This window comes from Oncorhynchus masou, chromosome 9 (genome assembly GCF_036934945.1).
Source record: "Oncorhynchus masou masou isolate Uvic2021 chromosome 9, UVic_Omas_1.1, whole genome shotgun sequence".
NCBI lineage: Eukaryota > Metazoa > Chordata > Actinopteri > Salmoniformes > Salmonidae > Oncorhynchus > Oncorhynchus masou.
In genome coordinates, this window is record NC_088220.1 from 961,425 (window position 1) to 1,105,603 (window position 144,179).

A 144,179-nucleotide genomic window follows, 5' to 3' on the forward strand; every position below is an offset into this window, starting at 1 on the left:
AGTTGGTAGTACTATAGAGGTCATTGACACCAGACCAGTTGGTGGTACTATAGAGATCATTGACACCAGACCAGTTGGTGGTACTATAGAGGTCATTGACACCAGACCAGTTGGTAGTACTATAGAGGTCATTGACACCAGACCAATTGGTGGTACTGTAGAGGTCATTGACACCAGACCAGTTGGTGGTACTGTAGAGGTCATTGACACCAGACCAGTTGGTGGTACTGTAGAGGTCATTGACACCAGACCAGTTGGTAGTACTGTAGAGGTCATTGACACCAGACCAGTTGGTGGTACTATAGAGGTCATTGACACCAGACCAGTTGGTGGTACTATAGAGGTCATTGACACCAGACCAGTTGGTAGTACTATAGAGGTCATTGACACCAGACCAGTTGGTAGTACTATAGAGGTCATTGACACCAGACCAGTTGGTGGTACTATAGAGGTCATTGACACCAGACCAGTTGGTGGTACTATAGAGGTCATTGACACCAGACCAGTTGGTGGTACTATAGAGGTCATTGACACCAGACCAGTTGGTAGTACTATGGAGATCATTGACACCAGACCAGTTGGTAGTACTATGGAGATCATTGACAGTGGCACCATAGAATGCTAGAGCAATAAATGTTGGTCAAGTAGACTGCCTCATGCAAATTAATGTTAGATTTAAATTATGCAGATTAACAATATGATATTTTGTGGTTAGTTTAATATATGTATAATCACATATTGTTGCCCTATTATGTGGTCTGAACGTGGTGATAAGTGGATATTCTATCAGGAGAAAATTGAAATCCGGAACTCCTGCCTCTTGTGCAGTCATTGTATTCCAGTTGTGAAAGTGGATTGCAATGTGGAGTGGAACAACTGAGATTTAACCTATTTACACAAACAGATTTTGAAAAAATAAAGTCCCAGAATTCAAAGACGACCACAATATACAGTGGGGAGAACAAGTATTCGATACACTGCCGATTTTGCAGGTTTTCCTACTTACAAAGCATGTAGAGGTCTGTAATTTTTATCATAGGTACCCTTCAACTGTGAGAGGCGGAATCTAAAACAAAAATCCAGAAAATCACATTGTATTTTTTTAAGTACATAAACGTATCTGTCACCCTGTACATCGCTGTTTTGTATTATATTTTCAAATACTATTTATTAACTAGCTGGTCATTTTCCTTGCTTTAACTCTTTACAAGTATTTCTGTGGTAGTGGAAGAAGTTTTAAATGTTTTTCTTAAGACAACAAGTTAAATATAGTCAAAGGTAAATTTAGTTGAAATAATTGGTCTGATTACGTTGATAAACTACACTATCAACCTTATTACGTTGAATTGTGGTGCAGTTAGATCACATATTTAATCACAAATAACTACACTCAGACTATGTGTCTATCTACACTTTCATCCACTGTCCGACTAGAATAACACTGACCACTTTTACACCACACACAGAGACACATACGAATCTCTTCCTCGCCCTCCATTTGGGAGATCTGACCATAATCCTATCTTCCTGCTGACAAGCAAAACCTAAAGCAGGAAGTACCAGTGACTCACTCGATACTGAAGTGGTCAGATGAAGCGGAGCCTATGCTACAGGACTGTTTTACTATGACAGACTGGAATATGTTCTGGGATTCATCCAATGGCATTGAGGAGTACACCACCTCAGTCATCGGCTTCATCAATAAGTGCATCGACGACGTTGTCCCCACAGTGACCGTACGTACATTTCCCAACCAGAAGCCATGGATTACAGGCGACATCCACATCGATTCTCAATCTCTCTCTCTCTCGTCAGCCCAACACACCCTGTACTCTACCTGACCCCATTTATCTCTCTAACAAGCCCTACACACTAAGTACTCTACCTGACCCCATATATCTCTCTAGTCAGCCCTACACACCCTGTACTCTACCTAACTCCCGTTATCTCTCTCTAACCAGCCCAACACACCCTGTACTCTACCTGACTCCCGTTATCCCTCTCTAACCAGCCCAACACACCCTGTACTCTACCTGACTCCCGTTATCTCTCTCTAGTCAGCCCTACATACCCTGTACTCTACCTGACTCCCGTTACCTCTCTCCCTTTATCTCTCTCCATTTTTCTCACTCTCCCTTTCTCTCTCTCTCTCTCCCTCCTCTTTCCCTCCCTCTACCCCCCAGTCCTCCTCTCTCCCTTCCCTCGCGCCCTCCCTCCTTTCCTCTTTTTCTTCCTTCCTTCCTTCCCTCTCTTGCTCTCACTCCCTCTACCTCTCTCTCCCCATCCCTGTTTCTCACCATCTCTCCCTTTTTCTCCCTCTACCTCCTTCTCCCTCCTTCTCACTCCTTCTCCCTTTCTCTTCCTACCTCATCTCTTCAAGGTACTTGACAGTCTTTTCAATGTCTCTTGTCACACCAACACATATTAAAGCAGCCAGAAGGATATTTATGGTATCAGAAGACCAGAGGTGATTATCCTTCCTCACCCCTCCAAATCCCACCTCACCACTCCATATCTCCCCTCACCCCTCCATAGCCCACCTCACCCATCCATATCCCCCTCACCCCTCCATATCCAAACTCACCCCTCCATATTCCAACCTCAAGTCACACCTCCCTATCCCCCTCACCCATCCATATCCCTACTCAACCCTCCATATCCCCCCTCACCCCTCCATATCCCCCCTCCATATCCACCTCAACCCTCCATATCCCCCCTCACCCCTCCATATCCCCCCTCCATATCCCCCTCACCCCTCGCCACGCGCTACACTGGTGTCCCCCAGGGCTCTGTTCTAGACATATCCCCCTCCATATCCCCCCTCACCCCTCCATATCCCCCTCCATATCCCCCTCACCCATCCATATCTCCCCTCACCCCTCCATATCCCCCCTCAAACCCTCCATATCACTACTCACCCCTCCATATCCCCCCTCACCCCTCCATATCCCCCTCACCCATCCATATCTCCCCTCACTCCTCCATATCCCACCTCACCCATCCATATTCCCAACTCACCTCACACCTCCATATCCCCCCTCACCCCTCATCCATATCCCACCTCACCCCACCCCTCCATATCCCTCCTCACCCCTCCATATCCCCCTTATCCCTCCATATCCCCTCACCCCTCCATCTCCCCGCTCACCCCTCCATATCCTCCCTCACCCCTCCATATCACCCCTCCATATCCCACTCACCCCTCCATATCCCCCTCACCCCTCCATATCCCCCTCCATATCTCCCCTCACCCCTCCATATCCCCCTCACCCCTCCATATCTCCCCTCACCCCCTCCATATCCCCCACCATTGAGGAAGTACAGTTCCTCACCCTCCATATCCCATATCACCCTCCATGGATCACCCCACCCCGCCTCCATATCCCCCCTCACCCCTCCATAAATGTACCTCACCCTCATGCATCTCCCCTCACCCCTCCCCCCATCATCCCCCCTCACCCCTCCATATCCAAACTCACCCCTCCATATTCCATCAAGTCACACCTCCCTATCCCCCTCACCCATCCATATCCCTACTCAACCCTCCATATCCCCCTCACCCTCCATATCCCCCTCCATATCCACCTCAACCCTCCATATCCCCCTCACCCCCTCCATATCCCCCTCCATATCCCCCCTCACCCCTCCATATCCCCCTCACCCCTCCATATCCCCCTCCATATCCCCCCTCACCCATCCATATCTCCCCTCACCCCTCCATATCCCCCTCAAACCCTCCATATCACTACTCACCCCTCCATATCCCCCAAAAATCACCCCTCCATATCCCCCTCACCCATCCATATCTCCCTCACTCCTCCATATCCCACCTCACCCATCCATATTCCCAACTCACCTCACACCTCCATATCCCCCCTCACCCCTCCATATCCCACCTCCCCCACCCCTCCATATCCCTCATCACCCCTCCATATCTCCCCTCACCCCTCCATATCCCCCTCACCCCTCCATATCTCCCCTCACCCCTCCATGTTTTTCTTAAGACAACAAGTATCCCCCTCACCCCTCCATATCCCATATCACCCCTCCATATCCCACCCCACCCCACCCCTCCATATCCCCCTCACCCCTCCATATCCCCCTCACCCCTCCATATCCCCTTCACCCTGCTCCATATCCCCCTCACCCCTCCATATCCCCCTCACCCCTCCATATCACCCCTCCATATCTCCCCTTCACCCCTCCATATCCCCCTCACCCATCGGCTCCATATCTCCCCTCACCCCCCATATCCCCCTCACCCCTCCATATCTCCCCTCACCCCTCCATATCCCCCTCACCCCTCCATATCCCATATCACCCCTCCATATCCCACCCCACCCCACCCCTCCATATCCCCCTCACCCCTCCATATCCCCCTCACCCCTCCATATCCCCCTTCACCCCTCCATATCCCCCTCACCCCTCCATATCCCCCTCACCCCTCCATATCCCCCTCCCCCCCATATCTCCCCTCACCCCTCCATATCCCCCTCACCCCTCCATATCTCCCCTCACCCTCCATATCCCCCTCACCCCCTCCATATCTCCCCTCACCCCTCCATATCCCCCTCACCCTCCATATCTCCCCTCACCCTCCATATCCCCCTCCCCCCATATCCCCCTTCACCCATCCATATCCCCCCTCACTTTCCTCCATATCTCCACTTCACCCTCCATATCCCCCTCACCCCCATATCTCCCCTCACCCTCCATATCCCCATCTCACCCTCCATATCTCCCCTCACCCTCCATTCTCCCCTTCTCCCCTCCAAATCCCCCTTCACCCCTCCATATCCCCAGTCTTCACCCCTCCATATCACACCTCCATATCCCAGAAGGATCACCCCAGACATATCCCCCTCACCCTCCATATCACCCACTCCATATCTCCCCCTCACCCATCCATATCCCCCTCACCCCTCCATATCTCCCCTCACCCATCCATATCCCCCCTCACCCCTCCATATCTCCCCTCACCCCTCCATATCCCCCTCACCCCTCCATATCCCCCCTCACCCCTCCATATCCCCTCACCCCTCCATATCCCATATCACCCTCCATATCCCACCCCCACCCCACCCCTCCATATCCCCCCTCACCCCTCCATATCCCCCTCACCCCTCCATATCCCCCTCACCCCTCCATATCCCCCTCACCCTCCATATCACTACTCACCCTCCATATCCCCCTTCACCCCTCCATATCCCCCTTCACCCCTCCATATCCCCCTTCACCCCTCCATATAACCCCTCCATATCCCACTCACCCCTCCATATCCCCCTCACCCTCCATATCACCCCTCCATATCTCCCCTCACCCCTCCATATCCCCCTCACCCTCCATATCTCCCTCACCCCTCCATATCCCCCTCACCCTCCATATCTCTCCTCACCCCTCCATATCCCCATCACCCCTCCATATCCCATATCACCCTCCATATCCCACCCCCCCCCCCTCCATATCCCCTCACCCCTCCATATCCCCCTTCACCCCTCCATATCCCCCTCACCCTCCATATCCCCCTCACCCCTCCATATCCCCCTCACCCCTCCATATCCCTCTCACCCCTCCATATCCCGCTCACCCTCCATAACCCCCTCACCCCTCCATATCCCCCTCACCCTCCATAACCCCTCACCCCTCCATATCCCTACTCACCCCTCCATATCCCCCTTCACCCCTCCATATCCCCCTCACCCCTCGATATCCCTACTCACCCCTCCATATCCCCCCTCACCCCTCCATATCCCCCTTCACCCTCCATATCACCCTTCACCCCTCCATATCCCCACTCACCCCTCCATATCCCCACTCACCTCTCCATATCCCCACTCACCCTCCATATCCCCCTTCACCCCTCCATATCCCCCTTCACCCCTCCATATCCCCCCTCACCCCTCCATATCCCCTCTCACCACTCCATATCCCCACTCACCCCTCCATATCCCCCTTCACCCCTCCATATCCCCCTTCACCCCTCCATATCCCACCTCACCCCTCCATAACCCCTCACCCCTCCATATCCCTACTCACCCCTCCATATCCCCTTCACCCTCCATATCCCCCTCACCCCTCCATATCCCCACTCACCCTCCATATCCCCCCTCACCCCTCCATATCCCCCCCTCACCCCTCCATATCCCCACTCACCCCTCCATATCCCCCTTCACCCCTCCATATCCCCCTTCACCCCTCCATATCCCCCTTCACCCCTCCATATCCCCCTCACCCCTCCATATCTCACCTCCATATCCCATATCGCCCTCATCCCTCCATATCCCGCCTCACCCCTCCATATCCCCAACACCCCCCCATAACCCATATCTCCCCTCCATAACCCTCCATATCCCACCTCCCCCTCCATATCCCACCTTAACCCTCCATATCCCACCTCCCCCTCCATATCCCACCTCCCCCCTCCATATCCCCCCTCCATATCCTACCTTAACCCACCATATTCCCCTTACCCCTATAACATTACAGAGTCAGTATGTGCTGGTTAGGTCAAGGAGAGAGCAGGTCCCTTCGGCCTCCACACCCCTAGTCTTCACCTACTCTTACAGACCGTGGCTCCCCATACCTCTGCCTCTGATCAGCAGGACTGGGTTGGGGCCGGGTTGACTTGGGCCATCAGACCCCCATGGTTTAACTCTCCCAAACTTCCAGATCGGGCCACAGCTTGTAGATCCCAAGTTAAATGTTCCAGGGCCGTCAGGTTAGGGTTGGGGTAGAGGCTGGGTAGGGATTGGGTAGAGGCTGGGTAGGGATTGGGTAGAGGCTGGGTTGGGATTAGGTAGAAGCTGGGTTGGGATTAGGTAGAGGCTGGGTTGGGATTGGGTAGAGGCTGGGTTGGGATTGGGTAGAGACTGGGTTGGGATTGGGTAGAGACTGGGTTGGGATTGGGTAGAGGCTGGGTTGGGATTGGGTAGAGGCTGGGTTGGGATTGGGTAGAGGCTGGGTTGGGGATGGGTAGAGGCTGGGTTGGGGTTGGGTAGAGGCTGGGTTGGGGTTGGGTAGAGGCTGGGTAGGGATTGGGTAGAGGCTGGGTTGGGATTGGGTAGAGACTGGGTTGGGATTGGGTAGAGGATGGGTTGGGATTGGGTAGAGGATGGGTTGGGATTGGGTAGAGGCTGGGTTGGGATGAGGTAGAGGCTGGGTTGGGATTATGTAGAGGCTGGGTTGGGATTAGGTAGAGGCTGGGTTGGGATTGGGTAGAGGATGGGTTGGGATTGGGTAGAGGATGGGTTGGGATTGGGTAGAGGCTGGGTTGGGATGAGGTAGAGGCTGGGTTGGGATTATGTAGAGGCTGGGTTGGGGTTGGGTAGAGACTGGGTTGGGATTTGTTAGAGGTTGGGTTGGGATTAGGTAGAGGTTGGGTTGGGATTGGGTAGAGACTGGGTTGGGATTAGGTAGAAGCTGGGTTGGGATTAGGTAGAGGCTGGGTTGGGATTGGGTAGAGGCTGGGTTGGGATTGGGTAGAGGCTGGGTTGGGATTGGGTAGAGGCTGGGTTGAGATTAGGTAGAGGCTGGGTTGGGATTGGGTAGAGGCTGGGTTGGGATTGGGTAGAGGCTGGGTTGGGATTGGGTAGAGGCTGGGTTGGGATGAGGTAGAGGCTGGGTTGGGATTAGGTAGAGCCTGGGTTGGGATTAGGTAAGGCTGGGTTGGAATTGGGTAGAGGCTGGGTAGGGATTGGGTAGAGACTGGGTTGGGATTGTGTAGAGGCTGGGTTGGGATTGGGTAGAGGCTGGGTTGGGATGAGGTAGAGGCTGGGTTGGGATTAGGTAGAGACTGGGTTGGTGTTGGGGTTCGGTAGAGGCTGGGTAGGGATTGGGTAGAGGATGGGTTGGGATTAGGTAGAGGCTGGGTTGGGATTAGGTAGAGGCTGGGTTGGGGTTGGGTAGAGTCTGGGTTGGGGTTGGGTAGAGGCTGGGTAGGGATTGGGTAGAGATTGGGTAGGGATTGGGTAGAGGCTGGGTTTGGATTGGGTAGAGGCTGGGTTTGGATTGGGTAGAGGCTGGGTTTGGATTAGTTAGAGGCTGGGTTGGGATTAGTTAGAGGCTGGGTTGGGATTAGTTAGAGGCTGGGTTGGGATTAGATAGAGACTGGGTTGGGGTTGGGTAGAGGCTGGGTTGGGATTAGGTATAGGCTGGGTTGGGATTAGGTAGAGGCTGGGTTGGGATTGGGTAGAGACTGGGTTGGGATTGGGCAGAGGCTGGGTTGGGATTAGGTAGAGGCTGGGTTGGGATTGGCTAGAGGCTGGGTTGGGGTTGGGTAGAGCCTGGGTTGGGATTGGGTAGAGGCTGCCTTGGGATTGGGCAGAGGCTGGGTTGGGATTAGGTAGATGCTGGGTTGGGATTGGCTAGAGGCTGGGTTGGGGTTGGATTAGAGGCTGGGTTGGGGTTGGATTAGAGGCTGGGTTGGGATTGGATTAGAGGCTGGGTTGGGATTGGGTAGAGGCTGGGTTGGGGTTGGGGTAGAGGCTGGGTTGGGATTGGGTAGAGGCTGGGTTGGGATTAGGCAGAGGCTGGGTTGGGATTGGGCAGAGTCTGGTTGGGATTGGGCAGAGGCTGGGTTGGGATTGGGCAGAGGCTGGGTTGGGATTGGGCAGAGGCTGGGTTGGGATTGGGTAGAGGATGGGTTGGGTTTGGGTATATGCTGGGTTGGGATTGGGTAGAGGCTGGGTTGGGGTTGGGGTAGAGGCTGGGTTGGGATTGGGTAGAGGCTGGGTTGGGATTAGGCAGAGGCTGGGTTGGGATTGGGCAGAGTCTGGTTGGGATTGGGTAGAGGCTGGGTTGGGATTGGGCAGAGGCTGGGTTGGGATTGGGTAGAGGCTGGGTTGGGATTAGTTAGAAGTTGGGTTGGGATTAGGTAGAGGCTGGGTTGGGATTAGGTAGAGGCTGGGTTGGGATTAGGTAGAAGCTGGGTTGGGATTAGGTAGAGACTGGGTTTGGATTGGGTAGAGGCTGGGTTGGGATTGGGTAGAGGCTGGGTTGGGATTGGGTAGAGACTGGGTTTGAATTGGGTAGAGGCTGGGTTGGGATTGGTTAGAGGCTGGGTTGGGATTGGGTAGAGACTGGGTTTGGATTGGGTAGAGGCTGGGTTGGGATTGGGTAGAGGCTGGGTTGGGATTGGGTAGAGTCTGGGTTTGGATTGGGTAGAGGCTGGGTTGGGATTGGGTAGAGGCTGGGTTGGGATTGGGTAGAGACTGGGTTTGAATTGGGTAGAGGCTGGGTTGGGATTGGTTAGAGGCTGGGTTGGGATTGGGTAGAGGCTGGGTTGGGATGAGGTAGAGGCTGGGTTGGGATTATGTAGAGGCTGGGTTGGGGTTGGGTAGAGGCTGGGTTGGGATTAGTTAGAGGTTGGGTTGGGATTAGGTAGAGACTGGGTTGGGATTGGGTAGAGGCTGGGTTGGGATTAGGTAGAAACTGGGTTGGGATTAGGTAGAGGCTGGGTTGGGATTGGGTAGAGGCTGGGTTGGGATTGGGTAGAGACTGGGTTGAGATTAGGTAGAGGCTGGGTTGGGATTGGGTAGAGGCTGGGTTGGGATTGGGTAGAGGCTGGGTTGGGATTGGGTAGAGGCTGGGTTGGGATGAGGGATAGAGGCTGGGTTGGGATGAGGTAGAGGCTGGGTTGGGATTAGGTAGAGGCTGGGTTGGGATTGGGTAGAGGCTGGGTTGGGATGAAGTAGAGGCTGGGTAGGGATTGGGTAGAGACTGGGTTGGGTTTGGGTAGAGACTGGGTTGGGGTTGGGTAGAGGCTGGGTTGGGGTTGGGTAGAGGCTGGGTTGGGATTAGTTAGAAGTTGGGTTGGGATTAGGTAGAGGCTGGGTTGGGATTAGGTAGAGACTGGGTTGGGATTAGGTAGAAGCTGGGTTGGGATTGGGTAGAGGCTGGGTAGGGATTGGGTAGAGACTGGGTTGGGATTGTGTAGAGGCTGGGTTGGGATTGGGTAGAGGCTGGGTTGGGATGAGGTAGAGGCTGGGTTGGGATTAGGTAGAGACTGGGTTGGTGTTGGGGTTCGGTAGAGGCTGGGTAGGGATTGGGTAGAGGATGGGTTGGGATTAGGTAGAGGCTGGGTTGGGATTAGGTAGAGGCTGGGTTGGGGTTGGGTAGAGACTGGGTTGGGGTTGGGTAGAGGCTGGGTAGGGATTGGGTAGAGATTGGGTAGGGATTGGGTAGAGGCTGGGTTTGGATTGGGTAGAGGCTGGGTTTGGATTGGGTAGAGGCTGGGTTTGGATTAGTTAGAGGCTGGGTTGGGATTAGTTAGAGGCTGGGTTGGGATTAGTTAGAGGCTGGGTTGGGATTAGATAGAGACTGGGTTGGGGTTGGGTAGAGGCTGGGTTGGGATTAGGTATAGGCTGGGTTGGGATTAGGTAGAGGCTGGGTTGGGATTGGGTAGAGACTGGGTTGGGATTGGGCAGAGGCTGGGTTGGGATTAGGTAGAGGCTGGGTTGGGATTGGCTAGAGGCTGGGTTGGGGTTGGGTAGAGCCTGGGTTGGGATTGGGTAGAGGCTGCCTTGGGATTGGGCAGAGGCTGGGTTGGGATTAGGTAGATGCTGGGTTGGGATTGGCTAGAGGCTGGGTTGGGGTTGGATTAGAGGCTGGGTTGGGGTTGGATTAGAGGCTGGGTTTGGATTGGATTAGAGGCTGGGTTGGGATTGGGTAGAGGCTGGGTTGGGGTTGGGGTAGAGGCTGGGTTGGGATTGGGTAGAGGCTGGGTTGGGATTGGGCAGAGGCTGGGTTGGGATTGGGTAGAGGCTGGGTTGGGATTGGGTAGAGGCTGGGTTGGGTTTGGGTATATGCTGGGTTGGGTTTGGGTAGAGGCTGTGTTGGGATTGGGTAGAGGCTGGGTTGGGGTTGGGTAGAGGCTGGGTTGGGATTGGGTAGAGGCTGTTTTGGGATTGGGCAGAGGCTGGGTTGGGATTAGGTAGAGGCTGTTTTGGGATTGGGTAGAGGCTGGGTTGGGGTTGTGTAAGAGGCTGGGTTGGGATTGGGTAGAGGCTGGATTGGGCAGAGGCTGGGTTGGGATTGGGAAGAGGCTGGGTTGGGATTGGGTAGAGGATGGGTTGGGATTGGGTAGAGGCTGGGTTGGGTTTGGGTATATGCTGGGTTGGGATTGGGTAGAGGCTGGGTTGGGATTGGGTAGAGGCTGGGTTGGGTTTGGGTATATGCTGGGTTGGGTTTGGGTAGAGGCTGTGTTGGGATTGGGTAGAGGCTGGGTTGGGGTTGGGTAGAGGCTGGGTTGGGATTGGGTAGAGGCTGTTTTGGGATTGGGCAGAGGCTGGGTTGGGATTAGGTAGAGGCTGTTTTGGGATTGGGTAGAGGCTGGGTTGGGGTTGTGTTAGAGGCTGGGTTGGGATTGGGTAGAGGCTGGATTGGGCAGAGGCTGGGTTGGGATTGGGTGGAGGATGGGTTGGGGTAGAGGCTGTGTTGGGATTTGGTAGAGCTGGGTTGGGATTAGGCAGAGGCTGGGTTGGGATTGGGCAGAGTCTGGTTGGGATTGGGCAGAGTCTGGGTTGGGATTGGGCAGAGGCTGGGTTGGGATTGGGCAGAGGCTGGGATGGGATTGGGCAGAGGCTGGGTTGGGATTGGGCAGAGGCTGGGTTGGGATTGAGGGCTGGGCCTCAGCTATAGCTCCATGGTTAAATGCTCCAGGCTGTCAGGCAGGGATAGAGGGCTGGGCCTCAGCTATAGCTCCATGGTTAAATGCTCCAGTGACTCTGGGGTCCCAAGACATGATGAACACTTTCACAGCCCTCTGTAATAGGATGGTTGTTACTGTGGTTGCTATGCCACAACAAAAGGAATGAGAGAGAGAGAGTGAGTGATGAACAGAACACTCAGCCTTTCCACTGAGTTTTCAATGACTGGAACAGCAGAGGTCATTTATTAGGGATTCCTTTGTTGGGCTTGTTTTGTTCCAAGTTCCCAAAGTCACATCAGAACATTTTAGCTGGTCTGATCTGGTCTCCATAATGGCCTATGATACCTCTCATCAACTATTTCACCAACAACAATCATTTTAGGCCGAGGTGACACAAAGCATCATTTTTACTGGCAGTTGTAGTTGCAGTTGCAAGTGACATCACTTCAAGCAACTTTGCTGATACATGAAGAGACTCAATAACAAATAAAATTGCATGCAAAAGCTAGACATGAGGGATAGAATGACTGTTCTTACACACATGTATAGGACCAGAAACACATCTGTGCACAGGTCCATATCCCCTCTCACCCCTCCATATCCCCCCTCACCCCGCCATATCCCCCCTCCATATCCCCCTCACCCATCCATATCCCCCCACCCCTCCATATCCCCCCACCCCACCCCTCACCCATCCATATCTCCCCTCACTCCTCCATATCCCACCTCACCCCTCCATATTCCCAACTCCACTCCCACCTCACACCTCCATATCCCCCTCACACCTCCATATCCCACCTCACCCCACCCCTCCATATCCCCCTCACCCCTCCATATCCCCCTCACCCCTCCATATCCCCCCTCACCCCTACATATCCCCCTCACCCTCCATATCCCACCTCACCCCTCCATATCCCCCTCACCCCTCCATATTCCACCCCTCTCCCCTCCATATCCCCCCCACCCCTACATATCCACCTCACCCCTCCATCTCCCCCCTCACCCCCTCCATATCCCCCCTCACCCCTCCATATTCCACCCTCTCCCCCCTCCTCCATACCCCCACCCCTCCATATCCCCCTCACCCCTCCATATCCCCCTCAACCCTCCAAATCCCCCCACCCCACACCCCCATCCATATCCCCCCTCACCTCCTCTATATCCCCCCTCACCCCCATCCATATCCCCCTCACCCCCCCCTACCCCTCCATATCCCCCTCACCCCTCCATACCCCCCCACCCCTCCATATCCCCCTTCACCCCTCCATAACCCCTCCATATCCCACCTCACCCCCCCCTCCATATCCCCCCTCACCCCTCCATATTCCACGTCTCCCCTCCATACCCCCACCCCCACCCCTCCATATCCCCCTCACCCCTCCATATCCCCCTCAACCCTCCAAATCCATCCCCTCACCCCTCCATATCCCCCTCACACCTCCATATCCCCCTCACCCTATATCCCCCTCACCCCTCCATATCCCGCTCACCCCTCCATATCCCCCTCAACCCTCCAAATCCCCCCTCACCCCTCCATATCCCGCTCACCCCTCCATATCCCCCTCACCCCTCCATATCACCCCTCCATATCCCCACTCACCCCTCCATATCCCCCCACCCCTCACCCCTCCATATCCCGCTCACCCCTCCATATCCCCCTCCATATCCCCCTCATCCCTCCATATCCCCCCTCACCCCCTCCATATCCCCCTCACCCCTCCATATCCCCCTCACCCCCATCTCCCCTCACCCCGCCATATCCCCCTCACCCCCCATATCCCCCTCACCCCTCCATATCTCCCCTCACCCCTCCATATCCCCCTCACCCCCTCCATATCCCCACTCACCCCTCCATATCCCCCTCACCCTCCAAATCCCCCTCACCCCTCCATATCCCCCTCACACCTCCATATCCCCCCCCATCACCCCCCCATATCCCACCTCACCCCTCCATATCCCCCCTCAACCCTCCAAATCCCCCCTCACCCCTCCATATCCCGCTCACCCCTCCATATCCCCCTCACCCCTCCATATCACCCCCCCACCCCTCCATATCCCCCCCCACCCTCCACCCCTCCATATCCCCCTCACCCCTCCATATCCCGCTCACCCCCTCCATATCCCCCTCCATATCCCCCTCATCCCTCCATATCCCCCTCACCCCGCCATATCCCCCCTCACCCCCCATATCCCATATCTCCCCTCACCCCTCCATATCCCCCTCACCCCCCATATCCCCCCTCCATATCTCCCCTCACCCCTCCATATCCCCCTCACCCCTCCATATCCCCACTCACCCCTCCATATCCCCCTCACCCCCCATATCCCATATCTCCCCTCACCTCTCCATATCCCCCTCACCCCTCCATATCCCCACTCACCCCTCCATATCCCCCTCACCCCTCCATATCCCATATCTCCCTCCATAACCCTCCATATCCCACCTCCCCCTCCATATCCCACCTCCCCCACCCCTCCATATCCCCCTCCATATCCTCCCCCTCCATATCCCATATCCCCCTCCATATCCCCCTCCATATCCCACCATATCCCTCTCCATATCCCACCTCCCCCTCCATATCCCACCTCCCCCCTCCATATCCCCCTCCCCCCTCCATATCCCACCTCCCCCTCCATATCCCACCTCCCCCCTCCATATCCCCCTCCCCCTCCATATCCCACCTTAACCCCTCCATATCCCACCTCCCCCTCCATATCCCACCTCCCCCTCCATATCCCCCCTCCCCCTCCATATCCCCCTCCCCCTCCATATCCCACCTCACCCCTCCATATCCCACCTCCCCCCCTCCCCCCATATCCCCCCCCACCCCTCCATATCCCACCTTAACCCTCCATATTCCCCCCCCCCTCCATATCCCACCTCACCCCTTACCCCTATAACATTACCCCCTGTCAGTATGTGCTGGTTAGGTCAAGGAGAGAGCAGGTCCCTTATCCGCCTCCACCCTCACCCCCTCCAGTCTTCACCTACTCTTACAGACCCTCGTATCTCCCCAAACCTCTGCCTCTGATCAGCAGGACTGGGTTGGGGCCGGGTTCCCCCTCACCCCTCCATCAGGTTTGACTTGGGCCAACAGAGCCCCATGGTTTAACTCTATCCCCCTCACCTCCCAAACTTCCAGATCGGGCCACAGCTTGTAGATCCCAAGTTAAATGTTCCAGGGCCGTCAGGTTAGGGTTGGGGTAGAGGCTGGGTAGGGATTGGGTCAGAGGCTGGGTTGGGATTGGGTATTCCCAGGCTGGGTTGGGATTGGGTAGAGGCTGGGTTGGGATTACATAGAGGCTGGATTGGGATTGGGTAGAGGCTGGGTTGGGATTGGGTAGAGGCTGGGTTGGGATTGGGTAGAGACTGGGTTGGGATTGGGTAGAGGCTGGGTTGGGATTGGGTAGAGGCTGGGTTGGGTTTGGGTAGAGGCTGGGTTGGGTTTGGGTAGACGCTGTGTTGGGTTTGGGTAGACGCTGTGTTGGGATTAGGTAGAGTCTGGGTTGGGGTTGGGTAGAGGCTGGATTGGTATTGGGCAGAGGCTGGGTTGGGATTGGGCAGAGGCTGGATTGGGATTGGGCAGAGGCTGGGTTGGGCTTGGGGTAGAGGCTGGGTTGGGCTTGGGTAGAGGCTGGATTGGTATTGGGCAGAGGCTGGGTTGGGATTGGGCAGAGGCTGGGTTGGGATTGGGCAGAGGCTGGTGGTATGTGGTGGTACTATTTACTATTTACTCTGGTGGTACTATATACTATGGTGGTACTATATACTATGGTATACTATGGTGCTTCTACACCTGCATTGCTTGCTGTTTGGGGTTTTAGGCTGGGTTTCTGTACAGCACTTTGAGATATCAGCTGATGTACGAAGGGCTATATAAATAAATTTGATTTGATTTTGATATGGTGGTACTATATACTATGGTGGTACTATATACTATGGTGGTACTATATACTATGTGGTACTATGGTGGTACTATTCACTATGGTAGTACTATGGTGGTACTATGGTGATACTATATACTATGGTGATACTATATACTATGGTGGTACTAGTTACTATGTTGGTACTATGGTGGTACTATATACTATGGTAGTACTATTGTGGTACTTTTTACTATGTTGGTACTATACACTATGGTAGCACTATGGTGGTACTATTTACTATGGTGGTACTATTTACTATGGTAGTACTATGGTGGTACTATTTACTATGGTGGTACTATGGTGGTACTATATACTATGGTGGTACTATGGTGGTACTATTTACTATGGTGGTACTATGGTGGTACTATTTACTATGGTAGTACTATGGTGGTACTGTATGCTATGGTCGTATTATGGTGGTACTATTTACTATGTTAGTACTATGGTGGTACTATTTACTATGGTGGTACTATTTACTATGGTGGTACTATTTACCATGTTGGTACTATGGTGGTACTATTTACTATGGTAGTACTATGGTGGTACTATATACTATGGTGGTACTATTTACTCTGTTGGTACTATGGTGGTACTATATACTATGGTGGTAATATTTACTCTGTTGGTACTATGGTGGTACTATTTACTCTGTTGGTACTATGGTGGTACTATATACTATGGTGGTACTATTTACTATGGTGGTACTATATACTATGGTGGTACTATATACCATGGTGGTACTATTTACTCTGTTGGTACTATGGTGGTACTATATACTATGGTGGTACTATTTACTATGTTGGTACTATGGTGGTACTATATACTATGGTGGTACTATTTACTCTGTTGGTACTATGGATGGTACTATTTACTATGTTGGTACTATGGTGGTACTATATACTATGGTGGTACTATGGTGGTACTATATACTATGGTGGTACTATATACTATGGTGGTACTATATACTATGGTGGTACTATATACTATGGTGGTACTATGGTGGTACTATTTACTATGTTGGTACTATGGTGGTACTATATACTATGGTGGTACTATATACTATGGTGGTACTATTTACTCTGTTGGTACTATGGTGGTACTATTTACTATGTTGGTACTATGGTGGTACTATATACTATGGTGGTACTATATACTATGGTGGTACTATTTACTATGGTGGTACTATGGTGGTACTATATACTATGGTGGTACTATATACTATGGTGGTACTATTTACTATGGTGGTACTATGGTGGTACTATATACTATGGTGGTACTATGGTGGTACTATTTACTATGGTGGTACTATGGTGGTACTATATACTATGGTGGTACTATTTACTCTGTTGGTACTATGGTGGTACTATATACTATGGTGGTACTATGGTGGTACTATTTACTCTGTTGGTACTATGGTGGTACTATGGTGGTACTATTTACTCTGTTGGTACTATGGTGGTACTATGGTGGTACTATTTACTCTGTTGGTACTATGGTGGTACTATTTACTCTGTTGGTACTATGGTGGTACTATATACTATGGTAGTACTATTTACTCTGTTGGTACTATGGTGGTACTATATACTATGGTGGTACTATATACTATGGTGGTACTGAGCCCGGCAGACCGTGAAAAACATCAGTAAATGGGAGAAGACCTTTACATGCCACAGTATCCCATCTAAGATAAGCATATCCCAGTTATCTTATTTGGGTTCCTTAAAACTCTGACAGGAGCTTATTCAGGTTATTGTGAACGAGATATGACCACAATACGCATCAACTCGAAAAAATAATACTTGAGTATCACCAGCAATAACGGGTTACTGGTTTAAAAGTGGTCAGTGATAAGGGGTCTTTGGGTTTAGTTTGGTCCTGCAGCGCCCACTGCTGGTGACCAGGTGTAACATCTACACATGTTGGATACCTTCGCCACTGTGGTTTTTTAGTATTGTCAAGAAATGTTGCAGGTAGCTCAGCTTGGTTTTAAGGGAACACAGCTATGATGACATAACCACTCCCCATAACCATGCCAAATGGCACCCTACTCCCTTTATAGTGCACTACTTTAGACCAGAGCCCTGTCCTATTCCCTTTATAGTGCACTACTTTAGACCAGAGCCCTATGGGACCCTACTCCCTTTATAGTGCACTACTTTAGACCAGAGCCCTGTCCTACTCCCTTTCTAGTGCACTACTTTAGACCAGAACCCTGTCCTATTCCCTTTATAGTGCACTACTTTAGACCAGAGCCCTATGGGACCCTACTCCTATATAGTGCACTACTGCAGACCAGAGCCCTATAGGCCCTATGGGACCTGGTCAAAGTTGTGCACTATTTAGGGTGACCATGCTGGACCGAACACATAAATTCTGGAGCAGAGCCATCACTGTTTCCATGAGTAAACAGATAATTGACTATAGACTAATTCACTAACTATAATTGAGAATTTCAATAAGCATTTTTCTACGGCTTGCCATGCTTTCCACCTGGCTACACCTACCCCGGTCAACAGCACTGCACCCCCCACAGCAACTCGCCCAAGTCTTCCCCATTTCTCTTTCACCCAAATCCAGTCACCTGATGTTCTGAAAGAGCTGCAAAATCTGGACCCCTACAAATCAGCCAAGCTTGGCAAGCTAGACAATCTGGACCCTCTCTTTCTAAAATGATCTGCCGAAATTGTTGCCACCCCTATTACTAGCCTGTTCAACCTCTCTTCCATGTTGTCTGAGCTTCCCAAAGATTGGAAAGCAACTGCGGTCATCCCCCCCCTCTAGACCCAAACTGCTACAGACCTATATCTATCCTACCCTGTCTTTCTAAGGTTTTTGAAAGCCAAGTAAACAAACAGAACTCTGTCAATCACTACTTTCTTATCGGCAGACTCAACAGCCTTGGTTTCTCAAATGACTGCCTCGCCTGGTTCACAAACTACTTCTCCGATAGAGTTCAGTGTGTCAAATCAGAACAGAACAACCAGGTTGAGGGTCAGTGGCCAAAGCCCGCGAACAGGAATATTCCAAGTTCAGACAGAAGGGGGGAGTCAGATCGCTATGATCGCCAGGAACTTTTCTTTTGGTGTCTATTTTTAATTGTTGCGCTAATGGTGCTGCCTGTTGGTGTTAGATAGGCAGCTAGTAGCTGAATGATGTATGAACAGAACAGAGCAGAGTGCTAGCTGTCAAACAAATCTAATCTAATTGTATTGGTCACATACACTTGGTTAGCAGATGTTAATGTGAGTGAAGCGAAATGCTTGTGCTTCTAGTTCCGACAGTGCAGTAATATCTAACAAGCAATCTAACAATTTGCCAACAACTATCTAATACACACAAATCTAAAGGGATGTAATAAGAATATGTACATATAAATATATGGATGAACGAGCGGCATAGGATGGTGTCCACGATCATCTGTTTTGTTGATGTTGAATGTGAGGTTATTTTCCTGAAACCAAACTCCGAGGGCCCTCACCTCCTCCCTGTACGCCGTCTCGTCGTTGTTGGTAATCAAGCCTACCACTGTAGTGTCGTCTGCAAACTTGATGATTGAGTTAGAGGCGTGCATGGCCACGCAGTCATGGGTGAACAGGGAGTACAGGAGAGGGCGGCCTGTCAGGAAGTCCAGGACCCAGTTGCACAGGGCGGGGTCAAGACTCAGGGTCTCGAGCTTGTTGACGAGTTTGGAGGGACTATGGTGTTAAATGCTGAGCTGTTGTCGATTAACAGCATTCTCACATAGGTATTCCTCTTGTCTAGATGGGTTAGGGCAGTGTGCAGTGTGGTTGCGATTGCGTCATCTGTGGACCTATTGGGTCTAGGGTGTCAGGTAGGCTGGAGGTGATATGGTCCTTGACTAGTCTCTCAAAGCACTTCATGATGACAGAAGTGAGTGCTACGGGGCGGTAGTCATTTAGCTCAGTTACCTTAGCTTTCTTGGGAACAGGAACAATGGTGGCCCTCTTGAAGCATGTGGGAACAGCAGACTGGGATAAGGATTGATTGAATATGTCCGTAAACACACCAGCCAGCTGGTCTGCACATGCTCTGAGGATGTGGCTGGGGATGCCGTCTGGACCGGCAGCCTTGCGAGGGTTAACACGTTTAAATGTTTTTCTCACGTCTGCTGCAGTGAAGGAGAGTCTTGGTTTTGGTAGCGGGCCGTGTCAGTGGCACTCTATTGTCCTCAAAGCGAACAAATAAGTTATTTAGTCTGTCTGGGAGCAAGATATCCTGGTCCGCGACGGGGCTGGTTTTCTTTTTGTAATCCGTGATTGACTGCCACATACCTGACCAGGACATACCCTGCCACATACCTCTTGTGTCTGAACCGTTGAATTGCGACTCTACTTTGTCTCTATACTGACGCTTAGCTTGTTTGATTGCCTTGCGGAGGGAGGAGCTACACTGTTTGTATTCAGTCATGTTTCCGGTCACCTTGACCTGGTTAAAAGCAGTGGTTCGCGCTTTCAGTTTCGTGTGAATGCTGCCAGCAATCCATGGTTTCTGGTTTCGGAATGTTTTAATTGTTGTTGTGAGTACAACATCGCCAATGCACTTGCTAATGAACTCGCCCACCGAATCAGCGTATTCGTCAATGTTGTTGTTGGACGCAATGCGGAACATATCCCAATCCCAAGCAGTCTTGAAGCGTGGAATCAGATTGGTCGGACCAGCATTGAACAGACCTGAGCAAGGGAGCTTCCTGTTTTAGTCTCTGTCTATAGGCTGGGAGCTACAAAATGGAGTCGTGGTCAGCTTTTCCGAAAGGAGGGCTGGGGAGGGCCTTATATGTGGAAGTTAGTATTACAATTATCCAGGTTTTAACCAACCCTGGTAGCACAATCGATATCCTGATAGAATTTAGGGAGTCTTGTTTTCAAATTAGCCTTGTTAAAATCCCCAGCTTCAATGAATGCAGCCTCAAGATATGTGGTTTCCAGTTTATATAGAGTCAAATCAAGTTCGTTCAGAGCCGTCTGCTTGGGGGGGAATATATACGGCTGCGATTATAATCAAAGAGAATTCTCTTGGTAGATAATGCGGTCAACATTTGATTGTAAGGAATTCTAGGTCAGGTGAACAAAAAGACTTGAGTTCCTGTATGTTGTTATGATCACACCACGTCTTGTTAATCATAATGCATACACCCCCTTCTTCTTACCAGAAAGATGTTTGTTTCTGTCGGCAAGATGCGTGAAGAAACCAGCTGGCTGCACCGATTCCGATAGTGTGTCTCGAGTGAGCCATGTTTCCGTGAAGCAAAGAACGTTACAGTTTCTGATGTCCCTCTGGAATGCTACCCTTGCTCGGATTTCATCAACCTTGTTGTCAAGAGACTGGACATCGGCGAGTAGTATGCTAGGGAGTGGTGCGCGATGTGCCCGTCTCCGGAGCCTGACCAGAAGACCGCTTCGTTTGCCCCTTTTACGACGACGCTGTTTTGGTTCGCCGGCTGGGATCCGATCCATTGTTCTGGGTGATGGGCAAAACACAGGATCCGCTTCGGGAAAGTCGTATTCCTGGTCGTAATGATGGTGAGTGGATGTTGCTCTTATATTCAGTAGTTCCTCCCGACTGTATGTAATGAAACCGAAGATTACCTGGGGTACCAATGTAAGAAATAACATGTAAAAAAACAAAATACTGCATAGTTTCCTAGGAATGTGAAGCGAGGCAGCCATCTCTGTCGGCGCCGGAAGTTTCAAACACTCATATCTAGAGCAGCGTCTGGAGGTTAACCACTCATCTAGAGCAGCGTCTGGAGGTTAACCACTCATCTAGAGCAGCGTCTGGAGGTTAACCACTCATCTAGAGCAGCGTCTGGAGGTTAACCACTCATCTAGAGCAGCGTCTGAAGGTTAACCACTCATCTAGAGCAGCATCTGGAGGTTAACCACTCATCTAGAGCAGCGTCTGGAGGTTAACCACTCATCTAGAGCAGCATCTGGAGGTTAACCACTCATCTAGAGCAGCGTCTGAAGGTTAACCACTCATCTAGAGCAGCGTCTGAAGGTTAACCACTCATCTAGAGCAGCATCTGGAGGTTAACCACTCATCTAGAGCAGCGTCTGGAGGTTAACCACTCATCTAGAGCAGCATATGGAGGTTAACCACTCATATGAAGAGCAGCATCTGGAGGTGAACCACTCATATCTAGAGCAGCATCTGGAGGTGAACCACTCATATCTAGAGAAGCGGCCCAAATGGCTCCCTTTTAGTGCACTATATAATGAATATAGTGCCATTCGGGACACAGCCAAGCTTTTCCAGTCCTGTTAGCAAACCTATCAAACATTTAACAACGTACCAGCAACTTACTGTACCCATCAGTTTTTCATCTAGAACCTAATATCCTCCAGCCTCTAAGTGTCTGGAAGATAAGATAAGGGAAGTGGACGATCGTGTGGCTTCTCATGGTGTGTGTATGTGTATGTGTATGTGTATGTGCATGTGCATGTGTATGTGTGTGTGTGTGTGTGTGACACCAGTCCACGTCTGATTGGACAGCATTAGAAGGTGACACCAGTTTACCTCTGATTGGACAGCATTAGAAGGTGACACCAGTCCACCTCTGATTGGACAGCATTATAAAGGTGGCACCAGTCCACCTCTGATTGGACAGCAATATAAAGGTGACACCAGTCCACCTCTGATTGGAAAGCATTAGGTGACACCAGTCCACTTCTGATTGGACAGCATTATAAAGGTGACACCAGTCCACCTCTGATTGGACGGCATTAGAAGGTGACGCCAGTCCACCTCTGATTGGACAGCATTATAAAGGTGACACCAGTCCACCTCTGATTGGAAAGCATTATAAAGGTGACACCAGTCCACCTCTGATTGGACAGCATTAGGTGACACCAGTCCACTTCTGATTGGACAGCATTATAAAGGTGACACCAGTCCACCTCTGATTGGACGGCATTAGAAGGTGACACCAGTCCACCTCTGATTGGACAGCATTATAAAGGTGGCACCAGTCCACCTCTGATTGGACAGCATTATAAAGGTGACACCAGTCCACCTCTGATTGGACAGCATTAGGTGACACCAGTCCACTTCTGATTGGACAGCATTATAAAGGTGACACCAATCCACCTCTGATTGGACGGCATTAGAAGGTGACACCAGTCCACCTCTGATTGGACAGCATTATAAAGGTGGCACCAGTCCACCTCTGATTGGACAGCATTATAAAGGTGGCACCAGCCCACCTCTGATTGGACAATATTATAAAGGTGACACCAGTCCACCTCTTATTGGACAGCATTATAAAGGTGACACCAGTCCACCTCTGATTGGATGGCATTAGAAGGTGACACCAGTCCACCTCTGATTGGACAGCATTATAAAGGTGGCACCAGTCCACCTCTGATTGGACAGCATTATAAAGGTGGCACCAGCCCACCTCTGATTGGACAATATTATAAAGGTGACACCAGTCCACCTCTTATTGGACAGCATTATAAAGGTGACACCAGTCCACTTCTGATTGGACAGCATTATAAATGGACAGTCATTATTGGACAGCATTAGGTGACACCAGTCCAGATCTGTGTATATATATGTTCATTGTGTTTAAGATGGATCATTAGTGTATGTATATTTATATATCAGTCAAAAGTTTGGACACACCTACTCATTCAAGGTGATTGGAAGACATCAAAACTTATAAACAAATCAAAATATAAATTTGAGATTCCAGTCCACCTCTGATTGGACAGCATTAGGTGACACCAGTCCACTTCTGATTGGACAGCATTATAAAGGTGACACCAGTCCACCTCTGATTGGACGGCATTAGGTGACACCAGTCCACCTCTGATTGGACAGCATTATAAAGGTGACACCAGTCCACCTCTGATTGGAAAGCATTATAAAGGTGACATCTGATTGGACAGCATTAGGTGACACCAGTCCACTTCTGATTGGACAGCATTATAAAGGTGACACCAGTCCACCTCTGATTGGACAGCATTATAAAGGTGGCACCAGTCCACCTCTGATTGGACAGCATTATAAAGGTGGCACCAGCCCACCTCTGATTGGACAATATTATAAAGGTGACACCAGTCCACCTCTTATTGGACAGCATTATAAAGGTGACACCAGTCCACTTCTGATTGGACAGCATTATAAATGTGAGACCAGTCCACCTCTGATTGGACAGCATTAGAAGGTGACACCAGTCCACCTATATAGATCTGTGTATATATCTGTTCATTGTGTTTAAGATGGATCATTAGTGTATGTATATTTATATATCAGTCAAAAGTTTGGACACACCTACTCATTCAAGGTGTTTTTCTTTATTTTTATTATTTTCTACATTCTATAATAATTAGTGAAGACATCAAAACTATGAAATTACACATATGGAATCATGTAGTAACCAAAAAATTGTTAAACAAATCAAAATATAAATTTGATATTTGAGATTCTTCAAAGTAGCCACCCTGTGCCTCGATGACAGCTTTGTACACTCTTGGCATTCTCTCAACCAGCTTCATGAGGTAGTCACCTGGAATGCATTTCAATTAACAGGTGCGTTGGGGTGCTCTCCTTGTCCTTTTTGGTTTCCTCCATCTATCCCAGGGGGGGTTGTGGATTGCAGCCCCACTGCCCTGGACCACGACTGTCCTTCTGATACATGTTTACTGTCAGGAACCTGTTTTCCTGGTCCTTATCGCTGTCCTCAAACATGTGGGTTTGCCTTCCCTTGCAGAGGCCTTTCTTTGTGGTATAGATAAAACTCCTGGTTACAGCTGTACGCCAGGCAGTAGTGGGTCTGTGTAAAATAACAGGTTTGTAACAGTCCTGTTTTGTGACCAGTCGGCAAACAACGTTTATGAGTTCTCCCTCAGAATTCTGTGTTTAAAGTTGTATCTCTCTCGCTGTCTCTATCTCCAGGGTGAATAGCTTTATTGGCATGGGAAAGGGCTTTATTGGCATGGGAAAGGGCTTTAATGGCATGGGAAACATATGTCTACATTGCCAAAGCAAGTGAAATAGATAATAAACAAAAGTGAAATAAACAATAAAAATGAGCAGTAAACATTACACTCACAGAAGTTCCAAAAGAACAGAGACATTTCAAATGTCATGAGGTGATTATGTTAATATTCAGTGTTGTAATGAAGTGCAAATAGTTAAAGTAAAGGGAAAATAAAAATAAATAAATATAGGTTGTGTTTACAATGTTGTTTGTTCTTCACTGGTTGCCCTTTTCTTGTGGCATCAGGTCACAAATCTTGCTGCTGTGATGTAACACTGGTATTTCACCCAGTAGATAGAGTTTATCAAAGTTGGGTTTATTTTCAAATACTTTCTCTCTCTCTCTCTCTCTCTCTCTCTCTCTCTCTAGGGTGAATAACTGTCTGTCTCTCTCTAGGGTGAATAACTGTCTGTCTCTCTCTCCAGGGTGAATAACTCTCTCTCTCTCTCCAGGGTGAATAACTGTCTGTCTCTCTCTAGGGTGAATAACTGTCTGTCTCTCTCTCTTCAGGGTGAATAACTGTCTGTCTCTCTCAGGGTGAATAACTGTCTGTCTCTCTGTCTCTCTCCAGGGTGAATAACTGTCTGTCTCTCTCCAGGGTGAATAACTGTCTCTCTCTCTCTCCAGGGTGAATAACTGTCTCTCTCTCTCTCTCTCTCTCTCTCTCTCCAGGGTGAATAACTGTCTGTCTCTCTCCAGGGTGAATAACTGTGTCTCTCTTTCTCCAGGGTGAATATCTGTCTGTCTCTCTCCAGGGTGAATAACTGTGTGTCTCTCTTTCTCCAGGGTGAATAACTGTCTCTCTCCAGGGTGAATAACTGTCTCTCTCTCGCCAGGGTGAATAACTGTCTCTCTCTCTCTCTCTCTCCAGGGTGAATACCTGTCTGTCTCTCTCTCTCCAGGGTGAATAACTGTCTGTCTCTCTCTCTCCAGGGTGAATAACTGTCTGTTTCTCTCTCTCTCCAGGGTGAATAACTGTCTGTTTCTCTCTCTCTCCAGGGTGAATAACTGTCTCTCTCTCTCCAGGGTGAATAACTGTCTCTCTTTCTCTCCAGGGTGAATAACTGTCTCTCTCTCTCCAGGGGAATAACTGTCTCTCTCTCTCTCTCTCTCTAGGGTGAATAACTGTCTGTCTCTCTCTAGGGTGAATAACTGTCTGTCTCTCTCTCTCCAGGGTGAATAACTGGCTCTCTCTCTCCAGGGTGAATAACTCTCTCTCTCTCTCCAGGGTGAATAACTGTCTGTCTCTCTCTAGGGTGAATTACTGTCTGTCTCTCTCTCTTCAGGGTGAATAACTGTCTGTCTCTCTGTCTCTCTCCAGGGTGAATAACTGTCTGTCTCTCTCCAGGGTGAATAACTGTCTCTCTCTCTCCAGGGTGAATAACTGTCTCTCTCTCTCTCTCTCTCTCTCTCTCCAGGGTGAATAACTGTCTGTCTCTCTCCAGGGTGAATAACTGTGTCTCTCTTTCTCCAGGGTGAATATCTGTCTGTCTCTCTCCAGGGTGAATAACTGTGTGTCTCTCTTTCTCCAGGGTGAATAACTGTCTCTCTCCAGGGTGAATAACTGTCTCTCTCCAGGGTGAATAACTGTCTCTCTCTCTCTCTCTCCAGGGTGAATAACTGTCTGTCTCTCTCTCTCCAGGGTGAATAACTGTCTGTTTCTCTCTCTCTCCAGGGTGAATAACTGTCTGTTTCTCTCTCTCTCCAGGGTGAATAACTGTCTCTCTCTCTCCAGGGTGAATAACTGTCTCTCTTTCTCTCCAGGGTGAATAACTGTCTGGGGAATAACTGTCTCTCTCTCTCCCTCCAGGGTGAATAACTCTCTCTCTCTCTCTCTCCAGGGTGAATAACTGTCTGTCTCTCTCTCTCTCCAGGGTGAATAACTGTCTCTCTCTCTCTCTCTCTCTCTCTCTCAGGGTGAATAACTGTCTCTCTCTCTCTCTCTCTCTCTCCAGGGTGAATAACTGTCTCTCTCTCCAGGGTGAATAACTGTCTCTCTCTCTCCAGGGTGAATAACTGTCTCTCTCTCTCCCGGAGACAGGAGGAATGTTCTAGAGCCATCTCAGGGTCAGGAATACAGAAGACATGTTCTAGAGCCTACTCAGGGTTAGGAATATGACAGAAAGTGTAGGCTCATTCCTTGCGCATTCACAGCCATATAAGGAGACATTGGAACACAGCACATTCAAAATCTGGGGCATTTCCTGTTTGAAATTTCATCTTGGTTTCGCCTGTAGCATCAGTTCTGTGACACTCACAGATAATATCTTTGCAGTTTTGGAAACGTCAGAGTGTTTTCTTTCCAAAGCTGTCAATTATATGCATAGTCGAGCATATTTTCGTGACAAAATATCTTGTTTAAAACGGGAACGTTTTTCATCCAAAAATGAAATACTGCCCCCAGAGGTTCAAAAGGTTAAAACTGTAATATCTTATGTTTCACAGAGTCGTGGCTGAACGACGACATTAATAACATTAATTTGAAGCTTTTTCGGCAGGATAGAACAGCTGCCTCTGGTAAGACAAGGGGCGGCGGTCTGTGTTCAGTGGCTTGCGAAAGTTTTCTCCCCCTTGGCATGTTTCCTATTTTGTTGCATTACAACCTGAAATTTGATTTTTGGGGGGTTCGTATCGTTTGATTTACACATTGTCCTGCTGGAAGGTGAACCTCCGCCTCAGTCTCAAATCTCTGGAAGACAAACATGTTTCCCTCAAGACTTTCCCTGTATTTAACGCCATCCATCATTCCTTCAATTCTGACCAGTTTCCCAGTCCCTGCTGATGAAAAACCTCCCCACAGCATGATGCTACCACCAACACGCTTAACTGTGGGGATGGTGTTCTCGGAGTGATGAGAGGTGTTGGGTTTTCCCCAGACATAGCATTTTCCTTGATGGCCAAAAAGCTCAATTTTAGTCTCATCTGACCAGAGTACCTTTTCCATATGCTTGGGGAGTCTCCCACATGCCTTTTGGCGAACACCAAACGTGTTTGCTTATTTTTTTCTTTCAGCAATGACTTTTTTCTAGCCACTTTTCCGTAAAGCCCAGCTGTGTGGAGTGTACAGCTTAAATGCCCTCCTTACCTGGTCTGTGAGTTTTGCTGGGCATCCCTCTCTTGGCAGGTTTGCTGTGGTGCCATTTTCTTTCCATTCTTTAATAATAGATTTAATGCTGCTTAGTGGTATGTTCAAAGTTTTGGATATTTTTTTATAACCCAACCCTGATCTGTACTTCTCCACAACTTTGTCCCTGACCTGTGTGGAGAGCTCATTGGTCTTCATGGTGCCCCTTGCTTAGTGGTGTTGCAGACTCTGGGGCCTTTCAGAACAGGTGTATATATACTGAGATCATGTGACACTTAGATTGCACACAGGTGGACTTTATTTAACTAATTAAAGTGACTTCAGAAGGTAATTGGTTGCACCAGATCTTATTTAGGGGCTTCAAAGCGAATACATATGCACGCACCACTTTTCCTTTTTTATTTTTTTTATAATTTTTAAAAACGTTTTTTACATTTTTATTTCACTTAACCAATTTGAGCTATTTTGTGTATGTCCATTACATGAAATCCAAATAAAAATCCATTTAAATTACAGGTTGTAATGCAACAAATAGGAAAAACGCCAAGGGGGTGAATACTTTTCCAAGGCACTGTAAACAACAGCTGGTGCACGAAATCTAAGGAAGTAGGAAGGTTTTGCTCACCTGAGGTAGAGTATCTCATGATAAGCTGTAGACCACACTATTTACCAAGAGAGTTTTCATCTAAATTCTTTGTAGCTGTCTTTTTACCACCACAAACCGATGCTGGCACTAAGACCGCAGTCAATGAGCTGTATAAGTCCATAAGCAAATAGGAAAATGCTCATCCAGAAGTGGCGCTCCTAGTGGCCGGAGACTTTAATGCAGGGAAATTTAAATCTGTTTTACCTCATTTCTACCAGCATATTAAATGAGCAACCAGAGGGAAAAAAAACTCGAAACCACCTTTACTCCACACACACAGACACATACAAAGCTCTCTCTCGCCCTCCATTTGGCAAATCTGACCATAATTCTATCCTCCTGATTCCTAACTAAAGCAGGAAGTACCAGTGACTCGGTCAATAAAAAGTGGTCAGATGAGGCAGATGCTAAGCAACAGGGCTGTTTTGCTAGCACAGACTGGAATATGTTCCAGGATTCTTCCCATGGCATTGAGGAATACACCACATCAGTCACTGGCTTCATCAATGAAGTCATCCCCAAAGTGACTGTAAGTACATACCCCAACCAGAAGCCATGGATTAAAGGCAACATCCACACTGAGCTAAAGGGTAGAGCTGCCGCTTTCAAGGAGCGGGACTTTAACCTGGAAGCCTATAATAAATTCCGCTATGCCTTCCGACAAACCATCAAACAGGCAAAGCGCCAATACAGGACTAAGACCGAATCCTACTACACCGGCTCTGACTCTTGTCGGATGTGGCAGGGCTTGCAAACTATTACAGACTACAAAGGGGAAGCACAGTCGCGAGCTGCCCAGTAACACGAGCGTACCAGACGTGATAAATCACTTCTATGCTCGCTTTGAGGCAAGTAACACTGAAACATGCATGAGAGCATCAGCTGTTCCGGATGACTGTGTGATCACGCTCTCTGTATCGGGTGTGAGTAAGACCTTTAAACAGGTCAACATCCACAAGGCCGCAGGGCCAGTCGGATTACCAGGACGTGTACTCCGAGCATGCGCTGACCAACTGTCATGTGTCTTCACTGACATTTTCAACCTCTCCCTGTCTGAGTCTGTAATACCAACATGTTTCAATCAATCCACCATAGTCCCTGTGCCCAAGAACACCAAGGTAACCTGCCTAAATGACTACCGACCCGTAGCTCTCATGTCTGTAGCCATGAAGTGCCTTAAACGGCTGGTCATGGCTCACATCAACACGATTATCCCAGAAACCCTAGAACCACTCCAATTTGCATACCGCCCCAACAGATCAACAGATGATGCAATCTCTATTGCACTCCACACTGCCCTTTCCCACCTGGACAAAAGGAACACCCATGTGAGAATACTATTCGTTGACTACAGCTCAGTGTTCAACACCATAGTGCTCTCAAAGCTCATCATTAAGCTTAGGACCCTGGGACTAAACACCTCCCTCTGCAACTGGATCCTGGACTTACTGACGGGCTGCCCCCAGGTGGTAAGGATAGGTAACAACACATCCGCCCCGCTGATCCTCAACCAGGGGGCCCCTCAGGGGTGTGTGCTCAGTCCCCTCCTGTGCTCCCTGTTCACTCATGACTCCAACACCATCATTAAGTTTGCGGATGACAGTGGTAGTAGGACTGATCACTGACAATGATGAGACATCCTATAGGGAGGAGGTCAGAGACCTGGCAGTGTGGTGCCAGGACCACAACCTCTCCCTCAACGTGATCAAGACAAAATAAATTATTGTGGACTCCAGGAAAAGGAGGACCCAGCAGGCCCCCATTCTCATCGACGTGGCTGTAATGGAACATCTTGAGAGCTTCAAGTTCCTTGGTGTCCACATCACCAACAAACTAATATGGTCCAAGCACAGCAAGACAGTCGTGAAGAGGGCACGACAAACCTATTCCCCCTCAGGAAACTGAATAGATTTGGCATGGGTCCTCCGATCCTCAAATGGTTCTACAGCTGCACTATCGAGAGCATCCTGACTGGTTGCATCACTGCCTGGTACGGCAACTGCTCGATCTCCAACCGCAAGGCACTACCGAGGGTAGTGCGTATGGTCCAGTACATCACTGAGGCCAAGTTTCCTGACATCCAGGACCTCTATACCAGGCGGTGTCAGTGGAATGCCCTAATGATTGTCAAAGAATCCAGCCAACCTAGTCATAGACTATTTTCTCTGTACCGCACGGCAAGCGGTACCGGATCGCTACGTCTAGGTCCAAGAGGATTCTAAACAGTTTCTACCCCAAGCCATAAGATTCCTGAACAGCTAATCAAATGGCTAGCCAGACTATTCGCATTGCCCTTTACACTTCTGCTACTCTGTGTTAGTATCTATGCATAGTCACTTCAATAACTCTACCTGCATGCTGTAACGTTTGTCGTTGGGAGAAAGAGAGGAGGACCAAGGTGAAGCATGGTAAGTATTTATTAGGCCTTTTAATGAAAACTAATACTCGAACCAAACAACAAAAACGATAAACAAACAGTTCTGTATGGTGAACATACAGTACAGAAAATAATCACCCACAACTCAAAAGTGAAACCAGGCTACCTAAGTATGGTTCTCAATCAGGGACAACGATTGACAGCTGCCTCTGATTGAGAACCATACCAGACCAAACACAGAAATCCCCCCTCCCCAAAGGTGCGGACTCTGGCCGCAAAACCTGAACCTACACCGACCTCGGACTGTGGACCCTAGCAACGGGTCCCGAATGGACGGGAGATTCCGGCAGCACCGGACAGGCTCGAGGCTCCGGCAGCCCTGGAGTGAAGGGCGATTCTGGTAGCACCGGAGTAACGAATGGCTCTGGCAGCTCCTGACTGACAGGCAGCTCTGGCAGCTCCTGACTGACTGGCGGCTCTGGCAGCTCCTGACTGACGGGCGGCTCTGGCAGCTCCTGACTGACGGGCGGCTCTGGCAGCTCAGGACAGACGGGAGACTCTGGCAGCTCAGGACAGACGGGCGGCTCTGGCAGCTCAGGCCACCGGAGGGCTGGTGCGAGGAGGAGGCACCGGATAGATCGGACCGTGGAGGTGCACTGGAGGTCTTGAGCACCGAGCCTGCCCAACACTACCTGGCTGAATGCTCCCCGTAGCCAGGCCAGTGCGGTGAGGTGGAATAGCCCGCACTGGGCAGTGCTGGCGAACCGGGGACACCATGCGTAGGGCTGGTGCCATGTACCCCGGCTAGAGAAGACGCACTGGAGACCAGATGCACTGAGCCGGCTTCATGGCACCTGGCTCGATGCCCCCTCTAGCCCGGCCGATACGAGGCGCTGCTATGTACCACACCGGGCTATGCCTGCGCACCGGGGACACTGTGCGCCTCACGGCATAACACGGTGCCTGCCCGGTCCCCCTCTCTCCACGGTAAGCACGGGGTGTTGGCGCAGGTCTCCTACCTGACTTAGCCACACTCACCCTGTGTCCCCACCCAAGAAATTTTTGGGGCTGCCTCTCGGGCTTCCAGCCGCGCTGCCGTGCTGCTTCCTCATACCACAGCCTCTCGGCTTTCGCTGCCTCCAGCTCGGCCTTGGGGAGGGGATATTCCCGCCTGTGCCCAGGGTCCTTTGCCATCCAGAATCTCCTCCCATGTCCAGGAGTCTGGAGATCGCTGCTGCTGCCCGTTTGGTGGTGGGTGATTCTGTAACGTTCGTCGTTGGGAGAAAGAGAGGAGGACCAAGTTAGTATTCATTATGCCTTTTAATGAAAACAAATACTCGAACAAAACAACAAAAACGATAAATGAAACAGTTCTGTATGGTGAACATACACTAAAGAAAATAATCACCCACAACTCAAAGGGGAAACCAGACTACCTAAGTATGGTTCTCAATCAGGGACAACGATTGACAGCTGCCTCTGATTGAGAACCATACCAGGCCAAACACAGAAATCCCAAATTATAGAAAAGGAACATAGACTGCCCACCCCAACCCACACCCTGACCACACTAAAATAAAGACAAAACAAAGGAACTAAGGTCAGAGCATGACACATGCACATATTACCACAATTACCTCAACTAACCGGTGCCCCCTTTTTTAAACTGCATTATTGGTTAGGTAAGTAAGCATTTTACTGTTGTATTTGGCGCATGTGACAAATAAAATTTGTGATCTGATTTATCAAGCTTGTTAATTTGTTAGCTATCCAGCTGAGTGATCTAGCTTGTTAATGTGTTAGCTATCCAGCAGAGTGATCTAGCTTGTTAATGTGTTAGCTATCCAGCAGAGTGATCTAGCTTGTTAGCTATTGTCACACCCTGATCTGTTTAACCTGTGCTTGTCTCCAACCCCTCAAGGTATCCCCCATCTTCCCCTTTATCTCATGGGTACTTATACCTGTGTTCTCTGTTTGTCTGCTGCCAGTTCATCTTGTTTGTCAAGTCAACCAGCATTTTGTCTCAGCTCCTGTTTTTTCCCAGTCTCTCTTTCTCTTGCCCTCCTAGTTTTGACCCTTGCCTGTCCTGACTCAGAGCTCACCTGCCTGCCCCTGACTCTGAGCCCACCTGCCTGCCCCTGCCCCTGCCCCTGAGCCCACCTGCCTGCCCCTGACTCTGAGCCCACCTGCCTGCCCCTGAGCCCACCTGCCTGCCCCTAAGCCCACCTGGCTGCCCCTGACTCTGAGCCCACCTGCCTGCCCCTGACTCTGAGCCCACCTGCCTGTCCTGACTCTGAGCCCACCTGCCTGTCCTGACCCTACCTGCCTGTCCTGTACCTTTGCCTCTACTCTGGATTATCGACCCTTGCCTGCCTTGAACTCTCGTTTGCCAGCCCCTGTTGCCGTAATAAACATTGTTACTTCAACAGTCTGCATTTGGGTCTTACCTGACACCTAATAGCTATCCAATTGAGTTATCAAGCTTGTTAACTTGTTAGCTATCAAGCCTTTTAGCTATCCAGTTGGGCTATCAATGCTTGTTAGTGTAACAGGGTTATATTGGTGATTCCCCTTGCCACTTTATTGTTAAGCCAATGGGTTTTTGGTTTAGGTTTTGTCTTGCCTTCACCTACTCAACATGGCATCTTATTGGCTGGTTTGCGTAGCTTGCTTACGAGGGGGGATGTTCCAGTTAGAATCGTCCCAGTGAACAAGCACCAAACCAGCGGTAAGTTGTTGGTTGCAAAGCACTGTACATCAAAAGTGATTCTTATACTCTCAAGTGATGATTTAAATGTACAATTTAAGTCAAATTGTTTGTAAATGTTATTCGAACATCACACATAAGATGCAGCGTTTTTTGGAGAATATTTGTTGTGCATTTTGTTCTAGAGAATTCCAGCTAATACTAGCTAGCAACTTACTGTGTCTAGTGGGTTCGTATAATTTGTACAGTGCGTGAGTGCAGAGTTGGATGGTGAGCCGTGCATTGCATGATGTGCAATTTTGTGCTGTTCCTATCAGGTATATTGTTAAAGATATTATATCATATATTTTGTACAGTGCGTGAGGGCAGAGTTGGATGGTGAGCTGTGCATTGCATGACATGCAATTTTGTGCTGTGTCTATCAGAATAAATCTCCATGACTGGTGCTACAAGTTGGAGTTCGTGTCGATGATTGATTGTACACAACGCAAGCAGAGTACTGTTACAATAGCTATCCAGTTGAGTTATCAAGCTTGTTAGCTATCCAGTTATCTTCTTGGGGTGGAATGAGACAGCAGGAGAGTAGGGGTTAGGGAGTAGGGGTCAGGGTGTAGGATGTAGGGGTCAGTACCTGTAGGACAAGGTTTCCATTTTAATTTACAGGATATTTGATAAATGTACAGGACCTATATGGAATGGGTGCTTAACCTGATTAGGGCATCCACCGTCAGTGCACAGAATGACACGAATCACATTTGCATTATGGGTATTCATATTAACAGAACATGCAAGTCGAGGATGCAACGATGTGGGGTCCTTCTTACTGAATTCTGATCTGCACTTTGAAGATGTTAGAATACCTGTCCACATTTACTTTCCCTCAACCAACAAGATAACTAACGAACAGAAAAATCACTAGTCTGTCAATCCACTACAGTTAAAAGGTTTAGGCTACGTTTTCTATATGCCAGCTTGTTGAGAGAGAAACAGCCTAAACAGACTCTGGGACAGTTGTGGGCCGATAGATCCCAAATTCATCCAACCAGTAGGAGGATAGAAGGAATAGAAGGATAAGCATGACCAGTCAAACATGTATTTCCATCAACTGATATTTCCATCAGTGTAGAGGCTATAAGGCATCATGTCCACCAGTCTAGAGGCTATAAAGCATTATGTCCATCAGTGTAGAGGCTATAAAGCATTATGTCCATCAGTCTAGAGGCTATAAGGCATTATGTCCATCAGTCTAGAGGCTATAAGGCATTATGTCCATCAGTCTAGAGGCTATAAGGCATTATGTCCATCAGTCTAGAGGCTATAAGGCATTATGTCCATCAGTCTAGAGGCTATAAGGCATTATGTCCATCAGTATGTTATGTCCATCAGTGTAGAGGCTATAAAGCATTATGTCCATCAGTCTAGAGGCTATAAGGCATTATGTCCATCAGTCTAGAGGCTATAAAGCATTATGTCAGTGTTGGAGTGTTCCCCTGGCTATCTGTACATTTTAAAAACAAGAAAATGGTGCCATCTGCTTTGCTTAATAAAATACATTTTTAATGATTTATACTTTTACTTTTGATACATAAATATATTTTACATATTACATTTACGTTTGATACTTAAGTATATTTAGACCCAAATACTTTTAGACTTTTACTCAAGTAGTATTTTACTGGGTGACTTTCACTTTTACTTTAGTAACTTTCCATCAATACTTTTACTGAAGTATGTTTAGAAATCTTATCAATCACAAGAGTAAAACCTATATTCCAAGCTGAACAACGAAATAAACGTTATGTTATTTAATTAGGTATATAATGACCAAATGTTGCGAAATAGCCACATAGATAGCTATTATTATTTTATTCCTTTAAAAAAGGAATGAATGGCGAACGGGGCAAACGTTCGCTCTAATTAATTTGTAAGTCGCTCTGGATAAGAGCGTCTGCTAAATGACTTAAATGTAAATGTAAATGTAATTGGAAATAATGGAACCAAAGATTTTAATAACGAAGAGACCCCAGCCCCTCGTTTCAAATGGGAACAAATGAGTCACAGTGGGCAGAACAGGCAAGATCCTATTGGCGCGTTCTGGCACGCATGCGCATATTTCCGTTAGGGAACGCCTACTCTGTGAAGTGCTTGTGTCCAATAACAACATTTCTCTTTGCACTCCTTCTAAACAACGCCATTTATTTTTGTTTTATTTAATTTTTAATGCAAAGAGTAAAGTCTACAAAACCTAGTCCACTCTGTTCGTAATAAATTCTAGTTTGGGGAACAGCACATTTTACTAACATCAAATATATCATCGATGAGAAATGTTGCCGAAATTTCAACCAAATCCATCTCGGTCCAGCGTCTCCCAATGCCTGCATCTGGGCTTCCTTTTTTAAATTATTTATATTTTTATTACCAATGTAGAAATGTCTGTATACTTACAATAAGTACATAAGTACAATGATACATATGCTAGGGGGTACAACAAATTATAGATTATACAAATACCTTAAAAGAAACATACATATTGATTGTTTTAACAGCTTTCTTATTAGAAGAATGTATAATGGTCTTAATGTACTGCTTGAATTCCTTATAGAAAACACGGAAGAGTGTTTTTTTTTAATTTGTGAATTTACCATTTATGAATACAACTGGGCTTCCTCCGCGGTAACGCCAAGCGGATGCTTCACATTTATACATCCGGTGAAATACCGGTCTCATTGCTGTGACGTAACGTCGTTGATTATGGGACCCGCCTTCCTCTGGCAAGATGGCGCCGCTGTTGGTACAGCTGAAATGTGGACTCCACTTGCAAAGACAAACATTTACTACTTTACTCCAACATACAAGTTCGTATCATATTTGGAGAGGAGGTAACACACCGAATGGGAAGCAACAGACGACTTATTTGGTGAGTATTAACCTGGAGAGGGGAGGAAGGATACTGCTCTTAGACACAAGTGTCCATCATAATGTTATAAAGTTAGCTAGTTTGGGGTGACTGGGTATTAAGTTGTGTTAGTCAGAAAGTTAACCAAGTTTGTGGTGCGTTGTTTCACAAGATTGCCGATGTTTGGCTTCAAGTTGAGATTAAAGTGAAAGTGATTTCGACATTAACTAGTTTAAGTTACTTGGATAACATCCCATAAGTAGCTATGGTTAACTGGCTGGGTTGTGGTCACCTAGGTATGTCAATTGTGGGGCAGAAACTCTAATCCAGAGCGATTTACTTGCTGTAGGGCACATCGGTTGTTTTTCTTACCCAGTCGGCTCGGGGATTCGAACCAGAAACCTTTCGCTTTTTTGCTCGTAACCGCTACCCTACCTGCCTACTTCAGAACTGACAAAGTGCAGCGTGTCAGTGCACAGTCTGTCCCGTGATATAAGACTGCGCATCCCACCGGTGGCCCGACTGATAATAGCTGCACGTGACAGACACCATGGGCTTATTAATTAGACCGATTTTGTTGCGAAACGTTTCTTAAACGGAAGCGAACGAAATGGACAGGGACCTACTGGGAATTTGTCCAATAAACTGTTTGGACTAATGATTACACCACAGGTTGTAAGCCAGCTAGTACTACTGGTACGATGACATGCTTTACTCACTGTTGTTGAGCAACACTGTCACTGTGGTGATATAACGGTTAAATAACATTGATCCTGGATATTCTGGCACATAGCTAGGTCTTGATGCCTAAAATCTTCTCTAAAGGCTGTAAAAATGTTTTCCACCACGAACACTGTCTCAATGTGTTCCTGACACCTGGGTTGGTTTAGCCCTTGATCATGGACTCTCAGTCCTATAAGTCATTGGATGAAGGTGTCTTCTGGGAGTTTTGTTAAGATGCCTGACGCTCGGTCTGAACATGAACGTGTCTCGCTTGTGGTTTTGGACGCATAAGGGTCCTTATCTTTCAGCCAGAAATCATAAAGGTTAAATGAATACACTCCATGTTAGGGTTCCCACACGTGCATATCTCCATGTTTCCGCGCTTATTTACGGCGACAAGAGGCGACCACCTGTGCCAATTAGCTATCTCGCTCTGAACACCTGTGTGTAAACGTAATTTGGGAAGCGTAGCGGAAGTGTAGTTTCAGCGGATGGAGTCACCCAAAGCTGTATGTATCTGTGCAAAACTGCTACAGTAACTTTCTCACTCGTCATTATTCACAGTTCATTCAGGATTATCCGTATTTAGAACGTCTATTCCTATACTACATTTTTAACCATTCCAATTGGGCACTAAATAACCTGGAACTCAATCCAAACAAAAAGCAAATACATCCAACAAATGTGTCACAAGCTTGATGTAGTCATTGCATGCTATGAATAAGGAGTGCAATACTTTTCACTACTTTAATACACAAGTGAATTTGTCCCAATACTTTTGGTTCTCTGAAATGGACTATGTGCTACTATTGTACTGTGTACAAAAATGCTGTAATTTGCAAACCGTTCACCTGATATGGATGAAAATATTCACAAATTAAAGCTGACAGTCTTGACTTGAACCTCATAGTCATTATATCACTTCAAATCCGAAGGGCTGGAATACAGAGCCAAAACATGTGTCACTGTACCAATTCTGTTGGCGCTCACTGTAAACTACCAAACATCCTATTTGGACTAAACATTTTTCCTAACAATGAGTAAGAAATTATGAATACAAAGAAAGGGTCACAATACACCTGCAAAATGTCACCCATCTCTTTGCATCCTCCCACCACATGACCAGTTTCCCCAACTGGATGGATCCATGAAGAGTTACTTCGGGAGTAAATAAAACTGAATTTAAAAAAGAATAAAACTAGAATAGAGGCTAATGCAATTGAAGGCATAAAATTGTTGCTTACTGAAATGCCCAAATAATACATTTGAGGCAGTAGCCTACCAGCGTGGAGCCAACTATTCAGCACCGTTTCACACTGCTTTGAGACAAGCCTCTTGATAAATGTCAGATATTTATTTTCACCCAATCTCCATTTGAATACTGATTGTAGAAATGTTAGCTGTGCTGCTCATGACTACCTTGTCTTGTAGGCTTGTTTATTATCACCAATCTGAGCATTTAGACGGCGTGTTACGTAGTTTAACGAGTCCATTAGTTTGCTCTTCGCTCGCTGTTGCTTAGTAACCTACTCTTTACCAAAAGCCTGTGTCTGAATCCGTGATTTTTTTATATTTTTTTTACTGAATCTCCGTTTGTATATTTGGATAATTCTCTGGTTGATAAAATAGGGTAAGAGCGGGTGGTATATCTCTTCGTTTGCCCATCTGTCACTGATCAGAAATATTTAGCATGCTATAATGTAGCCTAAATCAAGTGGGCATCTGTCACTAAAAAAAAATATATATATTTTTTTTTTATGACACATTGCCGCAATGAAAGTTGTGTGGGAAAAATGAAGAGTCACTCAGTATCAGCCCCTTTAACATTTACATTTAAGTCATTTAGCAGACGCTCTTATCCAGAGCGACTTACAAATTGGTGAATTCACCTTCTGACATCCAGTGGAACAGCCACTTTACAATAGTGCATCTAAATGGCAAGCCTACATAAGTTCAGGAGTAAACGTTTGCTTGACTACTCGAATAAGTTGCATGGATTCACTCCGTGTGCAATAATAGTGTTTTAACATAATCTTTGAATGACTGACTCATTGCAAAGAAGGGCATCAATGGGTATAAATAAAGAGGAGACATTGACATATCCCTTTGAGCCTGAAGTTAGTTAATTACGCTTTGGATGGTGTATCAATGCGCCCAGTCACTACAAAGATACAGGTGTCCGTCCTTAGTTAGTTCCCGGAGAGGAAGGAAATCGCTCAGGAACTTCACCATGAGACCAATGGTCACTTTAAAACAGAGTTTGTTGTGATATTATTGTGGATAGATCAGTTACTCCACAATACCAGCCAAATTGACAGTGAAAAGAAGGAAGCTTGTAAAAAAAAATATAAAATATTCCAAAACATACATCCTGTTTGCAAACAAGGCACTAAAATAATACTTCAAAATATGTGGCAAAGCGATTCACTTTTTGCCCTGAATACAAAGTGTTATGTTTGAGGTAAATCCAATACAACACGTTACTGAGTACCACTCTCCATAGTGTCAAGCATAGTTGAATGGCGCGAAGCACGCACAAAATCCTACAGGAAATCCTGGTTCAGTCTGCTTTCCAACAGACACTGGGAGACAAATTCACCTTTCAGCAGGACAATAAACTAGAACACCAAATCTACACGGTAGTGTTAACCAAGAAGACTGTGAATGTTACTGAATTTATAGTTTTGACTTAAATCTAAATGTAAATGGTTGGCTAGCAATGATTAACAACCAGTGTAATAGATCAAATATAAAATGTTAATGAATGAATATTAATGTTCAAGCAATGTCAACTGTTCGTCGGGAGCTTCATGAAATGGGTTTCCATGGCCGAGAACAAGCCTGAGATCACCGTGCCGAGAACAAGCCGGAGATCACCATGCCCAGTGCCGAGAACAAGCCGGAGATCACCGTGCCGAGAACAAGCCGGAGATCACCGTGCCGAGAACAAGCCGGAGATCACCGTGCCGAGAACAAGCCTGAGATCACCGTGCCGAGAACAAGCCTGAGATCACCATGCCCAGTGCCGAGAACAAGCCAGAGATCACCATGCCCAGTGCCGAGAACAAGCCAGAGATCACCATGCCGAGAACAAGCCAGAGATCACCATGCCCAGTGTCAGCTGGTGTAAATCTCACCGGACTCTGGAGCAGTGGAAACGTGTTCTCTGGAGTGATGAATCACGCTTCACCATCTGGCAGTCCGACAGACGAATCTGGGTTTGGTGAAGGGACATCTCAAAGCTACATCATACAATGACATTGTAGACGATTCTGTGCTTCCAACTTTGTGGCAGCAGTTTGGGGAATGACTATACCCCTGTGCACAAAGTGAAGGCCATACATAAATGGTTTGTCATTTGGTGTGGAAGATTTTGACTGGACTACACAGAGCCCTGGCCTCAACCCCATCGAACACCTTTGGGATGAGTTAGAATGCTGACTGTGAGCCAGGCCTAATCGCCCCCAACATCAGTGCCCGACCTCACTAATGCTCTTGAAGCAAGTCCCCTCTCAGCAATGTTCCAACATCTAGTGGAAAGCCTTCCCAGAAGAGTGGAGGCTGTTATAGCAGTAATGTTCCTACATCTAGTGGAAAGCCTTCCCAGAGAAGTGGAGGCTGTTATAGCAGCAAAGGGAGGACAAACTCCATATTAATGCCCACGAGCAGGTGTCCACATACTTTTGGTCATGTGGTGTAACTAGTCTTGTAAGAGCCTCATGCTATACTTCTGCCAGATTTGTTTATTTATTTTAATTTTACCTTTATTTAACTAGGCAAGTCAGTTAAGAACTTATTTTCAATGACGGCCTAGGAACAGTGGGTTAACTGCCTGTTCAGGAGCAGAACGACAGATTTGTACCTTGTCGGCTCGGGGGTATGAACTTGCAACCTTTCGGTTACTAGTCCAACGCTCTAACCACTAGGCTACCCTGCCGCCTCTACACTCTAACCACTAGGTTACCCTGCCACCCCAAATACGCTGTTACCATTTTCATTGAAGGTTTGGGGAAAGTATTTCAACCCTCCTAGAAGGTTATTACATCAGCTGGCTTCACATGGAGTGATAGACATACGTCTACATGTGCACCACACAGACAGACACGGCCAATATTGCCTGGAAATGAATTGGCAGATATTGTGTTATGTTTGCATTTTCAAGCCAATAGTGGCTAACGAGGGGTGGGGTAATGTTGCATAGCTGTCTGATAGGCTACTTGTGAGATTTCTCACTTACCGTTTGTGGGGGAATACATGACAATTGCTTGTACTTTCAGAATTGTTTGACAATTTGCTCATTGGTGGGCTGCGAACTACTGGTAGCTGGCGATGGACCTGTTGGAGACCCCGGTCTGAGAGACGCACCAAGACAGACTCTCAGCTGTCATCCCTCTGAGACACGTACCCAGAAAGACTCTCAGCTGTCATCCCTCTGAGACACGTACCCAGAAAGACTCTCAGCTGTCATCCCTCTGAGACACGTACCCAGAAAGACTCTCAGCTGTCATCCCTCTGGGAGACGTACCCAGAAAGACTCTCAGCTGTCATCCCTCTGAGAGACGTACCCAGAAAGACTCTCAGCTGTCATCCCTCTGAGAGACGTACCCAGAAAGACTCTCAGCTGTAATCGCTGCCAAAGGGGATTCTAACATGTACGGACTCGGGGGATGACAAGCCCACCACTAGTGTGGGTTCTCCTCAAGGCTGTGTGCTTTCTCCTCTGTTGTACATCTTGTACACTAATGACTGTGGAAAAGGAGCACTGGTCAGTGTACTGGAGGAGCACTGGTCAGTCTACTAGAGGAGGAGTAGTACTGGTCAGTCTACTAGAGGAGGAGGAGGAGTAGTACTGGTCAGTCTACTAGAGGAGGAGGAGTACTGGTCAGTCTACTAGAGGAGGAGGAGTACTGGTCAGTCTACTAGAGGAGGAGTAGTACTGGTCAGTCTACTAGAGGAGGAGTAGTACTGGTCAGTCTACTAGAGGAGGAGGAGGAGTAGTACTGGTCAGTCTACTAGAGGAGGAGGAGGAGTAGTACTGGTCAGTCTACTAGAGGAGGAGGAGGAGGAGTACTGGTCAGTCTACTAGAGGAGGAGGAGGAGTAGTACTGGTCAGTCTACTAGAGGAGGAGGAGGAGTAGTACTGGTCAGTCTACTAGAGGAGGAGTAGTACTGGTCAGTCTACTAGAGGAGGAGTAGGAGTAGTACTGGTCAGTCTACTGGAGGAGGAGGAGTAGTACTGGTCAGTCTACTGGAGGAGGAGGAGTAGTACTGGTCAGTCTACGGTCACTAGTCTAGTCTATGATCCCCAATGATCTATCACCTCTTCCAAAAACATATTCAACATCTGTAAAATGATAGTCCAGAAACCAAAGCTTTGGTTGTCTTCCTCTCAGGCTTCCATGTCTTCTCCCTGGACCTCCTCAATGTCCACCTCTTGAACATCAAACTCTGAGGCCTCATCTTCACTGTCACTTTGCAACCTTGTTGAGGTTGGCTCGTTGTCAGGCTCAAAAAGCCTCAAATTTGCCCGGATGGCCACCAATTTTTCAACTCTTGTATTGGTCAGCCTGTTGCTTGCTTTGGTGTGTGTGTTCCCAAACAAGGACCAGTTGCGCTCTGAGGTGGCTGATGTTGGTGGGATTTGGAGGATGATGGAGGAAACAGGGGAAAAGCCTCAGATCCACAAAGTCCCTTCCACCAGGTGGCTGATGAGATGTTGGCACGACTGCCATACTGCATCTCCATCCCAAAGCCCTTGCATGGAAGTGCACTTCGCCAGACTGCCAAGAACCTCGCCCTCATCCAGGCCAAGGTGGCAAGACACAGTAGTGATGACATCATAGGCCTTGTTGATCTCTGCACCAGACAGGATGCTCTTGCCAGGATTCTTGGTGTCCGACATGTACGCTACGGTGTGTATGGGCTTCAGGCAGTGGTCTTCACACCTTTTTGATGTATTTCAGAACTGCAGTTTCCTTTGCTTAGGACAACAGTGAAGTGGGCAGGGCAGTACGGATTTATTCTCTTACATCTGCAAGCAGAGTCTGAACATCAGACAGGATGGCATTGTCTCCCTCAATCTGTGCAATGGCTACTGCTATAGGTTTAAGGTTAAGTCAAAAAAAAACTTCTGATTCCAGGAGGGCCATGAGCTGTTGCTGTCGATAAGGTGTCTGATTCATAATTTTCCACCTCAAATAGAAGTAGAGGGACTTTTGTCAGAGGTTGCTTGTGGTGAGCGCTGAGGGAACTTAATACACTTGGCCAGATGATTCTGCATCTTTGTTGCATTCTTCACATATGATTTGACACAGTATTTGCAAATGTACACAGCTTTTCCTTCTATATTAGCTGCAGTGAAATATCTCCACACATCAGATCGTGCCCGTGGCCTTTTCTGAAGAAAAATGAGTAAAAAAAAACAACAAATACAATTCCATGTATCATGACCTGTAAATGTTTATGCAAACAAGCTCCTCCCCTCTGTTCTCCTCTCCTCCCCTATGTTCTGTTCTCCTCTCCTCTCCTCTCCTCTCCTCTCCTCTCCTCTCCTCTCCTCTCCTCTCCTCTCCTCTCCTCTCCTCTCCTCTCCTCTCCTCTCCTCTCCTCTCCTCTCCTCTCCTCTCCTCTCCTCTCCTCTCCTCTCCTCTCCTCTCCTCTCCTCTCCTCTCCTCTCCTCTCCTCTCCTCTCCTCTCCTCTCCTCTGTTCTCCTCCCCTCTGTTCTCCTGTTCTTTAGCTGAGCCCCAACCTGAGGACAGCCTCATGGACAGTCAACAGAAGTGACAACAGACGTATACTGGAGGCTGCAAAGGTACGTTCTATTTGTTATTGGAGCCTATGCAATTTATGATATCAGAAATTATTAAGTTTGAATGTGAACTGTGTGTGCTTGCTCACAGCATTTGCAGGTGACCGAGAGGACATGTTGGCACGGCAATGCAGGTGGAAGGCTAAACGCAGACCCCAAAAATGTGGTAGGAAAACACATAGTACTTCCAACTGTTCTATAATAGAAGCATGTTATGATTTATTAGCGCCATGATCAGCATGTAAACAGAGAGAGAAGGTGATCATTCATTTGTTCCAAACTCCGTTCTGTAGGGAAAGTCTCACCTTTACTTTCATAGGCAACTGACTGTTAATTCATACCACCACTACTAGACCGGCAACAACTGACTGTTAATTCATACCACCACTACTAGACCGGCAACAACTGACTGTTAATTCATACCACCACTACTAGACCAGCAACAACTGACTGTTAATTCATACCACCACTACTAGACCGGCAACAACTGACTGTTAATTCATACCACCACTACTAGACCGGCAACAACTGACTGTTAATTCATACCACCACTACTAGACCGGCAACAACTGACTGTTAATTCATACCACCACTACTAGACCGGCAACAACTGACTGTTAATTCATACCACCACTACTAGACCGGCAACAACTGACTGTTAATTCATACCACCACTACTAGACCGGCAACAACTGACTGTTAATTCATACCACCACTACTAGACCGGCAACAACTGACTGTTAATTCATACCACCACTACTAGACCGGCAACAACTGACTGTTAATTCATACCACCACTACTAGACCGGCAACAACTGACTGTTAATTCATACCACCACTACTAGACCGGCAACAACTGACTGTTAATTCATACCACCACTACTAGACCGGCAACAACTGACTGTTAATTCATACCACCACTACTAGACCGCAACAACTGACTGTTAATTCATACCACCACTACTAGACCGGCAACAACTGACTGTTAATTCATACCACCACTACTAGACCGCAACAACTGACTGTTAATTCATACCACCACTACTAGACCGGCAACAACTGACTGTTAATTCATACCACCACTACTAGACCGCAACAACTGACTGTTAATTCATACCACCATGAGTACTAGACCGGCAACAACTGACTGTTAATTCATACCACCACTACTAGACCGCAACAACTGACTGTTAATTCAAACCACCACTACTAGACCGGCAACAACTGACTGTTAATTCATACCACCACTACTAGACCGCAACAACTGACTGTTAATTCATACCACCACTACTAGACCGCAACAACTGACTGTTAATTCATACCACCACTACTAGACCGGCAACAACTGACTGTTAATTCATACCACCACTACTAGACCGCAACAACTGACTGTTAATTCATACCACCACTACTAGACCGGCAACAACTGACTGTTAATTCATACCACCACTACTAGACCGCAACAACTGACTGTTAATTCATACCACCACTACTAGACCGGCAACAACTGACTGTTAATTCATACCACCACTACTAGACCGCAACAACTGACTGTTAATTCATACCACCACTACTAGACCGCAACAACTGACTGTTAATTCATACCACCACTACTAGACCGGCAACAACTGACTGTTAATTCATACCACCACTACTAGACTGGCAACAACTGACTGTTAATTCATACCACCACTACTAGACCGGCAACAACTGACTGTTAATTCATACCACCACTACTAGACTGGCAACAACTGACTGTTAATTCATACCACCACTACTAGACCGCAACAACTGACTGTTAATTCATACCACCACTACTCGACCGGCAACAACTGACTGTTAATTCATACCACCACTACTCGACCGGCAACAACTGACTGTTAATTCATACCACCACTACAAGACCGGCAACAACTGACTGTTAATTCATACCACCACTACTAGACCGGCAACAACTGACTGTTAATTCATACCACCACTACTAGACTGGCAACAACTGACTGTTAATTCATACCACCACTACTAGACCGGCAACAACTGACTGTTAATTCATACCACCACTACTAGACTGGCAACAACTGACTGTTAATTCATACCACCACTACTAGACCGGCAACAACTGACTGTTAATTCATACCACCACTACTCGACCGGCAACAACTGACTGTTAATTCATACCACCACTACTCGACCGGCAACAACTGACTGTTAATTCATACCACCACTACAAGACCGGCAACAACTGACTGTTAATTCATACCACTACAAGACCGGCAACAACTGACTGTTAATTCATACCACCAATACTAGACCAGCAACAACTGACTGTTAATTCATACCACCACCACTAGACCAGCAACAACTGACTGTTAATTCATACCTCTACTAGACCGGCAACAACTGTGTTGAAAGTGCAATATACAGCAATCACTACACCATTTCCTGTTTGCTAAAATTCTAATAGACCACCTAATTTACAGTTTGTGACAAAACAAGCAGTCGTTGTGTAGAGAATCATCGAAGCCGCTGTGAAATGTATTTTCAATAAGCACAAATAATGTATTTTCAGTTTGAAGCTGATGTACAAAACTGAAAGTGAAAGCTGCAATAACTTAAGAATTGGAAGCATAGAAAGAGCTCACATAGAACAAATCTACCACTTTCACTTGCTATCAATGAGAATGATGAATGATAGATCTATAACGCATAGAACAGATCCACCTCTTCTTCGACTTGTTTTCAATGAGAGTGATAGATCTATAACACAGTTCTATGTGAATTTGGTCTTGTCGCCCCCCCCCAAAAAAAAAGCTCATCAATCTACACACAATACCCCATATTGACAAAGCAAAATCAGGGTTTTAGAAATGTCTGCTAATTTATTACAAATAAATTAAATACCTTATTTACATAAGTTTTCAGACCCTTTTCTACCAGACTCAAAATTGATATCAGGTGTATCCTGTTTCCATTGATCATCCTTGAGATGTTTCTAGAATTTGATTGGAGTCCACCTGTGGTAAATTCAATTGATTTGACATGATTTGGAAAGGTACACACCTGTCTATATAAGGTCCCACAGTTGACAGTGCATGTCAGAGGAAAACCAAGCCATGACGTCAAAATCAAAATCTATTTGTCTGTCGAGTTCCGAGACAGGATTGTGTTGAGGATGGAGGAAGTTTGCAACCACTAAGACTCTTCCTAGAGCTGGTCGCCCGGCCAAACTGAGCAATCAGGGGAGAAGGGCCTTGGTCAGGAAGGTGAACAAGAACCCAATGGTCACTCTGACAGAGCTCCAGAGTTCCTCTGTGGAGATGGGAGAACCTTTCAGAAGGACAACCATCTCTGCAGCACTACACCAATCAGGCCTTTATGTTAGTGGCCAGATGGAAGCCACCCCTCAGTAAAAGGCACATGACAGCCCACTTGGTATTTGCTAAAAGGCACCTAAAGACTCTCAGACCATGAGAAACTAGATTCTCTGGTCTTTATTTTTTATTTCACCTTTATTTAACCAGGTAGGCTAGTTGAGAACAAGTTCTCATTTGCAACTGCGACCTGGCCAAGATAAAGCATAGCAGTGTGAACAGACAACACAGAGTTACACATGGAGTAAACAATAAACAAGTCAGTAACACAGTAGAGGAAAAAAAGAGTATATATACATTGTGTGCAAAAGGCATGAGGAGGTAGGCAAATGAATGTCTGATGAAACCAAGATTTAACTCTGGCCTGAATGCCAAGCATCACGCCTGGGGGTGAAAAAAAAGTGTGGCACCATCCTCACGAGGTGGCAGCATCACATAGATGCTATAGATAGAACTTGAGGATCTGCAGAGAAGAATGGGATAAACTCTCCAAATACAGGTGTGCCAAGCTTGTAGTGTCATGCCCAAGAATGGAAACAGAATGCATCTGAGCTCAATTTGGAGTCTCATAGCAAACGGTCGGAATAATTATGTCAATGTCATATTTTTATATATAAAGCAACACATTTCTAACTCTGTTTTTGCTTTGTTATTATGGGGTATTGGGATGCCATTATGGGGTATTGGGATGCCATTATGGGGTGTTGGGATGCCATTATGGGGTGTTGGGATGCCATTATGGGGTATTGGGATGCCATTATGGGGTATTGGGATGCCATTATGGGGTATTGGGATGCCATTATGGGGTATTGGGATGCCATTATGGGGTATTGGGATGCCATTATGGGGTATTGGGATGCCATTATGGGGTATTGGGATGCCATTATGGGGTATTGGGATGCCATTATGGGGTATTGTGTGTAGATTGATGACGGGGGAAAAAAACAATTTAATCAATTTTAGAATAAGGCTATGTCGTGTCTTTGCTATGCCGGATTAAGTGATATGACATGCTATTCTTTAAAATCATTTCTCTGTAATGAATATTACCTGATTTAAACTAATCATGTAAATGTAATTAACTACAAAGTCTGAGCACCACGAAATAATGTTTAGAGAGCTGTTATCTTCCGAATAAACTCTTGAAGACCTAGTAAAATTTTATATCAATAGCAGTCATTTATTAATCGTCACCTTATTCAGTCTCATCTGAAACCAAGAATTTACAAGTTATCTTCGAACCCTGGCTAACAAGTTGAATCAGCAATACAACATTTGGTTTAATTGTTTAGGCATTTATTAAATAAATACTCACACAGAATTACATATACAAAAGGATGGATCATACATTGATTACTAATTGTCATAAAAGTAAATGTCCCTAGCGGACGGAAACGATATGATGGCTGGTTACACAAAGAAAAGGGGTTGGGTTTTGAATGAAAGAGCGGGAAGACTGAGGAACAAAGGTATTTGGTCTCTGATCGGACCTTGTAAAAGCTATGCTATTGTAAATACAGAATCTTATGCATTCTAAATAACCACCCATTTGGAAAAGGAAAATTTAAGAAATATTTACTGAGCTGCGTTTTCAAAAGGTTGGTCGTAGATGGAAGGCAGTGTTGCTCAACAGAGATCTTCCTGTCCTCTGAAGAAGGTAGAACGGATGTGTTGTAGTAAAGTCGTGTTTTTGGTTGAAGAGATACTTTTCTGTCCTTCCCATGTTTACAGCCGCTGCTGCTAACTCAATGGCTAGGAGGTATCACTTCTTTAGTGAATTAGAGATCAAAGTTCATACCAAGTTGCCGTACTTTAAGCTCACACTGAAGTTGGCTTCGTTCTGTAGTTTGATATGAACCCTTTTAACGTATGGACCGTTGTCCTCATGTCCTCAAACACAAATGTAAAATGTTCGTAAAGGGCTTATATAGTGGTGGAGAGAAGGGCGTGTTTCATAGTTCACAACCAATGTCTGTTCACTTGGGCGGAGCCACTGAATTGAGCCTAGTTCTCTTATGAAAACCAATTCTCTCATTTAGAAGCTAAAATTACATTTCATCTGTTCACAAATAGTTTCATATTTAAACATTTAAATTGCACAACAATTCCATGTTAATCTGATAACTAGAATGTGTAGACTTTCCAAGATCGTTTGTCATCCTATCATCAGTAATAATGTCTCAGATGACGACTGATATGATTTCACATCCTTTAAGTAGCAACGCATATTTTCAACTGGTTGGATTACCAAAATATGGTTCTGTTCCCCAACCTTTTGATGTTACCCGACTCTCTGTTAACAACGGGCTTTCCAAGGGTCACTCATACACCTCACCAACAGGGCATTGTCATGACAGCTGTAACAAAACGTGGAATAAGGCAAGGAACTGTAAATTGTACTTTCAAGAATTTTTACTTCAGTACTTTACACCACTGGATTAAAGCCACACAAACACACTAGTGTTGTCACGATACCAGATTTTGGCTTAACACAAACACACTAGTGTTGTCACGATACCAGATTTCGGCTTTAACACAAACACACTAGTGTTGTCACGATACCAGATTTCGGCTTTAACACAAACACACTAGTGTTGTCACGATACCAGATTTAGGCTTTAACACAAACACACTAGTGTTGTCACGATACCAGATTTCGGCTTTAACACAAACACACTAGTGTTGTCACGATACCAGATTTAGACTTTAACACAAACACCCTAGTGTTGTCACGATACCAGACTTAAAAAAAACTTCAATACCAGGTTTAGTATCACGATACTCAATACCAAAACGATAACACAGCAATTTAAAAACGTATTAGACAAAGTCCCAGAATGACACCTGATCCAGACCAAACTCAGCTTTGTTCAATCGTTGGACATCTTTTCACTTCAATATCATTACATTTTAAAGTTTTTTTAGAACGCAATGTATGCATTTAAGTAATCAATTATAAAATATATTTGACTTGTTTTACCAGTTTCACTACAAAACAACTTAATTGTAATAATTTTTTGACTGGTCAATCTCTATTTATAAACTGGGTAAATCAAGATGTCACCTAGGTCTTCCCACAATACAGGTGACTACGTATTCAGTAGGAGCGTCAGGCATTGACTTATTCAGCTTGTTTTAGTTGATTTCATGGGGCTACAGATGAAAAACAATCCCTTCCATTTGGGATTTCTTTTGTTGAGAATATTTGATTGTACTGATCAACAACATTTGCATAGCGCACTTTTATAAAAAGGGATTGCTTCTGTCTCTTTAAGAAATTAATTATATAATTTCAAGGCAGAATGTGGAATCTGTTTTAACTTCAGTTCATCATGAGAGAAGCTAACAACACAGACAGACGGCTCTAGTAATGAATCAGGAAGTGGACAGAAGGCTCTAGTAATGAATCAGGAAGTGGAGCTGTGTACAACATGATGAGCAGGGAGCTAACAACACAGCCAGACTGCTCTAGTAATGAATCAGGAAGTGGACAGACAGCTCTAGTCATGAATCAGGAAGTGGAGCTGTGTACAACATGATGAGCAGGGAGCTAACAACACAGCCAGACTGCTCTAGTAATGAATCAGGAAGTGGACAGACGGCTCTAATAATGAATCAGGAAGTGGACAGACGGCTCTAGTAATGAATCAGGACGTTCAGCAGACTCTTTGCTCTTGGCGCTACAAAGTGGCTGTGCTGGTAGGCTGACTTGATCCTCTGTCACGTGAGACACATTTGGTACCAAACTTAACAAAAATTCTACAATGAACAGTTAATTTTTTTTGTATTGGAAAAGTACCATCGTTTCTGTATACCGTGCAAAACACACACACACACACACACACACACACACACACACACGTTCCTATAATCACCTTGGTGTTGTTGCAGCTGTGTAGCAGCCTCTAGTCCAGGCCACTGTGGCAGCTGGCTGACAGAGCAGGTAAACAACCCATCTTGCCACCTCAGATGTGATGACAACCCCACGGCCTCCGGGGCAGATGTCAGACAGGATCTCCGGGTCTACCTGGAGACAGGTCTGTAGCATAGAGATAGATAGAGGACTGATCTTTGTATCGGTGCCATTATGGCGTCTGCAACAGCATGAGCAGCACCATCGAGGCTGTCTTCATTTTAAAGTAGGTATTTTGTTTAAAATAAGTGTAAAGCTGATTGATTTACTGCCACCTGCAGTGCTAGAATCCTGAACCTAATGGTGGCATAAATTTGTGGCCACTAGATGGCATAGATATTGCTTAAATCCATTTACAAACCGTAGGCAACCAAACTTGAAGACAATGCTCTGATCACTGGCTACTCGCTCACAGTTTACTTTAAAATGGTGGGAGCCCTTGATGTCCATGTGAGAACGGGTTTTATCCATCTCCAGCAGTTTTCCTATCCCTACGGCCCACTAAGAGATGTCAGGCTGGCTCTCCAGGTCCACCTGGAGGCAGACGGCCAGTCTTCTCTCCATCCCTTGGGCATACACACCCCCGCACCAAGTGTCAGTGTCCCCTTGGGGGCTGGACAGCAACTACAGCCCAGGGGGCTCTAGTTTTCCCTGTCTGTCAAAGCAATTGGGCAAGAGAGCTACAGATCACGTCTTGTCATATTGCTGTAAAAGCAACCCCGGCCATCAGCCCCGGCCATCAACCCCAGCCGTGCTACTGCTTCAGAAACATGTGGACTATTACTGTTACTCTGACTATTACTGGTACTCTGACTATTACTGTTACTCTGACTATTACTGGTACTCTGACTATTACTGTTACTCTGACTATTACTGGTACTCTGACTATTACTGGTACTCTGACTATTACTGTTACTCTGACTATTACTGGTACTCTGACTATTACTGGTACTCTGACTATTACTGTTACTCTGACTATTACTGTTACTCTGACTATTACTGGTACTCTGACTATTACTGTTACTCTGACTATTACTGTTACTCTGACTATTACTGTTACTCTGACTATTACTGGTACTCTGACTATTACTGAATAGTACTATTACTCTGGACATTACTGACTATTATGACCTACTACTTACTCTGCCTGTCGTTAGTCTCTGCCTGTGTTTTGGACGAGTGCAGTTTTTTCCAAAACCTTGTGACGTTTGGTCCATTACCTTCCTGTTCTGTGGTCAGTGAGGAGGAACAGATACATAAATAATAGTGGAAGGCATTCAGCAGCCGCTTTTATCCGAAGCAACTTAGTCATGTGTGTGTGTATAGGAGGCCCCAGCGGGAATCAAACCCACATTCCTTGTCTTTGCAACCGCCATGCTCTACCAATTGACCCATGTGAATAAACAATTATATAATCTAACAGTGTTTTTCTTGTGTCCTGGTGGCAGTTGAAGGAGGTGAATTCCCGGACCATCCTGTCTAACATGTTGTCCTACGTGTGGCCCAAGGACCGGCCTGATCTTCGGGCTAGAGTTGCCATCGCCCTGGGGCTGCTTGCTGGAGCTAAGGTAGGCTGCTTGCTGGAGCTAAGGTAGGCTGCTTGCTGGAGCTAAGGTAGGCTGCTTGCTGGAGCTAAGGTAGGCTGCTTGCTGGAGCTAAGGTAGGCTGCTTGCTGGAGCTAAGGTAGGCTGCTTGCTGGAGCTAAGGTAGGCTGCTTGCTGGAGCTAAGGTAGGCTGCTTGCTGGAGCTAAGGTAGGCTGCTTGCTGGAGCTAAGGTAGGCTGCTTGCTGGAGCTGCTTGCTGGAGCTAAGGTAGGCTGCTTGCTGGAGCTAAGGTAGGCTGCTTGCTGGAGCTAAGGTAGGCTGCTTGCTGGAGCTAAGGTAGGCTGCTTGCTGGAGCTAAGGTAGGCTGCTTGCTGGAGCTAAGGTAGGCTGCTTGCTGGAGCTAAGGTAGGCTGCTTGCTGGAGCTAAGGTAGGCTGCTTGCTGGAGCTAAGGTAGGCTGCTTGCTGGAGCTAAGGTAGGCTGCTTGCTGGAGCTAAGGTAGGCTGCTTGCTGGAGCTAAGGTAGGCTGCTTGCTGGAGCTAAGGTAGGCTGCTTGCTGGCTAGCTTGCTGGAGCTAAGGTAGGCTGCTTGCTGGAGCTAAGGTAGGCTGCTTGCTGGAGCCTAAGGTAGGCTGCTTGCTGGAGCCTAAGGTAGGCTGCTTGCTGGAGCTAAGGTAGGCTGCTTGCTGGAGCTAAGGTAGGCTGCTTGCTGGAGCTAAGGTAGGCTGCTTGCTGGAGCTAAGGTAGGCTGCTTGAAGAGACAGCTGCAGGCTGGGAGGTACAGTGCTTCTAGAAAGTCCACTTTTTTCACATTTTGAGTTACAATGTGGGATTGAAATATATATCTACACAATACTCAGTGTCAAAGTGAAAATACAATTCTACACATTTTTACAAATGAATAATTAAATAACTAAAATATAGTTCAGGAGTATAATGTGTCTTAATAAATCACATAAGTTACTTTGGACTCTGGGTGAAATAAGTTACATGGACTCACTCTGGGTGAAATAAGTTACATGGACTCACTCTGGGTGAAATAAGTTACATTGGACTCACTCTGGGTGAAATAAGTTACATTGGACTCACTCTGGGTGAAATAAGTTACATTGGACTCACTCTGGGTGAAATAAGTTACATTGGACTCACTCTGGGTGAAATAAGTTACACTGGACTCACTCTGGGTGAAATAAGTTACACTGGACTCACTCTGGGTGAAATAAGTTACATTGGACTCACTCTGGGTGAAATAAGTTACATTGGACTCACTCTGGGTGAAATAAGTTACATTGGACTCACTCTGGGTGAAATAAGTTACATTGGACTCACTCTGGGTGGAATAAGTTACATTGGACTCACTCTGGGTGACATAATAGGAGTTGACATGATTTTTGAAGGACTAACCCTTCCTCTGTCCCCCATATATGGGGCAGCAGGGAGCCTCGTGGTTAAAGCATTGGGCCCTTAACCGAAAGGTTGCAAGATCGAATCCCCGTGCTGACAAGGTAAATATCTGTTCTGCCCCTGATCAAGACCGTTAACCCACTAGGTCGTCAACTCCTGGACTGCTCTGGCGTGTTGTGTGATGGCATCAACTCCTGGACTGCTCTGGCGCGTTGTGTGATGGCATCAACTCCTGGACTGCTCTGGCTCGTTGTGTGATGGCATCAACTCCTGGACTGCTCTGGCGCGTTGTGTGATGGCATCAACTCCTGGACTGCTCTGGCGTGTTGTGATGGCATCAGCTCCTGGACTGCTCTGGCGAGTTGTGATGGCATCAACTCCTGGACTGCTCTGGCGCGTTGTGTGATGGCATCAACTCCTGGACTGCTCGAGAAGTTGTGACTCGTGGGAGCTCTGGATGATACTTGAATGAATGGCCAATCGTATTGCTCCAAATACAGAGAGCGTATGACATTTAGGTCTTCAATGGTTTTCAGTAGTAGACAGAGCAGGTAAATGTTGGAACTGGAATGCAAAAAGCTCTGAAAAGTTACTGGCCTGACGAGCTCCACTGGCCTGACGAGCTCCACTGGCCTGACGAGCCCCCCTGCCTGACGAGCTCCACTGGCCTGACGTTTTTCTACTGGTCCCGGGCCTTAATGTTGGACCGAGAGGAAAATAAATAAAAGTGCCAGAAAACAATAGGCTAAGTGGATTTTGACTCTTCATTATAGATGTATTATATTCACTCTGTTATATATGGGGCGTGTAAATTATTCACTCACATCCGTGTAGAAATTCAACCCCAACTACAGCGCACACAACACACCCAGGTACCGAGAGGCGGGACAAATGGCAGACTGTCAAACCAGCAGTGTTTCTCTGTCACCTTTGTGACTGACAGGCTCCTGTCCTGTCTAGAAGATCATATTGTTAATTCTAGTGCACCCTTATCGGAGTTGCCAACAACCGGGTGCTTCTGGTTCCCAGGGATACAGCCGTCTTACACCGTGTGCTTCTGGTTCTCAGGGATACAGCCGTCTTCCACCGGGTGCTTCTGGTTCTCAGGGATACAGCCGTCTTCCACCGGGTGCTTCTGGTTCTCAGGGATACAGCCGTCTTCCACCGGGTGCTTCTGGTTCTCAGGGATACAGCCATCTTCCACAGGGTGCTTCTGGTTCTCAGGGATACAGCCATCTTCCACCGGGTGCTTCTGGTTCTCAGGGATACAGCCATCTTCAACCGGGTGCTTCTGGTTCTCAGGGATACAGCCATCTTCAACCGGGTGCTTCTGGTTCTCAGGGATACAGCCATCTTCCACCGGGTGCTTCTGGTTCTCAGGGATACAGCCGTCTTCAACCGGGTGCTTCTGGTTCTCAGGGATACAGCCGTCTTCCACCGGGTGCTTCTGGTTCTCAGGGATACAGCCGTCTTCCACCGGGTGCTTCTGGTTCTCAGGGATACAGCCGTCTTCCACCGGGTGCTTCTGGTTCTCAGGGATACAGCCGTCTTCCACCGGGTGCTTCTGGTTCTCAGGGATACAGCCGTCTTCCACCGGGTGCTTCTGGTTCTCAGGGATACAGCCGTCTTCCACCGGGTGCTTCTGGTTCTCAGGGATACAGCCGTCTTCCACCGGGTGCTTCTGGTTCTCAGGGATACAGCCGTCTTCCACCGGGTGCTTCTGGTTCTCAGGGATACAGCCGTCTTCCACCGGGTGCTTCTGGTTCTCAGGGATACAGCCGTCTTCCACCGGGTGCTTCTGGTTCTCAGGGATACAGCCGTCTTCCACCGGGTGCTTCTGGTTCTCAGGGATACAGCCATCTTCCACCGGGTGCTTCTGGTTCTCAGGGATACAGCCATCTTCCACCGGGTGCTTCTGGTTCTCAGGGATACAGCCATCTTCCACCGGGTGCTTCTGGTTCTCAGGGATACAGCCATCTTCCACCGGGTGCTTCTGGTTCTCAGGGATACAGCCATCTTCCACCGGGTGCTTCTGGTTCTCAGGGATACAGCCATCTTCCACCGGGTGCTTCTGGTTCTCAGGGATACAGCCATCTTCCACCGGGTGCTTCTGGTTCTCAGGGATACAGCCATCTTCCACCGGGTGCTTCTGGTTCTCAGGGATACAGCCATCTTCCACCGGGTGCTTCTGGTTCTCAGGGATACAGCCATCTTCCACCGGGTGCTTCTGGTTCTCAGGGATACAGCCATCTTCCACCGGGTGCTTCTGGTTCTCAGGGATACAGCCATCTTCCACCGGGTGCTTCTGGTTCTCAGGGATACAGCCATCTTCAACCGGATGTGCCAACTTCGCTCAGGTGTTTTCTTTTATGCCTGCTACATTAGGTTAATTCTAGTGGGTCAGCAGACTGTTTTTCCTTCTGACTAGCAGCTATAGTAACCGGCTGAAAGTTAGTCTGCAATCAGCTGTATGGCCAACCTGAAAACACTGTAAACCACACGCCCTTCTGGACTGAGCTGCAGGAGAGGAAGGAAACTGCTTAGGGATGTCACCATGAGGCCATTGGTGATTTTTAAAATGGCTACAGAGGTCGATGGCTGTGATGGGTGAACTGAGGATGGATCAACAACATTGTAGTGATTCTACAATAATGACCTAAACGACAGAGTGATAAGATTACAAATATTCCCGAAACATGCACCGAGGCACTAAAGTAATACTGTACAAAACAAAATGTTGGGCCTAAATGCAAAGCCTTAACATTTGTGGAAAATCAAATGCATCATTTGAGTTACTGCCTCCTTATTTTCAAGCATGGTTATGGCTGCATGGTTATGGGTATTCTTGACATCGACAAAAGACTGGGGAGTTTTTCAGGATGAAAAGAAAGGGATGGAATACAGCACAGGAAAAATCCTTGAGGGAAAACCTGGTTCAGTCTGCTTTCCTGGGAGAGACAGGGAGATGAATTCATCTTTCAGCAGGACAATAACCTAAAACACAAGGCCATATCTACATTGGAGTTGCTTACCAAGAAGACAGTGAATGCTTGAACTGGCAAGTGTTTTTATTTTTACTTAAATCTGCTTGAAAATCTACGTCAATACTTGACTTGAATGGTTGTCTAGCCATAATCCCCAACACCTTGAAAGAGCTTTTAAGAATTTATTTTAAATAGAATAATGGGAAAATATTGTACAATCCAGGTGTGCAAATCTCTTATGAGAGTTAACCAAGGAGACTCCCAGCTGTAGTCGCTACCAAAGGCGTTTCTAACATGTATTGACTCAGGGAGTGGCACGGCAACGGGGCGTTGGGCGGCACGGCAACGGGGCGTTGGGCGGCACGGCAACGGGGCGTTGGGCGGCACGGCAACGGGGCGTCCGCACAGTCTATTTCCCCTGTCCAGCCAAGGCCTGAGGGCACAGAGTATCCTCATCTCTCCGTCTAGACCAGATGTCTTTATCTCTACCTCAGTCTATTTCACTTGATTGGCACGGTGTGTTGAACGAGGATTATCTTCAGCTTTATAATTGGAAAAGACCCCATCCATCATATCAGTAATCTTGTTACCAGACACTTCCTCCCAAATGCGCAAAGAGTCTGGTGGACCAACTCGTCAAACTTGTCCTTCATTAGCCAATAGAACGACAAGGAGAAGCTCTCAGTGCATCGGCTTAATCTACAAACCAATCATCTCACACAGCTCTTTCCCCTAACCCTCCCCTATATGTGTTTAGATTCCATTTGGAGCCATGCCTCGCAGACATGTGATTTGCTTAAATTACCTAAACTTTACTCAGTAAGGTCACTCCCATATAAATTCAGTGATCACTCCTACTAAGGACAACTTGTTGATATCGCAGGCTTAAATACTGTATGCAATAGCCCGGGGTGAGGTTATTGCAGCAGTAGCAGTCAGCAGTAGTCATGTTTTGGCTGTTCTGTAAGGCATTTCAGTTGTTTCGGCAGCAGTGGTTAGTTCCAGGAGACCGGAGGGACATTGTTGTAAACCCCTATTGTCATCAGGGTTAAAGCTGGGAAATGTCACCTGTATCGTTCATTGACTCCTGGGCTTTTATTGTGCGGTTTTTAGAATGCGACGAGCCATCAAACAGGCAAAGACAGAATACCAGGACATGTACCCAGAATGCAAGTGTCTTCAGACATGTTCAACCTCTCCATGACCCAGTCTGTAATACCAACATGTTTCAAGCAGACCACCGTAGTCCCCGTGCCCAAGGATGCCAAGGTAACATGTGCTACGGACTATCGCCCATTCACATCCTATAGCCATGAAAGGCTGGTCATGTCACATCAACACCACCATCCCAGACACCCTGGAACCAATGGTCCAATTCACATACTGCCTCTACAGATCCATAGATGACGAATAACACTCCACACTGCTCTTTCCCACCCGGACATAAGGAACACCTATGTGAGAATGCTGTTCATTGACTACAGCTCAGCCTTCAACACCATAGTACCCTCCAAACTCCTCAACAATGTGTAGGCAGGTAGCTTAAGATTCAAACCTTCTCAAACAGCCTAATTCATACTCTCAAAGGTGCTCCCATAATAATGTGATTTGTACCGGAATACAAGGTAAGGTAATGCATTCTTCCCACACTAAGACATTACCTCGTTCCACTTCCTTTAAAAGTGTGTTTCCATATTTAGAATAAAACATCTTTCCTACGAACATCCATCAGGCTTGATGGAGGTGTTTTGTCTTGTAGTAATGTGGTGCCTGTGTTTCCTTTAACAATTCTCATTGAATAATTGTTTTTAAATTTATATTGATTAAAATGTTTAGGTTAGTAGTAGTAACCACCAACACCTGTTATATTGTTATGTTGGACAAGTCAATCATGTAGATATAGAGGTCTATAGAGTTTCCTGATTTCTGGAACCGATAGCTTACCCGTGGAACATTGACTTTTCCTTGTATTCCATAGTAATACTACAAGCCCACACTCAGCCAGCCCTATTGCACCTAGCTTCTACCATCAGAGTGGAAATTAATGATTTCACATCTCTCTCCCCCCCCTCGCTCTCTAGATGACCAACGTGATGGTACCCTTCATGTTTAAGTATGCTGTGGACGAGCTGAATGGACTGTCAGGTCATATGTTGAACTTGCAGGACGCCCCCAGCACCGTGGCTACCATGGCAACTGCTGTTCTGATTGGCTGTAAGTCCCACAAAATATTAATGTATTGGAATATCTTGGAACAGAATATTGTCACAGTCCAGGAGTTATTATAGAATCAATCTGGGATTAAACAATTATATTATTATAATTATTACATTAAACAAGTATATCAAACCTCGTCTCTGTGTCCCGACCTCTCTGCTGTCACTGTGAATAGACTAGAGGTCAGAGGTCAGGGTGTTGGTGACCAGTCCTTCCTATGAGTCCAGACTGCCTCCATCGTCTAACCCTGGCTCTGACTGCTGATTTTAAAACAACTAATGAACAACGGTAGTCGGCAGACAGTCCTGTTGGCAGCTAGCTAGAGGTGCTTAAAGTATTTGAATTTGGCATACTGATATTCAAGTACTGGGATACCTTGAAAATCTGACGCTTTCTCAAGTTGGTACTTGAAAAGTACTTGAATTAAAAGGAGAGGAGAACAGAAAATGATCAAAAATGTTAATATATATATATATCTCTGTACCCCCTGCTCACCCACCACTGCGTGGCTAAACACGACTCCAACACCAAGTTTATTGGGCGACAACAGTGGCCTGATCAGACAGCAATGAGGTGGTCAGAGACGACAACAACCTCTCCCTTAATGTGAGCAAGACAAAGGAGTTTATCGTGGACTACAGGGGTCCTGTGTGGCTCAGTCGGTAGAGCATGGCGCTTGCAACGCCAACGCCAAGCGTCGTGGGTTCGACTCCCGCTGGGACCACCCATATGTAAAAGTAGTGGCCCCAGCCGACTTGTAAGTCGCTTTGGACAAAAGCGTCTGCTAAATGGGATATATATATATATATATATATATATATATATTTAAAAAAAGAAAAGAAAAGAACAGGCCCCCATTAACATCGACGGGGCTGTAGTAGGGCAGGTCGAGAGTTTCAAGTTCCTTGGTGTCCACATCACCAACAAACTAACATGGTCCAAACACACCAAGACAGTTGTAAAGAGGGCACAACAACACCTTTTCCCCTCAGGAGACTGGAAAGATTTGGCATGGGTCCCCAGATCCTCAAAGTTCTACAGCTGCACCATCGAGAGCATCCTGACCGGTTGCATCACCGCCTGGTATGGCGACTGCTAGGCATCTGACCGTAAGGCTCTACAGAGGGTAGTGCGACCGGACCAGTACATCACTGGGGCCAAGCTTCCTGCCATCCAGGACCTATATAATCGGCAGAAAGGCCATGTTTCCTCTGCTGCCGCACGGCAAGCCGTACCGGAGTGCTCAGTCTTTGACCAAAAAGCTCCTTAAGCCATTGGACTGCTGAGCAATTAATGTAATCTGCACCGGACAATTTACATTGACCCCCCCCCTGACTCTGTACCGGTACCCCCTGTATATAGCCTCCACATTGACTCTGTACCGGTACACCCTGTATATAGCCTCCACACTGACTCAGTACCGGTACACCCTGTATATAGCCTCCACATTGACTCTGTACCGGTACCCCCTGTATATAGCCTCCACACTGACTCTGTACCGGTACCCCCTGAATATAGCCTCCACATTGACTCTGTACCGGTACACCCTGTATATAGCCTCCACATTGACTCTGTACCGGTACCCCCTGTATATAGCCTCCACACTGACTCTGTACCGGTACCCCCTGTATTTAGCCTCCACATTGACTCTGTACCGGTACACCCTGTATATAGCCTCCACACTGACTCAGTACCGGTACACCCTGTATATAGCCTCCACACTGACTCAGTACCGGTACCCCCTGTATATAGCCTCCACATTGACTCTGTACCGGTACCCCCTGTATATAGCCTCCACACTGACTCTGTACCGGTACCCCCTGTATATAGCCTCCACATTGACTCTGTACCGGTACCCCTCTATATAGACTCCACATTGACTCTGTACCAGTACCCCTGTATATAGCCTCCACACTGACTCAGTACCGGTACCCCCTGTATATAGCCTCCACATTGACTCTGTACCAGTACCCCCTGTATATAGCCTCCACATTGACTCTGTACCAGTACCCCCTGTATATAGCCTCCACATTGACTCTGTACCGGTACCCCTCTATATAGACTCCACATTGACTCTGTACCAGTACCCCCTGTATATAGCCTCCACATTGACTCTGTACCGGTACCCCCTGTATATAGCCTCCACATTGACTCTGTACCAGTACCCCTGTATATAGCCTCCACATTGACTCTGTACCGGTACCCCCTGTATATAGCCTCCACATTGACTCTGTACCAGTACCCCTGTATATAGCCTCCACATTGACTCTGTACCGGTACCCCCTGTATATAGCCTCCACATTGACTCTGTACCAGTACCCCTGTATAGAGCCTCGTTATTGTTATTCTTATTGTGTTACTTTTTACTTTAGTGTACTTGGTAAATATTTTCTTAACTCTTCTTGATGTCCACTGTTGGTTAAGGGCTTGAAAGTAAGAATTTCACGGTAAAGTTTAAACTTGTTGCATTTGGCGCATGTGACAAAGTTTGTTTTGAGAAACGACAGTCCATTACTTTAAGACATGAAGGTCAGTCAATACGGAACATTTTTAAAGAACTTTGAAAGTTTCTTCAAGTCCAGTCGCGAAAACCATCAAGCGCTATGATGAAACTGGCTCTCATGAAGGACAGCGACAGGAATGGTAGACCCAGAGTTACCTCTGCTGCAGAGGATAAATTCATTAGAGTTACCAGTCTGGCCTGGGTTGGAACTGTCTCCATTATTGCATGGGCTGCCCTGGGCCGGAACAGTCTCCTCTCATAAATTCAGGCTAGATTTGTCAGCCATGTCCATTTTGAGCCAGACCTGGGTCCTAATAGTATTTAACCCTAATAGTATGTATTTTTTCAAGTACCTGAGGTTAACCTCATTTGACTTGCCTAGTTTAATCAAATCAATGGAACTCTATTTTTGGGCTTTACCTGATAACTACAAAGGTTGGCTTGCACCTCTCTCCGCTGAGCTCCGCCCCTATGTAGCCAAAGCCCTGACGAAATCCTCTATTTCCCTCTTCTCCCAGACGGTGTGTCCCGTGCCGGTTCGGCCCTCTTCAACGAGCTGCGTAACGCCGTGTTTGGGAAGGTGGCCCAGAGTTCCATCCGGCGTATCGCCAAGAACGTGTTCCTGCACCTCCACAGCCTGGACCTGGGCTTCCACCTGTCCCGCCAGACGGGGGCGATGTCAAAGGCCATTGATAGGGGCACCAGGGGCATCTCCTTCGTCCTCTCTGCCATTGTCTTCAACCTGGGACCCACTGTTTTTGAGATGGGGCTGGTCTCTGCTATCCTGGTGGGTAAAGTCCCCCTGCCTCCATATATCCATACTATCATGAACATTAGTTAGTTAGTTTGACAGGAGAGTAGGAGCATATATCACTGTACCGACACTGCCCCCGAGTACCGACACTGTACCGACACTGCCCCCGAGTACCGACACTGCCCCGAGTACCGACACTGTACCAACACTGCCCCTGTACTGTAGTCATATATGGGGTATAATCTTAACAACTTGGACGTGCTCAAATGTAACAATGTCCTTTTCCCGAATCTTTAATTCCGCCCATCCTCGGACCCCAAGACTTGGGGGTCGAGGGTAGCCTAGTGGTTAGAGCGTTGGACTAGTAACCGAAAGCTTGCAAGTTGAAATCTCCGAGCTGACAAGGTACAATCTGTCGTTCTGCCACTGAACAGGCAGTTAACCCATAGTTTTTTTTGCCTTTTCCTCCCTTATCTCACCTCATTTGCGCACATCGTATATAGACTTGTTTATACTGTATTATTGATTGTATGTTTGTTTTGCTCCATGTGTAACTCTGTGTCGTTGTATGTGTCGAACTGCTTTGCTTTATCTTGGCCAGGTCGCAATTGTAAATGAGAACTTGTTCTCAACTTGCCTACCTGGTTAAAAAAAGGGAACTTGTTCTCAACTTGCCTACCTGGTTAAATAAAGGGAACTTGTTCTCAACTTGCCTACCTGGTTAAATAAAGGGAACTTGTTCTCAACTTGCCTACCTGGTTAAATAAAGGTGAAGAAAAAAAAGTTCCCAGGCCTTCATTGAAAATGAGAATTTGTTTAATAAAACTGATTTGCCTAGTTGATCCTGCGTTTTGACTCCCTAGTTGATCCTGCTCTGCGTTTCTCGATTGTCCTACGGAAAAGATGCAGTTGTGCAAACAGTGAGCTGTTTTATAAGTTAGTACATGATCATGGGCCAAAATATTAGAGACTCAGAATATGGATTTATATTCTATGAACACTTTAAACGCCCAAGGTCAATGTCAGCACCCTCTTGGAAATGGAATTATCGTAATACTATCCACCAAACTTTACAGTTGGCACGATGCATTGCGGCAGGTAGCGTTCTTCTGGCATCTGCCAAACCCAGAGTTGTCCGTCAGAATGCCAGCGTGAAGCGTGATTCTTCACTCCAGAGTTTAATGGCGGCGAGCTTCAAACACCGCCATTTTATCTATGACAATTTGAATGCACAAAGACACCGTGACAAGATCCTTAGGCCCATTGTCGTATGACGTCTCCTTCGTGTTGAGTTGATCAGGCTGTGGATTGTGGCCTGTGGAATGTTGTCCCATTCCTCTTCGATGGCTGTTTGTTGTTGGATATTGCCGGGAACTGGAACGTACTCGAGGACAGTTTTATCTTCCAGGAAGTGTGTACAGATCTTTGCTACATGGGGCCGCCTCAGGATCTCGTCTGTTCAAAGTTGATATCAGCAAACCGCTTGCCCACACTACGCCAGACATGTGGTCTGCCATTCTGCCATCTTACCGGTACAGTCGGTTAGGAAGTCGGTCACGACGCCGAACTGCAGTGGGGTTAAGATCCTGGTGAGGACGCCGAGCACACAGATGAGCTTAACTGATTCTGACAGTTTGTGCAAATCCACAGTTTAGGGAGCAGAGTGAACAGTCTATGGGTTAGGTGGCTGGAGTTTATATGGAGTCTTTATATTGGTGAGACTAATTTTTTATTTTTTTATTTGACCTTTATTTAACTAGGCAAGTCAGTTAAGAACAAATTCTTATTTACAATGATGGCCTAGGAACAGTGGGTTAACTGCCTGTTCAGGGGCAGAATGACAGATTTGTACCTTGTCAGCTTGGGGATTTGAACTTGCAACCTTTCGGTTACTAGTCCAACGCTCTAACCACTAGGCTACTGGTGTACTGGTTATTATACACTAGGCTACCCTAGGCTCTAACCACTAGGCTACCCTGCCGCCCCAGGCTCGTCTTGTTATTCTCCTGATGTTCTAGCTTGGTAATGTCTTTATATTATAATAGTGTTCTCTACCTGGTTAGACTAGTGGCTCGTTAATGCTCTGTTCTAGCTAAAGTCATACGTTGATAGCTTGGTAATGTCTTTATCCATCTCCAGTTTGATGTCTTTCTCCCTCTTTACTCAACATTATGTTTCCCTCCTTTCTACAATATTAAAATGTCTCTCTCTCCTCAGTATTATAAATGCGGGGTGGAATTTGCTGCGGTAACTCTGGGTACTCTGGGAGCGTATACAGCCTTCACCATTGCTGTCACACAGTGGAGGTACTGTCCACTAGGTTGTTAGTTGTTGACAGATGGCCTTCGCCGTCGCTAACCGTTTGGTGTTCATTGTACTCGGTAAATACAGAGCCTTCGGAAAGTATTCAGACCCATTGACTTTTTCCACATTTTGATATGTTGCAAATTATTCCTAATTAGATGAGGATTGACTGTTGGAATAGCCTTTCAGGTGAAGCTGGTTGAGAGAATGCTACTTTGAAAAATCTGAAATTATATTTTTTCATTTGTTTAACAACTTTTTTTTTTTGGTTACTACATGATTCCATATGTGTTATTTCATAGTTTTGATGTCTTCACTATTATTCTACATTGTAGAAAATAGTAAAAAATAAAGAAAAACCCTTGAAGGATTAGGTGTGTCCAAACTTTTGACTGGTTCTGTAAATGTAATATTTCAGTTATTTTTTTATTTTTATACATTTCTAAAAAATTCCTAACTTTTGCTTTGACATCATGGGGTGTTGTGTTTTGGGGCGTTCAACATTGATGAGGAAAAAAGTCTGTCACTAAATGGAAAAGGGGTCTGAATACTTACCGAATGCTCTGAATGTGGTTGGCCTAGCTATAGCTAGCAGTTTAGAAAAGCTGAAGTTACATTTTCCTGTGAATTCTTCCCAGCTGTGTAACCCTTGTCGTCCATCTTGTTCTCTAGGACTCGGTTCAGGATAGAGATGAACAAGGCAGACAACGAGGCAGGAAACGCTGCTATTGACTCTTTACTCAACTATGAGACCGTTAAGGTGAGACCGTTTTTCTCTCTCTGCTCTCTCCTTCTCCACCTTTCTTCTCCGCCTAAATTGTCTGCTGCTCAGTGACATGGATAGATATTCATGTCATTTGGAGGAATTAATCCACCCCCCTGCCCAGACATCTGCAATATCCCCCCCTGCCCAGACATCCGCAATATCCCCCCCTGCCCAGACATCCGCAATATCCCCCCCTGCCCAGACATCCGCAATATCCCCCCCTGCCCAGACATCCGCAATATCCCCCCTGCCCAGACATCCGCAATATCCCCCCTGCCCAGACATCCGCAATATCCCCCCTGCCCAGACATCCGCAATATCCCCCCTGCCCAGACATCCGCAATATCCCCCCGCCCAGACATCCGCAATATCCCCCCGCCCAGACATCCGCAATTAACCCCCCGCCCAGACATCCGCAATTAACCCCCCTGCCCAGACATCCACAATATCCCCCCTGCCCAGACATCCGCAATAACACCCCCGCCCAGACATCCGCAATAACACCCCCCGCCCAGACATCCGCAATAACACCCCCGCCCAGACATCCGCAATAACACCCCCGCCCAGACATCCGCAATAACACCCCCCCGCCCAGACATCCACAATAACCCCGTCCCCGCCCAGACATCCACAATAACCCCGTCCCCCGCCCAGACATCCACAATAACCCCGTCCCCGCCCAGACATCCACAATAACACCCCCGCCCAGACATCCACAATAACACCCCCGCGTCCAGACATCCACAATAACACCCCCCGCGTCCAGACATCCGCAATAACACCCCCGCGTCCAGACATCCGCAATAACACCCCCGCGTCCAGACATCCGCAATAACACCCCCGCCCAGACATCCGCAATTAACCCCCCTGCCCAGACATCCGCAATTAACCCCCCTGCCCAGACATCCGCAATTAACCCCCCTGCCCAGACATCCGCAATTAACCCCCCCGCGTCCAGACATCCACAATAACACCCCCGCGTCCAGACATCCACAATAACACCCCCGCGTCCAGACATCCACAATAACACCCCCGCGTCCAGACATCCACAATATCCCCCCGCCCAGACATCCGCAATAACCCCCTGCCCAGACATCCGCAATTAACCCCGTCCCCCGCCCAGACATCCGCAATTAACCCCGTCCCCGCCCAGACATCCGCAATAACCCCCCCGCCCAGACATCCGCAATTAACCCCGTTCCCCGCCCAGACATCCACAATAACACCCCCGCGTCCAGACATCCACAATAACACCCCCGCGTCCAGACATCCACAATATAACCCCCCCCGCGTCCAGACATCCACAATATAAACCCCCCCGCGTCCAGACATCCACAATAATCCCCCCCCCCCGCCCAGACATCCATAATAATCCCCCCCCGCCCAGACATCCATAATAATCCCCCCCCCGTCCAGACATCCATAATAATCCCCCCCCCGTCCAGACATCCACAATAACCCCCCTGCCCGTCAGGAAGTCCACGACCCAGTTTTTCAGACCCAGGGCTGTCAACTGTTTGATACATGGATCTAGGAAGCTCTGAATTGCGTGACGTGTTGTCATTTGTGTAAATAATGAGGGGGGGGGGGTAATTTGTCCTTTAAAAAAATGTAACATACATACATGCATACAGACAAACAGACATACAATACATACATACATACATACATACATACATACATACATACAGACATACAGTGCCTTGCGAAAGTATTCGGCCCCCTTGAACTTTGCGACCTTTTGCCACATTTCAGGCTTCAAACATAAAGATATAAAACAGTATTTTTTTTTGTGAAGAATCAACAACAAGTGGGACACAATCATGAAGTGGAACGACATTTATTGGATATTTCAAACTTTTTTTAACAAATCAAAAACTGAAAAATTGGGCGTGTTTTTTTTGTTTTTTTAAGATAAACTCTACAATTTTGTGACAATTTCTTCACCTCCTACGAACTGGGCCAGCGGCTCCTCGAGAGGAACCTCACCATGGTCGGCACGGTGAGAAAGAACAAGGCCGAGCTCCCGCCCGTGCTGCTCGAGTCAAAGGGCAGACAGATCCTGTCCTCCAGGTTCGCCTTCACGCCCACCGCCACTCTAGTGTCCTACCTGTCAAAGAGAAATAAGAACGTGCTACTTCTGAGCACGCTGCACGCGGAGCCCGACATTAGCGATCGCCGCGACCGGAAGCCGGCCCTCATCCTAGACTACAACTGCAGCAAGGGCGGCGTGGACAACCTAGACAAGGTGGTCGGGACCTACAGCTGCAGACGGATGACCGCCCGCTGGCCCCTGGTCATCTTCCACAACATCCTAGACGTGTCCTCCTACAACGCCTTTGTCATATGGCGAGAGATCAAGCCCGACTGGGCCTTTAGCCACCCGGGGGGACACTGTGTGGTAGGCATAATAGGAGGACAACGGGAGGGTTTTAAATACATTTCAAACTCAGATTGAACCTTTGCGGAGTATGAGATGTGCGCCATTAAGGCATCCCAGATTATATTGGGGGTCAGCTTTTCTATGTCCTCTGTCTACATTTGTAATATTAAACGTAAAAATAAATAAATAAATGAAGTCATTAATGTATTTAACACCATTTTGCGTGTTGAAGATGTGCTCTGCTCATTTTCCATATTCTGTCATGTGTATTTTCTGCTACATAATCTGAAAACACCAGATTTGCCCCTGATGGGATATACAATGAAATCATTATGTATTTTTCACCAGGTACAATTCAACAGTAGAAAACGTCCTCCTTCGTCCATTGGCTGAGATATAAGGGACTATTGTGTATTCTTATTTATCAGAATGCCTATCACTTCTGCTATTACTACAGTTGTGAAGAGGGCACGACAACACCTTTTCTCCCTCAGGAGACTAGCATGGGTCCCCGGATCCTCCAGTTTTTTACAGCTGCACCCTCGAGAGCATCCTGACCGGTTGCATCACCGCCTGGTATGGCAACTGCTCGGCATCTGACTGTAAGGCTCTACAGAGGGTGGTGCGTACGGCACAGTTCATCCCTGGGGCCAAGCTTCCTGCCATCCAGGACCTATATACTACGTGTGTAAGAGGAAGGCCCGAAAAATTGTCAGACTCCAGTCACCCAAGTCATAGACTGTTATCTCTGCTACCGCACAGCAACCGGTACCGAAGCGCCAAGTCTAGGACCAAAAGGCTCCTTAAACAGCTTCTAACCCCAAGCCATAAGATGCTGAACAATTAATCAAATAGACCCCCCTTTTGCTTTTACACTGCTGCGATTTGATGTTTACTTATGAGTAGTCACTTTACAAGTTACATTGACTCAGTACCGGTACCCCCTGTATATATCCTTTTAACCACAACAAGGTGACTGGGAATATGGTCGAATACAAACAGTGTAGTTATTCCCTCCTTAAGGCAATCATACAGGCAACATGTCAGCACAGAGACATAGTGGAGTCGCAATTCAACGGCTCAGACACGAGACGTATGTAGCAGAGTCTACAGGAAATCACGGATTACAAAGGGAAAACCAGCCACATCACAGACAAGCTTTGAGGATAACATAGTGCCACCGGCCTGCTCCCGAGAACTGTGGGCTCTCCTTCTCCGTGGCCGAAATGAGTGAGACATTTAAACGTTTTAACCCTCGCAAGGCTGCGCTCACTTCTGTCATCATGAAGTGCTTTGAGAGACTAGTCAAGGATCATATCACCTCCACCCTACCTGTTACCCTCGACCCACTTCAGTTTGCATACCGCCCCAACAGGTGCACACTGCACACTGCCCTATCCCATCTGGACAAGAGGAATACCTATGTAAGAATGTTGTTCATTGACTACAGCTCAGCAATCAACACCATAGTGCCCTCCAAGCTCATCGTTAAGCTGGAGACCCTGGGTCTCGACCCCGCCCTGTGCAACTGGGTCCTGGACTTCCTGACGGGCCGCCCCCCCAGGTGGTGAAGGTAGGACACAACACCTCCACTTCGCTGATCCACGGCGAGCAGTACCGGAGCACCAAGTCTAGGTTTAAAAGGCTTCTTAACAGCTTCTACCCCCAAACCATAAGACTGCTGAACACCTAATCAAAGGGCTACCCAGACCCCTCTTTTACACTGCTGCTACTCTGTTATTATCTATGCATAGTCACTTAACTCTACCTACGTACATATTACCTCAATTACCTCAACTAACCGGTGCCCCCGCACATTGACTCTGTAACAGTACCCCCCTGTATATAGTCTCGCTATTGTTATTTTACTGCTGCTCTTTAATTACTTGTTACTTTTATTTTCATTTTTTTTTTTTTTTTTTTACCTAACACTTTATTTTTTCTTAACTTCTTAAAGCTGTAAGCATTTCACTGTAAGGTTGTATTTGGCAAATAAAATGTGATTTGTACTGTATTCTAGGCAAGTCCATCCTATTCAACAATTGTTATGTGTATATACTATTCTATCCATGTATTATACAGATATACTACGTATTATATATACTGCATATTCTATATATTACAATATTCAATACAATATTCTATATACTGTCCATAATGTCTATACATCCCATCATATATACATACATACTCAGACACTGCTCGTCCTAATATGCATTTCTTAATTCCATTCTTTACTTTTAGATGTGTGAGAATTGTTAGATATTACTGCATTGTTGGAGCTATGAACACCAGCATTTCACTGTTGGAGCTAGGAACACCAGCATTTCACTGTTGGCGCTAGGAACACCAGCATTTTGCTACACCTGCAATCTCAAGCTAAACTTGTACGCGACCAATAAACAGTGATTTTCTTCTTCCTGTCCAGTTGTCTCCCGGCATTGTTTTATTTCCTGTTTCTCTGTAATGTTTCCTGTTTCACTGTTTTGAGATGTTTTTAGTGTTGGTCTGTTTTGAGGCCTGCTTCCCATGGGACCTTGCAGGTGCCTTGGTGGAAGAGTGGGGTAACATCTCACAGCAAGAACTGGCAAATCTGGTGCAGTCCATGAGGAGGAGATGCACTGCAGTACTTAGTATGTGGCCACCAGCTGTATTGACTGTTACTTTTGATTTTGAACCCCTCTTTGTTCAGGGACAAATTATTCAATTTCTGTCACAAATGCCTGTGGAACATGTTCAGTTTATGTCTGTTGTTGGATCATGTTCATACAAATATTTACTCATGTTAAGTTTGCTGAAAATAAACACAGTTAACAGTGAAAGGATGTTTTTTTTGTTGTTGCTGAGTTTGTCTAGAGTGAATATGTAATTAGATATATGTCTCGTCCAGGGTTTCCGTTAGGTGTTTTATAGCCGGCTTTTGGACAATATTGTTTTTTGGGGGAGAGGCGATAACTAAAAATATCTTGGAGAAGAAATAAAAAAAATCCCCTCTCATTGTAATGGGTATAGGTGTGTGTGTGTGTGTGTGTGTGTGTGTGTGTATATATATATATATATATATATGTATGTGTATATATGGGTATATTAGGTGTATGTATGTGTATATATGGGTATATTAGGTGTATGTATGTGTATATTAGGTGTATGTATATATATGGGTATATTAGGTGTATGTGTATATATATGGGTATATTAGGTGTATGTATGTATATATATATGGGTATATTAGGTGTGTGTATATATTTATATATGGGTATATTAGGTGTGTGTGTATATTAGGTGTATGTATTTATATATGGGTATATTAGGTGTATTTATATATGGGTATATTAGGTGTATGTATATATTTATATATGGGTATATTAGGTGTATTTATATATGGGTATATTAGGTGTATGTATATATTTATATATGGGTATATTAGGTGTATGTATGTATATATATATATGGGTATATTAGGTGTATGTGTGTGTATGTATGTATATATATATATATATATATATATATATATGGGTATATTAGGTGTGTGTGTGTGTATATATATATATAATTATATATGGGTATATTAGGTGTATATATTTATATATGGGTATATTAGGTGTATGTGTATATGTATGTATATATATATATATATATATATATATGTATATATTTGACTGGCTTAACGGTCTGTAATTTAATTTGCATGATTTAGTGGAATTAAATAGGCAAATGTGTATCGTATATTCATTGTGTATCTTATCACACGTGTACAGCATACAGATAGAGCCTTTGAGTAGAAAATCTGTCAGACAGCGTGAGAGCTGCTGAAACAGCATCCCAAACAACTAATACATAGGAAGGCAGGCTTCATCAGCGCCTCACACCACTTTGTAAGGAGCTGGAGGAAGTATGTATTTGGTTTGAAACATGAATGTTTTACTATGTATTTTGAGGCAGGTCTTACCTTACTTCAAAGTAGCCTAGCCAAAATCAGACCATATCCGTGGAGGCAATTATTTGATATCAACCTTCTTTTGTCCAGTAGCCAAAGGCACAATCCTAGTCATACTGTCAACCCATGCTAGTTGTTACATATTATTCTAAACAAAAAATATTAACGCAACAGTTTCAACCATTTTACTGAGTTACAGTTCATATAAGGAAATCAGTAAATTGAAATGAATTCATTAGGTCCTAATCTATGGATTTCACATGACGGGGCAGGGGCTCAGCCATGGGTGGGCCTGGGTGGGCCTGGGAGGGCACAGACAGAAATACTCCTCTGTTTCAACAGGTGTCTGGTCTCAGACGATACCGCAGGTGAAGTAGCCGGATGTCGTGTTCCTGGGCTTCATGGTCTGCGGTTGTGAGCCATGTTGGGCCTCCTGACAAATTCTCAAAAAACAATGTTAGAGGCAGTTTAAGGAAATTAACATTGAATTCTCTGGCAACAGCTCTGGTGGGCATTCCTGCAGTCAGCATGCCAATTGTACACTCCCTTTAAACTTGAGACATCTGTGGCATTGTGTTGTGTGACAAAACTGCACATTTTAGAGTGGCCTTTTATTGTCACCAGCACAAGGTGCACCTGTGTAAAGATCATGTCGTTTAATCAGCTTCTTGATATGCCACACCTGTCAGGTGGATGGATTATCTTGGCAACGGAGAAATGCTCACTAACAGGGATGTAAACGTTGTATATGTTGTGTATATTATTTAGACAGTAAAGCCACGGCTGAGAAATGGAACATTAGGCCCTCTGTTGGTCCCAACCTGTCTGTCTTCATTCTCTATTACACAGTACTGTCTCACCTTACCTGACCTCACCTGACCTTACCTCATCTCACCTGACCTTACCTGACCTGACCTCACTTGACCTTACCTGACCTCACCTGACCTTACCTCATCTCACCTGACCTTACCTTTCCTGACCTCACCTGACCTTACCTGACCTCACCTGACCTTACCTGACCTCACCTGACCTTACCTGACCTCACCTGACCTGACCTTACCTGACCTCACCTCACCTGACCTGACCTTACCTGACCTCACCTGGCCTCCCTCTCTCTGTTCCAGTATTCTACTACACGATACTGTCTGACCTTACCTGACCTCAACTTTCTTGATCTCACGTGACCTTACCTGACCTCACCTTACCTGACCTCACCTGACCTCCCTCTCTCTCTGTTCCAGTATTTCAACAATGAGAAGTATGAAGCAGAGAAGTATGATGGTTATCTGAAGAGCTACGAGTCCTCCTCCCTGAAGACCACCTATACCCTGGCCATGCTCAACTTTGGACAGAGTGTCATCTTTAGTGTGGGCCTCACTGGTATCATGGTGCTAGCTAGCAAGGGGATCATGGCAGGTCAGTCTACCCCTACACCCTAACTAACCCGAACCCCTACACCCTAACCCCTACACTCTAACTAACACGAATCCCTACACCCTAACTAACCCGAACCCCTACACCCGAACTAACCCGAACCCCAACACCCTAATTAACCCGAACACCTACACCCTAACTAACCCGAACCCCTACACCCGAACTAACCCGAACCCCAACACCCTAATTAACCCGAACCCCTACACCCTAACTAACCCGAACCCCAACACCCTAATTAAACCGAACCCCTACACCCTAACTAACCCCTATACCCTAACCCATACACCTTAACTAATCCCTACACCCTAACTAACCCGAACCCCTACACCCTAACCAACCCCTACACCCTAACTAACCCCTACACCCTAACTAACCCCATACACTCTAACTAACCCATACACCCTAACCCCTACACCCTAACTAACCCCTACACCCTAACTAACCCAAGCTAACCCCTACACCCTAACTAACCCTAAACCCTACACCCTAACTAACCCAAACTAACCCTAACCTCTACACCCTAACTAACCCCTACATCCTAACCCCTACACCCTAACTAACTCTAACTCCTACACCCTAACTAACCCAAACTAACCCTAACCCCTACACCCTAACTAACCCTAACGCCTACACCCTAACTAACCCTAGACCCCAACACCCTAACTGACCCTAACCCCCAACTAACCTTAACCCCGACACCCTAACTAACCCCTACACCATAAATAACCTTAACCCCTACATCCTAACTAACCTTAACCCCTACATCCTAACGAACCCAAACTAACCCTAACTAACCCCTACACCGTAAATAACCTTAACCCCTACACCTTAACCCTAACTAACCCCTACACCTTAACCCTAACTAACCCTAAACCCTACACCCTAACTAACCCTAATCCCTAAACCCTAACTAACCCCCACACCCTAACCCCTTCATCCTAACTAACCTTAACCCATACACACTAACTAACCCTAACCCCTACACCTCTAACTCCTACACCCTAACCACTACACCCTAACTAAGCCTACACCCGAACTAACCCTAACCCCTACACCCTATCTAACCCCTACACCGTAACTAACCCGAACCCCTACACCCTAACTAACCCCTACACGCTAACCCCTACACCATAACTAACCCCTACACCCTAACTAACCCTAATCCCTACACCCTAACTAACCCTAACCCCTACACCTTAACCCTAACTAACCCTAAACCCTAAACCCAACACCCTAACTAACCCTAATCCCTACACCCAAACTAACCCCTACACCCTATCTAACCCCTACACCGTAACTAACCCTAACTAACCCCTACACCCTAACCCCTTCATCCTAACTAACCCTAACCCCTACACCCTAACTAACCCCTACACCCTAACCCCTACACGCTAACCCCTACACCCTAACTAACCCTAATCCCTACACCCTAACTACCCCTAACCCCTAAACCCTAACTAACCCTAATCCCTACACCCTGACCAACCCTAACCCCTACACCCTAACTATTTTTAACCCCTACACCCTAACCCCTTCACCTTAACTAACCCTAACTCCTAAACCCTACACCTTAACTAACCTTAATCCCTACACCCTAACTAACCCTAACCCCTACACCCTAACTAACCTTAACCCCTACACCCTAACCCTTACACCCTAACCCCTACACACTAACCCCTACACCGTAACTAACCTTAACCCCTACAGCCTAACCCCTACACCCTAACTAACCCTAACCCCTACACACTAACCCCTACACCATAACTAACCTTAACCTTAACCCCTACACCCTAACTAATCTGAACCCCTACACCATAACTAACCTTAACCCCTACACCCTAACTAACCCGAACCCCTACACCATAACTAACCTTAACCCCTACACCCTAACTAACCCGAACCCCTACACCATAACTAACCTTAACCCCTACACCCTAACTAACCCGAACCCCTACCCCCTAACTAACCTTAACCCCTACACCCTAACTAACCCTAACCCCTACACTGTAACTAACCTTACACCATAACTAATCTTAACCCCTATACCCTAAGTAACCCGAACCCCTACACCCTAACCCCTACACCCTAACTAACCCTAACCCCTACACCCTAACTAACCCCTACACCCTAACTAACCCTAACCCCTACACCCTAACCCCTACACCCTAACTAACCCCTAGACCCTAACTAACCTTAACCCCTACACACTAACTAACCCCTACACCCTAACTAACCCTAACCCCTACACCCTAACTAACCCCTACACCCTGACGAACCCGAACCCCTACACCATAACTAACCTTAACCCCTACACCGTAACTAACCCGAACCCCTACACCGTAACTAACCCTAACCCCTACACCCTAACTAACCCTAACCCACCCCTACACCGTAACTAACCTTACACCATAACTAATCTTAACCCCTACACCCTAAGTAACCCGAACCCCTACACGCTAACTCCTTCACCCTAACTAACCCTAACCCCTGCACCCTAACCCCTACACCCTAACTAACCCCTACACCCTAACTAACCCGAACCCCTACACCCTAACTAACCCCTACACCCTAACTAACCCCTACACCCTAACTAACCCTAACCCCTACACCCTAACTAACCCTAACCCCTACACCCTAACTAACCCTAACCCATACACCCTAACTAACCCCTACACCCTAACTAACCCTAACCCATACACCCTAATTAACCCCTACACCCTAACTAACTCTAACCCCTACACCCTAACTAATCCTAACCCCTACACCATAACTAACCCTAACCCCTACACCCTAACTATCCCCTACACCCTAACTAACCCTAACCCATACACCCTAACTATCCCCTACACCCTAACTAACCCTAACCCATACACCCTAACTAACCCCTACACCCTAACTAACCCTAACCCATACACCCTAACTATCCCCTACACCCTAACTAACCCTAACCCCTACACCCTAACTAACCCTAACCCATTACACCCTAACTAACCCCTACACCCTAACTAACCCTAACCTCAACACCCTAACTAACCCTAGTCCTTCCAAGGGCATCATGACAGGTGAGGAGAGGGTCCAGAGATAGAATGTTGAGAACCCTTTCCAAATCAATTGACATTACAAAATCAACATTCCATTCCTGCAGATTCCTCTTTTAATCAGTTGTGGATGTTTGACAGTGAGTTGTTGACAGGCTCTATGACAGTAGGAGACCTGGTGATGGTGAATGGTCTGCTGTTCCAGCTCTCTCTGTCTCTTAACTTCCTGTTGTTGTTGACAGGCTCTATGACAGTAGGAGACCTGGTGATGGTGAATGGTCTGTTGTTCCAGCTCTCTCTGTCTCTTAACTTCCTGTTGTTGTTGACAGGCTCTATGACAGTAGGAGACCTGGTGATGGTGAATAGTCAGCTGTTCCAGCTCTCTCTGTCTCTTAACTTCCTGTTGTTGTTGACAGGCTCTATGACAGTAGGAGACCTGGTGATGGTGAATGGTCTGCTGTTCCAGCTCTCTCTGCCTCTTAACTTCCTGGGCACCGTGTACAGAGAGACACGCCAGGCCCTGATCGACATGAATACACTCTTCACACTGCTCAGTGTTGACACCAAGATTAAGGTAACACACAACAAGATCAAGGTAACACAAGGTTTCCTACGGGTTAGGTTCTATACTTATTGTCCAGTTCTAGAACACTGTAATTACTGACTAGCTGCACACAGTATTCCTAAAGGTTCTATACTTATAGTCCAGTTCTAGAACACTGTAATTACTGACTAGCTGCACACAGTATTCCTAAAGGTTCTATACTTATAGTCCAGTTCTAGAACACTGTAATTACTGACTAGCTGCACACAGTATTCCTAAAGGTTCTATACTTTTTGTCCAGTTCTAGAACACTGTAATCACTGACTATATGCACACAGTATTCCTAAAGGTTCTATACTTATAGTCCAGTTCCTCTCCTCTGTCCAGAGGAGAAGGAGCTGGCCTCTGACCTCCCCAGGAGGGTTAGAGGTCAGGGGTTATGGGTAAGTCTGTAGTAGTTAGTCCTAACTCTCCTGTCTCTCTACTCTAGGAAAGAGAGCTGGCCCCTCCTCTCTCCGTCACCCCTCAAGAAGCCACCATCAGGTTTGAGGATGTCTACTTTGAGTACCTGGAAGGACAGAAGGTTCTAGAGGGCGTCTCCTTCCAGGTGCCGGCTGGGAAGAAGGTGGCCATCGTAGGAGGGAGCGGATCAGGGTAGGTACTCGTTTAGAAAGGCCTTGACCTGTCTGAAATGGTCATATGAAGTGCACTGGTCAACAGTAGGGTTTCACATTTCTGGTAGTCCCTGGAATTCTGAGGGAATAACCAGGAAATCCAGAATCGTTCAAGCAGGATTTCTGGAGAACCAGGACATTTTGGGAATGTTTCCAGGATTTTGCAACGTTAGTCAACGGTGTTCATCTGTAACATCCTGGTCTGGCCGTGTCTGATTGTCCATGTTTACATGCTCACAGTATTCCACAATGTAGCTCATATCCCGCGTAAGGTCTTATTCGGGATAAGCTGTTTACATGCACCGCTGATATCCTGTTCACAAGGATCCCTATAACCCGAGTAAACAGAATATTCCTCATTGAAGTTCATATAGGTTAAATGGAATAGTAACTGAAGTCTGGACACTGACTGTCGGCCTATGACCTCACCTGTAGACCTATGACCTCACCTGTAGGTCTATGACCTCACCTGTAGGTCTATGACCTCACCTGTAGGCCTATGACCTCACCTGTAGCCTATGACCTCACCTGTAGGTCTATGACCTCACCTGTAGGCCTTTGACCTCACCTGTAGGCCTATGACCTCACCTGTAGGCCTATGACCTCACCTGTAGGTCTATGACCTCACCTGTAGCCTATGACCTCACCTGTAGTCCTATGACCTCACCTGTAGGCCTATGACCTCACCTGTAGGCCTTTGACCTCACCTGTAGGCCTATGACCTCACCTGTAGGCTTATGAACTCACCTGTAGGTCTTTGACCTCACCTGTAGGCCTATGACCTCACCTGTAGGCCTATGACCTCACCTGTAGGCCTTTGACCTCACCTGTAGGCCTATGACCTCACCTGTAGACCTATGAACTCACCTGTAGGTCTTTGACCTCACCTCTAGACCTATGACCTCACCTGTAGGTCTTTGACCTCACCTGTAGACCTATGACCTCACCTGTAGGCCTATGAACTCACCTGTAGGCCTATGACCTCACCTGTAGGCCTATGACCTCACCTGTACGCCTTTGACCTCACCTGTAGGCCTATGACCTCACCTGTAGGCCTATGAACTCACCTGTAGGTCTTTGACCTCACCTGTAGACCTATGACCTCACCTGTAGGCCTATGAACTCACCTGTAGGTCTTTGACCTCACCTGTAGGCCTATGACCTCACCTGTAGGCCTATGACCTCAGCTGTAGGCCTTTGACCTCACCTGTAGGCCTATGACCTCACCTGTAGGTCTTTGACCTCACCTGTAGGCCTATGACCTCACCTGTAGGCCTTTGACCTCACCTGTAGGCCTATGACCTCACCTGTAGGCCTATGACCTCACCTGTAGGCCTTTGACCTCACCTGTAGTCCTATGACCTCACCTGTAGTCCTATGAACTCACCTGTAGGTCTTTGACCTCACCTGTAGGCCTATGACCTCACCTGTAGGCCTATGAACTCACCTGTAGGTCTTTGACCTCACCTGTAGGCCTATGACCTCACCTGTAGGCCTATGACCTCACCTGTAGGCCTATGAACTCACCTGTAGGTCTTTGACCTCACCTGTAGGCCTATGACCTCACCTGTAGGCCTATGACCTCACCTGTAGGCCTATGACCTCACACATGTTATTAATTCCTGTAGAATGATGCATTTCTTGTAGTAAAAGGATACAACAAATGTGCATTTTGTCTCAGGAACTAATTATAAGCAGAAACTTGTCTAAAATAGACTGACACCCCTGATATGCCCTTCACTGACTGTGAAAAACAACCGTCAACTGCATAAGATATATCAGCATATGGGGCGGCAGGGTAGCCTAGTGGTTAGAGCGTTGGACTAGTAAGCGAAAGGTTGCAAGTTCGAATCCCCGAGCTGATAAGGTACAAATCTGTCGTTCTGCCCCTGAACAGGCAGTTAACCCACTGTTCCTAGTCCGTCATTGAAAATAAGAATTTGTTCTTAACTGACTTGCCTAGTAAAATAAAGGTTAAAAAAAATATATATATCCCAGGCATCTTATTCTGGTTTCACGTCACTGGGATACAAGCTCCTGAATAATAACAGGATATAGGTAGCATGTAAACACGGTCACTGGGTCTGGGATCTGTCTCGGTGTAGAAACCCTTATTCACCAGCTCTACTTGGTACATAATTGGACAGCTGCTTCACTAATTTGTTCTAGTGTTGAAGTGGAAATGTGCCTCTTATGATCCTAACCTGTATTTAACTTATCCTCTCCAATTATATCTGCAGATTCTGGTTATAAACCATTAGGTGCTTATTCACCGTCGCTCTGCAAGCTTAGTCTTTCTACTATAGTTACAATGTCAGTCCTATTTCCCAAAAGTCATAAAACAATCTATTGGTCACATACACATATTTAGCAGATGTTATTGTGGGTGTTGCGAAATGCTGGTGTGCCTAGCTCCAACAGTGAAATGCTGGTGTTCATAGCTCCAACAGTGAAATGCTGGTGTTCATAGCTCCAACAGTGTAATGCTGGTGTTCCTAGCTCCAACAGTGTAATGCTGGTGTTCCTAGCTCCAACAGTGAAATGCTGGTGTTTCTAGCTCCAACAGTGAAATGCTGGTGTTCATAGCTCCAACAGTGAAATGCTGGTGTTCCTAGTTCCAACAGTGAAATGCTGGTGTTCCTAGCTCCAACAGTGAAATGCTGGTGTTCATAGCTCCAACAGTGTAATGCTGGTGTTCATAGCTCCAACAGTGAAATGCTGGTGTTCCTAGCTCCAACAGTGAAATGCTGGTGTTCCTAGCTCCAACAGTGAAATGCTGGTGTTCCTAGCTCCAACAGTGAAATGCTGGTGTTCCTAGCTCCAACAGTGTAATACTGGTGTTCCTAGCTCCAACAGTGTAATACTGGTGTTCCTAGCTCCAACAGTGTAATGCTGGTGTTCCTAGCTCCAACAGTGTAATGCTGGTGTTCATAGCTCCAACAGTGAAATGCTGGTGTTCCTAGCTCCAACAGTGTAATGCTGGTGTTCCTAGCTCCAACAGTGTAATGCTGGTGTTCCTAGCTCCAACAGTGAAATGCTGGTGTTCCTAGCTCCAACAGTGTAATGCTGGTGTTCCTAGTTCCAACAGTGAAATGCTGGTGTTCCTAGCTCCAACAGTGTAATGCTGGTGTTCCTAGCTCCAACAGTGAAATGCTGGTGTTCCTAGCTCCAACAGTGTAATGCTGGTGTTCCTAGCTCCAACAGTGAAATGCTGGTGTTCATAGCTCCAACAGTGAAATGCTGGTGTTCCTAGCTCCAACAGTGAAATGCTGGTGTTCCTAGCTCCAACAGTGTAATGCTGGTGTTCCTAGCTCCAACAGTGAAATGCTGGTGTTCATAGCTCCAACAGTGAAATGCTGGTGTTCCTAGCTCCAACAGTGAAATGCTGGTGTTCCTAGCTCCAACAGTGTAATGCTGGTGTTCCTAGCTCCAACAGTGAAATGCTGGTGTTCCTAGCTCCAACAGTGTAATACTGGTGTTCCTAGCTCCAACAGTGTAATACTGGTGTTCCTAGCTCCAACAGTGTAATGCTGGTGTTCCTAGCTCCAACAGTGTAATGCTGGTGTTCATAGCTCCAACAGTGAAATGCTGGTGTTCCTAGCTCCAACAGTGAAATGCTGGTGTTCCTAGCTCCAACAGTGTAATGCTGGTGTTCCTAGCTCCAACAGTGAAATGCTGGTGTTCCTAGCTCCAACAGTGAAATGCTGGTGTTCCTAGTTCCAACAGTGAAATGCTGGTGTTCCTAGCTCCAACAGTGTAATGCTGGTGTTCCTAGCTCCAACAGTGAAATGCTGGTGTTCCTAGCTTCAACAGTGTAATGCTGGTGTTCCTAGCTCCAACAGTGAAATGCTGAATGTTTCAGGAACAGCGCCATAGTAACCATGGTTCTGTGTTGTTTCAGGAACAGCGCCATAGTAACCATGGTTCTGTGTTGTTTCAGGAACAGCGCCATAGTAACCATGGTTCTGTGTTGTTTCAGGAAGAGCACCATAGTAACCATGGTTCTGTGTTGTTTCAGGAAGAGCACCATAGTAACCATGGTTCTGTGTTGTTTCAGGAAGAGCGCCATAGTAACCATGGTTCTGTGTTGTTTCAGGAAGAGCGCCATAGTAACCATGGTTCTGTGTTGTTTCAGGAAGAGCACCATAGTAACCATGGTTCTGTGTTGTTTCAGGAAGAGCGCAATAGTAACCATGGTTCTGTGTTGTTTCAGGAAGAGCGCCATAGTAACCATGGTTCTGTGTTGTTTCAGGAAGGGCGCCATAGTAACCATGGTTCTGTGTTGTTTCAGGAACAGCACCATAGTAACCATGGTTCTGTGTTGTTTCAGGAAGAGCGCCATAGTAACCATGGTTCTGTGTTGTTTCAGGAACAGCACCATAGTAACCATGGTTCTGTGTTGTTTCAGGAAGAGCGCCATAGTAACCATGGTTCTGTGTTGTTTCAGGAAGAGCACCATAGTAACCATGGTTCTGTGTTGTTTCAGGAAGAGCACCATAGTAACCATGGTTCTGTGTTGTTTCAGGAAGAGCACCATAGTAACCATGGTTCTGTGTTGTTTCAGGAAGAGCACCATAGTAACCATGGTTCTGTGTTGTTTCAGGAAGAGCGCCATAGTAACCATGGTTCTGTGTTGTTTCAGGTAGAGCACCATAGTAACCATGGTTCTGTGTTGTTTCAGGAAGAGCGCCATAGTAACCATGGTTCTGTGTTGTTTCAGGTAGAGCACCATAGTAACCATGGTTCTGTGTTGTTTCAGGAAGAGCGCCATAGTAACCATGGTTCTGTGTTGTTTCAGGAAGAGCACCATAGTAACCATGGTTCTGTGTTGTTTCAGGAAGAGCACCATAGTAACCATGGTTCTGTGTTGTTTCAGGTAGAGCACCATAGTAACCATGGTTCTGTGTTGTTTCAGGAAGAGCACCATAATGCGTATGTTGTTCCGGTTTTACGAGCCCCAGAAGGGAAACATCTACATCGCTGGACAGAATATCAGAGACGTTGGACTGGACAGCCTGCGACGGGCCGTAGGGGTGGTACCACAGGTAAAACTAACTTGATTAGATTCAATTTATTGATCCTTTATTAAGTTGACTTGGACAACAATCAACTCCCACAACAAGGGGGCAGATGTGGAAGCGAATAGAAACTACAGGTTCTTTCCTTCACATGTGTATTTGTTCAGTGTGTTGTAGTGGAAATGTCCTGTATTTACCAAATCATGAGAGCAAACCACCATACAAGTCAGAGTTATCATAAAGTCCATCTTTAATTATTATGAGCTCCATCACAACCCTGTGACTCTCAGATCAATTCAGTGTCTATAAATGAATTCTCTGAGAGTCCCTTACACATTGCAACTGAGATCCTTTATCGCAAAGACACACATAGCCAGACAGCATTGGCTATAAATTATTGTTCAGCTTTGGTCTCCTAAACTATGTTCTTATCTCGCTCTTGGTACCACTCAGGACCAACAGCATTACCTCACCCAATGGCATATATCAAATACACCCCCACCTGGACAAGATCACAGAGGCACAGTGACTGGCACACAGACATTGTGGAGCCAAGAGATAATTGGTTCCCCCTCAATCATCCCTTCACATGGTTTAAAAGATATGTTTACATATGAAGACAAGACCTCTCCCCTTTCTGTGGCCCAAGTAACTTAACCCTGACAGAACAGATAACTGCAACCGGGCAACACTATAGTACAACAAGATACATTCTAAATGACAAGTATCTCACAAGCATATTATGAAAATAAAACATCTTATCTATGTTACCCAACTAATTCTGATTCTGCCACGACAGTTTCCTCTCCCGATGTTTCCTCTCCTGATGTTTCCTCTCCTGATGTTTCCTCTCCTGATGTTTCCTCTCCTGATGTTTCCTCTCCTGATGTTTCCTCTCCTGATGTTTCCTCTCCTGATGTTTCCTCTCCTGATGTGTCCTCTCCCGATGTGTCCTCTCCTGATGTTTCCTCTCCCGATGTTTCCTCTCCCGATGTTTCCTCTCCTGATGTTTCCTCTCCTCTTGTTTCCTCTCCTGATGTTTCCTCTCCTGATGTGTCCTCTCCTCATGTTTCCTCTCCTGATGTTTCCTCTCCTGATGTTTCCTCTCCTGATGTGTCCTCTCCCGATGTTTCCTCTCCCGATGTTTCCTCTCCTGATGTTTCCTCTCCTCTTGTTTCCTCTCCTGATGTTTCCTCTCCTGATGTTTCCTCTCCTGATGTTTCCTCTCCTGATGTTTCCTCTCCTGATGTGTCCTCTCCTGATGTTTCCTCTCCCGATGTGTCCTCTCCCGATGTTTCCTCTCCTGATGTTTCCTCTCCCGATGTTTTCTCTCCTGATGTTTCCTCTCCTGATGTTTCCTCTCCTGATGTTTCCTCTCCTGATGTTTCCTCTCCTGATGTGTCCTCTCCTGATGTTTCCTCTCCTGATGTGTCCTCTCCTGATGTTTCCTCTCCTGATGTGTCCTCTCCTGATGTTTCCTCTCCTGATGTTTCCTCTCCTGATGTTTCCTCTCCCGATGTTTCCTCTCCTGATGTGTCCTCTCCTGATGTTTCCTCTCCTGATGTGTCCTCTCCCGATGTTTCCTCTCCTGATGTTTCCTCTCCCGATGTGTCCTCTCCCGATGTATCCTCTCCTGATGTTTCCTCTCCCGATGTTTCCTCTCCCGATGTTTCCTCTCCCGATGTTTCCTCTCCCGATGTGTCCTCTCCTGATGTTTCCTCTCCTGATGTGTCCTCTCCTGATGTTTCCTCTCCCGATGTGTCCTCTCCCGATGTGTCCTCTCCTGTTGTTTCCTCTCCTGATGTTTCCTCTCCTGATGTTTCCTCTCCTGTTGTTTCCTCTCCTGATGTGTCCTCTCCCGATGTTTCCTCTCCCGATGTGTCCTCCTGATGTTTCCTCTCCTGATGTGTCCTCTCCTGATGTTTCCTCTCCTGATGTTTCCTCTCCTGATGTGTCCTCTCCTGATGTTTCCTCTCCTGATGTTTCCTCTCCTGATGTTTCCTCTCCTGATGTGTCCTCTCCTCAAGTTGAGCTGACGGTATTGATTGACTGTACTTTTTCCTCCCTCACTCTGTCTCTCTACCCTCCTCCCTACCCAGGATGCAGTGCTCTTCCACAACACCATCTTCTACAACCTTCAGTACGGGAACATCAACGCCACGCCAGAGGAGGTGTACCAGGTGGCACGGCTTGCAGGGATCCACGATGCCATCCTTAGGATGCCCCACGGATATGACACTCAGGTCGGCGAGAGGGGGCTCAAACTGTCAGGTAGGTCAGACACACCCTGGTCGGGAGAGGAGACTCAAACTACCAGGTAGGTCAGACACACTCTGGTCGGGAGAGGGGACTCAAACTACCAGGTAGGTCAGACACACCCTGGTCGGGGGAGGGGACTCAAACTGTCAGGTAGGTCAGACACACCCTGGTCGGGAGAGGAGACTCAAACTACCAGGTAGGTCAGACACACTCTGGTCGGGGGAGGGGACTCAAACTACCAGGTAGGTCAGACACACCCTGGTCGGGAGAGGGGACTCAAATATCTACCTCAAATAGACTACATTATTTACTTCCTGTCCTGTCTGTGTTGCCGTGTGTTTCAAGACTGTATTATTGACTTCCTGTTATGTCTCTGTTGCCGTGTGTTTCAAGACTGCATTATTGACTTGCTGTGTGTGTTTCAGGTGGGGAGAAGCAGCGTGTGGCCATAGCCAGGGCCATACTGAAGAACCCTCCTATCCTGCTGTATGACGAAGCTACCTCCTCACTGGACTCTATCACTGAGGAGGTAACCCCCCCCCCCCACCCACACACACACACAGAATCAGCTGTTGTCTCTTCTGCAGCTCAGTTTACCAACCAACCAATCAACTGCGTAGATGTTAGGGGATAGAGTACACTGTGTCCTGGAGTTGGAGAGAACAGGCCACATGTCCTGTTATAGTTTCATACTGAATTACATGTAGATGTGTACTGCTTTCTTATTGTGAAGCTTTTTATATGGGCATATGTAAATAGCATCAGGAGCACACAGGGGTGGGCAGGAGGGGCGATGATGACAGGAGATATTGCTGGCTACTGTTGTGTTGACTTAGTGGATTTAATGACATTTTCTCAGAGAAACCGGCTTCATATATATCCTGCCTGTCATATTGGCATCGGTGTACTCCTAGAACATTCTAGAACTATTTCTAACACTTGATGTTCCTGTGTTGTTTCTCAACAGTGTTCTAGAACTATTTCTAACACTTGATGTTCCTGTGTTGTTTCTCTACAGTGTTCTAGAACTATTTCTAACACTTGATGTTCCTGTGTTCCATAATAATGGCGCCGAAGGGATGGCTGCCATTTTACGGGCTCCTTACTAATGATGCACCGATATGCACCGACATTTTGAATTCTTCATGTTCCTGTGTTGTTCTAGACCCTTCCAACTATTTGTAACAATCAATGTTTCTGTGTTGTTGAAAGTTCTAGAACTATTTCTAATACATGGTGTTCCTGTGTTGTTCTGGAAAATTCTAGAACTGTTTCTAATACTTTATGTTCCTCTGTTTCTCTACAAAATTCTAGTACAATTTCGAATAATTCATTCTAGAGCGTTCTAGAACTATTTCTAATACTTCATGTTGATTCTGTGTACTTCTAGAACATTCTTAGTTCCATGAAGGGTCTGGTCCAGGACCGGACGTCCGTGTTCATTGCTCACAGACTGTCCACCATCGTAGACGCAGACGAGATCATCGTACTCAACAAGGTAAGAAGACCTTCTCATAGTGATTATTCCTTGTTCAGGGGCAGAACAACAGATTTTTACCATGTCAGCTCGGGGATTCGATCCAGCAAACTTTTAATTGCTGGCCCAACGCTCTAACCACTAGGCTACCTGCCGTCTCTACACTCTAACCACTAGGCTACCTGCCGTCTCTACACTCTAACCACTAGGCTACCTGCCTCCTCTACACTCTAACCACTAGGCTACCTGCCACCTCTACACTCTAACCACTAGGCTACCCTGCGGACCCTACACTCTAACCACTAGGCTACCTGCCGCCTCTACACTCTAACCACTAGGCTACCTGCCGATCTACATACACCTACAGTATGTGACTGTCTGATCACTTACAGTATGTATGTTAATAGTCCAATGCTCTAACCACTAGGCTACCTGCCACCCCAGTGGCTGGGCCTGGCACCCCAGTGGGTGGGACTGGTACCCCAGTGGGTGGGCCTGGTACCCCAGTGGGTGGGACTGGTACCCCAGTGGGTGGGCCTGGTATCCCAGTGGGTGGGTCTGGTACCCAGTGGGTGGGCCTGGTACCCCAGTGGGTGGGCCTAGTACCCCAGTGGGTGGGCCTGGTACCCAGTGGGTGGGCCTCTACGCTCTAACCACTAGGCTACCTGCCACCTCTACGCTGACAAGGTAAAAATCTGTCCTTCTGCCCCTGAACAAGTCTCTGTTCCTAAACCGTCATTGAAAATAAGAATGTGTTTATAACCCTCCCGTTGTCTCGGCGGGTCAGAGTGAACCCGGGCAGCGTTACGAGTTGATCCCCCGTGTCTGTGTGGGTCAGAGTGACCCTGGCAGCCTTAGCAAGGTGTATGTTGTAACCCTCCTACCACTGTCTGGGCGGGGTCATAGTGACGTCAGAGTGACCCCGGGCAGCGTTACGAGTTGATCCCCCGTGTCTGTGTGGGTCAGAGTGACCCTGGCAGCCTTAGCAAGGTGTATGATGTAACCCGCCTACCCCTGTCTGGGCGGGGTCATAGTGACGTCAGAGTGACCCCGGGCAGCGTTACGAGTTGATCCCCCGTGTCTGTGTGGGTCAGAGTGACCCTGGCAGCCTTAGCAAGGTGTATGATGTAACCCGCCTACCCCTGTCTGGGCGGGGTCATAGTGACGTCAGAGTGACCCCGGGCAGCGTTACGAGTTGATCCCCCGTGTCTGTGTGGGTCAGAGTGACCCTGGCAGCCTTAGCAAGGTGTATGTTGTAACCCGCCTACCCCTGTCTGGGCCGGGTCATAGTGACCCTGGCCCTGTGTTACGAGTTGTTCCCCTCTGTCTGGGCCGGGTCATAGTGACCCGGGACCTGTGTAGGCCCTGTGTTATGAGATGTTCCCCTCTGTCCCGGGGGCTGGGGTCAGAGTGACCCTGGCAGCGTTAGCAAGGTGTATGTTGTAACCATCCTACCCCTGTCTGGGCCGGGTCAGAGTGACCCTGGCACCACTTGTCCCCAAGAGCTCAGTGCACGACCTCGGTGCAATCACACGGGGAGGCCAGCCAAGCGTACCGGATGGGCCGAAGGGCCCAAAGGAGCAGACAGGGCCGACCATGCTCCTCGTCCATTTACGTGCCTCGTCCTATTCACGTGGCCACTGTAAGCCGGCCGTAGAGAGGCTACTAATATTGTCAGGAAGAAGAAGAAGGAGAAGAAGATGAGGACGATGATGAGGACGACGACGAGGAGGACAACGAGGAGGAATTACAACCCCGCCGAGCGTGAGCCATCCGCCTAAGACGCCTCGCTTCCTTGTTTCCTTGTTTCAGCGCGGCTCAAGTCCTGGAACAGATATCCTCCAGTGTCGACCAAGAAGACGAAGAAGACTACTGCAAATTCGAAGAGGAGGACGTTTCGGAAGATGAAGATAGTGAGGAATACAACCCCGAGCGTGATGCGGACAATGACGACTCGGCCTCGTGGTCGTGCTCCTCTTTGGAGGAAGAGCGAGAGGGAGACATGGCCGCTGCCCGAGATCGAGACAGAGAGCGAGATCGAGACAGAGCCAGAGAGCGAGACAGAGAGCCAGATCGAGACAGAGAGGATGCGGCGGCAGTCGCCCGAGCCCAAAGGGAGATCAAATGGTCCTCCATGGCCTATCGCGGACCGGACCGGCCCCGCGCCATCCGGGCCAACTGGTCCCGTTCAGAGGTACCGTCTATGTATCTGTGTATGTACGTGTAGCATAGAGAGGTAGCAGTAGTAGCAATCGGCAGTAGTAGCAATCGGCAGTAGTAGCATAGGCAGTAGTAGCAATCGGCAGTAGTAGCAATCGGCAGTAGTAGCATCGGCAGTTGTAGCAATAGGCAGTAGTAGCATAGGCAGTAGTAGCATCGGCAGTTGTAGCAATAGGCAGTAGTAGCATAGGCAGTAGTAGCAATCGGCAGTAGTAGCAAACGGCAGTAGTAGCAATCGGCAGTAGTAGCAATCGGCAGTAGTAGCAATCGGCAGTAGTAGCAATCGGCAGTAGTAGCAATCGGCAGTAGTAGCAATCGGCAGTAGTAGCATAGGCAGTAGTAGCAATCGGCAGTAGTAGCATAGGCAGTAGTAGCAATCGGCAGTAGTAGCAATCGGCAGTAGTAGCAATCGGCAGTAGGAGCAATCGGCAGTAGTAGCAATAGGCAGTAGTAGCAATCGGCAGTAGTAGCAATCGGCAGTAGTAGCAATCGGCAGTAGTAGCATAGGCAGTAGTAGCAATCGGCAGTAGTAGCAATAGGCAGTAGTAGCAATCGGCAGTAGTAGCAATCGGCAGTAGTAGCAATCGGCAGTAGTAGCATAGGCAGTAGTAGCAATCGGCAGTAGTAGCAATCGGCAGTAGTAGCAATCGGCAGTAGTAGCAATAGGCAGTAGTAGCAATAGGCAGTAGTAGCAATCGGCAGTAGTAGCATCGGCAGTAGTAGCGGCGGCGGCTGCGTGTAACATAAACGCAGTGCGCCCCGATGGTGAGCCAGTAACGATGACGCTGCTAATCTCCTCTCCCCTCTCCCCACCGAAAGGACGCTGTCCTTTCCGACAGTACATTCCCAGCAAGCCGGCCAAATACGGCATCAAGTCGTGGGTGGCCTGCGACACCAAGTCCAGCTACGCTTGGAAGATGCAAGTCTACACCGGCAAGGCGGCCGGCGAAGGCCCCGAGAAGAACCAGGGCGCGCGCGTCATCCTCGATCTGACCGAGGGACTGCCAGGCGGTCACAACGTCCCGTGTGACAATTTCTTCACCTCCTACGAACTCGGGCAGCGGCTCTTCGAGAGGAACCTCTCCATGGTCGGCACGGTGCGAAAGAACAAGCCCGAGCTCCCTCCCGCGCTGCTCCAGTCAAAGGGCAGACAGGTCTCGTCCTCCAGGTTCGCCTTCACGCCCACCACCACTCTAGTGTCCTACCTGTCAAAGAGAAATAAGAACGTGCTACTTCTGAGCACGCAGCACGCGGAGCCCGACGTTAGCGATCGCCGCGACCGGAAGCCGGCCCTCATCCTAGACTACAACTGCAACAAGGGCGGCGTAGACAACCTAGACAAGGTGGTCGGGACCTACAGCTGCAGACGGATGACCGCCCGCTGGCCCCTGGTCATCTTCCACAACATCCTCGACGTGTCCTCCTACAACGCCTTTGTCATATGGCGAGAGATCAAGCCCGACTGGATGCCTGGGAAGCGGAACATGAGGAGGGTGTTCCTGGAGCAGCTCGTAAAGCCACTCGTGAAGCCCTTGATCCAAAGAAGGCAGCGTCTCCCCCGCACCCAAGCCGTATCCGCACTTGTCAACGTCCTACAGAGTGCCACCGCCGAGGCTCGTCTGCAAGCCCGGGAGCAAGCCGCTGGCCCGGCCGCCGCTGCCGCACCATCCGCCCCGCCGGGGGCGAGTAAAAGGAAGAGGTGTCAGCTCTGCCCACCCAAGAAGGACGCCAAGACACACACCGCGTGCTGCAGGTGTAAGAAATACATCTGCAAAGGCAGTTCACACGCCTACTGTCACACTTGTGCCCACTGGGCCTTTAGCCAAGACGGGACAGGGTGACCCGGGGGGACACTGTGTGGTAGGCATAATAGGAGGACAACGAGAGGGTTAACTGACTTGCCCAGTTAAATAAAGGTAAAATAACATTTATTAAAAACATACTGAGCAGCTCATTATTGACAGTCCTTCGTGACAGACCAATCCAAACTCATCTCTCGGCATGTTCAGCCCATCCATTTTCTCAGCCAATCATGGCTAGCGGGAAGGTTACTGACTTTTTCAGAGGCAAAACCAACTATGCTCGTAATTTAACAATTGTATTTATATTTACAGATGGCATATAAGTGTGTTATTAAGGCACATGAAAGTTCAAATGTTCCAGAAGGCATTTCTGACCAAAATGCATGTTCTCCTGTGAAGTAGTGACACGCGCAACATACTCTTAGTTTCCTGAAACGAGTCACAATTATAGGATAGGCATTAGAATAAGATGCCTCAATAATAGCTACTAACGGTGGTAGGCCTAATGTCTCTCCAGGAGCTGATCTGTCGTCAGTATTGTGGAATAATTATAGTGTTAAGGAAAGATTTGAATAGCAAAATCTGATCCGAGAGCAGCACTCCCTTTCTTTCAATCCTATCAGTATCGACAAATGCCTCAACAACACACTTAGCGAAGGTTCTCAACAACACACTTAGCGAAGCTTCTCAACAACACACTTAGCGTAGGTTCTCAACAACACACTTAGCGAAGGTTTTCAACAACACACTTAGCGAAGGTTCTCAACAACACACTTAGCGAAGGTTCTCAACAACACACTTAGCGAAGGTTTTCAACAACACACTTAGCGAAGCTTCTCAACAACACACTTAGCGTAGGTTTTCAACAACACACTTAGCGAAGGTTTTCAACATCACAGTTAGCGAAGGTTTTCAACAACACAGTTAGCGAAGGTTCTCAACAACCTTCGCTAAGTTTAGTATCTATTGAGGTAGTGTTCTCACTTACAACATTAATCTAGTGAGGTAGGAGGAGAGAGGAATGAGGAATAGAAAGAGGAGAGGAGAGGGGGTTGAGGTTTGGTTTGTCTTGTGGTGTGTCTTAGCTCTTTGAAAGCTGTTGGTGATGTTTTCCATGTTCCCCCGTGAGCAGAGGCAGAGCGTCAGATGGAGAGATCAGAAGGTCGTCGTGGCGAGGAGGCGTGTTATTCCGTGTCGCCATGGTGTCGGCTCGTTAAGTCACAGAGTTAGAAACAGTCAGTTACGTGCATGCCCACGGTGCCAACACTTCTGCCTCGCTCCCTGGGGGGTGGGATACTTTTATTACTGAGTGGGTGGGCGGGTGAGGGAGGGAGGGGTGTGTGCTGCTGTTGTGTGCCAGTAGGGAAGAGTCAGGTAGAGAGGGAGGTTTTCAGAGAGACGGAGAGTAGGGAAGAGTCAAGTAGAGAGGGAGCGTTTCAGAGAGACGGAGAGTAGCGAGAGTCAAGTAGAGAGGGAGGGTTTCAGAGAGACGGAGAGTAGGGAAGAGCCAAGTAGAGAGGGAGGGTTTCAGAGAGACGGAGAGTAGGGAAGAGTCAGGTAGAGAGGGAGGGTTTCAGAGAGACGGAGAGTAGCGAGAGTCAAGTAGAGAGGGAGGGTTTCAGAGAGACGGAGAGTAGGGAAGAGTCAAGTATAGAGGGAGGGTTTCAGAGAGACGGAGAGTAGGGAAGAGTCAGGTAGAGAGGGAGGGTTTCAGAGAGACGGAGAGTAGGGAAGAGTCAGGTAGAGAGGGAGGGTTTCAGAGAGACGGAGAGTAGGGAAGAGTCAGGTAGAGAGGGAGGGTTTCAGAGAGACGGAGAGTTGACTATTCATCACTGTAGAGTTGGTATTATAATTAATTCTCGATGTCTCCCATTCAATACTGCATTCTATGTCAAAGTCCTTTTTACATGGACTTTAGTCGGACTCAACTAGACTTTATAGTAGAATAATCCTCTGTCTCTCCCTCTCTCTGTCCTTCTCCCTCCGTCTCCCCTCCTCCTCCAGGGTAAGATTGCAGAGCGAGGGGACCACCACTCTCTCCTGGCTACTCCAGGCTCTCTGTATGCTGACCTGTGGAACACTCAGAACAGTAAGATACTGAACGTTAAGAACAGCCCGGTGGAGCTGCAGCCAGAGAGACTCAGCCAGAAGGAGGAGGAGAGGAAGAAACTACAGGAGGAGATCATGAACAGTGTCAAGGGCTGTGGGAACTGCTCCTGTTGAGGAGAGAGACAAGGACATCCCTCAATACCTGTCCCTTCCTTCACTCACTGACAGCCTGCCCTCAGTACTTTAGTCTCTCTCAGGGGAGGGGCCATCTACACCTCTCCATCTCACTCCTGCCACAACAAACCCTGGGCTGACTGCCCCTCCCCTTGCTCCTCTTGAGAAGGCGATTGGTGGCCGAAGAGGAGACTGATGACATTGGCTGATGTCTACAGAGAGGCAGTGTTCATCTACCAATCATCTCAGGACAAACCACGCATAAGAGATCTTGTATATGATGACATCATGGTGTGGAGGATTGAGTGAGAACAGGACTGAGTAAGAACAGGACTGAGTAAGAACAGGACTGAGTAAGAACAGGACTGAGTAAGAACCGGACTGATGGACTGAGTAAGAACCGGACTGAGTAAGAACCGGACTGAGTGAGAACAGGACTGAGTAAGAACAGGACTGAGTAAGAACAGGACTGAGTAAGAACAGGACTGAGTAAGAACAGGACTGAGTAAGAACAGGACTGAGTAAGAACAGGACTGATGGACTGAGTAAGAACCGGACTGAGTAAGAACCGGACTGAGTAAGAACCGGACTGAGTAAGAACAGGACTGAGTAAGAACAGGACTGTGTAAGAACAGGACTGAGTAAGAACAGGACTGTGTAAGAACAGGACTGAGTAGGAACAGGACTGATGGACTGAGTAAGAACCGGACTGAGTAAGAACCGGACTGAGTAAGAACAGGACTGAGTAAGAACAGGACTGTGTAAGAACAGGACTGAGTAGGAACAGGACTGATGGACTGAGTAAGAACCGGACTGAGTAAGAACAGGACTGAGTAAGAACAGGACTGTGTAAGAACAGGACTGAGTAAGAACCGGACTGAGTAAGAACCGGACTGAGTAAGAACAGGACTGAGTAAGAACAGGACTGAGTAAGAACAGGACTGATGGACTGAGTAAGAACCGGACTGAGTAAGAATAGGACTGAGTAAGAACCGGACTGAGTAAGAACAGGACTGAGTAAGAACAGGACTGAGTAAGAACCGGACTGAGTAAGAACCGGACTGAGTAAGAACAGGACTGAGTAAGAACCGGACTGAGTAAGAACAGGACTGAGTAAGAACAGGACTGAGTAAGAACATTAAAGTGTATTTGCCAGATCGGTGCCCATGTTGCATGATGTCATCGTGTACAGTTTGTTAGAACGGAACACTGGTTGGACTTCACCTTCATGTCCAATGGAAAGAAAGACATTACAATGTGTAGAATTATGTAAAGGCATTGGAGAAAGAACATGGTGTTTTTGTGTGATAACCTGAATAAAGAGCAGTGAGACTCAGATTGTGCCTATTATCTGTCAGTCTGATGAAGGGGAGGTCTTTCTTAATGTCCGGAGCCTGCAGCTTTTCTGTTCTACCTGATAATTAATTGCACCCACCTGGTGTCACAGGTCTAAACCAGTCCCGATTAAAGGGGAACAATGAAAACACGAAGTGGAACTAAATCAGTCCCCTCCCTGATTAAAGGGGAATCACCCACCTGGTGTCACAGGTCTAAACCAGTCCCCGATTAAAGGGGAATCACCCACCTGGTGTCACAGGTCTAAACCAGTCCCCGATTAAAGGGGAATCACCCACCTGGTGTCACAGGTCTAAACCAGTCCCCGATTAAAGGGGAATCACCCACCTGGTGTCACAGGTCTAAACCAGTCCCCGATTAAAGGGGAATCACCCACCTGGTGTCACAGGTCTAAACCAGTCCCTGATTAGAGGGGAATCACCCACCTGGTGTCCCAGGTCTAAATCAGTCCCCGATTAAAGGGGAATCACCCACCTGGTGTCACAGGTCTAAACCAGTCCCGATTAAAGGGGAACAATGAAAACACGAAGTGGAACTGGCTTGGCGGTCCGGAGTTGAGTTTGAAGGATCCAGATTATTATTCATTGCGTTTTCTATGGATAACACACCAGCCGTTCTGTATGGTTCCTCCCTGATGTCACGGCCCGGTACTTCCTCCCTACCAGTATAGTTTGCTTGGTGATGTCACGGCGTGGCCCGGTACTTCCTCCCTACCAGTCTAGTTTGCTTGGTGATGCCACGGGGTGGCCCGGTACTTCCTCCCTACCAGTCTAGTTTGCTTGGTGATGTCACGGCGTGGCCCGGTACTTCCTCCCTACCAGTCTAGTTTGCTTGATGATGTCACGGCGTGGCCCGGTACTTCCTCCCTACCAGTCTAGTTTGCTTGGTGATGCCACGGGGTGGCCCGGTACTTCCTCCCTACCAGTCTAGTTTGCTTGGTGATGTCATGGCGTGGCCCAGTACTTCCTCCCTACCAGTCTACTTTACTAACTGTCCTAACTACTATATACATAATGTTGCCTTGACTTTGCTAAATGCTAATCCTTATATCCATTCCCTCAGTTTATGCTAAATGCTAATGCTCCTTTCTTCTAGTTCTGTGTTGGCAGTCTCTTCAGTTTGTATTTCATATCCTCCCCATGGTCTCCTCAGTTCATATCCTCCCCATGGTCTCCTCAGTTCATATCCTCCCCATGGTCTCCTCAGTTCATATCCTCCCCACGGTCTCCTCAGTTCATATCCTCCCCATGGTCTCCTCAGTTCATATCCTCCCCATGGTCTCCTCAGTTCATATCCTCCCCATGGTCTCCTCAGTTCATATCCTCCCCATAGTCTCCTCAGTTCATATCCTCCCCATGGTCTCCTCAGTTCATATCCTCCCCATGGTCTCCTCAGTTCATATCCTCCCCATGGTCTCCTCAGTTCATATCCTCCCCACGGTCTCCTCAGTTCATATCCTCCCCATGGTGTCCTCAGTTCATATCCTCCCCATGGTCTCCTCAGTTCATAACCTCCCCATGGTCTCCTCAGTTCATATCCTCCCCACAGTCTCCTCAGTTCATATCCTCCCCATAGTCTCCTCAGTTCACAGTTCATTTTCTCCCCAGTGAGGTGACCCCCCCATGTTGCTGCCATGTCCTTTAGATTCATTCACCAGCCCAATTGGTCCCTCTACCTTGTTGCCAGCCTTAGAATATTTTCCTTGAGCTGGGAAGGTATTTTAAAACAATCATTGTCGTCATAATTTGTTACTATGGCGATCATCAGGTCTTGGGACTTCCAACTAAGTGAAACATGAACATTCTTTACAGCTTGTGTGTTATTTGAAGACACACTTCATATACAACTTATCTATTGCAACAACCACAGGAGAGAACAATATCCTATGAAGGTGTGTTGTGTTGTGCACACCACCTCTGATATGAGTTAACGTGAACCCACATTAATACGGTAATCTGGGGGAAGCTGTAACCTGTAGCATACCTCATTCAGTCTCCTCAGGACTTTGAATGGCCCCACAAACTGTGGATCCAGCTTCCGGAGAGGCAGGTTTCGGGTCGAGAACCAGACCCAGTCCCTCGGTGTTTGCCTCACTGCGGTGGTGGTCGGCGCTCGCCTTCTGCCGCCTCACGGCCCGTTGCAGGTGCACATGGGCGGCGTCCCAGGTCTCCTCCGAGCGCTTAAACCATTCGTCCACCGCAGGTGCTTTGATCTGGCTCTGATGCCAAGGTGCCAGAACCGGCTGATACCCCAGGACGCACTGGAAGGGAGAGAGGTTAGTGGAGGAGTGGCGGAGAGAGTTTTGGGCCAACTCTGCCCAGGGGATGAATGCCGCCCACTCCCTCGGTCGGTCCTGGCAATATGACCGCAGATACCTACCCACATCCTGGTTCATTCTCTCCACCTGCCCGTTAGTCTTGGGGTGAAAACCTGAGCTGAAGCTGACCGAGACCCCCAGACGTTCCGTGAATGCTCTCCAGACCCTGGACATGAACTGGGGACCCCGATCAGAGACTATGTCCTCAGGCACCCTGTAGTGCCGGAAGACGTGAGTGAACAGGGCCTCTGCAGTCTGTAGGGACGTAGGGAGACCGGGAAAAGGGAGGAGACGGCAGGACTTAGAAAACTGATCCACAACGGCCAGGATCGTGGTGTTACCCTGTGAGGGAGGAAGATCTCTCAGGAAGTCCACCGACAGGTGCAACCACGGCCGTTGTGGAACGGGTTAGGGTTGTAACTTCCCTCTGGGCAGGTGCCTGGGAGCCTTGCACTGGGCGCACACCGAGCAGGAGGAAACATAAACCCTCACGTCCTTGGCCAAGGTGGACCACCAGTACTCCCCACTAAGGCAACGCACCGTCCGACCGATGTCAGGATGACCAGAGGAGGGTGACAGATGGGCCAATAGATCAAACGGTCGCGGACAGCAGACGGAACGTACAGGCGCCCAGATGTACTCCAGATTACGGTGGTCAGTCCAGATGAGAAAAGAGTGTTTAGCCGCCTCAAGCCAATGTCTCCACTCCTTCAGAGCCTTGACAACAGCCAACAGCTCCCAATCCCCAACATCAGCTCCCAATCCCCAACAGTTTCTTTGAAAGGAAAGCACAGAGGCAGAGCTTTGGTGGTGTGCCCGAGCGCTGAGAGAGTACGGCTCCTATCCCAGCCTCGGACGCTTCCACCTCCACTATGAATGCCAAAGAGGGATCCGGATGAGCTAGCACGGGAGCCGAGGTAAACGGAGCCTTCAGGTGACCAAAAGCCCTGTCCGTCTCAGCCGACCACTGCAGTCGCACCGGTCCCCCCTTCATCAGTGATGTAATGGGTGCCGCAACCTGACCAAAACCCCGGATTAACCTCCGGTAGTAGTTGGCAAACCCTAGAAACCTCTGCACTTCCTTTACCGTGGTGGGAGTTGGCCAATTACGCACGGCTGGAATGCGGTCACTCTTCATCTCCACCCCCGAGGTGGAAATGTGGTTCCCTAGGAAGGAGACGGACTGTTGGAAGAACAGACATTTCTCAGCCTTGACGTACAGGTCATGCTCCAACAGGCGACCAAGCACCCTGCGCACCAGGGACACGTGCTCGGCTCGTGTAGCGGAGTATATCAGAATGTCATCGATATACACCACTACACCCTGCCCGTGCAGATCCCGGAAAATCTCGTCAACAAAGGCCTGGAAGACTGATGGAGCATTCATCAACCCGTACGGCATGACGAGGTACTCATAGTGCCCTGAGGTGGTACTAAATGCTGTCTTCCACTCATCCCCCTCCCGGATACGCACCAGGTTGTAAGCACTCCTGAGATCCAATTTTGTGAAGAAGCTCGCCCTGTGCATTGACTCAATCGCACTGGCAATGAGAGGCAGCGGGTAGCTGTACCTCACTGTGATCTGATTGATACCGGGCGCAGACCTCCATCCTTCTTCACAAAAAAAGAAACTAGAGGAGGCAGGTGAAGTAGAGGGCCGAATGTTTCCCTGCCCCCAGGGATTCGGAGACATATGTTTCCATAGTCACCGTCTCCTCCTGTGACAGAGAATACACGTGATTCCTGGGAAGTGCTGCTTCTACCAGGAGATTTATAACACAATCCTCCCGTCGATGGGGTGGTAATTGAGTCGCCCTCTTCTTACAGAAGGCGAGAGCCAAATCGGCATATTCAGAGGGGATGCGCACGGTGGAGACCTGGTCTTGACGTTCCACCGTAGTCGCACCCATGGAAACTCCCACACACCTCCCTGAGCACTCTCGTGACCACCCCTTGAGAGCCCTCTGTTGCCACGAAATAGTGGCGTCATGACAGGCCAACCAGGGTAGGCCCAGCACCACTGGGAATGCAGGAGAATCAATAAGGAAGAGACTGATTCTCTCCTTGTGACCCTCCTCCTGCGTAAAATGAAATAAACGCATACATGTGAGCAACAGGGGGCTCTGGATGAGCCTGGTGCCGACTCACCTGGGGTGACACGATAGTGTCATGCCTGCTGCCTCGACTCCCTGAGGAACCCCCAGCACCAACCAGCATTGTGCCCTCTGCGGCCACAGATGGTGCAGGGAATGACCCTCCGGTCGCCCTAAGTGCAGCACCTCCCAGCTCCATGGGTGTCGGAGCGGAGGAGCTCGGGGATGGAACTGACAGGCCCCAATCCGGTCGTCCTCGGGTAGTCAGCAGGTTGTCCAGCCGGATGGACAGGTCCACCAGCTGGTCCAATGTGAGGGTGGTGTCTCGGCAAGCCAACTTCCGACGGACGTCCATGCGCAGACTGCACCGGTAGTGATCGATCAGGGCCCTGTAGTTCCATCCCGCGGCCAGGGTCCGGAAGTCCAATGCATAATTCTGTGCGCTCCTCGTTCCCTGCCTCAGGTGGAACAGTCGTTCACCTGCCGCTCGACCCTCAGGCAAGTGGTTGAAAACAGCCCAAAAGCGGGTGAACTCTGCGTAATGGTCGTTGGCCCACTCCAGGGCTTTGCCTGAGAGGCAGGAGAGGAGGGCGGACACGCTCTCACGTCCCGAAGGAGCCGGGTGGATGGTCACGAAGTAGAGCTCCAGCTGTAGTAGGAACCCCTGGCATCTGGCAGCCGTCCCATCATGCTCGGTAGCGCCGAATCCCGCTGGAACCGGGTGAAGGAGGGGTGAACATGGTGGGGTTGGCGGTAGTGGGATTGGTGGAGGCGTTGGAGGACCTCCTCTCTCCCTTCTATCTATTGTCTGCAGCACGTGATCCATGGCGGTGCCGAGACGTAACATGGTCGCATGCTGCTGGCTGCACTCTTCGACCGCAAAAGGGGGTCGTCTGCTCCTGCTGACTCCATCAGCAGCACGTGAGGTGAGTAATTCTGTAAAGACATCCTGTGTGTAGCTGGTGTAGCGAGTCAGACACAGGACAGCAGATATGAGTAATCCATGTATATTTACTCAAAAACACAAATGCAAAATATGCGAGCCCACACATACGGATCGTCTTACAATAAACAATTACTCACAAACAATTACTCACAAACAAACATGGGGGAACAGAGGGTTAAATAATTAACACAGTAGGTATGTAATTGGGGAATTGAAACCAGGTGTGTAAGACAAAGACAAAAACAAATGAAAAGTGGATCGGCTAGAAAGCCGGTGACGTCGACCGCCGAACCCCGCCCGAACAAGGAGAGGGACCGACTTCGGCGGAAGTCATAACAACAAGACTAAGATCGAATCATACTACACCGGCTCTGACGCTCATCGGATGTGGCAAACTATTACAGACTACAAAGGGAAACCCAGCCGAGAACTGCCCAGTGATGCGAGCCAACCAGACGAGCTAAATAACTTCTATAATCGCTTCGAGGCAAGTAACACTGAAACATGCATGAGCGCATCAGCTGTTGCGGATGACTGTGTGATCACGTTCTCCTCAGCCGATGTGAGTAAGACCTTTAAACAGGTCAACATTCAGAAGGTCGGATTACCAGGACGTGTACTCCGAGCATGCGCTGACCAACTGGCAAGTGTCTTCAGGGATAGGGTCAGGCTAGCTGTCAGATGACCGGTTTAAGTCATGGTTAAAGGGTTAGGGTCAGGCTAGCTGTCAGATGACTGGTTTAAGTCATGGTTAAAGGGTTAGGGTCAGGCTAGCTGTCAGATGACCGGTTTAAGTCATGGTTAAAGGGTTAGGGTAGCTGTATGGTAGCTGTATGAGGTCATACATCTTCAGGGGTCAGCCTCTGACAAAACAAGGGCCGACATCCCAAATTGCATCCTATTCACTATACAGTGGGGCAAAAAAGTATTTAGTCAGCCACCCATTGTGCAAGTTCTCCCCCTTAAAAAGTTGAGAGGCCTGTCATTTTCATCATAGGTACACTTCAACTATGACAGACAAAATGAGAGAAAAAAAATCCAGAAAATCACTTTGTAGGATTTTTTATGAATTTATTTGCAAATTATGGTGGAAAATAAGTATTTGGTCACCTACAAACAAGCAAGATTTCTGCCTCTCACAGACCTGTAACTTCTTCTTTAAGCGGCTCTTCTATCCTCCACTGGTTACCTGTATTAATGGCACCTGTTTGAACTTGTTATTAGTATAAAAGACACGTGTCCACAACCTCAAACAGTCACACTCCAAACTCCATTATGGCCAAGACCAAAGAAATGTCAAAGGACACCAGAAACAAAATTGTAGACCTGCACCAGGCTGGGAAGACTGCATCTGCAATAGGTAAGCAGCTTGGTTTGAAGAAATCAACTGTGGGAGCAATTATTAGGAAATGGAAGACATACAAGACCACTGATAATCTCCCTCAATCTGGAGCTCCACGCAAGATCTCACCGGTGGGGTCAAAATGATCACAAGAACGGTGAGCAAAAATCCCAGAACCACACGGGGGGACCTAGTGAATGACCTGCAGAGAGCAGGGACCAAAGTAACAGAGCCTACCATCAGTAACATACTACGCCGCCAGGGACTCAAATCCTGCAGTGCCAGACGTGTTCCCCTGTTTAAGCCAGTACATGTCCAGGCTCGCCTGAAGTTTGCTAGAGAGCATTTGGATGATCCAGAAGAAGATTGGGAGAATGTCATATGGTCAGATGAAACCAAAATATAACTTTTTATAACTTTTTAGTAAAAACTCAACTCATCGTGTTTTGAGGACAAAGAATGCTGAGTTGCATCCAAAGAACATCATACCTACTGTGAAGCATGGGAGTGGAAACAACATGCTTTGGGGCTGTTTTTCTGCAAAGGGACCAGGATGACTGATCCGTGTAAAGGAAAGAATGAATGGGGCCATGTATCGTGAGATTTTGAGTGAAAACCTCCTTCCATCAGCAAGGGCATTGAAGATGAAACGTGGCTGGGTCTTTCAGCATGATAATGATCCCAAACACACCACCCGGGCAACTAAGGACTGGCTTCGTAAGAAGCATTTCAAGGTCCTGGAGTGGCCTAGCCAGTCTCCAGATCTCATCCCCATAGAAAATATTTGGAGGGAGTTGAAAGTCCGTGTTGCCCAGCAACATCCCCAAAACATCACTCCTCTAGAGGAGATCTACATGGAGGAATGGGCCAAAATACCAGCAACAATGTGTGAAAACCTTGTGAAGACTTACAGAAAACGTTTGACCTCTGTCATTGCCAACAAAGGTTATATAACAATATAAGTATTGAGATAAACTTTTGTTATCGACCAAATACGTATTTTCCACCATAATTTGCAAATAAATTCATTAAAAATCCTACAATGTGATTTTCTGGATTTTTTTTTCTGATTTTGTCTGTCATAGTTGAAGTGTAACTACGACGAAAATCACAGGCCTCTGTCACCTTTTTAAGTGGGAGAACTTGCACAATTGGTGGCTGACTTTTACTACCTACTTTTTGCCCCACTGTATAGTGCCCCGGGATCTGGTGAAAAGTGTTGCACTATAGGCCAAAAGGTTATAGGTTAGCATTTTGGACATCCCCAAGGACTCTCCCTATGGGCCCACTGTCCATACTCTAGGTGATTGGTACCAGTTAATATGTATCGTGTATGCTTTACTGCTCATGTATGTGAATGTCAGGCCACATTAGTGTATGGTTACATCCCATTGGCAGTGACTATGATATATATGAATGTCACTAGGTAATAATGTATGATCATGTATTATGCAGTGTCCCAGTGTAATTATCATACAGTATTTAGACCCTCGGTCGCCCTTCTCTGGACTGGTACCTCATATACTGCATGCTCGCAGCGCGTCCAGTGTGCAATGCCTGCGTGTGTGGCCTTGCTTGCGTCGATTCAATTGGTTCGCGTGTCACGCTCTCATCATAGGTCGGGGGAGTGGAAGAGAAAAGACAGAGAGAGAGAGAGCAGAGCAGAGCAGGAGCGCGCTTAGCTATGACACTGTGCCCGGCAAGGAGGGGGAGAGGTCCAGCTGAAGGAAAAAAGAAAGACAAAACCTCCATCGCAGCAGTGACAATGGCAGCATCAAACTCCTCATAGAGGTACAGACCCGCTGGAGTTACAGCCCGCCTGACAGGACGGCCTTTACATTTTCCATGGCACACTGCTGACTGACATCCCTAGTTTTCCTTAGCTCCGTTCCTGGAATACCAATCATTGTGTAGGCTAATTGAAAATGGAGCGGCAGGGGAGAGGATGATCTCTGCCTTCTCCTCCATCACTGAGAGAGAGGCGCGTCCACCTGCCTCTACCCGAGGCCCGGTGTACTGGTGGCGGCTATAGAACACGGGATCATGCCGCAGACCTGTCCGTGTTTCCGGGGAAAGACATCTCTGATATCGGTCTAAAAGGCGAAAGAGAGATTCCTTCACGACAGGGAAAAAAACGCAGTTTGGTTGCAACCAGGAGCTGAGGTAGGAAGCGCGTTCAATTATGTCGTTATTCACAAGCTCACAACACCTTATTATACTATATGCCTTACTATGGAGGGCTGTATTTGCGTAAATAGGCTACCCATAACAGCTCTGTGTATGCGTAAATAAACAACATATAAACGTTATATTTGTTATACAACAGCATTATTGGAAGACTGCATGGGCTTCTCCAAGCATGCGCTGTTCCTCCTTGGCTCGGGACATCTGTCAGAGGTATTATCCATCAGTTAGTCGTCACTGCTACATAGTTTACCATATTATCTCTGCGATAAAAAACACATCACATATTCACAGCAGAGAGGAACCGTCATAGCATACAGTCATACACTAGTAGACTACACAGCAAGTTAAGAGATGCCACGTGTAACTAAACTCAATAGGATTTAAACCCATCGGGACGTCACAGACGCTTCCACACCATGCACTGAGAGGTTCCCAGCTCCACAATCAGATACATCCTTTATAAATTATTGATAGATTATTTATGTAAACAAATATTCCCAATGGAATAAACATGGACCGGTCTTAAAAACATGCTGCTCTCCACATCCGCATGATGAGATAGCTTCCTATATCAGTGAACACACATCAGACTGACCAGAGTGGAGCTGCTGAGCGACATTCCTGAAGGCTGTGGAGCGTCAGCCTTCTCTCGCTCACTTAACGAACTCCGGGCATGCCCGGCTCAGCATGCATTTGTAGTCTACTTGTGTGCTGCTAATAGCCCCTTGCTTTAGTTACTATCATGGAGCACACTACATATTTTCATAAAGAAACTGCTAAAACACACAGGTGCAAAATGAAGGTGACTTAGAAAGATGAGGACCAAGAGAGGCGATGTAGTGTCCACAACTAAACAATCATTGTTAAATCTGAAAAGACACGTGTCCCGGAGCATTATTACGTGCACATGCCTTCACATGCTAAAAGATAGGAATGAGGTGGGTAGATAACTAAGCGTGTCATTGTAACAAAGTATTTATAAACAAAAAATCTGATATATTTAACGTTTCATTCATTTTTGTTGTATTATCTATACAATAGGCTATAATTTATTTTGGCCCAATAGGCCTCGCATATTCCCACTTTCACGGAGCTTTCCGTTTTGATTGGGTTATTTGACAAAAAAAAAACAAAAAAAACTTCTAGGCCAATTTATAGACAAATTTAAAAAGAACAACTGCATCTCTGCAGTGGCCAAAGGGTGTTCATCATCCCCAGTGGCTCTGTAAGTGTGGAGAGGATGTTCTCCACTGCCGGTTGGCTCTCCAGGAACCATCACATGAGCCTGAAGCCCCAGACTGGCCAGACTCACGTTTCTAAAAGTGAATTCAAAGACACTGTAGACTGAGACTAATAAGGGATTTTTCATTTATTTGTATTTAATTCTAAGTGAGTCACAGCCTTTATGCGCAATTTATAGACTTTAATAATTTAATACAACTAAATGTTGTTTAAATGCTGAGTGTTTTATGTCCCTACATATTGTGTCACACTCCCAAATGCTTCAAGATGTATTTCTTTGTAGGCTGAAGCCTTAAAATAATCCAGCCTGAATAATTCATTTTCATTCCTTCTCAGGCTGCCTGTCTGGTTCCTGACCTATTTACACTGTTTATATGCTGTTTAATATGACATGTAGCCTATTTGAAATGATGAGTGCCTCTTACATTCACCTTTTCATGTTTATAAAAAATAATTTTTTATTCAAATCATGTGGTTTGGTTTCAGTACTTCAAATCCAAATGGTAGGTCCAGGTAGTCACAACAATAGGTTAGTTACATTGTGATTTTAATGAATGGAGCGAATTTGGCGCTGCAGCTTTCTGTCCTATGGTTTTTAGAGGAGCGGTTGGAAAGGAAGTGGTTTTTAGAGGAGCGGTTGGAAAGGACATGGTTTTTAGAGGAGCGGTTGGAAAGGACATGGTTTTTAGAGGAGCAGTTGGAAAGGAAGTGGTTTTTAGAGGAGCGGTTGGAAAGGAATTGGTTTTTAGAGGAGCGGTTGGAAAGGAAGTGGTTTTTAGAGGAACGGTTGGAAAGGAATTGGTTTTTAGAGGAAAAGTTGGAAAGGAAGTGGTTTTTAGAGGAGCGGTTGGAAAGGACGTGGTTTTTAGAGGAGCGGTTGGAAAGGAAGTGGTTTTTAGAGGAGCGGTTGAAAAGGAAGTGGTTTTTAGAGGAGCGGTTGGAAAGGAAGTGGTTTTTAGAGGAGTGGTTGGAAAGGAAGTGGTTTTTAGAGGAGTGGTTGGAAAGGACGTGGTTTTCAGACTGACACACACACTACCTAACCGCTCCTACTACCGAACCCTTCCGGTTACCTACTACCTAACCCCTCCTACTACCTACTACCTAACCCCTACTACTACCTAACCCCTACCACTACCTAACCCCTACTACTACCCACTACCTAACCCCTCCTACTACCTACTACCTAACCCCTACGACTACCTACTACCTAACCCCTACTACTACCTACTACCTAACCCACCCTACTACCTAACCCCTACTACTACCTACTACCTAACCCCTCCTACTACCTACTACCTAACCCCTACTACTACCTACTACCTAACCCCTCCTACTACCTACTACCTAACCCCTACTACTACCTACTACCTAACCCCTCCTACTACCTAACCCCTACTACTACCTAACCCCTACTACTACCTAACCCCTACTACTACCTACTACCTAACCCACCCTACTACCTAACCCCTACTACTACCTACTACCTAACCCCTTCTACTACCTACTACCTAACCCCTACTACTACCTAACCCCTACTACTACCGACGACCTAACCACTACTACTACCGACGACCTAACCACTACTACTACCTACTACCTAACCCCTACTACTACCTACTACCTAACCCCTCCTACTACCTACTACCTAACCCCTACTACTACCTATTACCTAACCCCTCCTACTACCTACTACCTAACCCCTACTACTACCTACTACCTAACCCACCCTACTACCTAACCCCTCATACTATCTACTACCTAACCCCTCCTGCTACCTACTACCTAACCCCTCCTGCTACATACTACCTAACCCTTCCTACTACCTAACCCATCCTGTTACCTACTATCTAACCCCTCCTGCTACCTACTACCTAACCCCTCCTGCTACCTACTACCTAACCCCTCCTGCTACCTACTACCTAACCCCTCCTGCTACATACTACCTAACCCCTCCTGCTACATACTACCTAACCCCTCCTGCTACCTACTACCTAACCCCTCCTGCTACCTACTACCTAACCCCTCCTGCGACCTAACCCCTCCTGCTACATACTACCTAACCCCCCTGCTACCTACTACCTAACCCCTCCTGCTACCTACTACATAACCCTTCCTGTTACCTACTACCTAACCCCTACTACTACCTGCTACCTAACCCCACCTACTACCTAACCCCTCATACTATCTACTACCAAACCCTACCTATTACCTAACCCCTCATACTACCTACTACCTAACCCTTCCTGCTACCTACTACCTAACCCCTCATGCTACCTACTACCTAACCTCTCCTGCTACCTACTACCTAACCCCTCCTGCTACCTACTACCTAACCCCTCCTGCTACCTACTACCTAACCCTTCCTGCTACCTACTACCTAACCCCTCCTGCTACCTACTACCTAACCCCTCCTTATATCTACTACCTAACCCTTCCTGTTACCTACTACCTAACCCCTCCTGCTACCTACTACCTAACCCCTCCTGCTACCAACTACCTAATCCCTCCTGCTACCTACTACCTAACCCCTCCTGCTACCTACTACCTAACCCCTCCTGCTACCAACTACCTAATCCCTCCTGCTACCTACTACCTAACCCCTCCTGCTACCTACTACCTAACCCTTCCTGCTACCTACTACCTAACCCCTCCTGCTACCTACTACCTAACCCCTCCTGATATCTACTACCTAACCCTTCCTGTTACCTACTACCTAACCCCTCCTGCTACCTACTACCTAACCCTCCTGCTACCAACTACCTAATCCCTCCTGCTACCTACTACCTAACCCCTCCTGCTACCTACTACCTAACCCCCTGCTACCTACTACCTAACCCCTCCTACTTACTACCCAACCCCTCCTATCTACTACCTAACCCTTCCTACTACCTAACCCACCCTGCTACTTACTACCTAACCCCTCCTGCTACCTACTACCTAACCCCTCCTGCTACCTACTACATAACCCTTCCTGTTACCTACTACCTAACCCCTACTACTACCTACTACCTAACCCCACCTACTACCTAACCCTTCCTTCTACCTACTACCTAACCCTTCCTACTACCTACTACCTAACCCCTCCTGCTACCTACTACCTAACCCCTCATGCTACCTACTACCTAACCTCTTCTGCTACCTACTACCTAACCCCTCCAACTTACTACCCAACCCCTCCTATCTACTACCTAACCCTTCCTACTACCTAACCCCTCCTGCTACCTACTACCTAACCCCTCCTGATATCTACTACCTAACCCTTCCTGTTACCTACTACCTAACCCCTACTACTACCTACTACCTAACCCCACCTATTACCTAACCCTTCCTACTACCTACTACCTAACCCTTCCTACTACCTACTACCTAACCCCTCCTGCTACCTACTACCTAACCCTTCCTACTACCTACTACCTAACCCTTCCTGCTACCTACTACCTAACCCTTCCTGCTACCTACTACCTAACCCTTCCTGCTACCTACTACCTAACCCTTCCTGCTACCTTCTACCTAACCCTCCTGCTACCTAACCCTTCCTGCTACCTTCTACCTAACCCTTCCTACTACCTAACCCTTCCTGCTACCTACTACCTAACCCTTCCTACTACCTAACCCTTCCTGTTACCTACTACCTAACCCCTCCTGCTGCCTAACCCTTCCTGCTACCTACTACCTAACCCTTCCTGCTACCTCTACCTAACCCTTCCTGCGACCTACTACCTAACCCTTCCTGTTACCTACTACCTAACCCCTCCTGCTACCTGCTACCTAACCCTTCCTGCTACCTACTACCTAACCCTTCCTGTTACCTACTACCTAACCCCTCCTGCTTCCTACTACCTAACCCTAACCCTCCCTGTTACCTACTACCTAACCCTCCTTGCTACCTACTACCTAACCCTTCCTGTTACCTACTACCTAACCCTTCCTGTTACCTACTTCCTAACCCTCATGCTACCTACTACCTAACCCTTCTTGTTACCTACTTCCTAACCCTCCTGCTACCTACTACCTAACCCCTCCTACTTCCTACTGCCTAACCCTAACCCTCCTGCTACCTACTACCTAACCCCTCCTACTACCTACTACCCAACCCTTCCTGTTACCTACTTCCTAACCCTTCCTGTTACCTACTTCCTAACCCTTCCTGTTACCTACTTCCTAACCCTTCCTGTTACCTACTACCTAACCCTTCCTGTTACCTACTACCTAACCCTTCCTGCTACCTACTACCTAACCCTTCCTGTTACCTACTTCCTAACCCTTCCTGTTACCTACTACCTAACCCTTCCTGTTACCTACTACCTAACCCTCCTGCTACCTACTACCTAACCCTTCTTGCTACCTACTATCTAACCCTTCCTACTACCTACTACCGAACCCTTCCTGTTACCTACTACCTAACCCTTCCTGCTACCTACTACCTAACCCCTCCTGGTACCTACTACCTAACCCTCCTGCTACCTACTAAAAAAAACCCTCCTGCTACCTAACCCTCCTGCTACCTAACCCTTCCTACCAACTACCTAACCCTTCCTGTTACCTACTAACTAACCCTTCCTGTTACCTACTTCCTAACCCCTCCTGCTACCTACTACCTAACCCTTCCTGCTACGTGCTACCTAACCCTTCCTACCAACTGCCTAACCCTCCTGCTACCTACTACCTAACCCTCCCTGCTACCTACTACCTAACCTTTCCTGCTACCTACTACCTAACTCTTCCTGCTACCTACTATCTAACCCTTCCTGTTACCTACTACCTAACCCCTACTACTACCTACTACCTAACCCCACCTACAACCTAACCCCTCCTACTACCTACTACCTAACCCCACCTACTACCTAACCCCTCATACTATCTACTACCTAACCCTACCTATTACCTAACCCCTCATACTGCCTACTACCTAACCCTCCCTCCTACCTACTACCTAACCTTTCCTGCTACCTACTACCTAACTCTTCCTGCTACCTACTATCTAACCCTTCCTGTTACCTACTACCTAACCCCTACTACTACCTACTACCTAACCCCACCTACAACCTAACCCCTCCTACTACCTACTACCTAACCCCACCTACTACCTAACCCATCATACTATCTACTACCTAACCCTACCTATTACCTAACCCCTCATACTGCCTACTACCTAACCCTTCCTACCAACTGCCTAACCCTCCTGCTACCTACTACCTAACCCCTCCTACTACCTACTACCTAACCCTTCCTGTTACCTACTTCCTAACCCTTCCTGTTACCTACTTCCTAACCCTTCCTGTTACCTACTACCTAACCCTTCCTGTTACCTACTACCTAACCCTTCCTGCTACCTACTACCTAACCCTTCCTGTTACCTACTTCCTAACCCTTCCTGTTACCTACTACCTAACCCTTCCTGTTACCTACTACCTAACCCCCCTGCTACCTACTACCTAACCCTTCTTGCTACCTACTATCTAACCCTTACTACTACCTACTACCTAACCCTTCCTGTTACCTACTACCTGACCCTTCCTGTTACCTACTACCTAACCCTTCCTGCTACCTACTACCTAACCCCTCCTGCTACCTACTACCTAACCCTCCTGCTACCTACTACTTAACCCCTCCTGCTACCTAACCCTTCCTACCAACTACCTAACCCTTCCTGTTACCTACTACCTAACCCTTCCTGTTACCTACTACCTAACCCCTCCTGCTACCTACTACCTAACCCTTCCTGCTACGTGCTACCTAACCCTTCCTACCAACTGCCTAACCCTCCTGCTACCTACTACCTAACCCTCCCTGCTACCTACTACCTAACCTTTCCTGCTACCTACTACCTAACTCTTCCTGCTACCTACTATCTAACCCTTCCTGTTACCTACTACCTAACCCCTACTACTACCTACTACCTAACCCCACCTACAACCTAACCCCTCCTACTACCTACTACCTAACCCCACCTACTACCTAACCCTCATACTATCTACTACCTAACCCTACCTATTACCTAACCCCTCATACTGCCTACTACCTAACCCTCCCTGCTACCTACTACCTAACCTTTCCTGCTACCTACTACCTAACTCTTCCTGCTACCTACTATCTAACCCTTCCTGTTACCTACTACCTAACCCCTACTACTACCTACTACCTAACTCCACCTACAACCTAACCCCTCCTACTACCTACTACCTAACCCCACCTACTACCTAACCCATCATACTATCTACTACCTAACCCTACCTATTACCTAACCCCTCATACTGCCTACTACCTAACCCTTCCTACCAACTGCCTAACCCTCCTGCTACCTACTACCTAACCCTTCCTGTTACCTACTTCCTAACCCTAACCCTCCTGCTAGCTACTACCTAACCCTTCCTGCTACCTAACCCCTCCTGCTACCTATCCCTTCCTACCAACTACCTAACCCTTCCTGTTACCTACTACCTAACCCTTCCTGTTATCTACTTCCTAACCCTAACCCCCCTGTTACCTACTACCTAATCCTTCCTGTTACCTACTTCCTAATCCTTTCTGCTACCTACTACCTAACCCGTCCTGCTACCTACTACCTAACCCCTCCTGCTAACTACTACCTAACCCTCCCTGCTACCTACTACCTATCCCTTCCTGCTACCTACTACCTAACTATTCCTGCTACCTACTATCTAACCCTTCCTGTTACCTACTATCTAACCCCTCCTGCTACCTACTACCTAACTCTTCCTGCTACCTAACCCTTCCTACTACCTACTACCTAATCCTTCCTGTTACCTACTACCTAACCCTTCCTGTTACCTACTTCCTAGCCCGTCCTGCTACCTACTACCTAACCCCTCCTGCTACCAACTACCTAATCCCTCCTGCTACCTACTACCTAACCCGTCCTGCTACCTAACTCTTCCTGCTACCTACTATCTAACCCTTCCTGTTACCTACTACCTAACCCCTACTACTACCTACTACCTAACCCCACCTACAACCTAACCCCTCCTACTACCTACTACCTAACCCCACCTACTACCTAACCCCTCATGCTACCTACTACCTAACCTCTCCTGCTACCTACTACCTAACCCCTCCTGCTACCTACTACCTAACCCCTCCTGCTACCAACTACCTAATCCCTCCTGCTACCTACTACCTAACCCCTCCTGCTACCTACTACCTAACTCTTCCTGCTACCTAACCCTTCCTACTACCTAATCCTTCCTGTTACCTACTACCTAACACTTCCTGTTACCTACTTCCTAGCCTGTCCTGCTACCTACTACCTAACCACTCCTGCTAACTACTACCTAACCCTCCCTGCTACCTACTACCTAACCTTTCCTGCTTCCTACTACCTAACTCTTCCTACTACCTACTATCTAACCCTTCCTGTTACCTACTACCTAACCCCTACTACTACCTACTACCTAACCCCACCTACAACCTAACCCCTCCTACTACCTACTACCTAACCCCACCTACTACCTAACCCCTCATGCTACCTACTACCTAACCTCTCCTGCTACCTACTACCTAACTCCTCCTGCTACCTACTACCTAACCCTTCCTGTTACCTACTACCTAACCCTCCTGCTACCTACTACCTAACCCTTCTTGCTACCTACTATCTAACCCTTCCTACTACCTACTACCTAACCCTTCCTGTTACCTACTACCTAACCCTTCCTGCTACCTACTACCTATCCCCTCCTGCTACCTGCTACCTAACCCTTCCTACCAACTACCTTACCCTTCCTGTTACCTACTACCTAACCCTTCCTGTTACCTACTTCCTAACCCTAACCCTCCTGTTACCTACTACCTAACCCTTCCTGTTACCTACTACCTAACCCTTCCTGTTACCTACTTCCTAACCCTAACCCTCCTGCTAGCTACTACCTAACCCTTCCTGCTACCTACTGCCTAACTCCTCCTGCTACCTAACCCTTCCTACCAACTGCCTAACCCTTCTGCTACCTACTACCTAACCCTTCCTGCTACCTAACCCCTCCTGCTACCTGCTACCTAACCCTTCCTACCAACTACCTAACCCTTCCTGTTACCTACTACCTAACCCTTCCTGTTACCTACCTCCTAACCCTAACCCCCCTGTTACCTACTACCTAATCCTTCCTGTTACCTACTTCCTAATCCTTTCTGCTACCTACTACCTAACCCGTCCTGCTACCTACTACCTAACCCCTCCTGCTAACTACTACCTAACCCTCCCTGCTACCTACTACCTAACCCTTCCTGCTACCTACTATCTAACCCTTCCTGTTACCTACTACCTAACCCCTCCTGCTACCTACTACCTAACTCTTCCTGCTACCTAACCCTTCCTACTACCTATTACCTAATCCTTCCTGTTACCTACTACCTAACCCTTCCTGCTACCTACTACCTAACCCCCCCTGCTACCTACTACCTAACCCTCCTGCTACCTACTACCTAGCCCCTCCTGCTACCTAACCCTCCTGCTACCTGCTACCTAACCCTTCCTACCTACTACCTAACCCTCCTGCTACCTACTACCTAACCCCTCCTACTACCTACTACCTAACCCTCCTGCTACCTACTACCTAACCCTCCTGCTACCTACTACCTAACCCCTCCTGCTACCTAACCCTCCTGCTACCTGCTACCTAACCCTTCCTACCTACTACCTAACCCTCCTGCAACCTACTATCTAACCCTTCCTACCTACTACCTAACCCTTCCTGCTACCTACTATCTAACCCTTCCTACATACTACCTAACCCTTCCTGCTACCTACTACCTAGCCCCTCCTACTACCTACTACCTAACCCTTCCTACTACCTACTACCTAACTCTTCCTGCTACCTACTACCTAACCCTCCTGCTACCTACTACCTAACCCTCCTGCTACCTACTACCTAACCCTTCCTGCTACCTACTACCTAACCCTCCCTGCTACCTACTACCTAACCCTTCCTGTTACCTACTACCTAACCCCTACTACTACCTACTACCTAACCCCACCTACAACCTAACCCCTCCTACTACCTACTACCTAACCCCACCTACTACCTAACCCCTCATGCTACCTACTACCTAACCTCTCCTGCTACCTACTACCTAACCCCTCCTGCTACCTACTACCTAACCCCTCCTGCTACCAACTACCTAATCCCTCCTGCTACCTACTACCTAACCCCTCCTGCTACCTACTACCTAACTCTTCCTGCTACCTAACCCTTCCTACTACCTACTACCTAATCCTTCCTGTTACCTACTACCTAACACTTCCTGTTACCTACTTCCTAGCCTGTCCTGCTACCTACTACCTAACCACTCCTGCTAACTACTACCTAACCCTCCCTGCTACCTACTACCTAACCTTTCCTGCTTCCTACTACCTAACTCTTCCTACTACCTACTCTCTAACCCTTCCTGTTACCTACTACCTAACCCCTACTACTACCTACTACCTAACCCCACCTACAACCTAACCCCTCCTACTACCTACTACCTAACCCCACCTACTACCTAACCCCTCATGCTACCTACTACCTAACCTCTCCTGCTACCTACTACCTAACCCCTCCTGCTACCTACTACCTAACCCTTCCTGTTACCTACTACCTAACCCTCCTGCTACCTACTACCTAACCCTTCTTGCTACCTACTATCTAACCCTTCCTACTACCTACTACCTAACCCTTCCTGTTACCTACTACCTAACCCTTCCTGCTACCTACTACCTATCCCCTCCTGCTACCTGCTACCTAACCCTTCCTACCAACTACCTAACCCTTCCTGTTACCTACTACCTAACCCTTCCTGTTACCTACTTCCTAACCCTAACCCTCCTGTTACCTACTACCTAACCCTTCCTGTTACCTACTACCTAACCCTTCCTGTTACCTACTTCCTAACCCTAACCCTCCTGCTAGCTACTACCTAACCCTTCCTGCTACCTACTGCCTAACCCCTCCTGCTACCTAACCCTTCCTGCTACGTGCTACCTAACCCTTCCTACCAACTGCCAAACCCTCCTGCTACCTGCTACCTAACCCTTCCTACCAACTACCTAACCCTTCCTGTTACCTACTTCCTAACCCTTCATGTTACCTACCTCCTAACCCTAACCCCCCTGTTACCTACTACCTAATCCTTCCTGTTACCTACTTCCTAATCCTTTCTGCTACCTACTACCTAACCCGTCCTGCTACCTACTACCTAACCCCTCCTGCTAACTACTACCTAACCCTCCCTGCTACCTACTACCTAACCCTTCCTGCTACCTACTATCTAACCCTTCCTGTTACCTACTACCTAACCCCTCCTGCTACCTACTACCTAACTCTTCCTGCTACCTAACCCTTCCTACTACCTACTACCTAATCCTTCCTGTTACCTACTACCTAACCCTTCCTGCTACCTACTACCTAACCCCCCCTGCTACCTACTACCTAACCCTCCTGCTACCTACTACCTAGCCCCTCCTGCTACCTAACCCTCCTGCTATCTACTATCTAACCCTTCCTACCTACTACCTAACCCTCCTGCTACCTACTACCTAACCCCTCCTACTACCTACTACCTAACCCTCCTGCTACCTACTACCTAACCCTCCTGCTACCTACTACCTAACCCCTCCTGCTACCTAACCCTCCTGCTACCTGCTACCTAACCCTTCCTACCTACTACCTAACCCTCCTGCAACCTACTATCTAACCCTTCCTACCTACTACCTAACCCTTCCTGCTACCTACTATCTAACCCTTCCTACATACTACCTAACCCTTCCTGCAACCTACTACCTAGCCCCTCCTACTACCTACTACCTAACCCTTCCTACTACCTACTACCTAACTCTTCCTGCTACCTACTACCTAACCCTCCTGCTACCTACTACCTAACCCTCCCTGCTACCTACTACCTAACCCTCCTGCTACCTACTACCTAACCCTCCCTGCTACCTACTACCTAACCCTTCCTGTTACCTACTACCTAACCCTTCCTGCTACCTACTACCTAACCCTTCCTGCTACCTACTACCTAACACTCCCTGCTACCTACTACCTAACCCTTCCTGTTACCTACTACCTAACCCTCCCTGCTACCTACTACCTAACCCTTCCTGTTACCTACTACCTAACCCTTCCTGCTACCTACTACCTAACCCTTCCTGCTACCTACTACCTAACCCTTCCTGCTACCTACTACCTAACCCTCCTGCTACCTACTACCTAACCCTTCCTGCTACCTACTACCTAACCCTTCCTGCTACCTACTACCTAACCCTCCTGCTACCTACTACCTAACCCTCCCTGCTACCTACTACCTAACCCTCCTGCTACCTACTACCTAACCCTTCCTGTTACCTACTACCTAACCCTCCCTGCTACCTACTACCTAACCCTTCCTGTTACCTACTACCTAACCCTTCCTGCTACCTACTACCTAACCCTCCTGCTACCTACTACCTAACCCTCCTGCTACCTACTACCTAACCCTCCTGCTACCTACTACCTAACCCTAACCCTTCCTGCTACCTACTACCTAACCCTCCTGCTACCTACTACCTAACCCTCCCTGCTACCTACTACCTAACCCTTCCTGTTACCTACTACCTAACCCTTCCTGTTACCTACTACCTAACCCTTCCTGCTACCTACTACCTAACCCTTCCTGCTACCTACTACCTAACCCTCCCTGCTACCTACTACCTAACCCTTCCTGCTACCTACTACCTAACCCTCCTGCTACCTACTACCTAACCCTTCCTGTTACCTACTACCTAACCCTCCTGCTACCTACTACCTAACCCTTCCTGTTACCCTCTACCTAACCCTTCCTGCTACCTACTACCTAACCCTTCCTACCTACTACCTAACCCTCCTGCTACCTACTACCTAACCCTCCTGCTACCTACTACCTAACCCTTCCTGCTACCTACTACCTAACCCTTCCAACATGACAGCTGTTGGCTGGATGCTTCATACTGCACAACCTTACAGACCAACAGGTAAAAATAGCAGTGTAGCATCAATGACTAGGGAATAGGGACACGCAGCCAATGGGACATTATGCTGTAGCGTATTCTTGTTGTTTAATGCTTTGTAAATCATATTTGGGTTTAAATGATTTACAAAAGGAACGTTATTTGAATGAGGCTTCTATTTCATTGATGTAGTTTTAGTTTCGTTGGTCTTCAGGAGTAATTCTGTATAATAACCAGTACATCATCATGTCCTGTTGGGGTGGTCTTCAGGAGTAATTCTGGAGAGCGTACATCGTCATCGTCCTGTTGGGGTGGTCTTCAGGAGTAATTCTGGAGAGAGTACATCATCATGTCCTGTTGGGGTGGTCTTCAGGAGTAATTCTGGAGAGAGTACATCGTCATCGTCCTGTTGGGGTGGTCTTCAGGAGTAATTCTGGAGAGAGTACATCGTCATCGTCCTGTTGGGGTGGTCTTCAGGAGTAATTCTGGAGAGAGTACATCGTCATCGTCCTGTTGGGGTGGTCTTCAGGAGTAATTATGTAGCCAGTACATCATCATGTCCTGTTGGTGTGGTCTTCAGGAGTAATTATGTAGCCAGTACATCATCATGTCCTGTTGGGGTGGTCTTCAGGAGTAATTATGTAGCCAGTACATCATCATATCCTGTTGGGGTGGTCTTCAGGAGTAATTCTGGAGAGAGTACATCGTCATCGTCCTGTTGGGGTGGTCTTCAGGAGTAATTCTGGAGAGAGTACATCGTCATCGTCCTGTTGGGGTGGTCTTCAGGAGTAATTATGTAGAGAGTACATCGTCATCGTCCTGTTGGGGTGGTCTTCAGGAGTAATTCTGTAGAGAGTACATCGTCATCGTCCTGTTGGGGTGGTCTTCAGGAGTTATTTCTGGAGAGAGTACATCATCATGTCCTGTTGGGGTGGTCTTCAGGAGTTATTTCTGGAGAGAGTACATCATCATGTCCTGTTGGGGTGGTCTTCAGGAGTAATTATTTAGCCAGTACATCATCATGTCCTGTTGGGGTGGTCTTCAGGAGTAATTATGTAGCCAGTACATCATCATATCCTGTTGGGGTGGTCTTCAGGAGTAATTATGTAGCCAGTACATCATCATGTCCTGTTGGGGTGGTCTTCAGGAGTAATTATGTAGCCAGTACATCATCATGTCCTGTTGGGGTGGTCTTCAGGAGTAATTATGTAGCCAGTACATCGTCATCGTCCTGTTGGGGTGGTCTTCAGGAGTAATTATGTAGAGAGTACATCATCATGTCCTGTTGGGGTGGTCTTCAGGAGTAATTATGTAGCCAGTACATCATCATGTCCTGTTGGGGTGGTCTTCAGGAGTAATTATGTAGCCAGTACATCATCATGTCCTGTTGGGGTGGTCTTCAGGAGTAATTATGTAGCCAGTACATCGTCATCGTCCTGTTGGGGTGGTCTTCAGGAGTAATTCTGGAGAGAGTACATCATCATGTCCTGTTGGGGTGGTCTTCAGGAGTTATTTCTGGAGAGAGTACATCATCATGTCCTGTTGGGGTGGTCTTCAGGAGTTATTTCTGGAGAGAGTACATCATCATGTCCTGTTGGGGTGGTCTTCAGGAGTAATTCTGGAGAGAGTACATCGTCATCATCCTTCTCAGACTCAGTTCATTCATGTAGTAGGTCTTGCTCTGATTCCTCTCAATGGAATAGAACAGACAGAAAGAGAGAGACAGAGGGAGAATGAGACAGAGAGAGAGAGAGAGAGAGAGACAGAGGGAGAATGAGACAGAGACAGAGAGAGAGAGACAGAGGGATAGAGAGAGAGAGAGACAGAGGGAGAGAGACAAAGGGAGAGAGAGAGAGACAGGGAGAGAGAGAGAGACAGAGGGAGAGAGAGAGAGAGACAGAGGGAGAGAGAGAGACAGAGGGAGAGAGACAAAGGGAGAGAGAGAGACAGGGAGAGAGAGAGAGACAGAGGGAGAGAGAGAGAGACAGAGGGAGAGAGAGAGAGAGACAGAGGGAGAGAGAGAGAGACAGAGGGAGAGAGAGAGACAGACAGAGGGAGAGAGAGAGACAGACAGAGGGAGAGACAGAGGGAGAGAGAGACAGAGGGAGAGAGAGGGAGAGATAGAGACAGAGGGGGAGAGAGAGACAGAGGGAGAGAGAGATAGAGACAGAGGGAGAGAGAGAGAGACAGCGGGAGAGATAGAGACAGGGAGAGAGACAGAGGGAGAGAGAGAGAGAGAGAGAGAGAGAGAGAGACAGAGGGAGAGAGAGAGACAGAGGGAGAGAGAGAGAGAGAGAGACAGAGGGAGAGAGAGAGAGACAGAGGGAGAGAGAGAGAGAGAGAGATCGCATCAGAGGGGTAAATTGAGTTGACACGTTGACGAGGGTTTCATCATGATGTGTGACTGATGGCACAGTCTGCTGCATAGCTAGCTTGCTTCCCCTGGGCGGTGGAGGGGAGGTGGGACGCAGGACGAGAGAGGGCTTCTTCCGTCCAGTCCTCCGACAGCCTTTCCAACCTTACAGGAACATGACAGATACCAAGGCTTAAATGACTGGAGCTATTATATCAAACTATATCTCCACTCTGATGCTCTATGATAAAGAGGCTGTGTGTTGTTGCTGTTGTATCAGTGTTCAGTCACATCTCTTCTCTCTTTATTACTATCTTTGATCTCTGTAACAAAGCTGTTTTCTGCTGATGGAAATGAAGTTAGAGACTGGGTCCAATGCAATGTTACACATTTCCTCCCTCACAGTTCAGAACTCTGTCCATCCGTCTGTCAGAGAGGGCTGTGTTCTGTCAGGGTTCTGTGATGGCAAGGAGAGGCGTTATGTTGTACTGGAGCAATAAAGACACAAGCTTCTGGGGGCGGCAGGGTAGCCTAGTGGTTAGAGCGTTGGACTAGTAACCGGAAGGTTGTGAGTTCAAACCTCCGAGCTGACAAGGTACAAATCTGTCGTTCTGTCCCTGAACAGGCAGTTAACCCACTGTTCCCAGGCCGTCATCGAAAATAAGAATGTGTTCTTAACTGACTTGCCTGGTTAAATAAAGTTAAAATTTTTTTTTTTTTAAAGCTTCTAATCTACTCTCAGTTGACCTGCTCTGCAGTCACTTTTCAATGCTGTTATTTACACTATTGAGACTGGGCTTTTCTATCCTTCTCGGTGACCAATATTGTCACTTCTTCTGCCATAGTCATAGGTTGCACCTCAGTCACTCGGTCTCGTCCATGCCATTGTTATGGCCGTTCTCACGCCGCCCTGGCAGAGCCATAGTGGTGCCCTGAAGTGGTGATCAGACCAGTCATTCTGGAACGGAGGTAACTGCTGTTTAGTCTAAATTACACTGTAGTGCCTGGAAAATGCATTGACGTTGGTAAAATAGTCAAATATTTAGGAGGAAACATTTTCGCCAGCATTATCATGTCACCAAATTTACTTCAAACACGTGGCAATGTTGTCATATCAGCTAGCAAAGTTTGTCAAAAATAGCTAGCAATGCTAACGTTAGCTTGGTAAAATCTGGTGGCTTCCCCTGAATCTTAGCTAGCTAGTTAATGTTATACTTCATCTAAAGTCAATCTGGCAACATCAAAAGGGCGTCCTACTAATTATTATCCTCCTTTTCAATGTAATTGTGTTCCCAAGCCACTGTAATGCACTTTGATTAAATCTTCATCAGCGCTCATTGACGATGCGTTGAGTTGAACAGCTCAATCTGGCATTAATCCAAAACGAACGTTCAAAACAATATTGTGAGGAAACATGCAACCAATGAATAGCTGTATTGTAACCTCTACTACTATATCTCTGTATTGTAACCTCTACTACTATATCTCTGTATTGTAACCTCTTCTACTATATCTCTGTATTGTCTCTGTATTGTAACCTCTTCTACTATATCTCTGTATTGTAACCTCTTCTACTATATCTCTGTATTGTAACCTCTTCTACTATATCTCTGTATTGTCTCTGTATTGTAACCTCTGTATTGTAACCTCTTCTACTATATCTCTGTATTGTCTCTGTATTGTAACCTCTGTATTGTAACCTCTTCTACTATATCTCTGTATTGTCTCTGTATTGTAACCTCTACTACGATATCTCTGTATTGTAACCTCTACTACTATATCTCTGTATTGTCTCTGTATTGTAACCTCTACTACTATATCTCTGTATTGCCTCTGTATTGTAACCTCTACTACTATATCTCTGTATTGTAACCTATACTACTATATCTCTGTATTGTCTCTGTATTGTAACCTCTACTACTATATCTCTGTATTGTAACCTATACTACTATATCTCTGTATTGTAACCTATACTACTATATCTCTGTATTGTAACCTATACTACTATATCTCTGCATTGTAACCTCTACTACTATATTTCTGTATTGTAACCTCTACTACTATATCTCTGTATTGTAACCTATACTACTATATCTCTGTATTGTAACCTCTACTACTATATCTCTGTATTGTCTCTGTATTGTAACCTCTACTACTATATCTCTGTATTGTAACCTATACTACTATATTTCTCTATTGTAACCTATACTACTATATCTCTGTATTGTAACCTATACTACTATATCTCTGTATTGTAACCTATACTACTATATCTCTGTATTGTCTCTGTATTGTAACCTCTACTACTATATCTCTGTATTGTAACCTCTACTACTATATCTCTGTATTGTAACCTCTACTACTATATCTCTGTATTGTCTCTGTATTGTAACCTATACTACTATATCTCTGTATTGTAACCTCTACTACTATATCTCTGTATTGTAACCTCTACTACTATATCTCTGTATTGTCTCTGTATTGTAACCTCTACTACTATATCTCTGTATTGTCTCTGTATTGTAACCTATACTACTATATCTCTGTATTGTAACCTCTACTACTATATCTCTGTATTGTGACCTCTACTACTATATCTCTGTATTGTAACCTCTTCTACTATATCTCTGTATTGTTACCTATACTACTATATCTCTGTCTTGTAACCTCTACTACTATATCTCTGTATTGTAACCTCTACTACTATATCTCTGTATTGTTACCTCTTCTACTATATCTCTGTATTGTAACCTCTACTACTATATCTCTGTATTGTAAACTCTACTACTATATATCTGTATTGTCTCTGTATTGTAACCTCTTCTACTATATCTCTGTATTGTCTCTGTATTGTAACCTCTACTACTATATCTCTGTATTGTAACCTCTTCTACTATATATCTGTATTGTCTCTGTATTGTAACCTCTTCTACTATATCTCTGTATTGTCTCTGTATTGTAACCTCTACTACTATATCTCTGTATTGTAACCTCTTCTACTATATCTCTGTATTGTAACTTCTACTACTATATCTCTGTATTGTAACCTCTACTACTATATCTCTGTATTGTCTCTGTATTGTAACCTATACTACTATATCTCTGTATTGTAACCTCTACTACTATATCTCTGTATTGTGATCTCTGCTACTATATCTCTGTATTGTAACCTCTACTACTATATCTCTGTATTGAAACCTATACTACTATATCTCTGTATTGTAACCTCTACTACTATATCTCTGTATTGTAACCTATACTACTATATCTCTGTATTGTAACCTATACTACTATATCTCTGTATTGTCTCTGTATTGTAACCTCTACTACTCTATCTCTGTATTGTAACCTCTACTACTATATCTCTGTATTGTAACCTCTACTACTATATCTCTGTATTGAAACCTATACTACTATATCTCTGTATTGTAACCTCTACTACTATATCTCTGTATTGTAACCTATACTACTATATCTCTGTATTGTAACCTATACTACTATATCTCTGTATTGTCTCTGTATTGTAACCTCTACTACTCTATCTCTGTATTGTAACCTCTACTACTATATCTCTGTATTGTAACCTCTTCTACTATATCTCTGTATTGTCTCTGTATTGTAACCTCTTCTACTATATCTCTGTATTGTCTCTGTATTGTAACCTCTACTACGATATCTCTGTATTGTAACCTCTACTACTATATCTCTGTATTGTCTCTGTATTGTAACCTCTACTACTATATCTCTGTATTGCCTCTGTATTGTAACCTCTACTACTATATCTCTGTATTGTAACCTATACTACTATATATCTGTATTGTCTCTGTATTGTAACCTCTACTACTATATCTCTGTATTGTAACCTATACTACTATATCTCTGTATTGTAACCTATACTACTATATCTCTGTATTGTAACCTATACTACTATATCTCTGCATTGTAACCTCTACTACTATATTTCTGTATTGTAACCTCTACTACTATATCTCTGTATTGTAACCTATACTACTATATCTCTGTATTGTAACCTCTACTACTATATCTCTGTATTGTCTCTGTATTGTAACCTCTACTACTATATCTCTGTATTGTAACCTATACTACTATATTTCTCTATTGTAACCTCTACTACTATATCTCTGTATTGTAACCTATACTACTATATCTCTGTATTGTAACCTCTTCTACTATATCTCTGTATTGTAACCTCTTCTACTATATCTCTGTATTGTCTCTGTATTGTAACCTCTACTACTATATCTCTGTATTGTAACCTCTACTACTATATCTCTGTATTGTAACCTCTTCTACTATATCTCTGTATTGTAACCTATACTACTATATCTCTGCATTGTAACCTCTACTACTATATTTCTGTATTGTAACCTCTACTACTATATCTCTGTATTGTAACCTATACTACTATATCTCTGTATTGTAACCTCTACTACTATATCTCTGTATTGTCTCTGTATTGTAACCTATACTACTATATCTCTGTATTGTAACCTCTACTACTATATCTCTGTATTGTAACCTCTACTACTATATCTCTGTATTGTCTCTGTATTGTAACCTATACTACTATATCTCTGTATTGTAACCTCTACTACTATATCTCTGTATTGTGACCTCTACTACTATATCTCTGTATTGTAACCTCTTCTACTATATCTCTGTATTGTTACCTATACTACTATATCTCTGTCTTGTAACCTCTACTACTATATCTCTGTATTGTAACCTCTACTACTATATCTCTGTATTGTTACCTCTTCTACTATATCTCTGTATTGTAACCTCTACTACTATATCTCTGTATTGTAAACTCTACTACTATATATCTGTATTGTCTCTGTATTGTAACCTCTTCTACTATATCTCTGTATTGTCTCTGTATTGTAACCTCTACTACTATATCTCTGTATTGTAACCTCTTCTACTATATATCTGTATTGTCTCTGTATTGTAACCTCTTCTACTATATCTCTGTATTGTCTCTGTATTGTAACCTCTACTACTATATCTCTGTATTGTAACCTCTTCTACTATATCTCTGTATTGTAACCTCTACTACTATATCTCTGTATTGTAACCTCTACTACTATATCTCTGTATTGTCTCTGTATTGTAACCTATACTACTATATCTCTGTATTGTAACCTCTACTACTATATTTCTGTATTGTGATCTCTACTACTATATCTCTGTATTGTAACCTCTACTACTATATCTCTGTATTGAAACCTATACTACTATATCTCTGTATTGTAACCTCTACTACTATATCTCTGTATTGTAACCTATACTACTATATCTATGTATTGTAACCTATACTACTATATCTCTGTATTGTCTCTGTATTGTAACCTATACTACTATATCTCTGTATTGTAACCTATACTACTATATCTCTGTATTGTAACTTCTACTACTATATCTCTGTATTGTCTCTGTATTGTAACCTCTACTACTATATCTCTGTTTTGTGACCTCTACTACTATATCTCTGTATTGTAACCTCTACTACTATATCTCTGTATTGTCTCTGTATTGTAACCTCTTCTACTATATCTCTGTATTGTAACCTCTACTACCATATCTCTGTATTGTCTCTGTATTGTGACCTCTTCTACCATATCTCTGTATTGTCTCTGTATTGTAACCTCTACTACTATATCTCTGTATTGTGACCTCTACTACTATATCTCTGTATTGTAACATATACTACTATATCTCTGTATTGTAACCTCTACTACTATATCTCTGTATTGTGACCTCTACTACTATATCTCTGTATTGTAACCTCTACTACCATATCTCTGTATTGTCTCTGTATTGTGACCTCTTCTACTATATCTCTGTATTGTCTCTGTATTGTGACCTCTACTACTATATCTCTGTATTGTCTCTGTATTGTAACCTCTTCTACTATATCTCTGTATTGTAACCTCTACTACCATATCTCTGTATTGTCTCTGTATTGTAACCTCTACTACTATATCTCTGTATTGTAACCTCTACTACTATATCTCTGTATTGTGACCTCTACTACTATATCTGTATTGTAACCTCTACTACTATATCTCTGTATTGTAACCTATACTACTATATCTCGGTATTGTAACCTCTACTACTATATCTCTGTATTGTAACCTATACTACTATATCTCTGTATTGTAACCTATACTACTATATCTCTGTATTGTCTCTGTATTGTAACCTATACTACTATATCTCTGTATTGTAACCTATACTACTATATCTCTGTATTGTAACCTCTACTACTATATCTCTGTATTGTCTCTGTATTGTAAGCTATACTACTATATCTCTGTATTGTAACCTATACTACTATATCTCTGTATTGTCTCTGTATTGTAACCTATACTACTATATCTCTGTATTGTAACCTATACTACTATATCTCTGTATTGTAACCTCTACTACTATATCTCTGTATTGTCTCTGTATTGTAACCTATACTACTATATCTCTGTATTGTAACCTCTACTACTATATCTCTGTATTGTGACCTCTACTACTATATCTCTGTATTGTAACCTCTACTACTATATCTCTGTATTGTGACCTCTACTACTATATCTCTGTATTGTCTCTGTATTGTAACCTCTTCTACTATATCTCTGTATTGTAACCTCTACTACCATATCTCTGTATTGTCTCTGTATTGTAACCTCTACTACTATATCTCTGTATTGTAACCTCTACTACTATATCTCTGTATTGTTACCTCTACTACTATATCTCTGTATTGTAACCTCTTCTACTATATCTCTGTATTGTCTCTGTATGGTAACCTCTGTATTGTAACCTCTACTACTATATCTCTGTATTGTAACCTCTTCTACTATATCTCTGTATTGTAACCTCTTCTACTATATCTCTGTATTGTCTCTGTATTGTAACCTCTACTACTATATCTCTGTATTGTAACCTCTACTACTATATCTCTGTATTGTAACCTCTTCTACTATATTTCTGTATTGTCTCTGTATTGTAACCTATACTAATATATCTCTGTATTGTAACCTCTTCTACTATATCTCTGTATTGTAACCTCTACTACTATATCTCTGTATTGTCTCTGTATTGTAACCTGTTCTACTATATCTCTGTATTGTAACCTCTACTACTATATCTCTGCCACTAGCTGCTCTACCGTATCCTACTAGATATATGCTGCCCCATCCTGTTCAGTGTTTCTCCTCTGTGCTGCTGAGTGCTGTAATTAAAGAGTGGTAGAGTCCAGGGAGATGAGAGGAGCGGAGGAGAGAGATGGGCACTCTGGGCTATAAGACTGATTGCTTTTCATGGCCACTGGGAGAGAGAGATAGGGGAGGGAGAGAGAGAGAGAACCACAGCATCCCTGAGGGTCTGAATCAGGCTGACTGCCCTGTAGAGAGAGAGAACCAGGCTGACTGCCCTGTAGAGAGAGAATCAGGCTTACTCTGCCCTGTAGAGAGAGAACCAGGCTGACTGCCCTGTAGAGAGAGAACCAGGCTGACTGCCCTGTAGAGAGAGAGAACCAGGCTGACTGCCCTGTAGAGAGAGAATCAGGCTGACTGCCCTGTAGAGAGAGAGAACCACAGCATCCCTGAGGGTCTGAACCAGGCTGACTGCCCTGTAGAGAGAGAATCAGGCTGACTGCCCTGTAGAGAGAGAACCAGGCTGACTGCCCTGTAGAGAGAGAACCAGGCTGACTGCCCTGTAGAGAGAGAACCAGGCTGACTGCCCTGTAGAGAGAGAGAACCAGGCTGACTGCCCTGTAGAGAGAGAATCAGGCTTACTCTGCCCTGTAGAGAGAGAACCAGGCTTACTCTGCCCTGTAGAGAGAGAACCAGGCTGACTGCCCTGTAGAGAGAGAGAACCAGGCTGACTGCCCTGTAGAGAGAGAACCAGGCTGACTGCCCTGTAGAGAGAGAATCAGGCTTACTCTGCCCTGTAGAGAGAGAACCAGGCTTACTCTGCCCTGTAGAGAGAGAACCAGGCTGACTGCCCTGTAGAGAGAGAGAACCAGGCTGACTGCCCTGTAGAGAGAGAATCAGGCTGACTGCCCTGTAGAGAGAGAGAACCACAGCATCCCTGAGGGTCTGAACCAGGCTGACTGCCCTGTAGAGAGAGAATCAGGCTGACTGCCCTGTAAGTCGCTCTGGATAAGAGCGTCTGCTAAATGACTTAAATGTAAATGTAAATGTAGAGAGAGAACCAGGCTGACTGCCCTGTAGAGAGAGAACCAGGCTGACTGCCCTGTAGAGAGAGAACCAGGCTGACTGCCCTGTAGAGAGAGAGAACCAGGCTGACTGCCCTGTAGAGAGAGAACCAGGCTGACTGCCCTGTAGAGAGAATCAGGCTGACTGCCCTGTATAGAGAGAACCAGGCTGACTGCCCTGTAGAGAGAGAACCAGGCTGACTGCCCTGTAGAGAGAGAGAGAACCAGGCTGACTGCCCTGTAGAGAGAGAACCAGGCTGACTGCCCTGTAGAGAGAGAACCAGGCTGACTGCCCTGTAGAGAGAGAACCAGGCTGACTGCCCTGTAGAGAGAGAGAACCAGGCTGACTGCCCTGTAGAGAGAGAGAACCAGGCTGACTGCCCTGTAGAGAGAATCAGGCTGACTGCCCTGTAGAGAGAGAACCAGGCTGACTGCCCTGTAGAGAGAGAACCAGGCTGACTGCCCTGTAGAGAGAGAGAACCAGGCTGACTGCCCTGTAGAGAGAGAACCAGGCTGACTGCCCTGTAGAGAGAGAATCAGGCTGACTGCCCTGTAGAGAGAGAGAACCAGGTTGACTGCCCTGTGTAGAGAGAGAACCAGGCTGACTGCCTTGTAGAGAGAGAACCATGCTGACTACCCTGTGTAGAGAGAGAACCAGGCTTACTCTGCCCTGTAGAGAGAGAATCAGGCTGACTGCCCTGTAGAGAGAGAGAACCACAGCATCCCTGAGGGTCTGAACCAGGCTGACTGCCCTGTAGAGAGAGAATCAGGCTGACTGCCCTGTAGAGAGAGAACCAGGCTGACTGCCCTGTGTAGAGAGAGAACCTGGCTGACTGCCCTGTAGAGAGAGAGAACCAGGCTGACTGCCCTGTAGAGAGAGAGAACCAGGCTGACTGCCCTGTAGAGAGAGAGAACCAGGCTGACTGCCCTGTAGAGAGAGAGAGAACCAGGCTGACTGCCCTGTAGAGAGAGAACCAGGCTGACTGCCCTGTAGAGAGAATCAGGCTGACTGCCCTGTAGAGAGAGAACCAGGCTGACTGCCCTGTAGAGAGAGAACCAGGCTGACTGCCCTGTAGAGAGAGAGAACCAGGCTGACTGCCCTGTAGAGAGAGAACCAGGCTGACTGCCCTGTAGAGAGAATCAGGCTGACTGCCCTGTGTAGAGAGAGAACCAGGCTGACTGCCCTGTGTAGAGAGAGAACCAGGCTGACTGCCCTGTGTAGAGAGAGAGAACCAGGCTGACTGCCCTGTAGAGAGAGAGAACCAGGCTGACTGCCCTGTAGAGAGAGAACCAGGCTGACTGCCCTGTAGAGAGAGAACCAGGCTGACTGCCCTGTAGAGAGAGAACCAGACTGACTGCCCTGTAGAGAGAGAGAACCAGGCTGACTGCCCTGTAGAGAGAGAGAACCAGGCTGACTGCCCTGTAGAGAGAGAGAACCAGGCTGACTGCCCTGTAGAGAGAGAACCAGGCTGACTGCCCTGTAGAGAGAGAATCAGGCTGACTGCCCTGTAGAGAGAGAACCAGGCTGACTGCCCTGTAGAGAGAGAACCAGGCTGACTGCCCTGTAGAGAGAGAGAACCAGGCTGACTCTGCCCTGTAGAGAGAGAGAACCAGGCTGACTGCCCTGTAGAGAGAATCAGGCTGACTGCCCTGTAGAGAGAGAACCAGGCTGACTGCCCTGTAGAGAGAGAACCAGGTTGACTGCCCTGTGTAGAGAGAGAACCAGGCTGACTGCCCTGTAGAGAGAATCAGGCTGACTGCCCTGTAGAGAGAGAACCAGGCTGACTGCCCTGTAGAGAGAGAGAACCACAGCATCCCTGAGGGTCTGAACCAGGCTGACTGCCCTGTAGAGAGAGAATCAGGCTGACTGCCCTGTAGAGAGAGAACCAGGCTGACTGCCCTGTAGAGAGAGAGAACCAGGCTGACTGCCCTGTAGAGAGAGAACCAGGCTGACTGCCCTGTAGAGAGAATCAGGCTGACTGCCCTGTAGAGAGAGAACCAGGCTGACTGCCCTGTAGAGAGAGAACCAGGCTGACTGCCCTGTAGAGAGAGAACCAGGCTGACTGCCCTGTAGAGAGAGAACCAGGCTGACTGCCCTGTAGAGAGAGAGAACCAGGCTGACTGCCCTGTAGAGAGAGAGAACCAGGCTGACTGCCCTGTAGAGAGAGAGAACCAGGCTGACTGCCCTGTAGAGAGAGAACCAGGCTGACTGCCCTGTAGAGAGAGAACCAGGCTGACTGCCCTGTAGAAAGAGAATCAGGCTGACTGCCCTGTAGAGAGAGAACCAGGCTGACTGCCCTGTAGAGAGAGAACCAGGCTGACTGCCCTGTAGAGAGAGAACCAGGCTGACTGCCCTGTAGAGAGAGAACCAGGCTGACTGCCCTGTAGAGAGAGAACCAGGCTGACTGCCCTGTAGAGAGAGAGAACCAGGCTGACTGCCCTGTAGAGAGAGAGAACCAGGCTGACTGCCCTGTAGAGAGAGAACCAGGCTGACTGCCCTGTAGAGAGAGAACCAGGCTGACTGCCCTGTAGAGAGAGAACCAGGCTTACTCTGCCCTGTAGAGAGAGAACTAGGCTGACTCTGCCCTGTAGAGAGAGAACCAGGCTGACTCTGCCCTGTAGAGAGAGAGAACCAGGTTGACTGCCCTGTGTAGAGAGAGAACCAGGCTGACTGCCTTGTAGAGAGAGAACCATGCTGACTACCCTGTGTAGAGAGAGAACCAGGCTGACTGCCCTGTGTAGAGAGAGAACCAGGCTTACTCTGCCCTGTAGAGAGAGAACTAGGCTGACTCTGCCCTGTAGAGAGAGAACTAGGCTGACTCTGCCCTGTAGAGAGAGAACCAGGCTGACTGCCCTGTAGAGAGAGAACTAGGCTGACTCTGCCCTGTAGAGAGAGAACTAGGCTGACTCTGCCCTGTAGAGAGAGAACCAGGCTGACTGCCCTGTAGAGAGAGAACCAGGCTGACTGCCCTGTAGAGAGAGAACCAGGCTGACTCTGCCCTGTAGAGAGAGAGAACCAGGCTGACTGCCCTGTAGAGAGAGAACCAGGCTGACTGCCCTGTAGAGAGAGAACCAGGCTGACTGCCCTGTAGAGAGAGAACCAGGCTGACTGCCCTGTAGAGAGAGAGAACCAGGCTGACTGCCCTGTGTAGAGAGAGAACCAGGCTGACTGCCCTGTGTAGAGAGAGAACCAGGCTTACTCTGCCCTGTAGAGAGAGAACTAGGCTGACTCTGCCCTGTAGAGAGAGAGAACCATGCTGACTACCCTGTGTAGAGAGAGAACCAGGCTGACTGCCCTGTAGAGAGAGAACCAGGCTGACTGCCCTGTGTAGAGAGAGAACCAGGCTGACTGCCCTGTGTCGAGAGAGAACCAGGCTGACTGCCCTGTAGAGTGAGAGAACCAGGCTGACTGCCCTGTAGAGTGAGAGAACCAGGCTGACTCTGCCCTGTAGAGAGAGAGAACCATGCTGACTACCCTGTGTAGAGAGAGAACCAGGCTGACTGCCCTGTAGAGAGAGAACCAGGCTGACTGCCCTGTGTCGAGAGAGAACCAGGCTGACTGCCCTGTGTAGAGAGAGAACCAGGCTGACTGCCCTGTGTAGAGAGAGAACCAGGCTGACTCTGCCCTGTAGAGAGAGAACTAGGCTGACTCTGCCCTGTAGAGAGAGAGAACCATGCTGACTACCCTGTAGAGAGAGAGAACCAGGCTGACTGCCCTGTAGAGAGAGAGAACCAGGCTGACTGCCCTGTAGAGAGAGAACCAGGCTGACTGCCCTGTAGAGAGAGAACCAGGCTGACTGCCCTGTAGAGAGAGAATCAGGCTGACTGCCCTGTAGAAAGAGAACCAGGCTGACTGCCCTGAGAGAGAACCAGGCTGACTGCCCTGTAGAGAGAGAGAACCAGGCTGACTCTGCCCTGTAGAGAGAGAGAACCAGGCTGACTGCCCTGTAGAGAGAATCAGGCTGACTGCCCTGTAGAGAGAGAACCAGGCTGACTGCCCTGTAGAGAGAGAACCAGGTTGACTGCCCTGTGTAGAGAGAGAACCAGGCTGACTGCCCTGTAGAGAGAATCAGGCTGACTGCCCTGTAGAGAGAGAACCAGGCTGACTGCCCTGTAGAGAGAGAGAACCACAGCATCCCTGAGGGTCTGAACCAGGCTGACTGCCCTGTAGAGAGAGAACCAGGCTGACTGCCCTGTAGAGAGAGAGAACCAGGCTGACTGCCCTGTAGAGAGAGAACCAGGCTGACTGCCCTGTAGAGAGAATCAGGCTGACTGCCCTGTAGAGAGAGAACCAGGCTGACTGCCCTGTAGAGAGAGAACCAGGCTGACTGCCCTGTAGAGAGAGAACCAGGCTGACTGCCCTGTAGAGAGAGAACCAGGCTGACTGCCCTGTAGAGAGAGAGAACCAGGCTGACTGCCCTGTAGAGAGAGAGAACCAGGCTGACTGCCCTGTAGAGAGAGAGAACCAGGCTGACTGCCCTGTAGAGAGAGAACCAGGCTGACTGCCCTGTAGAGAGAGAACCAGGCTGACTGCCCTGTAGAGAGAGAATCAGGCTGACTGCCCTGTAGAGAGAGAACCAGGCTGACTGCCCTGTAGAGAGAGAACCAGGCTGACTGCCCTGTAGAGAGAGAGAACCAGGCTGACTCTGCCCTGTAGAGAGAGAGAACCAGGTTGACTGCCCTGTGTAGAGAGAGAACCAGGCTGACTGCCCTGTAGAGAGAATCAGGCTGACTGCCCTGTAGAGAGAGAACCAGGCTGACTGCCCTGTAGAGAGAGAGAACCAGGCTGACTGCCCTGTAGAGAGAGAACCAGGCTGACTGCCCTGTAGAGAGAGAACCAGGCTGACTGCCCTGTAGAGAGAGAACCAGGCTGACTGCCCTGTAGAGAGAGAGAACCAGGCTGACTGCCCTGTAGAGAGAGAGAACCAGGCTGACTGCCCTGTAGAGAGAGAACCAGGCTGACTGCCCTGTAGAGAGAGAACCAGGCTGACTGCCCTGTAGAGAGAGAACCAGGCTTACTCTGCCCTGTAGAGAGAGAACTAGGCTGACTCTGCCCTGTAGAGAGAGAACCAGGCTGACTCTGCCCTGTAGAGAGAGAGAACCAGGTTGACTGCCCTGTGTAGAGAGAGAACCAGGCTGACTGCCCTGTGTAGAGAGAGAACCAGGCTGACTGCCCTGTGTAGAGAGAGAACCAGGCTTACTCTGCCCTGTAGAGAGAGAACTAGGCTGACTCTGCCCTGTAGAGAGAGAACTAGGCTGACTCTGCCCTGTAGAGAGAGAACCAGGCTGACTGCCCTGTAGAGAGAGAACTAGGCTGACTCTGCCCTGTAGAGAGAGAACTAGGCTGACTCTGCCCTGTAGAGAGAGAACCAGGCTGACTGCCCTGTAGAGAGAGAACCAGGCTGACTGCCCTGTAGAGAGAGAACCAGGCTGACTCTGCCCTGTAGAGAGAGAGAACCAGGCTGACTGCCCTGTAGAGAGAGAACCAAGGCTGACTGCCCTGTAGAGAGAGAACCAGGCTGACTGCCCTGTAGAGAGAGAACCAGGCTGACTGCCCTGTAGAGAGAGAGAACCAGGCTGACTGCCCTGTGTAGAGAGAGAACCAGGCTGACTGCCCTGTGTAGAGAGAGAACCAGGCTTACTCTGCCCTGTAGAGAGAGAACTAGGCTGACTCTGCCCTGTAGAGAGAGAGAACCATGCTGACTACCCTGTGTAGAGAGAGAACCAGGCTGACTGCCCTGTAGAGAGAGAACCAGGCTGACTGCCCTGTGTAGAGAGAGAACCAGGCTGACTGCCCTGTGTCGAGAGAGAACCAGGCTGACTGCCCTGTGTAGAGAGAGAACCAGGCTGACTGCCCTGTAGAGTGAGAGAACCAGGCTGACTCTGCCCTGTAGAGAGAGAGAACCATGCTGACTACCCTGTGTAGAGAGAGAACCAGGCTGACTGCCCTGTAGAGAGAGAACCAGGCTGACTGCCCTGTGTCGAGAGAGAACCAGGCTGACTGCCCTGTGTAGAGAGAGAACCAGGCTGACTGCCCTGTGTAGAGAGAGAACCAGGCTGACTGCCCTGTAGAGAGAGAACCAGGCTGACTGCCCTGTGTAGAGAGAGAACCAGGCTGACTGCCCTGTAGAGAGAGAGAACCAGGCTGACTGCCCTGTAGAGAGAGAACCAGGCTGACTGCCCTGTGTAGAGAGAGAACTAGGCTGACTGCCCTGTGTAGAGAGAGAACCAGGCTGACTGCCCTGTGTAGAGAGAGAACCAGGCTGACTGCCCTGTGTAGAGAGAGAACCAGGCTGACTGCCCTGTGTCGAGAGAGAACCAGGCTGACTGCCCTGTAGAGAGAGAACCAGGCTGACTGCCCTGTGTAGAGAGAGAACCAGGCTGACTGCCCTGTAGAGAGAGAACCAGGCTGACTGCCCTGTAGAGTGAGAGAACCAGGCTGACTGCCCTGTGTAGAGAGAGAACCAGGCTGACTGCCCTGTGTAGAGAGAGAACCAGGCTGACTGCCCTGTGTAGAGAGAGAACCAGGCTGACTGCCCTGTGTAGAGAGAGAACCAGGCTGACTGCCCTGTGTAGAGAGAGAACCAGGCTGACTGCCCTGTGTAGAGAGAGAACCAGGCTGACTCCCCTGTGTAGAGAGAGAACCAGGCTGACTGCCCTGTGTAGAGAGAGAACCAGGCTGACTGCCCTGTGTCGAGAGAGAACCAGGCTGACTGCCCTGTAGAGAGAGAACCAGGCTGACTGCCCTGTGTAGAGAGAGAACCAGGCTGACTGCCCTGTGTAGAGAGAGAACCAGGCTGACTGCCCTGTGTAGAGAGAGAACCAGGCTGACTGCCCTGTGTAGAGAGAGAACCAGGCTGACTGCCCTGTGTAGAGAGAGAACCAGGCTGACTGCCCTGTGTAGAGAGAATCAGGCTGACTGCCCTGTGTAGAGAGAGAACCAGGCTGACTGCCCTGTGTAGAGAGAACCACGCTGACTGACTGAGTTCTTGCCACAAACCGGTGCGCCTGGCACCTACTACCAGACCCCGTTCAAAGGCAATCTTTTGTCTTGCCCTCTGAATAGCACACATACGCAATACATGTCTCAAGGCTTTGATATCCTTCTTTAACCACCTGTCTCCTCCCCTTCATCTACACTGATTGAAGTGGATTTAACCAGTGACATCACTAAGGGATCATAGCTTTCACCTGGACTCACCTGGTCATGGAAAAATCAGGGGTTCCTAATGTGTTGTACACTCAGTGTATATACACAGACAGGGGGGTCTGAAGTTATTGACACCGTTGACAAAGATCAGCACGAGTGACTGTATGAAACCACTGACCAATAACAGGGGAGGTTAGCATGTCTTGGGGATATGATCTTTGACCCTTTGTAACTTTCTCATTCATCATTATTCACGGTTCATTCAGGATTATTCGTAACCATGGTAGCATCCACATTAATGTAGATTTGTTTAGAAACGATTCTTATTATGTTCTTATTTACAATAAAAGTGTTTACAAAAGAACACAATACATTATGTACCATTCAATTATATATATATATATGAATATATTATATCAGGCACAAAATAATCTGAAACGATCTGCAAATGCATCCGTCAAGCCTGATGTATTTATTTTTTATTTATTTAACCTTTATTTAACGAGGCAAGTCAGTTAAGAACAAATTCTTATTTACAATGACAGCCTCCCAAAAAGGCAAAAGGCCTCCTGCAGGGACTGGGGTCTGGGATTAAAAATAAATAAATAAATATAGGACAAAACACACATCGCGACAAGAGAGACAACGACAACACTACATAAAGAGAGACCTAAGTAGTAGTCATTGCTTGCTTGGAATTTGGGACCAAATACTTAACCCTTGACTACTTGATTTCTAATAACCTTTTTTTTTTTTTTTTTTTTTGGGGGGGGGGGGGGTGTCAATATTATTGACCCTTAACGTTCTGAGAAAAATAATATTACTTACTTACTTATTACTTAGTATTAGTATAACATTTAATGTACCTATTATATTTTAAACACTACAGCTGACTATTTGCATGATTTATTTATACAGTCATTATTGCTCGTCTTTATCAAGAGTGGATCCCACTGTCATTTAGCAGGCGCCTTCCTCCAAAGACACAGTCATTCTGCCTACATTTATGAGTGGACGGAATCAAATCCACAATCCTAGTGTTACACGCATATGCCAACTGAGTTACAGGGGACCACAATTAAATCTCGAGCCAAGAGGCAAAACAGAACAGTGGAAATCTGTTAATCTAGGCCGTCGGTGTAAATAAGAATTTGTTCTTTAACTGACTTGCCTAGTTAAATAAAGTTATACATGTCTTTCTGAATAATTGTCCATTCTAGAAATTTGTGTCGGTAATAGATTCAGGCAGGGCGGTTATGAATCACAAACAGACCAATCAGAAATGCATTACTGTAAGAGCTGTCCTCTGATTAGTCTAAACTCAGACATGGCTTTGTGATTGGACTGGAGCCAGACTGTGAATTCCCTTCACTGGAAGGTCTGGGCTCTGTCCCAACACTCTGATATGGCCTCTCGTTCTTCTCCTCTCTAGAAGGTCTCAGCTCTGTCCCAACACTCTGATATGGCCTCTCGTTCTTCTCCTCTCTAGAAGGTCTAAGCTCTGTCCCAACACTCTGACATGGCCCCTCGTTCTTCTCCTCTCTAGAAGGTCTGAGCTCTGTCCCAACACTCTGACATGGCCTCTCGTTCTTCTCCTCTCTAGAAGGTCTGAGCTCTGTCCCAACACTCTGACATGGCCCCTCGTTCTTCTCCTCTCTAGAAGGTCTGGGCTCTGTCCCAACACTCTGACATGGCCTCTCGTTCTTCTCCTCTCTAGAAGGTCTGGGCTCTGTCCCAACACTCTGACATGGCCTCTCGTTCTTCTCCTCTCTAGAAGGTCTAAGCTCTGTCCCAACACTCTGACATGGCCCCTCGTTCTTCTCCTCTCTAGAAGGTCTGGGCTCTGTCCCAACACTCTGACATGGCCTCTCGTTCTTCTCCTCTCTAGAAGGTCTGGGCTCTGTCCCAACACTCTGACATGGCCCCTCGTTCTTCTCCTCTCTAGAAGGTCTGAGCTCTGTCCCAACACTCTGACATGGCCTCTCGTTCTTCTCCTCTCTAGAAGGTCTGAGCTCTGTCCCAACACTCTGACATGGCCCCTCGTTCTTCTCCTCTCTAGAAGGTCTGGGCTCTGTCCCAACACTCTGACATGGCCTCTCGTTCTTCTCCTCTCTAGAAGGTCTGAGCTCTGTCCCAACACTCTGACATGGCCTCTCGTTCTTCTCCTCTCTAGAAGGTCTGAGCTCTGTCCCAACACTCTGACATGGCCCCTCGTTCTTCTCCTCTCTAGAAGGTCTGGGCTCTGTCCCAACACTCTGACATGGCCTCTCGTTCTTCTCCTCTCTAGAAGGTCTGAGCTCTGTCCCAACACTCTGACATGGCCCCTCGTTCTTCTCCTCTCTAGAAGGTCTGAGCTCTGTCCCAACACTCTGACATGGCCTCTCGTTCTTCTCCTCTCTAGAAGGTCTGAGCTCTGTCCCAACACTCTGACATGGCCTCTCGTTCCTGTCCTCTTCTCCGCTCACCATGTACATATTCACATTCACAACATGACTGCTAGGAGCAGAGAGGGAGCAGCTAGATGACAGGGCTGGAAGCTAATTGGTGTATCAGGATGTGAACTCTCCTGGTCTGTCCTGATCCTGTCCTGATCCTGTTCTGATCCTGTCCTGATCCTGTCCTGATCCTGTCCTGATCCTGTTCTGATCCTGTTCTGATCCTGTTCTGATCCTGTCCTGATCCTGTCCTGATCCTGTTCTGATCTGGTCCTGATCCTGTCCTGATCCTGTCCTGATCCTGTTCTGATCCTGTTCTGATCCTGTCCTGATCCTGTCCTGATCCTGTTCTGATCCTGTTCTGATCCTGTCCTGATCCTGTCCTGATCCTGTTCTGATCCTGTTCTGATCCTGTTCTGATCCTGTTCTGATCCTGTCCTGATCCTGTTCTGATCCTGTCCTGATCCTGTCCTGATCCTGATCCTGTCCTGATCCTGTCCTGATCCTGTTCTGATCTGGTTCTGATCCTGTTCTGATCCTGTTCTGATCCTGTCCTGATCCTGTTCTGATCTGGTCCTGATCCTGTTCTGATCCTGTCCTGATCCTGTCCTGATCCTGTCCTGATCCTGTTCTGATCTGGTCCTGATCCTGTTCTGATCCTGTTCTGATCCTGTTCTGATCCTCTCCTGATCCTGTTCTGATCCTGTCCTGATCCTGTCCTGATCCTGTCCTGATCCTGTCCTGATCCTGTCCTGATCCTGTTCTGATCTGGTCCTGATCCTGTTCTGATCCTGTTCTGATCCTGTTCTGATCCTGTTCTGATCCTGTTCTGATCTTGTTCTGTGTTTTTGTTACTGTCTACACAGACAGGCGGGGAACAACTCTGGATTCTAGTCTATGTACCAGTAGCAACTATGTAATCACTGACGTTAGACTGTACAACAACCTTGTAATAACAAACGTTGGACTGTATAACTATGTAATAACTAAGGTTAATTAACATTAGGCTGTATAACCGCCGATGGAACAATGAGCCAGATAGCTCACCGGATGTATAAATGTGAAGCATCCGGTTGGCGTTTCCTCTCACTACCAAATATCAAATCAAATGTATTTAAATAGCACATCAGCTGATATCTCATAAAGTGCTGTATAGAAACCCAGCCTAAAACCCCAAACAGCAAGCAATGCAGGTGTAGAGGCACGGTGGCTAGGAAAAACTCCCTAGAAAGGCCAGAACCTAGGAAGAAACCTAGAGAGGAACCAGGCTCTGAGGGGTGGCCAGTCCTCTTCTGGCCGTGCCGGGTGGAGATTATAACAGAACATGGCCAAGATGTTCAAATGTTCATAAATGACCAGCATGGTGAAATAATAATAGTCACAGTAGTTGTCGAGGGTGCAACAAGTCAGCACCTCAGGAGTAAATCTCTACCGCTCCTGCTGTCTCTAGAGAGTTGAAAACAGCAGGTCTGGGACAGGTAGCACGTCCGGTGAACAGGTCAGGGTTCCATAGCCGCAGGCTTGGGGGTAGAAGCCGTTTAGAAGTCTCTTGGACCTAGACTTGGCGCTCCCGTACTGCTTGCCATGCGATAGCAGAGAGAACAGTCTATGACTAGGTTGGCTGGAGACTTTGACCATTTTTAGGGCCTCCCTCTGACACCACCTGGTATAGAGGTCCTGGATGGCAGGACGCTTGGTCCCAGTGATGTACTGGGCCGTACACACTACCCTCTGTAGTGCCTTGCGGTCAGAGGCCAAGCTGTTTCCATACCAGCCAGTGATGCTCTTGACGGTCCAGCTGTAGAACCTTTTGAGGATCTGAGGACCCATGCCAAATCTTTTCAGTCTCCTGAGGGGGAATAGGTTTTGTTGTGCCCTCTTCACGACTGCCTTGGTGTGCTTGGACCATGTTAGTTTGTTGGTGATGTGGACACTAAGGAACTTGAAGCTCTCAACCTGCTCCACTGCAGCCCTGTCGATGAGAATAGGGGCGTGCTCGGTCCTCTTTTTCCTGTAGTCCACAATCATCTCCTTTGTCTTTATCACGTTGAGGGAGAGGTTGTTGTCCTGGCACCACATGGCCAGGTCTCTGACCTCCTCCCTATAGGATGTCTCATTGTTGTCAGTGATCAGGCCTACCACTGTCGTCAGCAAACTTAATGATGGTGTTGGAGTCATGCCTGGCCATACCACTGCTGTCTATTTGGCAAACTTAATGAGTTGGAGTCGTGCCTGGCCGTGCAGTCATGAGTGAACAGGGAGTACAGGAGGTGACTGATCACGCACCCCTGAGCGGCCCCTGTGTTGAGGATCCGCATGGCAGATGTGTTGTTCCCTACCCTTACCACTTGGGGGTCGGCCCGTCAGCAAGTCCAGGATCCAGTTGCAGACGGAGGTGTTTAGTCCCAGGGTCCTTAGCTTAGTGATGACCTTTGAGGGCACTATGGTGTTGAACGCTGAGCTGTAGTCAATAAATAGCATTCTCACATGTGTTCCTTTTGTCCAGGTGTGAAAGGGCAGTGTGGATTGCAATAGAGACGGCATCATCTGTGGATCTGTTTGGGCGGTATGCAAATTGGAGTGGGTCTAGGGTTTCTGGGATAATGGGGTTGATGTGAGCCATGACCAGCCTTTCAAAGCTCTTCATGGCTACAGATGTGAGTGCTACAGGTCAGTAGTCATTTAGGCAGGTTACCTTAGTGTTCTTGGGCACAGGCAGTATGGTGGTCTGCTTGAAACATGTTGGTATTACAGACTCAGACAGTGAGAGGTTGAAAATATCAGTGAAGACACTTGCCAGATGGTCAGCGCATGCTCGGAGTACACATCCTGGCAATCTGTCTGACCCTGCGACCTTGTGAATGTTGACCTGTTTAAAGGTCTTACTTACGTCGGCTGCAGAGAGCGTGATCACACAGTCTTCCGGAACAGCTGGTGCTCTCATGCATGTTTCAGTGTTATTTGCCTCGAAGCAAGTATGGAGGTAGTTTAGCTTGTATGGTAGGCTCGTGTCACTGGGCAGCTCTTGGCTGTGCTTCCCTTTGTAGTCTGTAATGGTTTTCAAGCCCTGCAACGTCCGATGAGCATCGGAGCCGGTGTAGTACTATTCCATGTTGGTCATGTATTGATGCTTTGCCTGTTTGATGGTTTGTCGGAGGGTATAGCGGAATTTCTTATAAGCTTCCAGGTCAGTGTCCCACTACTTGAAAGCGGCAGCTCTAGCCTTTAGCTCAGTGTGGATGTTGCCTGTAATCCATGGCTTCTGGTTGGAGTATGTACGTACAGTCACTGTGGGGACGACGTCATCGATGCACTTATTGATGAAGCCAATGACTGATGTGGTGTACTCCTCAATGCCATCGGAAAAATCAGGGAACATATTACAGTCTCTGCTAGTAAAACAGTCCTGTATCTTAGCATCTGCTTCATCTGACCACTTTTCTATTGATCTAGTCACTGGTGCTTCCTGTTTTAATGTTTGCTTGTAAGCAGAAGTCAGGAGGATAGAATTATGGTCAGATTTTCCAAATGGAGGGTGAGGGGGAGCTTTGTATGCGCCTCTGTGTGTGGAGTAAAGGTCGTCCAGAGTTTTTTCCCTCTGGTTTCACATTTAACATGCTGATAGAAATTTGGTGAAACGGATTGAAGTTTCGACTAGGAGCCTGGGTGAGCGTTTTCTTGTTTGCTTATGACGGAATACAGCTCATTCAATGCTGTCTTAGTGCCTCTGACTGTGGTGGTATGTGAACAGCTATAAAAAATACAGATGAAAACTCTCTAGGTAGATAGTGTGGTCTACAGCTTATCATGAGATACTCTACCTCAGGCGAGCAATAGCTTGAGACTTCCTTAGATATCGTGCACCAGCAATACATAGTCCGCCGCCCCTTGTCTTACTAGACGCGGCTGTTCTATCCTGCCGGTACATCGTATAACCAGCTGTATGTTGATAATGTCGTCGTTCAGCCACGACTCCGTGAAGCACAAGATATTAACGTTTTGAATGTCCCGTTGGTAGTTTAATCTTCTGCGTAGGTCATCGATTTTATTCTCCAAAGATTGCACGTTTGCTAGCAGAATGGAAGGAAGTGGTTGGTTTATTCAATCGCAGCCCGCCCTCTGGCCCCTTTTTCTTTGGAACCTCTTCACACAAATCACGGGGATCTGGGCCTGTTCCCGAGAAAGCAGTATATCTTTCGCGTCGGGGTTGTCAGACTTGTTAAAGGAAGAAAAGGATTCTGCCAGTCCGTGGTGAGCAATCACAGTCCTAATGTCCAGAAGTAATTTTCCGATGGTAGCGGCAACATTATGTCAAAAATAAGTAAAAAACAAAGCTACTGACACGCCCTGGCCATAGAGAGGCTTTTTATTCTCTATTTTGGTTAGGCCAGGGTGTGACTAGGGTGGGCATTCTATGTCCTTTTTTTCGTCGTTTTTATGTCTTGGCTTGGTATGGTACTCAATCAGAGGCAGCTGTCTATCATTGTCTCTGATTGAGAACCATACTTTGGTACCCTTTTCCCCCACCTGTTTTGTAGGAGGTTAATTTTGACTTTGTTCAGGGCACATAGCCTAAAGCTTCACGGTTTTGTTCTTTGTTTTGTCGGCATCATTTTTAAATAAAGAAAATGTACGCTTACCATGCTGCACCTTGGTCCAGTCCTTCAGCCAGCTGTGACAGAACTTCCCACCACCAACGGACCAAGCAGCATGGTAAGGTGGACTCCTGGACATGGGAGGATGTTCTGGATGGCAAGGGAGTCTACATATGGGAGGAGAACCTGGCAGGAAGGAATCGCCTTCCATGGGAACAGGTGGAGGCAGCTAGGAGAGCAGAGGCAGCCGGGGAGTGTGGCAGAGTCAGGAAGCAGACCTGAGCCAACTCCCCGTGCTTACTATGGCGAGCATGGGACTGGTCAGGCCCCGTGCTATGGGGTGATGGGCACGGTACCGAGGCGGAGTATTCACAGGCCGGTATGCTCGGTGCGTCCCGCATTTGCCGGGGGGAAGCTGGCATCCAGCCAGAATGGGTGGGGCCAGCTCTGCGCTCGAGACCATCACTCCGCCTCCACGGCCATGTGTATCCGGTGCCTCCACTACGCACCTTTTTTCTATGGTTTGTATTTCTATGTCTTGGCCTGGTATGGTTCTCAATCAGAAGCAGCTGTCTATCGTCGTCTCTGATTGAGAACCATACTTAGGTACCCTTTTCCCCCACCTGTTTTGTAGGAAGTAAATTTTGTCTTTGTTCAGGGCACATAGCCTAAAGCTTCACGGTTTTGTTCTTTGTTTTGTCGGCGTCAATTTTAAAGAAAATGTACGCTTACCTTGCTGCACCTTGGTCCAGTCCTTCAGCCAGCCGTGACAGCTACAAATAAAAATAAAATAAAAATAAAAAACACAATCGGTTGGGGGCACATAACGTCTGCCTTCTTCTCCGGTGCCATTTTATCATCCATAACCGTGTGTGTGAGGTATACTTTTGTTTCAAAGAATAATTATATAGGTCTACCAAGAATCACTATGCGTGACCCTGATTTAGCCCACTGCAGTAAAAGGTTAAAGGCAGAGAGAGATCTATCCAAGACTAGCAGCTGTTCCTGATTTAGCCCTGCAGTAAATTGTGTGTCATTTGACTATGACTATAATTACTCCCCTTCCTACTTTCACTGGGCTATCCCTTTAATGACTGTGTTCCCTTCCTTCTTTCACTGGGATATCCCTTTAATGACTGTGTTCCCTTCCTTCTTTCACTGGGATATCCCTTTAATGACTGTGTTCCCTTCCTACTTTCACTGGGATATCCCTTTATTGACTTGTAATGAACCAGATTGGATTGACTTTATCTGCAACTGCTCTTCTCTTTCATTTAAATTCAGCATTTAATAACAGAGGATTTAAATGTAATTTGGGGAGTAGCTGGTTTAGTGTAGCCCCATGTAAGGTCCGTGTGGCAGCCAGCATCTGGCCCCACCTCTGGACCGGGGACCTGATGGGAACTCAGTATCTGGCCCAGCTCTGGACCGGGGACCTAGGTGGAAACTCAGTATCTGGCCCACCTCTGGACCGGGGACCTAGGTGGAAACTCAGTATCTGGCCCACCTCTGGACCGGGGACCTAGGTGGAAACTCAGTATCTGGCCCACCTCTGGACCGGGGACCTAGGTGGAAACTCAGTATCTGGCCCACCTCTGAACCGGGGACCTCGGTGGAAACTCAGTATCTGGCCCACCTCTGGACCGGGGACCTAGGTGGAAACTCAGTATCTGGCCCACCTCTGGACCGGGGACCTCGGTGGAAACTCAGTATCTGGCCCACCTCTGGACCGGGGACCTAGGTGGAAACTCAGTATCTGGCCCACCTCTGGATCGGGGACCTAGGTGGAAACTCAGTATCTGGCCCACCTCTGGACCAGGGACCTAGGTGGAAACTCAGTATCTGGCCCACCTCTGGATCGGGGACCTAGGTGGAAACTCAGTATCTGGCCCAGCTCTGGACGGGGGACCTAGGTGGAAACTCAGTATCTGGCCCACCTCTGGACGGGGGACCTAGGTGGAAACTCAGTATCTGGCCCACCTCTGGACGGGGGACCTAGGTGGAAACTCAGTATCTGGCCCAGCTCTGGACCGAGGACCTAGGCGGGAACTCATCCGTACAGTATATGGGCCAGACCTGGACCGGGGACCTAGGCGGGAACTCAGCCGTACAGTATATGGGCCAGACCTGGGACAGAGTTTTTTATTTTACAATTGTCTTGTACTATATGGCCCAGATCTGGGCCACACCTTTTAGAATGTATCATTTTGCAGTGTGTGGGCCAGAGCTGGGCCACACCTTTCCAATTTGATCGGTGTGCGGTCTTTCCATAATTAATATAGACTAAATATGAATTACATTATTCTTCCATGCATCTACACAGAGATCTTCTCTGGGGACCAGAGGAGAGAAGGTTTTTCCTACCAACGCTTTAATATCAATTACCTTGACTACCTCTCAGTTCTAATGTTCTCCTCTCTCCTTCTTTCCTCTACCTCAGTTCTGCCTCTCTTCTATTCTACTTTTACCCCTGCTATACTCTACCTCTACCTCTCTATTCTTCTCTCTCTCTCTCTCTCTCTCTCTCTCTCTCTCCCCCCCCTCTCTCTACCTCTCTCTGCGTCTCGCTCCTACTTATCTCTACTCCTCTTTTCTTGGTCTCTACCTCTCTCTACCACCTCTCTCCTACCTCAGTTCTACTTCTCTCCATCTCTACTGCTCTCTACTGTTATACCTCTGTTCTACTTCTCTTGCTGGCTGCACTGTGCTGTCCAACTCATCCCAAACCATCTCAATTGAGTTGAGGCTTGGTGATTGTGCAGGCCAGGTCATCTGGTGCAGCACTCCATCACTCTACTTCTTGGCCAAATAGCCGGGAGGTTTGTTGGGTCATTGTCCTGTTGAAAAACAACTGATAGTCCCACTAAGCACAAACCAGATGGGATGGCGTATCGCTGCAGAATGCTGTGGGAGCCATGCTGGTTAAGTGTGCCTTGAATTCTAAATATATCACAGACAGTGTCACCAGCAAAGCATCATCACACCACCTTCTCCGTGCTTCAAGTTGGGAACCAGACTGTAAGGGGTGCGTAACTGGTGGCAGTGAAGTCAGACGCAGGAGAGCAGAACTAGGTAATAGCTGGAGCAGTTTATTTTAAAAACCAACGACAAAGAAAATACCAACATGGGTACAAAACCCGACGCGCACCAGTAACCATGTGCACAAGCACTTACAACAAACAATTCCACACAAAGACATGGGGGGAACAGAAGGTTAAATACACCACACTTAATGAGGGAAATGAGAACCAGGTGTGTAGGAAAACAAGACAAAACAAATGGAGAATGAAAAGTGGATCGACAATGGCTAGAAGACCGGTGAAGCCGACCGCCGAACGCCACCCGAACAAGGAGAGGAATCGACTTCAGTGGAACTCGTGACA

At 47.4% G+C, this 144,179-nt stretch overlaps 1 protein-coding gene across 1 annotated transcript; it reads left to right on the forward strand.

The window, feature by feature from the left end:
- Window positions 1-36,138: 36,138 nt before the first annotated feature.
- LOC135545421 (iron-sulfur clusters transporter ABCB7, mitochondrial-like) lies at window positions 36,139-93,926 on the forward strand. The gene is made up of 16 exons (XM_064973028.1): window positions 36,139-36,310; window positions 43,750-43,824; window positions 43,913-43,987; window positions 52,554-52,673; window positions 59,117-59,249; window positions 62,274-62,542; window positions 64,727-64,815; window positions 65,486-65,573; window positions 73,141-73,315; window positions 76,788-76,945; window positions 77,406-77,569; window positions 82,505-82,634; window positions 84,707-84,878; window positions 85,292-85,395; window positions 86,257-86,364; window positions 92,370-93,926. The coding sequence occupies exons 1-16, from the start codon at window positions 36,170-36,172 to the stop codon at window positions 92,586-92,588; spliced, it is 2,220 nt and encodes a 739-aa protein (XP_064829100.1). The 5' UTR covers window positions 36,139-36,169; the 3' UTR covers window positions 92,589-93,926.
- Window positions 93,927-144,179: the final 50,253 nt, after the last annotated feature.

Bases quoted from the DNA above. Each gene is read 5' to 3' on its own strand.
- LOC135545421 (XM_064973028.1), top strand. From the start codon at position 36,170: ATGGCGCCGCTGTTGGTACAGCTGAAATGTGGACTCCACTTGCAAAGA. The intron at 59,250-62,273 runs GTAAGTCCCACA...CTCTTCTCCCAG, and splicing joins AACTGCTGTTCTGATTGGCT to ACGGTGTGTCCCGTGCCGGT. The intron at 73,316-76,787 runs GTCAGTCTACCC...TGTTGTTGACAG, and splicing joins TAGCAAGGGGATCATGGCAG to GCTCTATGACAGTAGGAGAC.